The 144,179-nt window shown below is 40.7% G+C and overlaps 1 pseudogene; it reads right to left on the reverse strand.

Annotated features, from left to right (window-relative positions):
* Nucleotides 1-2,221: 2,221 nt before the first annotated feature.
* On the reverse strand, nucleotides 2,222-116,246 carry LOC124554990 (annotated as a pseudogene).
* Nucleotides 116,247-144,179: the final 27,933 nt, after the last annotated feature.

Here is a 144,179-nt window from a genome sequence, read left to right on the forward strand (position 1 = left end):
CACAGTAATTGCATCGGGATTGAATACAAATGAGACAATGTAGCCTTAAGTACAAGAAGAGTGAATCTTCTTATAGTTTGTGCTTTCAGTGGCTCCTGGGAGACCAGTATTGGATTCTGATGCACCAGTGCAGGTTTTCTGTATCCCTTGGACCTTCACATTGACTATGAAACACAGAAATTGCATTGGGATTGAATACAAAAGTGACAATGCTGACTTAAGTACAAGAAGAGTGAATCTTCTAAGAGTTTGTGGTTTGAGAGGTTCCTGGGAGCTAACTCGTTACAATACACCCAGGAAGTGGAGAGGAACCCGCACTGGACACCTCAAAAGGCTGAACATTGGGAATAATTGTAGATGTAGCTAAATGGAATATCTGAAGGGAAGTAACAAAATAATGTGTACTAGGATATGACAAACCTGCCCAAGTCCTCTACAAAGGATACCAAGGGTGTAAATAATTTTTTGATAACATTTTGTATTTAAAAATATTTGTGTGTATAAATTGTTCATGTTGATGTAAATTTGACAATTTAAGAAATGGTCATGCTTAGGAACAATATAAGAAATAGGCGTTATGTAAAAGCCAGTGTGCTTTTGTTTGAAACGAAAATGGCTATGGAGAGTGGAAAAGGTTCGAAAGGCGAATTGGCGTGCTACCTTGAGCAAGTGCGGGAAGTAAGTCACACAGTCTGTAGGCAGCAGTGATTGAGGTAACTCCTTTGTGGAGCAGAAGCTTTGCCTGCAAATTTTCATAAAAATGCCTCGGTTGAAGACTGCAAACAGCTTGCAGCATAGCTGCGAGTTGTTGAGCTACTGTATGTAGAACTGAATGAAGCCAAGTAGAGAAATTGAGCCCATACAGCAAGAAACTTGCAGGCTGTAGTGTGGGTAGTTTAGCCGTCATAACTGTTCGCCACACCCAAGCCTACAGCCCACAGATAAGATTTTTTTCTATTTTTACCTGTGTAGGGCATGAACCATTAATTTAAACTGTGTTTTAATAATCATTCTTGAACTTTACGGAAACTGGTTCACCCTGTTATTTCATCCTAATCATACATCTGTATAGGGTTCCTTCCTGGTGTTTGATTAATCCGAGTGTCCTGTTTTACAGACTTATGAAGTTCCAAGTTAATATAAAGAGGCACCATTTAAATAGCTTTAGTGTAAATAATAAAAATGTTTTCTTAACTATTGCAAAGTGTTGTAGTTTGGTTACATAAAATTCAATCACAGTGAAGCCAAGTTACTAAAACCTGTTAGATGGCTATACAGAATTAGTTCAAAGAATAATAGCTTTTGAAAGTTAATTCCACCAAGAAAGAGGTTTTCTTTAAGTGAAATGTTCAGTTAAAAAGTGTGTGCTTTAGTGTCTAAGTATTTAAGTTTCTTGATTATGGAAAGTGCTTTTCTAAAGGTTGTCCCCCCCACCCCGGCTAATTTTTTTTACCTTCCTCGAAGTTATCTACTGGGCTTTTTCTTTTTTAAAAACATAATGCATAAAGATGTAGCCCAAAATTGTTTAAGTGGGGTAATTTATTTGAAGAGCCAAACTAAACAGTAGCAAGAAAGTAGGCAAAATTCACATTTCTGCTTCTCCAATACTTCACTATTTCATTGCCAGGATAGGTTGGTGACCATTAAGTACATGTTTCATACCACTAAATGAACTTGGAAATGAGTTGTCCTAGCTTCAGTATATTATTATTCATACTGTGTTTCTATCTAGCCACTGGGTAAGATCTTAGGAAAAGAAGTGAATAGTCAAATTTTCTTATCCATTAGATGCAACACATGGTAAATCCTGTAAGAAGGATAACTCTATTGATTATCTTTTCCTATAAACAGGACTATCCTTCCATAGTGTATTTTATTTGGAAACTAAATTAAATTTTAGTAAGAGGGTTATACGTGGCAACATAGAGACAGGGTTTCTGTTATTTACGTAAAAGCATGCTAATATCATAATGGTAGTGTTATAAGGTCCTATTAATGTGTGGTCATGACATTTGTTAAATGTCTCACCACATTCCTATTGAAACTATTTACTCTTCTTGTAAATAACACCTATGACAATTTTATACAAAAGACCACTAAGACTTTGCTCGTCAACTTTCATTTAGGTAACAGCGATCTTTAGATGTATTTAAATCAGTACTGTTAAGAAATACTGACTAGCTTTATTTTCAAGAATCTCAAGTTTAAGTTATACATACTGTTATCCTCCAATAAGAATCATTGGCCGATTCTTCATCTTTGACAGGTTTAGCATGCCTGCAATGCAAAACATTATCTTTTGTATTAACAGATGAAATCCAACTTTTTAAATTTAATAAATGCTTATACAAACATAAAGTTTCTTCAAAAAATGTATTTCTGACAACTTCCTGTCACAGATAATTTTCACTGAATGTTGCAACCCAGTTATATTGCTGATGAGAAGCAAATGTTGATCTTTTCCCTCTCTTCCTTCACCATCTCCTGTTTTCAGAATGAGATTTTCACTCTGCAGCGGAAACGAGGTACTGGCAGAAGTAAAGCTGTGAGTACCGGACGTGAGTCGTGCTTTGGTAGAGCACTTGCCTGCGAAAGGCAAAGGTCCCGAGTTCGAGTCTCGGTCGGGCAAACAGTTTTAATCTGCCAGGAAGTTTCATCTCCTGTTTTGTTCACCTTGACATATTTCTACCAAAAAGACTACCCCAATGGATCCACTGCTTATATTTAACACACAGTAAATTCAGTTCAAATATTTCCTTAACACAGGATGTGCATTGACGAGCTTGAATTAATCAGAACAATATAAACAGATACTAACCATTCCACAGCTCTTACAAAATACTTGCATTAAGTAATCATCAAAGCTACTTTTTGTACAGCAAGAGGACTAACAAACAAAATGGTGCTACATGCTACAGGCAGTGCAATACAATTTATTTTACTCATTGCTACAGCAATAAATGTACTTATAAAAATATTCAGACTTAGACTATAATCAAATACAGAGAGAGAAAATATTCTAACTAAAGAGATATAGCAGCCATAGGCAGAAACAAATAAAAAAACTGATACTAATCTTAGCTTTGAGGACCAAAAGTTTCTTCATCTGGAAAATGTAAAAAGAGAAATGAGACTGTTCAAGAATTAAGGATGAAAATTCAGGATCTTGAGTCAAAGAAGATGGATGGTTAAATGAATGAAAAAACTAGACTGGACATGATGAAATTGAGTTGCGAAAGAGCAGCAGATGATGTAATTTTAAATGCTGAGAAATAAGATCTCTTCAAGAGGAGCCACCAAAAGGTCAAATAAGTGAAAAACAAGCTGAAAATACCGGTAAATGGGCTAAAATGGCGGCAAATAGATAAACGAAACAGAAAGATAGTGCTGAAGAACAGGCAACCAAACAACCACAACAACAACAACAATAATAATAACAGCACATTGTAGCAATATATAATAGCAGTCCCACAACATCTGGAGGAAGATTTTCCACTAACAGAACAATAAATTCATGAAGCCATCAAATCATTCCAACACTTCAAAGCAACAAATGAAGACTCCACTACAGAAAAATTATTGAAATAGTCAGAAGACACAAATGATCTACGACTGCTGTTTGAGAACATTTGGAAAGCTGAAGAGATTATGGAAAGCATTAATCCACAGCTATGAAAAAAAGGGGACACACAAAATGTCAACAATTGCAGAGATGCCTCACTTCTGCCAGTGGTATACAAAATATTATCAAAAATTCTCTGGACAGAGTTGTAGAAACTTTAGACAAATAACTGGGAGAATCTCAAGGAGCTCTAGAAAGGGAAGACCCTGCACAGAGCAGATGTTTATTAGAAAATTGATAATTCTCCACATACTGTTAATCACCAAACCTATGATAGTATCATGTATTGGTTTCAAGAAAACATTTGATTTGGTAGGCAGAGAAATTATAGGTAAAATCATCAAAGAATTTTGTGTTAAAGCAAACATAATCCTCAAAACACTAGCAAATAGGATGGCAGAAGCTAAATTTATGGGAGAAGTATCTCAACCATTTGAAATAAAAACTGATGTTAGACAAGGGGACAGTTTATCACCTTTACTGTACACTGCATTCTAGAAAAAATAGAAAGTATCTGGAATTTGGAGAAAAAAAAATCACAAAATTGAACCAATAATTTTAGGATGAAAAACAAATGGAATTAAGGTAAACTGCCTGGCTTCTGCAGATGATTCTGATATACTTTCAAAAAATCTGGCAGACAGTTATTGAAAGAAATCTTTTGGAAGAAATAGCAAAGGGAGCTGGTCCCAAAATTTCAGCCGAAAAAACAACATTGATGACAATTTCAAACAATGCATCAACACTCTTAGAAAAACAAAAATGTAAAATAGCATTAGGAAGTAAATTTAAATATATTGGACAAACTGTACAACAAAATGGACTAGAAGAATTAACAGTAGATGCAAGAGTCAGAAAACTGGAGAGAGCAAATTGTTTGACAAAGGATATTTACAACAAGAAATGTACAACTAAAAAAACAAAACTAAGACACTATCCCACAGTGGTATGACCAGGATGTTTATATGGTTGAGGATGCCTAATGATGAACTATAAGCTGGACAGAACAGAGGTTCCTCAAAGGAGCATTATTAGAAAATAATGGTTGCAATACAAGCTACAGATGGCTGGAAAATGAGAAGTAATGAGGAGATCTACAAAAATTTTGAGAAAATATCAGAAGTAATGGCTAAAAGAAGATTAATCTTTTTTAGAGACCTCTACTGAATGAGTAGTTCTGGAAGAAGGAATCAATGATAGCATGGATTACAGAAATAAGAAAGAAACAACATCAAACAATCAGAAATAATAGAAAGAAACCTTTTTACAGATAAAATACTGAATTTAAAAGGATCATCACCTCTCCAAGATCAAAATTAATTTCATCCCTCTCAATAAGACCATGAAAACCGGAAATAAAATTCATAAATATGATATTGCGAAGCTCAAAATCAATCAAAACATATTGGAACAATGCCACCAGTAACTGACAGTTGAATCCCATAAATGGGCAGACATTGACTCCATGATCCAACAAGCAGCTAATACTAAAATCCTGACAGCTAAAAAGAGGAATCATACATGGTGGAATGAGGTTTGTGGTGAGGTGGTGGGCCAAACAGCAAGTGCATGGAAAAAGTGGAACTCTACCAGGAGACCTGATGATTTTGATGTATTCCATGAAGTTCGAAAATATGCAGCCAGAACTCTACGAAGGGCTAAGCAGTTGCATGAGAAACAGCAGTTATAACAGATCGATCAGCGTTTCCAGATAAACAATGTCAGAGACTTCTATCAGACGTTCAAATCGAATTTGAAAGGATACCAAGCCCCTAGTTTTTGTTTTAGAGACGAAAATGGAAAGCTCAGTGTTGTGTACATAGTTCCGCATATTCAGCGCGTACACAAATTTCCCACTAGAGTGAGCCCCGCTAAGCACAACAGCGCAGGCGCAGCACTCGTCCATCTCCGCACTACGAGATGGCGCTGCCACAGAGACGGACCAAATTCTGCTTCCGCCGATCCGCGTATTAATATGTAACATAGCCAATGAGATTGCTGCTAAGATAGAACACTTTCTCCTCGCGCATCACACTCGCGCAGTGATACATGAACGTGCGAGGTATTATAACGAGTGTAAAGACCTTCGACCAGTCAGTCTGCATTTGTCTGCACCAGTCTGCATTAGTCTGTACCAGTCTGCATAGTCTGTACCAGTCTGTACGAGTTCTACAATTGTCTGTACCAGTCCATAGTCAAGATTCAGTCTGCGCCTAATAAGATTACCATATTCCTGTACATTGCCATGAAGATAAATGTATAGACACTTTCGTCAAGTACCCGAGATATATGTGAGAATAAGATTAATGTATCAATACCAAAGGAACTTCAGATTGTCAATTGTAAATAGCATCCAGAACCAAGTTAAGTAATTTTTATATTTGTTATTATTTTAATAAATGTATGTGAAAATTAATCAAGTTCTGTTTAAAGTTGGTCACCGTCAATCTGCTACTCTCAGCGTGCAAGTGGCATTTCTATCGTCTGACCTAATGGCAGAAGATAAATACGCCATGATAAGACCACGAGACATATTGCTGACACTCGCTTACTTTGTTAGAGCAACAAGTCAAATAATCTGATGGTGTGTGCACTGAAGGTCTTACAGTACACACACCACACTCGGCCTGACCAACAAAAAAACTGCAAGATAATGTCTCGTTACTTTGAAAACCTACTTAATTGTGATGAACCGAAAGAAAGATTCCCTGTATGTGCCCCAATCCACAAACTACCCCTCATCTCCATCTAGTAAAGAGGAGACCAAAGAGATCATCAACAACTTTAAGAATAATAAGGCAGCTGGAGAGGATTCAATAGTCGTGGAACTACTAAAGCTGGCAAATAATGAAACTCTAGATATACTAGTCCAACTTTTTGAGGAGATCTGGAGAGCTAGGATGATACCAACTGAATGGCAGTCAGCTTTAATTCATCGTCTACACAAAAAAGGTGATAAATAGAATGTCAATAACTATAGGGGTACCTCTTTAGTATCTGTTCCATATAAGATTCTCTCGAAAGTGATACAGAATAGAATAGAAGATCATTGTAACCAACTGATTGGGGACTATCAAGCTGGTTTCCAAAAGGGTGATTCTTGCGCAGAACAGATCTTTAACCTGAAGAACATCATGAGGTACAAAAAAAAATTGGAAGAAATAACTATGTGGTCATGTTTGTTGATTTTCAGAAAGTATATGACTCCATCGACTGACATGCATTAATGAATATTTTGGAAAAGTTTGGGGTGGATAATACATCAAGAAAGCTGATCAAACAAACTCTTGCTAACACAGTGTCGAAAATTAAACTTATGGGTGAGGTATCTGACCCTTTACAATCAGAACGGACATAAGACGAGGAGATGGACTATCCCTCTCCTTTTCAATTGTGTCTTGGAAAAGGTCATTCGAGAGTGGAGAAAGTTATTAGCCCAAGAAGAAACAAATGAAGAGTGGTTCAGACTTGGTCCTAAGAACAAAGGGGTGTGCATTGACTGCTTAGATTTTGCGGCTGACCTGGCCATTTTTGCTAACAACATAGAGTCAGCAATCAACAAGATAAATAGGCTGTCAGAAATTGATGAAAAAAGTTAGACTCCAGATCTCTATTCAAAAGACAAAATTTATGACGAACATCTGTGACGGACCTGAATGGAAGATAACCAACCTGGGAAAAAATCGGATGAGTTAAGAATTTCAGGTATCTCGGTGAAGTCATCCACCAGAAGAATGGATTAAAAGAAGAAGCAATTGTCGGGATGAGGAAGTTAGACCAAGCATACCAACTGACAAAGAATACTTATAACAAAAAGTCTATGAGTATATGGGCCAAGTTCCAACATTATAATACAGTTGTACAACCTGAGGGCTTATAAGCATCCAAAACTTTGACCACGAATAGACAAGGTCAAGCTGAGTGGCTGGAAAAGCGTGAGTGTAGGATATTAAGGAAAATCCTAAGGTAATAGATGGGTCGATGGACAATGACGAATGGAGCAAATGAGGACACGTGCAGTGAGACAGAACCTATCACAGCATCCATTACAAAGAAATGATTGTTATTTTATGGTCATCTCATGAAAATGGACGGTGATTGACTAACAAAAAGAATACGGAGTTTCATCCTATCTAAGAAAACGAGGCCGAGATGGTTCAAAGAATGTGAAAAAGATCTTAAGCAGATTGGTATCTCAGAGAGAAATTCCTGAAAGGAACAAATTTAGAAGATTGGTGACCAACTACCAAGGTTTTAACATGGCATCAACATCCGAAAGACAGTGAGGACCATTATCTGAAGAGCATAAAAAGGCACTTCTTGCAGGGGCTCAGAAGATACTGGCAGGAAGTCAAAGCTGGAGCAAGAACAAGACCTGGACACTAGAGTGAAGTCGGTTGTTACCACGCAGTCCGTAGAGACTCACCTCAATAAAAAAAATAAGTAAATAAAAATAAAAGGCTTTCAATGCAGAAGAAATAGGGGATTGAGAACAACACAAATAGAATAAAGGGGGAAAAACATGAGGAGGAGATGGACGAGTACTGGAAAAACAGGAGACGACAAGGGAAGAAGAAGAAGTGAAGTTATTACATGACGAGAGATGGTGATTGGATTTGATTTGATTCAGTTTTCATTACATACACCGAAAAAATGAGATGATTCTCGAGGGTGTGGAACATGTCAGAATGTATAACACAAAACATTTTAATATAATGAATACTTCCCTGATCATTTGTCACGAGATTGTCAAAATAGGTGAATACAATACAGTAAACTGGAAAAGCTAATATTTACAGAATTAATACACTGTCAGAATGAAACATTGTTATGCACTATTAATAAATTTATCATACACAAAATACTTAATATTGACTGTTGCAACCAAGTGCTGTCAAATCTTAAATCTAACATATTTTTACTTAAGCTGGCCTTTCAGTCTCTGTTAGGATATTCATCTATAGAGTAGAAGGCATTGCCTATCAAAAAGTCATTCAAACTCTGTTTAAACTGTGCTTTATCTGAAACCAAGTTTTTAATGGGTGCTGGTAATTTATTGAAAATGTGTGTTCCTGAATATTGGACCCCCTTTTGGACCAACATAAGTGATTTTAGGTCTTTATGTAGATTGTTCTTATTCCTAGTATTGATAATATGTATTGAGCTATTTGTTGGAAATATAGATATGTAACTTGCAACAAATTTCATTAAGGAGTAAGTATACTGAGAAGCAATGGTCGGAATTCAAAGTTCCTTGAATAGGTTCTACACAATGTTCTTCAAAGACTGGTCCCAGATACTCCATTGCACCATTCACCGAACCTGATAACCCCGAGCCGTCAGTAACAAAAATTAAGTCTTGCTTAAGAGATTTACAACACTACATGCACTTGTTACCAAAGCCTCATCTACTTTTAGAGCTATCTGTTCCACTTCCTTTTTGGCCCCACTTCTATCTGTCTTCACTATATCCCATACAGTTCTTATTTTGTTGATACAATTATCTTTTTCTCTTAATAAAGCTACTTCAATTTCTGGATTACTTGATTCAATATTTTGCAGTATTCTTTGTAATGCATTACAATGCTAATATCAGAAATGTTCCTAGATAGTAGATACAGTCTCCTTTTTCCCCACATGATATCTTTATTCCTTGTGTAATCCATGGTTTATCTTTTGACTTCTGTGTGATTTGAGTTACGTTTAGGGGAAAACAATTTTCAAAAGAGGAGGTAACTTTATTAATAAATGCTTTGTATTTTCCATTTGAGTCAGGTAAACATCTCTCCAGTTCATGTCTTTGAGCAATTTCCTGAATTCCTCAATTTCTGGCTTATTTATTATCCTCCTGTACTCAGATTTAATATTTTTTTTATCCTGACAAGTTTCAACATTTAACACAGGATGCTGCACGTTGTGATCAGATAGTCCATTTACTATTGGTTTTGTGATATGATTTTTTTACACACACACACAAGCCATTCCTTTCGCTTTGTGAAATGAAGCACTGCCTAGTTCCAAAACACAGGACTACTATGACTAGGTGAAATGTTCTCAGAGTGCTACATGTATGATAGTAAATGTAATCAGCACTATAGTTGTTTTCTGAGTAGTTATGCTGTGTGTGTTTCATTCAATCAGATGAAATGGAATAAAATCATCTATTTATTTATTTGGGCTCTTTATCACCAAGATACATTCAATGTTGGTTGAGGTTTGTCTTTTGAATTCACTCCAGTGTAGATTGTCAAAATTTTATCAGTTGTCAAAGTACTTGTAACACAGTTTTCGAATTTACTGCCATCCAGGAAAGTCTCGCACTCAAATTATTCTCAGAGACTGAGAGCTGGCTGAAACCCAGAGTTGAAAGCTCTGACATATTTAGTGATTAATGGAATATATATCGGAAAGGCAGGTTAGACACTGTAGGAGAGGGAGTGTCCATTGTCTCTATTGAGGTCAAAGCTGATTGTGACAGTGAAGTTATCTGGTTGCATATAACAAGTCTACGTGAAATCAAGTTAATTAATGAATGTTTTAATCAGCCACCCGGTTCTACTATGACAGTTTTGGAGCCATTCACAGAAAGTCTACAGACAGTAGCACGTCAATACCTAGATCATGCAATACTAGTTGGAGGTTAATTTAGCCTACTGAGTATAGATGGTAGCCTATGGCTTCATTGCAGGGGGTGCAGTCAATCTTGTGAAGCACTTTTGAATGTGGTTTTCAAAAATTGTCTTGAGCACCTAGTTTGGCATGCCACATGCAATGGAAATATCTTAGACCTTGTAGTTACAAACAGGCCAGATATCATCAATGACTTCAGCATAGAAATGGGGATTAATAATCATGATAACATCATAATAACTAAGGTTACAAAAATTAATAAATCAGTCAAAAAGGCTAGGAAAACGTTCATGCCAGAAAGAGCAGATAAGCAGATGTTAGCATCTCACTTAGACAGAACTGACATCACTTAGTTCCATTAAGATGGACGTAGAGAGATTATGGTCAAAGCTTAAACAGATCGTGAATTGCACTCTCAACAAGTCTGTACCTAGTAAACGAATTAAGGATGCAAAAGAGCCACTGTGGTTTAACAATGAAATTCGGAAAATACTGAGGAAGGAAAAGCTACTGCACTCTTGGTTCAAAAGAGAATGCCAAATGGCAACAAGGAAAGGTTACTACCACTGTCATACCTCAGCAAAAGATCTGGCTGAGAAGCAGGGGAAATTATTGTCCTATGTAAAATCACTAAGTGAGTCAAAGAATTCCATCAAGTCACTTGACCAGTCTGGTGTGGCAGTAGGAGATAAATGTTTTAAATTTTACATTTAAGAAATAATTCATGCAAGAGAATCATATAAACATACCGTCATTTGACAATAGCACAAAGACACCTAACAACAATCACCTGTAAACATGTGCCATGTCAGTGCTCTTGGAAGAGAGCTGTGGCAGTGACACGGCTCTGTTGTTGTTCCTGTGTAGTGATCTGCAAAGACAAGGGGGGGGGGCGGGGGGGGGGGGGGTGGACGGGTAGAGATTCAAGCAGTGATGAAGTACTTCATAAAGATAGGTATAAAAGCGAAGGACATTCATGCCGATTTCCAGAATACACCAGGGGCTCTGCTCCTTTGTCTTCAACTGTTGCCAAGTGGATAAATGAATTTAAATTTGGTCAGGAGAGCTTAGATGATGATCATCCATGAATAGGTCAGCCAAGATGTGTCACTACTCTAGAAATCATCGCAAAAGTGCGCATAATGATCAAGGAGGATAACCAATTTAGAGTGCATGAAATTGCTCACGCTTGCCAGATGTCAAAAACACACACAACAATGTTTGGCCTGTTTTAGGAGAAACAAACAAGAACTTTTGTGCTGGTTTGTGACCACGAGGAAACTTTGGTTTACTACTATACCCCAGAGACAAAGCAACAATCAAAGCATTGGAAACATGCTGAATCTCCGCCGCCAAACTCCTTCAGCGGGGAAGGACATGGCGTCAGTGTTCTGGGATGCGCCACCAAATTCCTTCAGCGGGGAAGATCATGGCATCAGTGTTCTGGGATGAGAAGGGGATTCTGTTTGTACTTTATCTCCCCACTGGGCAAACAATTACTGGAGAATACTATGCTAACCTTCTGGACAAATTGCAACAAAAGATATGAGAAAAAGGCCAGGTTTAATAAGGAAGAAAGTCATCTAGCATCAAGCCAATGCACGCTCGCACGCATGTGCCATCGCCATGGTAAAATTACACAAACTAAGGTATGAATTGTTGCCACACGTGCCTCTTCCCTAAATTGAAAATTTTTCTTTGTGGATGAAGATTCACTTAAATTAAGAATTGATAGCCTGAGTTGACAACTATTTTGTAGGCCTGGAGGAAAATCATTGTCGAGATGGGATCAAGGTATTGGAACACTGTTGGACCAAGTGAATTAATCTACAAGCAGGGTACATTGAAAAACAAAAAAGTTTCAGTGACATAAGTACTTTTTTTCTATTCTGTTTCAAGAACTTTTCAAACCACCCTCGTAAGCATCCCTGACACCTGAAATAATTAAAAACAAATAAGTCACCAGTTGCAGATGGAATCTCAATTTGGTTTTACAAAGAGTGCTATATTCACTAGACCCTTACTTAGCTTGTATTTATTGTGAATCTCTCACCCAGCAGAAAGACCTAAGCAACTGGGGAAAAAATACAGAGGCGTCTCCTGTATATACGAAGGGCGAAAGAACAGACCCGCGAAATTACAGACCAATACCCGTAACATCAGTTTGCTGCAGAATTCTTGAACATATTCTGGGTTTGAATCTAATCAGTTTCATAGAGACCAATAAGTTTATGTCCACAAATCAGTACAAAGCATCACTCATGGGCAACTCAGCATGCCCTTTTGTCATACAATGTCTGTTCAAAAAATTCCAGAACTTTGTCCACAAAATTTTCTATGCTTATCTTTTAGTTACTATGGATTGTCTCCTTCAAAATACTCTACTCCAAAATTGATACACTGCTCCCAATATCATTTCCACTTCCAGGAGCAGTCTTGACACACATCTTGCTGGGTCGCATAAAGTGCCGTCTGCGAATTTTCTTTTATCTCATCTACCATTGCAAAACTTCATCCTTTTCACCTTTGGAAATAAAAAGAAGTCTGCAGGGGTCATACTATTCTCACAAGGAACATCTCAGTCTCATTTGTAAGATCCAAAAAGTTTTTTTGGTCTTGACTCATGAGTGTGGAATGAACTTGACGGCAACACAATGCATTCCAAGATGCTGTGTCATTTCATAACATGATCCAATTGAAATGTTACATTCTTCTACAATCTCTCGGACAGTGAATCTTCGACTGGCACACACAATTTCGTTGACGTTCCTGACACAAGCATCATCAGTGGACATCTAAGAGCGTCCTGAACAAGGATCATGTTTGACTTTTGTAAAGCCATTTTTAAAACGTGTGAATAATATGTAACACCGAGTATGGCTTAAGTACTCATCGCTATAGGCTCCCAGCATCATTTGGTGTGTCTCTGTAAAGGTTTTCTTGAGTTTCACACAAAATTTAATGCAGATGCATTGCTCCTCTAACTTTGCCATCACAAAATTCACAAACCCAGATTCCATATTTCTTGATTTCCGAGAAGCATTTGACATAATGACTCAATGCAGACTTTTAACAAAGGTACAAGCACATGGAATACATTCCCAGACATGTGAGTGGCTCAAAGACTTCTGAAGTAATAGAACCCACTACATTATCCCGACGGTGAGTGTCCATCAGTGACTGGGGTATCATTAGGATCGTTCCAGGGATGTGTGATAGGAGCACTATTACTCATATTTTCTATGTGCATAACTGATTTGATGGACAAAGTGGACAGTAATCTATGGTTGTTTGCTGATGATGTTGTGGTGTATGGAAGGTGTCATCGTTGAGTGATTTAGGAGGATAAAAGATGACCTGGACAAAGTTCCCAGTTGGTGTGATAAATGACAGCTAACCCTAAATGTAGAAAAATATAAGTTACTGCAGAGGAGTTGGAAAAACAAATCCATAATGCCAGAATCCAGCATTAGTAGTGTCATGAATGAAGAAGTCACATTGTTTCAATATCTGGACGTAACATTGCAATGTGATATGAAATGGAACAAACGTGTGAGGGTCATGGTAGGGAAGGCGAATAATCATCTTTTGTTTGTTGGGTGGATTTTACTACAGTGTGGCTCAGCTGTGATGGACATCACATATAGGATGCTAGTGTGATCTCTTCTTGAGTACAGTTTGAGTGTCTGGTATCCGCAAGGGGTCGAATTAAAGCAGACATTGAGGTAATTCAGAGGCAGGATACTAGATTTGTTAACAGTAGGTTGAAACAACAACATACAAGTATTATGGAGATGTTTCTGGAACTCAAATGGGAATCCCTGGAGGGATTTTGAGGAACACTGTGCTGACTGCAGAACAATTCTCCTTGCACCAACATACATTATGCGTAAGGACCACAAAGATAAGAGACAACAAATTAGGACTCATAGAGAGGCATATAGACATTCACTTTTTCCTCACTCAATTGGCAGATGGAACGGGAAAGGAACTGACTACAGTTGAAATAAAATTACTTGATAGTTGGCACTTCAAACGCCAATAAGAGTAGTCAGCGTCACACTTGAACTGTCTGCTGTTGCCAAACTCCACCAAAATTGGCCAGTCACTTCCAATTCCTGGTTCAGCATTCTTTCTTGATGTATTTGTATCCCGAATTACGAGCCCGACACTTTTATTATGTATTTCATGACACGCGATAGCTACACCAAAAACAACACACATTAACAATGCTAATGAAAGACACACATTTCATTCATAGCACTAACCAAACACTACTGAATAACTCAGCACAAGGTGTGATTCAGTATCATACATATAGTTATCATATTCACAGAGATCATCTTACATTAGATAAGCTTTTCACTACACTGCGTGAAACTGAAATTTTTAAGGTTGCAATTCATAGTTGCAACTGGGTCACTACATTCACATATATAAATACTTCATGCAGTGCTGTGGCATAGCACAATGGTTGGCAGATTAATCTAATATGTAGCATGTTGTAGGTTTGAATCTCATCAATGTAGCAAAATTTTTATTTTTAAATCTAACCAAAAGAGTGTGATTATTATTTTCATTCAATTAATTGGTTTAAATATATTTTTTTCTATTTTTAATAATTTGCTGCATCATTTTTCATCATTGTTTTGACTGTTCTATTTGGTCTTATTTTTCTTCCTGTCATTATTTCTTCATTTGGAATCTGCCTCAGTCATCTATAATCCACGACCAAGTGCCCACATGGACTGTTCACTGGTTTCTAACATGGCAGCATGTGCAGCTAGTGTAAGGATAGTTACAGGTAACAAATGACATGGAGAAATTTCAATTTGCTTTCAGCCCTGAAATTGAGTTTTTGTTGTCGTGAGTTTACCCTTAAGGGTTAGCTTTAATTGCCATGAACAAAGCGATCATGATATTAGTACTGCTGCAGACTGTTGACCACAATTTTCTCGGCTGGGTTAGGACACAAGTTTACAGTCAGGGATACAAAACGGGTCGTCTGCCCCAGTTCAGTCACTGGTCACTTTAAATCAATAGTCGACAGAGTATCCAACATTTCTGACATACCTTGCACCAGCCACTAGAAAAATTGCTCTGTGTTAAACATTTAACATAATTTGTGAAGTGAGCTGCTTGTTTGTTGTCACCTGTAACCAAACGGTAGCTGGTAGCCAATGTGGCAACATTGTTGCAGCAAGTGATTGATGTCAACTATCAAGTAATTTTATTTAGACTATTGTAGTGAGACAGGGTACCTTCTGCCATGCACCATATGGTGGCTAGTGGAGTATGTATGTAGATGTGGAATCACATCCCATCTGGAAAGTCAGCCCTTGATCTGCAGTTCTGGGTAACTTTCTCAAAATCTACCCTTTTTCCTAGACCTATCCTTCACCCCTCTTCCTTCCACTTCAACCCTTCTGCCTGAAGAATGAGCTACTGGCTCTGAAGCTCACCTAATTATAATCTTCTTTTATGTGTGTGTTCTGCCGCCACTTAGCAAGTAGGTTGTTTATCTATCCAATTCAATTATCATGTAAACAAAAGCTGCATTTAACACACCAAGTCTCTTTTACCAATCACTTTTAATATGTCCTACAGAATGTACTGTCTATCCTGTCCTTTTTTGAGATTACTGTTTTGTTGTACTTTTCTACAGGCATCATCTTACTTATTAGGAGTCAGTTCCTTCATGTTGTTGCTGTTGTTGTTGTGGTCTTCAGTCCTGAGACTGGTTTGATGCAGCTCTCCATGCTACTCTATCCTGTGCAAGCTTCTTCATCTCCCAGTACCTACTGCAACCTACATCCTTCTGAATCTGCTTAGTGTATTCATCTCTTGGTCTCCCTCTACGATTTTTACCCTCCACGCTGCCCTCCAATGCTAAATTTGTGATCCCTTGATGCCTCAAAACATGTCCTACCAACCGATCTCTTCTTCTAGTCAAGTTGAAGAGCTGCATGTCCTCGGGAAAAATTATGGCTGTAGTTTCCCCTTGCTTTCAGCCGTTCGCAGTACCAGCACAGCAAGGTGTTTTGGTTAATGTTACATGGCCAGATCAGTCAATCATCCAGACTGTTGCCCCTGCAACTACTGAAAAGGCTGCTGCCCCTCTTCAGGAACCACATGTTTATCTGGCCTCTCAACAGAAACCCCTCCGTTGTGGTTGCACCTACGGTACGGCCATCTGTATCGCTGAGGCACGCAAGCCTCCCCACCAACGGTAAGGTCCATGGTTCATGGGGGGAGTTCCTTCATAGTCAACAGTTAAGGAATGGGTGGCTGAATTCATATGTGGCATATGTCTCTGTAAGATGACTCATGAACTACTTCCTAGAATTACAATCAAATATGAAAATGCTGAGAAAGAACACAGTGTGATATTGCAAGATCAGTAATTAAAAAGATGTGCAAAACAGTTGATGCCGTGGCCATACCAGAAAGTGAGTGGCATGTCTGTTGAAGCCTGACTACAACCTAATGTGAAAAACAATTTGGGACAATCTGACACACAACTGATTCTATGCACCAATCTGTTCCCGTGGATGAAATGAAACAGCAGTTGCACAAAAATAGCCAAGGTGACTTAATCGGAGAGAAAGAGTGGTCATTGTTTTCTAGGATGCAAAAGGGATTGTATTTTAGATTAGCTTGCAAGACTGAAACAATACCTCACAAATACTATGCAAGTATTCTGACTCAACCGGATGAAAAAATATGGAGCCAAGACCCAGGGGGAAAAAAAAGTTTATCATCAGTGAAATGCATATGGTCACAAAGGCACTTTCACAATAGGAAAACTGGGAGTTTCAAGTGTGAAGTCTTCAAATATCTATTCCATTCTCCAATTTTTTCACATTCTGACTTTAGCTTCCTCTTCTTTTCTTTTTGTATGAATGATTCACTTAAGACTACATGCGTCACAGCTCAAAACCGCTTTGTGAGTCAACAACTGGATATGTTTTCACTGCTCTGTCTCTTGTAACTCCGTTGGACATGGAGGTAGCAAATGAGGATGTAGGATGTCCATGACATACTGCTGTGCTGTCAGAGTGACCTGAAGTCATATCCGATGCTGCCCCAAACGCCCTCTCCCTATGTCGTTGTCATACTCACTGACAACTGTCATCGCGGGTCTTGTAGAATGTGACTCACTGCTGATCACATGACAGGTGCAGGTGTGAAAGGGTTACAATGTGCTCGGCGTACTTGCAGCAATTCTCCCATGGGCTCGTCAGACACGGTCAACCGGAAGCTTGCTGACAAGCAAACCGCCCTTACGTACCCAAGCAGTCCAACATGGGGACACTACCACATCTGAATGTCTCACAAATCTGCATACTGCATAATTCAATCAGCCTGGCAAATGGAGACAAACAATTAGGCCCCTTCAAATTTTGTTACGTTCTGATAATGCTGACTCACAGAAGTACAGGGCATCTGTGTCCTTAACAGGGATCACTCGACATCTTACGCTCTTCACATCTCTTATAGCTCCTACCAGTCACGGTAACAATCCGAGACACAAACAAAGCTAATGCAATCTGGTGACCTTTTTATCCATTTCAGAGAGTTGCGACTCTCATAATTTACCACTGGTATGCACACTCGTGAAACTACGTTGCTTCAGGGAGCTTCCCTTTTTTTTCTTCAAGCAGTTTAGTTCTTTGAATCCATTTTTCTTGTAGCTCAGAATAATTATTTTATTGTGTAGCAAACTTACAGGCTAGCATTCTGGCCTGAGCTGTCTGAGTTGGTGGTCATGTGTGTGTGTGGTGTGCTTGCTTGTGTGAATGAATGGTGTGTATTTCCATTTCTTTTTCTGATGAAGGTTGTGGCCAAAAGCTTATGTGTAAGTGTCTTAACTGTGCCTGTCTGCATTTTAACGTGCCATCTTTATGGTAATTAGCACTCTATCTTTTCCTACACTGCTGATATTCCAACCTGGAGTTTCCATTGTTTGAACTTACGGTCTACTGTTTTATGTTGCAGTGCACTTCTACAAGTGTAATACACAAATGTTGCCTTAGGAAAGTGTCACAATAACATCCATGTCTACCGTTTGCTATTTTTTACGAAACAGCATGTCACACTCAAAATTTAACTTAGCCAATGAAAAAAGTTTGAAGATTTATTGTGTGTAAGAGACACGAGGGCCCACTGTGTGGGAAATGTGGGAAGTTCTGTGCAGAGACGGAGTTATCCACAGACGCAGTAAGTCTTGGGAGCTATACGGGTGTTTAAACATCGCCACCTGCTGGGATGAGGGGCCACTTACTCTGAGGTGGCGCTGTGCCAGCAACGAGCTCGACCCATTGATTAGCACCACAGATGACAATGAGCAACCAGCTGCTTCTCTGTGCAGAGATATAAAATTTATCGATTTTGGACATCGGGTGACAATCTGTCACATGGAGAACAATGTTTACTCTGGCAATTTTAACACTAATCTAGTGTTCTGCAACATATTAATGTGAAATGTTGTCTATGATGTTGAAGAGTTTAAGTTAAACTGATATCTGAGAATTTGTTGTTTTTGTGGCACTATCCGGAAAATGGCCTCTCTTGCAGCTCCAAGCATAAATGTATAGTGAAGAAGAATAATTAGCACAGCACACTGGAACCGAGTAGGGATCCGGTTTACTGCTCGGCCATAAATTAGCATATTGTGAGTACACCAGAAGAGACGCTGTACACACTTGCATATACTACATGCACAAGTACAAGCATCGATCAAGCTACTGTGAAACTGCACTCTGTGTGACTCATCACTACATCAGAATACTGTAAATGTGGTGATTCCAATTTCGTAAGGTCTCTTCCTGTTTGTTTTCATCAGTTGGATCTTATTTTTCAAGTATGTGGGAATCCAATGAGCTGCCTGTTTGGATACATTCTTTCTGTATGTCCCACAAGTTGGATTCTTTGGAGACACATTGTAACAAGAGTTTTTAGGAATTTGCCTGGAGATTTCACACTGGGTTCTGTGTGATGTATTCCATCTTTTATTCTTGGACCTAAGATTTTTACTACAATTTTACATTCTTCTAATTCAGTTTGCTGTTTTCATGTCTTGTGTTGGACAAAGAGTCTCTCTCATGCATAAAGAAATTCTAATTTGATCACTGTTGTGCAATGTTAGATTTTAGAGTTCCAGGAAAAATACTTTTAGTTAACTGAGAGACAGTTTGTATTTTCTGAAGTCTGGATTCTATGCCTTCTTTTCCTTATGATGTTCAGTGGTCTTTTTCACCTAATTATTTAAACTCTTTATCACCGAATACTATGTTGTTGCCTATATAAGTTCACCCAGTGCCATTTTGGTATCGTCCATTAATTTTTTATCCAGGTGAAATTATTAGTCCAATTTTCCTAGATTGCTCCCTTAATATTTCAATTTGCTTTAGCACATCAGTGATGTTTTTGTCAATTAGTATTACATCATCGGTATAGGTTACACAATATAATTCTATCTTTAAGTTTACGTTCTAGTCAGTGTAATAGTGCACCTGCTCTTCTCCATTATCTTACAATTTTCTTAGGGGCATAGTTGAATAGCAATGTGTTATGCCATCCCATTTTCATATACTTATGTCTGTCTTAAATTACACTGCTTGAAAAAAAGGGAGACACTCAGAAGGTGGGGAGAAAACAAATTGAAACATAGCTAATTTAGAGGGTATGTGATGTTATTTCAGTGATAAGAAAACAGAGTCAAATTTAGACAGAACTTATCAGTTTGAGCCCACTTATCAACACAGCAATGCACCCTGTCTGGCCTGGACAGTGCGGGAGGATGTCGTAAAGCTGCTGCATACCCTCCTGAGAAAGGTGATCCACAACTGTTGTAACTGGACATTGCAATCATGGATACAGGCAGTGGGATGGAGTTGACGTCCATGTTGGTCCCATAATGTTCTATCGGGGACAGATATGGGGATTTTGCTGGCCACAGGAGTATATCAACATCACGCAGACAACTTAAAGAGACACACACTACATGTGGACAAGCACTGGCCTGTTGAAAAATAGCACCACAATACTATTACACACTGCTGTACCATCAGAGTTCCCTCGGCCATTACAAGCCGTGACCTGAAGTCATACCCAATGGCTCCCCACACCATGGGACTGCTTTGTGACCCCCCCCCCCCAAAATGTGGAAGAATGGGACCTCTCCCCATCTCCCCGGGTCACTGTCGAACTTCTCCACGATAGTCATTTGGAGCAGTGCAGGACTGGGACTCATTAGTGAACATAATGTGACACCATTCATTAGCAGTCCGTACTTCTCGATCATGGCACCACTTCACATGCAGTCATTTGCTTGGGTGTTAATGGCAGCCTATGTGCAGGACGGCAATTCCATAGTCTGGCTGCTCCTAGCTGTATGACACAGCATGTTGCAAGGAGTCTATTACAGTGAACTCCTGTTTATCCTAAATGATCGGGACGGTGGCCGGTTCCGATAACAAAAATTTCAGATAAATCAAAGTCCCCCTGTTTTCACATGTGAACACTCCAAATTGCATCAATATTGCGAAATACGATCGTAAAACGTGCGTAGGGTATGTAAAACGTTACTGATATGGTTGCAAATAACCCTGCACTTTTTTACTGAAAAAATTGTGTTGACATGTTAAAAAGGCACCAAACTATGATTGAAAACTCAAAGTTTTTAAGTGCTGTATAACAAAGCTCGTTTATTTTGCATTCTTACAGAAAAAATCTCCCTTATTTGGCAGCAGTAAATAACAGGAGTTTTAATTTTATTACCTACTCTTTTGAGTAAAAAATAAACTACTGAACAAAATTATGAAACAAATCTAGAGATTACTCAAAGGAACAAAAAGTCTGTCTAGAGGAACTTTCAAGAAAATTAAAAAAAAAAAAAACTTTTTAAGTTATGGACATAGAAGTTCTAGGATGCTTCATTAGAGTTTATTTTTTGGTAACGAAGTCACAAACGTCTTTTTTTTTTTTTGCTTTTTGCTTGAGAAACTATTGCTGCAACAATACATCTCCAACGTTGAAATCAAACTATTTCAAGATAAATCGTCTCCGCCTGTTGGCTGATGTACTCCAGGGCAGTTTGGATCACTTCGTAACAGAATGTGTGAGGAATATTTTTCTCTGATTCATCATCAGAAACATAGTCTTCTGACACTTTATGATCGGTCACAATTTGGACGATTTCATCCTCAGTCACATGAAAAAATGCCATTTTCTATCCACTCTTCAATGTCTTCGAAGTGTGTGTCTTTACAACCAGCTTCTCCAGTAAATTCACCAAAATTATGTCAGCTTGAGTTTCGGTGTTGCCTCCTCCTTCCCACCACTTAGGTTGCCTTACGATCTAAGAGTTTTTTCCAAGACCTAACAAGAGGAACTGGAGGAATTAGATTCCAAGCTTCAGCAATCAATGAATGACACTTAAAACATCAATTTTTTTAAGAGCTTCCACAAAATCATCTGCAGCATCAATCACACCTATTAATTATTCCAGCATCTTGCGTCTGTAATGTTTTTCCATCGCCTCAAGAATACCTTGGTCCATTGGTTGACATAGAGATGTGACATTTTGTGGGAGAAATACAACTTTGATATCCCCATCTTGCAGATCACCTGGGTGAGAAGGAGCATTGTCCACAAGAAGTAGCACTTTTCAAGGAAGTCCTTTTCCTTCCATGTAATTTACTACAGTTGGAACAAACTCTGCCTGGAACCACTCTCTGAAGATGGCACTGTTCATACATGCCTTAAGACTGACTCGTGTACCTCAGTGGCAAACTGGTTGGTTGGTGTCTAAATGCTCTTGGTGTTTTGGATTTGCCAATTAAAGTAAGACACAGTTTATGATTGCCAGTGGCATTACTGCAAGCAAGGACAGTAAATCTTTCTTGGATTTTTTTGTATCCTGAAGCCATTTCTTCTTCTTTAGAGGCAAGGGTTTTCATTGGCAGCATTTTGTAATTCAACCCAGTTTCATCACATTTGTAAAGTTGATTGCCAGTATAACCTCCTTTGTCAATGATTGTGTGCAGTTTCTTCTTAAAATCAGTGTAGCAGCTTCATCCCCAGATAATGATTTGGCACTGATGGCAATTTCATGAATGCCATGCTGCTTCTTGAAACGATCCTGCTGGCCATTACTTCCGAGCAATTCTTGCTTCTTTCCTTCAATCAGCTCATCAGCTCATTTTGACAAAGTAGAGGACCTGAAACTGACACACCTTTGGCTCTTATTTATTCGTGCCACAAAAATAATGCCTCTTCTAACTGAGGATGTGCACCTTTTCTCATTGCTTTTCAAGATTTCACTGCGCTGCCCAATGCTTGGATGGAACAAAATTTTTAAATTCCTGATCAATTTGTCTTCCGATCAGTAATTGTACTCCTACTCTGCAGCAACTTTTGTGGGTGGCTCACCAGCATCAATTCTCTGCAAAGTGTGAAGCTCTTTTTCCAACAAGATCACATTCATTTTATGTTTCGTGCCTGTAGTCACGTTCAGTGTTCTTTCTACAGACACTCGACTGAGTCCTTTATGGTTTTTGGCCCCTTTTATCTCTGGACACTTTAAGGCACATAGTGGGAGCACGAAACCTCAAATCAGAAACACACAGATGCACAACTTGACAACACTCGAGATGCACTAGACAAACTTTTGACTTTTGAAACCAGGCTGTGGCAGCCATCAAATGAAAGCATTCGATACATCTATGCCATTTCCTCTGTTCTACCCAAGCCCACGTGGCAACACAACAGGGTGTTGTACATTCACTGTTAAACACTCAGCTTTGATGTACCGACAACAAGTGGAAAGTGTTAGGGGGCGCACTCTAATTGTCGGTTTTGACAGGGCTACGTTGCGCTGCATAGAACAATACTGTATGTACTGTACTACCAAGGAGTTCCAATAGATGGCAGTGGCATGAAACCATGCAATACGAATAAGAAACACACTAGAGCTTCAACCAACACACGCACGAATTGACGATACTTGGACTTTTGACACGCACCAGTGCACTGATTAGCAGTAGATTGCCAAAAAACACCAGCAAATGCTTGGCTCCAGGTGCACGCAAACTGAAACTTGTCAAGTGTCAATCTAGCTAGCCAAAAGTGTAGCTGCACGAGAGTTTACTGTACTTGTTCTCAGATGGCAGTCACAGATGTGAACAGTTACAATGTACTCAGTACACTACACAGTGATGCTCCCTTGTAGTGGTCTCATGTAGTCAACTGGAACATTGATGATGAGTATGCCCTTACTTTCCAACATCAGGCCACTGTCAGATCCAAATACTCCAAAAATACAGATGTTGCAAGGTTTAACCAGGCGACCAAATGGACATCCACAATGAGGTTTCTTTCAAACTCTCATCAGATAATGCTGTCTCACACCAATATGCAGCACCTTCATATCCTCCAGAGTGATGATTCATCTGACGCTATTCGCATCCCTTATATACCACATGATGCTTGCTAAACAGCAATAAAAACAAAGAACACTAATGAATAATGAAGGAAAAGACAGACTGTTACTTACCATAAAGAAGATACCTTAGGCTGCAGATGGGCAGAATTAAAAGACACTTACATAAAGCTTTCAGCCACAGCCTTCACCAGTAAGTAGTAATCTGCCTTTTCCAATATTGTTGATATTCCTACTGGAGTTTCCATTGTTTCAAGGACACTGATGCTTTTCTGTGAGTGTTTGCTTTATGATGTTTTCTGCATTTTAGCTTTTTTTTAAAAAAAGAAAAAAAAGAAAGAAAGAAAGAAAAAAAAAGGATTTGTTGCTGGAAAACTTCTGAAGTCCAATAAAGGAGTTACAACAGCCATATATGGTTATCTGGTGGACCTTGCAGAACCAAATTCTAGGGCTGAAATATCTTGTTGACCAATGGGCATTAATCAGAATGAATACTAAATAAAAATTAAATCCAAGTTTACACAAAAAACACAGGTTCTATCACTGTTGTTTTTCGTTCTATTTTGCTCTTATGTTTGCTATGACTTGTTAAACAGAAATTTTCTTTCTATCTATAGAGTTACATTTGCTGTAATGTATCTTACCTCGATGTTGTTTCTTCCTTCTTCTCACTGCTGCCCCAATCATGGCAAGCAAGTCATCCTCACTGCATTTGCTTCGTATTGCATCTCTGAAACAACTGTTAAAACACCCGTTAAACAGTACCAGGCAATTACCACACAGTGAAATGTTGGTACACTAAAAGGGAAGAAAAACTTTGCAGAAATCTTCAACAGTAATCTTGTAGTCTGCAGTAGGCAACAGCAGGATAACAAACCCACTGGACAAGAATGGGAAAGTCATGATAGAAGTTACTTTTATTTTTATAAATAAACAGGTATCTTACACAAATGCTCAAGAGTGTACATAGGATCTTGGGCTGAAGAGGTGGAGCAGAAACTGACATTAGTTTTGTTGAAGAGGGAGTACTGGAACACAGCACAATTTCTTGCAAAATGAAGCCAAATTTATTGATAAACTCTTAATTAATTGCCAAGCTCACTAATGTGATCATTTTACGACAGGTACTTACTGCTTGGAGTATATGTGACTTTTCAGGCTTGCCTGATAGATCTGTTGCAAAAACACTTTGGGTTCCCCACCAGATAACATTATGCAAGTCCCTCCCTCAATATTTAAGTGACACAACGTTTTGGCATCTACAGGTGGTGGTGATTTCCACCATCACTGCTGCAAGATGCAACTGGCAATTTCCACATGACAGCTTTGAAATTTATCATGTGGATGACTATGACCATCATACACTCCTGGAAATGGAAAAAAGAACACATTGACACCGGTGTGTCAGACCCACCATACTTGCTCCGGACACTGCGAGAGGGCTGTACAAGCAATGATCACACGCACGGCACAGCGGACACACCAGGAACCGCGGTGTTGGCCGTCGAATGGCGCTAGCTGCGCAGCATTTGTGCACCGCCGCCGTCAGTGTCACCCAGTTTGCCGTGGCATACGGAGCTCCATCGCAGTCTTTAACACTGGTAGCATGCCGCGACAGTGTGGACGTGAACCGTATGTGCAGTTGACGGACTTTGAGCGAGGGCGTATAGTGGGCATGTGGGTGGCCGGGTGGACGTACCGCCGAATTGCTCAACACGTGGGGCGTGAGGTCTCCACAGTACATCGATGTTGTCACCAGTGGTCGGCGGAATGTGCACGTGCCCGTCGACCTGGGACTGGACCGCAGCGACGCACGGATGCACGCCAAGACCGTAGGATCCTACGCAGTGCCGTAGGTAACCGCACCGCCACTTCCCAGCAAATTAGGGACACTGTTGCTCCTGGGGTATCGGCGAGGACCATTCGCAACCGTCTCCATGAAGCTGGGCTACGGTCCTGCACACCGTTAGGCCGTCTTCCGCTCACGCCCCAACATCGTGCAGCCCACCTCCAGTGGTGTCGCGACAGGCGTGAATGGAGGGACGAATGGAGACGTGTCGTCTTCAGCGATGAGAGTCGCTTCTGCCTTGGTGCCAATGATGGTCGTATGCGTGTTTGGCGCCGTGCAGGTGAGCGCCACAATTAGGACTGCATACGACCGAGGCACACAGGGCCAACACCCGGCATCATGGTGTGGGGAGCGATCTCCTACACTGGCCGTACACCACTGGTGACCGTCGAGGGGACACTGAATAGTGCACGGTACATCCAAACCGTCATCGAACCCATCGTTCTACCATTCCTAGACCGGCAAGGTAACTTGCTGTTCCAACAGGACAATGCACGTCCGCATGTATCTCGTGCCACCCAACGTGCTCTAGAAGGTGTAAGTCAACTACCCTGGCCAGCAAGATCTCCGGATCTGTCCCCCATTGAGCATGTTTGGGACTGGATGAAGTGCCGTCTCACGCGGTCTGCACGTCCAGCACGAACGCTGGTCCAACTGAGGCGCCAGGTGGAAATGGCATGGCAAGCCGTTCCACAGGACTACATCCAGCATCTCTACGATCGTCTCCATGGGAGAATAGCAGCCTGCATTGCTGCGAAAGGTGGATATACACTGTACTAGTGCCGACATTGTGCATGCTCTGTTGCTTGTGTCTATGTGCCTGTGGTTCTGTCAGTGTGATCATGTGATGTATCTGACCCCAGGAATGTGTCCATAAAGTTTCCCCTTCCTGGGACAATGAATTCACGGTGTTCTTATTTCAATTTCCAGGAGTGTATTTAGAATTCAGAGGATTTCATAGAATACCTGAAGATGCTTAAACTAGAACTTTCAGATCTTTTAGTTAGCTCAAATGCTATATCATTACTTACAAAAGTGCCCCTGCAGCCCTCATTAGAGGTTATTAACAGCAAGTTTGAGAAAGAAATTGTGGTGCTGTTTAAACATGTGCATACCTCATCCTATTTCTTATGTAACACCAACTACTTTAATCAAGTGGACAGTGTTCCCATGGGAGATCCTCTATTTCCCTTAGTAAATATCCAACATTCCTCCTTCTGGCAGAATGCTGAAGAGACATTTGTGGTGTGGCCCACATAATACAGACACTACCTATGTCCCTGCAGCATTTGCACTCGCTCCATCTGAATATTCAGTTCACTGTGGAAGTACAAAAAGATAGCAGCTTACCATTCCTGGATGTCACAGTTAGAAGAAAAGCTGACAGAACACTGGGGCATAGTCTCTACTGCAAACTGATACACGCAGAGTTATATTTGCGGTCCAAAAGTTGCCATCACCCTGCACAATGTGGTAGTGTCTTACACTCCCTGGCACATAGAGCACACGTGATCTCAGATACCAACAGTCTGCCTGGTGAACTGTAAAACCTAATAACAGTGTTGCAGCAGAACGTTTATTCTTGTAAATAGATTTGCAATGTGTTCTGAGCAAAGCAAGTTCAGTGTAGGGATGTAAATGAAGATACTTAGACAAGCATTGCAAATGGCTTTCTTACCATATTTCAGTGGCATGTTTTCAAAAATAGAAAGAATCGCTAGGAGAAACAGAATCAAGTGTGTTTTTCGTCTACCAGCGAAACTAAGGAAGTGTTTGTGTTAAGTTAAAGACAATCTTGACCCTAGAAAACATAGATCATATATAAGATCTGATGCCATTATGGGAAATCTTATATAGGGCAGACACCTCACATTGTGCAAGAACACTGTGTTCAACAGCACTGACAAAAATGCCACCCAGTAAATTAGTGGTAGCAGAGCACTGCCTGAATACAGGGCACCACACGTTTCCCAAGAGGCCATACGGTGGGCAATCTTACCAACAGGAATATGGAATTTTGACTAAGCACTGCCCAGAATCCAGCACTGACTGCCATGAAATTAAAACAGTAGAAACCAGATCCTCCGATGTATGACCTGATGCAGCACCTTGCAGAGAGTTAATTCAGCTTTTAACCACACGAGTGTCCAGAAGTGCAGTCATTGCCCACAACACATAAGCAGAAGGCTACTATGAATGGCATTTCCATCCAACTGGGAGTGCCTGTCCACACATTCGTACTCCTGCTTCTAGCCTGACAAATTTCAATTCTGCTGTGCGAATATCACCAGTCACATCTTGCAGCAGTGATGACAGGACCCACCACTACCTGAAGATGACGAACAGTTGTGTTGGTGAAATATTGCGAGGCTTGCACAAAGTTATTCAGTGGCCAATCTGAGAAGATTTGTATACATTATTTTTCTGTGACACAGGTATTGTGCAGCAAAATGTGATAACTTTCTGCATTTGCCTTTTTGTAAATTTCAAAATACCCCAAAAATTGGTGAGAAACACTGAACATATGACGTAACCAGATGACATACCCCACAGCATGTGCAGCAGTCGGGGTTGAGTGTAAAGGAATGATTGAGCAGTGCAATACTTTCATTTGAGAAAACAGAGCAAATTTCAAAACATTTTGTAAATATGATCCGTTGTAAATGTAGATGTTACAAAATTACTGTCCCTGCTGTAATCAAGCAAAAGCAGTTCTGATTTTGTGTTTTTTGCTTCTGTCACTTCTCTTTTTGTTTACAGACATTAGTTAGTAAAGAAAACAAAGGTCATTTAATGGCGATGATGCTATTCTGAAGTTTACACTCATCTACTTATGGTAGGTTTTCATTGTACTGTACTTTGCAAGAAATCAAGGAAACTGCAAGACCGGTAAATAAAATAATAAACTTCAATATAAATACATAATTGTTTAACACAATGAAAAAATACTGCCTGCCAGATGCAAGACGCAAATCCTGAACGCCATCACTAAAGTCGCACACATGTATCCGTAGCCACAACGATATGAATACTTGACTTGGGTTGGGATGATCAAGTGTGACAGACCAAGAGGCTCAACCACTGCAAGCATGGCAAGGTACATCATCTGGTGACATTTGTCATTCGCTTTTGACACATTTCCCAACATTTGTATCGTATCCAACATTTGTGATCCACTGTGTCTTGTATTAAATTACTTGTCTCAGGGTCATCTACAGTGCTTTGGAGGTTTTTAAATGTTAATACGCATCACCCTGTGTGTATGTGTGTGTGTGTGTGTGTGTGTGTGTGTGTGTGTGTGTGTGTGTGAGTATGTGTGTGTATGTGTGTGTTTATATATATGAAACAAATACTAACAAAGAGATAGAGGGCCTGGTGAGTACTTACCTCAGCTCAGTACAGCCGATAGATACACAAAACAGAACAGAAAATTGACGTATCCTAGCTTTCGGAACTTCGTTCCTTCATCAGGGAGGAGAGAGGGGAAAAAAGGGGAAGAAGGGAAAGTGGATTCAGTTATTCACAACCCAGGTTATGAAGCAACAGGGGAAAGGTAAACAGGGAGGGTAGCAAAGATGGAGGCATGGATGTCAGAGGGAAGCCAAAGATATTCTACTGTAATTACTGTGCCAGCTTCAAACCAAGGAGGATGAATACAGAAGTAAAGAGGTACATAGTATAAAGATAAACACAACTATGTAGGATAAAAAGATGCGTGAATGGCTAAAGTGGAAAGGGAAAGAGGAGAAGACTAAAGAGTAAATGGGAGTGAGGTTGGTTAACATAGGTTCAGTCCAGGGGGATGGCGGGATGAAAGGATGTGTTGGAGTGCAAGTTCCCATCTCCGCAGTTCCGAGGTACTGGTGTTGGGTGGGAGAAGCCAAATGGCACATATGGTGTAGCAGGTTCCTAGGTCCCTAGAATTATGCTGGAGGGCATGCTCCGCTACTGGGTATTGGACATCTCCTAGGTGGACAGTTCGTCTGTGCCCATTCATGCGCTCAGCCAGTTTAGTTGTCGTCATACCAATGTAAAAGGCTGTGCAGTGCAGGCATGTCAGCTGATAAATGACGTGCTGTCTCACATGTGGCCCTGCCTTGAGTTGTGTATGTTATACCAGTAGCGGGGCTGGAGTAGTTGGTTGTGGGGGGATGCATGGGGCAGGTTTTGCATCGGGGTCGGTTACAGGGGTAGGAACCGCTGGGTAGAGAAGGTGGTCTGGGAATATTGTAGGGTTTGACAAGGATGTTACGGAGGTTAGGGGGTCGGCAAAAGGCAACTCTGGGTGGTGTGGGGAGAATATTGTCAAGGGATGATCTCACTTAAGGGCTTGACTTGAGAAATTCATATCCGTGGCGGAGTAATTAGTTGATGTATTCGAGGCCAGGATAATATTTTGTGACAAGGGGGATGCTTCTGTGTGGTCTGGGGGTAGTAACATTGTTGTTGGGTGGGGAGGAATGTATTGTTTGGGAGATCTGTTTGTGGACAAGGTCTGCAGGATAGTTGTGGGAGAGGAAAGCACTGATATATAATATAATACAGGGAAACATTCCAAATGGGAAAAATATATCTAAAAACAAAGATGATGTAACTTACCAAACGAAAGCGTTGGTATGTTGATAGACACACAAACAAACACACACACAAAATTCAAGCTTTCGCAACCCACAGTTGCTTCATCAGGAAAGAGGGAAGGAGAGGGAAAGACGAAAGGATGTGGGTTTTAAGGGAGAGGGTAAGGAGTCATTCCAACCCTGGGAGTGGAAAGACTTACCTTAGGGGGGAAAAAGGACAGGTATACACTCGCACACACACACACACACACACACACACATATATCCATCCGCACATATACAGACACAAGCAGGGTATATGTGCGGATGGATATGTGTGTGTGTGTGTGTGTGTGTGTGTGTGTGTGTGTGTGTGCGAGTGTGTGTGTGTGTGTGTGTGTGTGTGTGTGGCATACTGGTCTGAACTATGCAGCCTTCAAATGGAAGTTTTTTGATCACTCCTTATTTTGCACCCTGCCACCTTGGCAATATGTACCGCAAATCATCAGACAGACGACCTTCCTGCATGCTTCGAGCATCCCCTGGTGCTGTTCCGAACCAATGCTAATCTTTGTAACTGTGACGAGCAGTGTGCAGATTGCATCTTTGTATCCCACAAAGAGGTGACAGTTCCCAGTGGCATGAATGGTTACTGTTTATTGACTGTCACTGAGTTGGTGAGTCATTTGCTACATTGTGGCCCACCTGTTCGCTGCTAAAGCCATGCTAGTCAGTGGTAACCCCTGTCAATGATATCCTGTTGCCCATAGCAGTTCACTCTGCTGATTGTGGTAGTATTTTCCTTGAATAAATCTGCTCACAGTACACCTTTGACACTGTGGTACAAGAAAGCCCAATGACTACACACCCATATAGAATAAGTGTCTCGAGCCATGGTTACCCACGATATGGCAGTGATAAAATCACCCTGTGATCAACCGTCACACTGCAGCTGTAAGCTGCACCTCCTTTTTCAGAATACTCAGGTTTATTAATTTGAAGTAAATCAGATCTTTTGCAGGAAGATTTAACAAAAAGAGCACATCCACGAAAGGATGAAACCATGTCTAATTAACTGGAACACAAAATTAATAATTAGTGGTGACAAAGATCCTCTGCAATAAAAAATAATGTCCACTTACTTCATGTATTAGTCTTCAAGTGACAGAATATATGTAACTGTGTCCTTCTTATTTACACTGATTAAACAATGGAAATTCCAGGTAGGAATATCAACAGTGCAGAGAAAGATAGATCACTATTTACCATAAAGAAAACAAAGTTGCACACAGGCACAACACACAAGCAAGCACTCCACGCGTGCACGCACGCACACACACACAGAGAAAAAAAAACTGACAAGTCCAGCAGCTAGGGGCAAGCTACTGGAGTTGTCAGTCATATGTGTGTGACACGTGCTTGCCTGTGTGTATGAATGTGTGTGTTTCTCTGTATCTCTTTTGCTGATGAAGGCTGTGACCGAAAGCTTTGTGTAAGTGCCTTTTTAATTGTGCCTGTCTACAATGTAACATGTCTCCTTTACAGTAAGCAGCAATCTATGTTTTCCTATATTTTTCATTTACACAGATGTAATTAACAAATCAGAGTCTATTTATTCCAGAGAAGTGACAGTTTGTTCATGACAGTTCAGCACAAATCTGATTTTTTATATACAGCAAGGCTACCTATAAATTATTCTGTGTGCCAGTGTTCATGCTGACTATAGGGATTCACACGGATCATGTGTAATTTGACAACTGGTCCTGTAAACTTACTTCTGCTCAACGTGAAAAATTCTCCAATCCACATTTTATAATTAACCCTTAGCATATCAAATAATGCACCCTTCGATATAACTGCTTATTGTCCACTTCCCATCACTCTATTCCCAATGTCAACCCAGTTGACCTCTTCTTCTAATCCAAAAACCATGGTTGACTCAATGTTTGCTATTGCAAGCTATTGCTATTGCAGCACAAAAGTGCCAGAGGCACCAGTAATGATATATAATTAAAAATACTAGAAAGTAAGGCTCACTGGTCCGTACATGCTAAGACAAACACTACAAGTGTGTAAGACACCGCGCTCTCACACAACAAGTACAAGGTCTGAATACATTCCATTTACGATACACTAAACTGTTTCATTCACGGTGCAATATACATACTCTCTCCCCAATAAACAGAATAGTTATAACTCAATTGTTCACAAGTGTATATTATGACTCTTGCCACAGCTATGCAGTCAGTATGCCACAGGGGTGCCATAGAAAGGGATCAGGTTCAATTCCTTGTAGAGCCGGGAAATTCTGCTCGGTGGACGGACTGGAATAGGGTACACTCTGCTTGTAGTTCCAGCTGAGGAGCTACTCAAGTGAGAAGCAGTGTCTTCAACTTCTGGAAGTTGATAACAGCCTGGAGAGTTGTATACTGACCCCCTAACTCTCCATAGATACGAGGGTCGGTCAAAAAGTAATGCCTCCCATTTTTTTTCTACTTAAAGAAATTAAGTTAAGTGAAAAATTTGAATTTGGCGCCATTCCTCAAACCTTCTTCTGCAATCCACTGCAGTAGTAACTTTCTGTGTCAACAGGTGGCAGCACAGCAGAAGTTTGTAAGATGGCCGACATCGATGTTCGTTTGAGACAGCGTTGTGTGATTGAATTCTTGAATGCAGAAGGTGAAACGCCCATACGCATTCATGAAAGACTGAAGAAGGTGTATGGTGTTGTGACAGTGGATGTCAGCACTGTTAGACGATGGGTTCGTCGTAAGGAAGCTGAAGGGCAAACACCGTTGACTGACAAAAAGCGGAGCGGCAGGCCGGTGAGTGCAGTGACTCCAAACAACATTCAGCAAGTTGATGACATCATTCGTGGTGACCGTCGGGTGACTGCAGATGAAGTGTGTCGCATTATTTCTCTTAGTAAAGGCAGTGTGATCACGATTATTAAACAATTGGGGTACTCAAAAGTTTGTGCACGGTGGGTTCCAAGAATGTTAACCGATCAGAATAAAGAGGCAAGGAAAACAATAGCCTCCCAACACTTGCAGCGCTTCCGTTTGGAGGGAGATGAGTTTCTGAAAAAAATTGTGACCGGGGACGAAACATGGGTGCATTTTTTTGAGCCCGAATCAAAGAGGCAGTCAATGGAGTGGCGTCACACAAGCTCGCCGAGGAAGAAAAAATTCACAACTGTGCGATCGGCAGGGAAAGTTATGGCAACAGTTTTCTGGGATACAGAGGGTGTGATTCTGGTTGATTTTTTGGAGCAGGGATGCACAATAAATTCTGTTCAATACGTCACAACCCTCAACAAACTTAAAGCACGTCTTCAGCGAGTTCGCCCAACAAAATCAATGGCAGATGTTCTTCTTTTGCATGACAATGCAAGACCACACACCAGTCGTCACACCTCTGACGAGACTGTCAAAATTGGATGGGAAGTTTTGCCTCATCCCCCATACAGCCCTGACCTGGCACCATCAGACTTCCATCTGTTCGGGCCACTAAAAGAAGCTCATCATGGGATTCATTTTGAAGATGAGGAGGCCATCAAAACATCCGTGCGTCAATGGCTTAGGAAGCAGAGCTGTGATTTTTACCGTGCTGGGATACATGCCCTTGTTCAAAGATGGACCAAAACTGTAGAGATGGGTGGAGATTACATTGAAAAATGACAAAATGATCCTCAATGTTGTGGTTTTCAACCTATGTAATTGCATTTAAATTTCCTGACAATTAAACGTAGAAAAAAAAATAGGAGGCATTACTTTTTGACTGACCCTCGTATATAGTAGAGGACATCTCTCGAAGGGCATTGCGTGGTCTTCTGGGCCCAATGCAGAGTTCCTTTATCAATGTATATTGTATATCACCACTTGTACACACTCATCAGCACAGTACCATATTGTCTCTTCGCGTGGCAAATTTTTATTCCCTTGTTTCCAGATCAAGATTTTTCCACTTCTTCTTCTTCTTCTTCTTCTTCTTCTTCTTCTTTTTTTTTTTTTTTACTTGTACCACACATATTCCACACGGTTTATGCTCACTCCTTCAATGATACTTCCTATCCTCCTCTAGTGTCCGAGTTGTCCCTGCTTTCCTGCGTGTTTGTTGGTTTAAACACCCTTGTTTCAAAAGAGAGTGACAGCTTCGATACAGTCTTGTCAACATTTTGTATTTTTATTTAGCAATTATTGTTTGAGCCTTATAGGCGAATGTCACAAGATATTGTCAACCACTGCATTCACTAGATTGGAATGGGGTTCATGGTAACTTATCAATTCATTTTTTAAGTTGCTGTTATCTTTTTCATCCTATCTTGGACTAGCTTTTCCATACTCCCACTCTATTTTACGTAGTCAAACAGTTATCTGCCCTTGCAAACTTGCTCCTTTACTACCAAGTTAACTAATACTGGGCAGCCTAACAGAAGTTCCAATATCCAGTCTTTCACCACAATTCACCTACACACACTTTTCACTCACTGATTTTCTTTTTTCAATGTCATAAATATTTTGCTTTCACAGACTGCTGTGCTATGAACATAAAATTGTAGGAACATCTGCCTCACAGGTCATTTTTTTTTTTTTTATTAAAGAATATGTTCCTTGCTTATTCCTATTTGCTTCTGATACATTTCCATTCTCACTTTTATTTTGTTTTGATCCATTTCTTTTTTCTTTGATAGACAAGTCAAACAACAATGGCAATATGTTGCAGCCCCTTGTGTTTCACCCTACTTACTACGAACTTACTTTTCTTAGCTTCCAATTTTATTAGTCATTTGGTTTTTAAGATACTTAAATTAATTGTTTGTCCCTGTATTTTTATATCTTATTTTACCTTCGGTTGATAAAGGATTTCTGGTATGCTCACAAAGAGAGAGCTGATTCTTCCCACCCCTCACCCCCCTTACCTTGTCCTGAAGCAAACTTATCGCCAAGTATCTTGCAGTTTTTTTCCTATTATTAATCTCTTAGTCTAGTCATCAATTTAAAAGTGTCAGTTGTTGGTCCCATTGTCTAATAATTTGTACATTTATACACATGAAGTTCCAATTTTTATTTGGAACATATAGACTCTGATAATCATGAATCACAGTTCAAATGGCTCTGGGCACTATAGGACTTAACATCTGAGCCAAGGCAGGATTCAAACCTGCGACCGTAGCAGTCACGCAGTTCTGGACTGAAGCGCCTAGAACCGCTCGGCAACAGTGGCTGACGAATCATAGTTACCATCACATGGACAGAAATATTGTGTTAACTTTATTACAACATAGGGACATAACTAAAAATGTCTTTACATAATTTCCAGTTCTGATTACTTTCCTTTAATTTAATCTCACAAATAGGTTAGTGTAACATGATGTTGACAGAGGCAAATTATATATACTCACAAATTATTTAGCTAGAGGTATCTGGTTTGTATGTCTGGGAGGGAGGAGGGTGCAAGCTGAAAACTTCAAGAAAAGATTACTCATTTCATACCTGCTGGATTTAACTGCAGTTTATCTCTTCCATATACCAACCACATACCTAATGTGCATGGCAAACAGTTTGAAAGTATTATTCTATACTCAGCATTTGGAACTATCAGTTCCTTAATGAGAGAGGAAAGAGGGATAAGTTTCTGAAGGTCTCAAAGGTCACTCGGACTCCATGACTAATGTGAGGACAAGAGGAACAAATGTGTCTATAAGAAGTTTTGGAATTTCACCTCCTGGAGGTAAAATACTGATCAGTCTGTCAGTCTTCTAGTAATTTTATGGTTTCCTCACATGAATTTTCACTTGGACACGATTATTCTATGTTTCATCACTCACCTGAGAGATATCTCTGAATTCCCAAAGAGACACACCTTCAAATTGCCATCAGCTGTTATCCGTAAACGGTTGCACGTGCCACAGAAGTGTTCACTCATTGAGGTAATAAATCCCACATGTCCCTTGAAGCCCGGCACATGGTATGCCTGCAAAAAGAAATTGTAAGAAAATAGCTACTGCTGTTGTGAAAATACTATAAATGTGTTGCTCACCAAGTGGAGGAAGGAGAAAATGTGCATTAAGGGGAGTTTGAACGCCATATCCTGACAATGTTAAATTGAGTGACTTAACTTCCCCGTATTTCAGGAACAACTGTAGCCATTGACAAGAAACTTTTACAGGACATTAAACTATATGTTCTGAGTCTTACAATAATTGCATTTCAGCCACTGCTTTTGGAAATACAATTTTTTAATTACACAGTTAAAATTTTGTGTACTTTTTTGTATGTTATTCTAAATAATTTTATTTATACATAACATTATGTTCTTCTTTTAGTTCAGAAGGCTCAGGATACATACTGAAAATTTGAATTCGCTATTCGAATTAGTTACTGAGATTTAGGGAAAAATGCAAGACAAAATGTAAATTTTCAGGAAGAGTTTTTAAAGTTTTAATAGACTGTAACTCAATATATGCTTAACATTTTATTTTTAGTCACTCAGAAGCACCCTGCACCATACTGTATATCATCCTCTTGATCTTTTTTAAGTTTTTTCTTGTTTTCTTCTTTCTGGACTCTGTAGTGGCCAACTGTGCTGCATACTCTGCTATACCAGTGCAAACCTTGTCCATCCATTCAAATTCTCTGATGCAGTTTGCTCCAGAATTAATTCCCATATGTTGTAGCACTTTCACGCTACCAATGTTGCCATCAGTAAAAGCAATAACAGCATGACTGACCCCCACTTTAGTGTCTTCATTACAAGAAAAACATTTTTTGGTCTACATCTACATCTACATCCATACTCCTCAAGCCACCTGATGGTGTAGGGTACCTTGAGTACCTCTATTGGTTCTCCTTTCTATTCCAGTCTCGTATTGTTCGTGGAAAGAAGCATTGTCGGTATGCCTATGTGCGGGCTCTAATCTCTCTCATTTTATCCTCATGGTCTCTTTGCGAGATATACGTAGGAGGGAGCAATATACTGCTTGACTCCTCGGTGAAAGTATGTTCTTGAAACTTCAACAAAAGCCCGTACCGAGCTACTGAGCGTCCCCCCTGCAGAGTCTTCCACTGGAGTTTATCTAACACCTCTGTAACTCTTTCCCGATTACTAAATGATCCTATAACGAAGCATGCTGCTCTCTGTTGGATCTTCTCTATCTCTTCTATCAACCCTATCTGGTACGGATCCCACACTGCTGAGCAGTATTCAAACAGTGGGCGAACAAGTGTACTGTAACCTAATTCCTTTGTTTTCGGATTGCATTTCCTTAGGATTCTTCCAATGAATCTCAGTCTGGCATCTGATTTACCCACGATCAACTTTATATGATCATTCCATTTTAAATCACTCCTAATGCATACTCCCAGATAATTTATGGAATTAACTGCTTCCAATTGCTGACCTGCTATATTGTAGCTAAATGATATGGGATCTTTCTTTCTATGTATTCGCAGCACATTACACTTGTCTACATTGAGATTCAATTGCCATTCCCTAAACCATGCATCAATTCGCTGCAGATCATCCTGCATTTCAGTACCATTTTCCATTGTTGCAACCTCTCGATATACCACAGCATCATCCGCAAAAAGCCTCAGTGAACTTCCGATGTCATTCACAAGGTCATTTATGTATATTGTGAATAGCAACGGTCCTACGACACTCCCCTGCAGCACACCTGAAATCACTCTTACTTCGGAAGACTTCTCTCCATTGAGAATGACATGCTACGTTCTGTTATCTAGCAACTCTTCAATCCAATCACATAATTGGTCTGATAGTCCATATGCTTTTATTTTGTTCATTAAACGATTGCGGAGAACTGTATCGAACGCCTTGTGGAAGTCAAGAAACATAGCATCTACCTGGGAACCCGTGTCCATGGCCCTCTGATTCTCGTGGACGAATAGCGCGAGCTGGGTTTCACACGATCGTCTTTTTCGAAACCCATGCTGATTCCTACAGAGTAGATTTCTAGTTTACAGAAAAGTCATAATATTCAAACATAATACATGTTCTAAAATTCTACAACTGATCGATGTTAGAGATATAGGTCTACAGTTCTGCACATCTGTTCGACGTCCCTTCTTGAAAACGGGGATGACCTGTGCCCTTTTCCAATTCTTTGGAACGCTACACTCTTGTAGAGACCTACGGCACATTACTGCAAGAAGGGGGGCAAGTTCCTTCACATACTCTGTGTAAAACTGAACTGGTATCCCATCAGGTCCAGCGGCCTTTCCTCTTTTGAGTGATTTTAATTGTTTCTCTATCCCTCAATTTCAATATCTACCATTTTGTCATCTGTGCGATAATCTAGAGAAGGAACTACAGTGCAGTCTTCCTCTGTGAAACAGCTTTGGAAAAAGACATTTAGTATTTCGGCTTTAGTCCACCATCCTCTGTTTCAGTACCTTTTTGGTCACAGAGTGTCTGGACATTTTGTTTTGATCCACCTACCGCTTTGACATAAGAGCAAAATTTCTTAGGATTTTCTGCCAAGTCAGTACATAGAACTTTACTTTCGAATTCATTTAACGCCTCTCGCATGGCCCTCCTCACATTACACTTCGCTTTGCGTAATTTTTGTTTGTCTGCAAGGTGTTGGCTATGTTTATGTTTGCTGTGAAGTTCCCTTTGCTTCCTCAGCAGTTTTCTAACTCGGTTGTTGTACCACGCTGGCTCTTTTCCATCTCTTATGAGCTTGATTGGCACATACTCATCTAACGCATATTGTACGATGGTTTTGAACTTTGTCCACTGATCCTCAACACTATCTGTACTTAAAACAAAACTTTTGTGTTGAGCCATCAGGTACTCTGAAATCAGATTTTTGTCACTTTTGCTAACCAGAAAGATTTTCGTACCTTTTTTAATATTTCTATTTATGGCTGAAATCATCGATGCAGTAACCGCTTTATGATCACTGATTCCCTGTTCTGCGTTAACCGTTTCAAATAGTTCGGATCTGTTTGTCACTAATATGTTATCGCCATGCATCAGTTCTCTGTTTAACTGCTCAAGGTAGTTTTCAGATAAAGCTCTTAAAAAATTTCACTGGATTCTTTGTCCCTGCCACCCATTATGAAAGTTTGAGTCTCCCAGTCCATATCGGGCAAATTAAAATCTCCACCCAGAACTATAACATGTTGGGCAAATCTAATCAAAATATTTTCCAAATTATCCTTCAGGTGCTCAGCTACAACAGCTGCTGAGCCAGGGGGCCTATAGAGACATCCAATTACTATGTCTGAGCCTGGTTTAACCGTGACCTTCACCTAAATTATTTCACATTTCGGATCTCCGTCAACTTCCTTCGATACTATTGCACTTCTTATCACTTTAAACATGCCTCCCCCTTCACTTTCCAGCCTGTCTCTGCGGTATACATTCCAATCTGAGTTTAGAATTTATTATTGTTTACATAGGGTTTCAGCCAACTTTCTGTCCCCAGTACTATGTGGGCATTGTGACCGTTTATTAATGAGAGCAGTTCTGGGACCTTTCTATAGACGCTCCTGCAGTTTACTATTAGCACATTAATATTGTTATTCCCTGTTGCATTTTGTCTACTCCTACCTTGCCGCATCTCAGGAGGTGTCTTGTCGGGCCTAGGGAGGGAATTCTCTAACCTAAAAAACCCACATGTGCACTCCACACATACTCCGCTACACTTGTAGCCACTTCCTGCATGTAGTGCACGCGTGACCTATTCAGGGGGACCCTACATTTCTCCACCCGATAGCGGATGTCGAGAAATTTGCACCCCAGATCTCCGCAGAATCGTCTGAGCCCCTGGTTTAAGCCTTCCACTCGGCTCCAAACCAGAGGACCACTATCGGTTCTCGGAACGATACTACAAATAGCTAGCTCAGATTCCACCCCGCGAGGCTTTCCGCCTTCACCAACTCCACTAACCGCCTGTATGAACTGAGGATGACCTCTGAACCCAGACGGCAGGAGTCATTGGTGTCGACATGAGCAACAATTTGCAGTCGGGTGCACCCAGTGCTCTCTATCACTGCCGGCACGGCCTCCTCCACATCTCGGATGAGACCCCCGGCAAGCAGACAGAGTGAACACTGTCCTTCTTCCCCGACCTTTCCGCTATTTCCCTAAGGTGCTCCATCACCCGCCTAACGTTGGAGCTCCCAGTAACTAATAAACCCCTCCCCCCATGTGCCTGCTCAGACCTTGCTGAAGGAGTGGCCACATGTCCACTCACAGGCAGAACGGGCGATGCCACACAGCCAGCCTCCACACTGACCCTCCGCCTCATGCGCCGCGAATGCTGCTGAACCCGCCACTCCCCTTGGGAAGAGGGTGGCCCAACCGCGCCCGGTACCCGCAAAGATGTGTCGACAGAAGGGTCAGTGGGTGAAGCATGTATCACCTGGGGTGTACCATGCAAAGCACCAGACTCCCCACTGCCGCTACACTCCAAGGCAGCAGCCTGAAGATGGGTAACCGCGGCCATCAACACGTTCAGCTGTTCGCGAACAGTGGCCAGCTCCACCTGTGTCCATACACAGCAGTCACACATCCTATCCATCCCAAGAAATCAATTTACTGTAGAGAGTTAATCAACTTATAACTAGACTGCTAATTCACTAAAGGTGGCTGATAGTTGACTAAACTGTGGTTACTAGACACTTCCTGTAGAAAACAATGAAAATAGCCCTACCTGTCTCTGGACTGTATTGAAAACAAACACTAGCACTACTGGCACTATGGCTTACTAAACGGACTCTCTCTGACTGTATTCAAAACAAACACAAAATCTATGGAACACTATTACTAGCACTCGACAATAAAAAGCTTCCTAAAAGCAAAAACACATGGAAGAAGAAGTGACAAGTAAGAAAAATTGAGTTAATACTTAAATTAGCGTAGCTCGCTGCACAGCAGACATGACGCAGACGGCAGTTACGACAACACTGACACTATAAGATTATTGAACGACTCATTGGGATTTTGAGTCTGACAATGCAGACACTTCTTCAATAATTCCAGATTGCCAGGTCTCTGTAAACAGGTTTTATGATATCCACAACTGCTGCTGGGATAGAATGTTTATGGCTGTATGACCTGTTTAAGTACTGGGCATTGCGGTAATTGCACCATGAACCAGATCCAGGAGGGCAAAGATGGTGTACTGGTTTATCATCAGCTGACAGTCTCTGGAAGAAGGTAGCCCGTACTGCCTGCTTCAATTTCAACAAATCCTCAGTATTATTTCTAATGGCAATCTCATAATACTGTTGTAATTGATCAATCATTTTGTCTGTCAGCCTGCTTCTTATGGTCTTACCACCTGAAAGTTTCTTGTCTCTCAAACTTTGTTTCAACTTCCTCAATCTGGTACCCATCCTCTTCTGGACATGACCAACACATTCCAGTTCTGTGATAAGCTTCTCACCATAAGGCTGAGTGGCTACTACACTGTTATATGCATTTGAGTCTGCATAACCTAAGAACTTAGTGTAACACACTCGCCTTTAGTTTACAGATCGATTATAAATTTCAACAGCTGCACAGGCCTCCGTACAACTAGTTGTCCTTCATAATTTCTGTCACAGATATGCCCTTCTTCATGCCCTGATTTATACTTATAACAATGTTTGGTTAAAATCTGGAAATCTATTAGCTTTCCAGTATCCACACTGGTCACTGTAGCAACAGAATTCTTAGAAATGCAGCTGCGCTTCTACCAAGTGCCCCAAAAGCTACGGATATGTCAATCATACCATCGTTTATTTCAGCAGCTTCATTTGCAGCACACTTAATTGACTCACATGCAGCAGATTTCACAGCAGCTCCAATAAATCCTGCATACTTGTCCATTTTACAAAGTGGGCGTGGCATATACATCATGACACACATTGTTTCTGCTGCAGTGTAACCTTTGCCAATAGCTCTCAATCCATAAAACCACCTAACATTTATTTCAAAATAATTATCTTTACACTTATCAGAATTCCAAAATGAATGAGTATATTTACAACTGGCAGAATTAATGATACGTTTCCTGGCTAGTCCATTTGATACCTCAATGTCTTCATGTAAACTAACTGGCCCTCCACATACATACAGCACGCACATTCACATAACACCCCTGTTAGGTTGTGTAAATGTATCAGAATATAACCTAACCTACCGTTTACATGAGTTTTGTTTTGAGATAACTGTGTTATCACTATGTTTCATTTTAATCTTCGAAGCACTAATGGGTGTTTCGCTAGATACTCATGAGTTTGCCAGTATTTCGTTGTCTGTAACTTCACACACCACATGCTGAACGCAAAGTTTCTCTTTATACAAAAATTTATTACCATGAAACCCACATTTCTTAAAAACACTTCATTTTGGAGTCATACTTTTTGAGAGATTTACCAGTCTATTCGTCACTTTTCCTCGGAAGAACGTTAGCACTTCGATATACAAAGCATGTTTATACTATGAAAAGATACGATACTATTTTTGACAGTGCTACCAATACAAACACATAATTTAACATTTGTAACACAGTAATCCACAGCTTTCTACAGGGTGGTCCATTGATAGTGACCGGGCCAAATATCTCACGAAATAAGCATCAAATGAAAAAACTACAAAGAATGAAATTCGTCTAGCTTGAAGGGAGAAACCAGATGGCGCTATGGTTGGCCTGCTAGATGGCACTGCCATAGGTCAAACTCATATCAACTGCATTTTTTTAAAATAGGAACCCCCATTTTTTATTACATACTCATGTAGTACGTAAAGAAATATGAATGTTTTAGCTGGACCACTTTTTTCGCTTTGTGATAGATGGGGCTGTAATAGTCAAAAATGGTTCAAATGGCTCTGAGCACTATGGGACTTAACTTCTGAGGTCATCAGTCCCCTAGAACGTAGAACTACTTAAACCTAACTAACCTAAGGACATCACACACATCCATGCCCGAGGCAGGATTCGAACCTGCGAACGTAGCGGTCGCACGTTTCCAGACTGTAGCGCCTAGCACCGCTCGGCAACTCCGGCCAGCTGCTGTAATAGTCACAAACATATAAGTATGTGGTATCACATAACATTCCGCCAGTGCGGACGGTATTTGCTTCATGATACATTACCCGTTTTAAAATGGACCGTTTACCAATTGCGGAAAAGGTCGATATCATGTTGATGTATGGCTATTGTGATCAAAATGCCCAAGGGGCGTGTGCTATGTTTGCTGCTCGGTATCCGGGACGACATCATCGAAGTGTCCGAACCATTCGCCGGATAGTTACATTATTTAAGGAAACAGGAAGTGTCCAGCCACATGTGGAACACCAACCACAACCTGCAACAAATGATGATGCCCTAGTAGATGTCTTAGCTGCTGGGGCAGCTAATCCTCACATCAGTAGCAGACAAATTGCGCGAGAATTGGGAATCTCAAAAACGTCGGTGTTGAGAATGCTACATCAACATCAATTGCACCCGTACCATATTTCTATGCACTATGAATTGCATGATGATGACTTTGAACGTCATGTACAGTTCTGCCACAGGGCACAAGAGAAATTACGGGACGATGAAAGATTTTTTGCATGCGTTCTATTTAGCGATGAAGCATCATTCACCAACAGCGGTAACCTAAACCGCCATAATATGTACTATTGGGCAACGGAAAATCTACGATGGCAGCGACAAGTGGAACAGCAGCGACCTTGGCAGGTTAATGTATGGTGTGGCATTAAGAGAGGAAGGATAATTGGCCCCCATTTTATCGATGGCAATCTAAATGGTGCAATGTATGCTGATTTTCTGCGTAATGTTCTACCAATGTTACTACAAGATGTTTCACTGCATGACAGAATGGCGATGTACTTCCAACATGATGGATGTCCGGCACATAGTTTGCGTGCGGTTGAAGCAGTATTGAATAGCATATTTCATGAAAGGTGGATTGGTTGTCAAAGCACCATACCATGGCCCGCACGTTCACTGGATCTGACATCCCCGGATTTCTTTCTGTGGGGAAAGTTGAAGGATATTTGATATCGTGATCCACCGACAATGCCTGACAACATGCGTCAGTGCATTGTCAATGCATGTGCGAACATTACGGAAGGCGAGCTACTCACTGTTGAGAGGAATGTCATTACACGTATTGCCAAAGGCATTGAGGTTGACAGAAATCATTTTGAGCATTTATTGCATTAATGTGGTATTCACAGGTAATCACGCCATAACAGCATGCGTTCTCAGAAATGATAAGTTCACAAAGGTACATGTATCACATTGGAACAACCGAAATAAAATGTTCAAATGTACCTACATTCTGTATTTTAATTTAAAAAACCTACCTGTTACCAACTGTTCGTCTAAAATTATGAAACATATGTTTGTGACTATTACAGCGACATCTATCACAAAGCGAAGAAAGTGGTCCAACTAAAACATTCATATTTCTTTACGTATTACACGAATATGTAATAAAAAATGGGGTTCCTATTTAAAAAAAAACACAGATGATATCAGTTTGAGCTATGGCAGCGCCTTATAGCAGGCCAACCATTGCGCCAGCTGGTTTCCCCCTTCGAGCTAGACAAATTTCTTTCTTTGTAGTTTTTTCGTTTGACACTTATTTCGTGAGATATTTGGCCCGGTCACAATCAATGGACTACCCTGTATATAAGAAATTACCGATTTTATTAGGTCTTGACGTAATGCATGTAAAAATTTTAACATTTTCAACTGGTGTAGATTATATTTTAGAAAATAAAATAAAATACTTCCCACACAAGTTTATAAGTAATATACATATCATTTTAGTTGGAGAATTGCAAATTTTATAATCAGATAAAAACCCAAAAAAGTGAAAAAGAATGTTTTCCCCTTCTAACTCCCCTTAAAGTTATGGAAATGTGCAAGCTTTTGGAGTCAGTGGCTTCTTCTTCTGGCAGAAACAATGAAGGGGAAGGAAAAGGGAAGAAATAAAAGGATTGTCAAGGTTTAGGAAATGGGGAGAGTTGCAAAGAAGCTGCAGAGAAACCCAGGCCAGGACAGACTTACTGAATGGGATGAGAAATATGTAACTAAACCAGTCCATCTCTCATACCACCAGCAAATGTGAAGTATTCTTGTGATCGGTAGTAAGTCATAAACATTAAATTATTTTCAATGTATGTTCATATGTAATACTGCACGTACCTTTGAGGTATCATTGGGCCCATTGGGAAGAGGATCAAAATCAGGCCACTGCTTTCTAATTATTTGGAGCATTTCACTAAAGGAGACCATCTTCCCATCATTCCATTTGTTGCCGCTGAAAGGCATGTACTCGATAAATCTTACATCAACATTTTTCTCTTTTGTTAACTCCACAAAACTGCACACTTCATCTTCATTAAAACCTTGCATTACAACACAAATTATCTGTGGAAGAAAGACACCATTAAAAACTTGGTATCAGATAAAGCATGGTTTAAACAGAGTTTGAAAGACTTTTTGATAGGCAACTCATCCTACTCTATACATGAATATCTTAACAGTGGCTGTTAGGCCAGCTTAAATAAGAATGTCTCTTAGATTTCAGTTCTGAGAGCACTTTGTCATAACAGTCAAGATTATGTACTTTTTGTTTGATAAATTTATGAATAGTGCATAACAATGTTTCGGTCTGACAGCGTATCAATTCTGAAAATATTAGCTGTTACAGTTTGTATTGTATTCACCTAGTTTGACAATCTCCTGACAAATGATCAGGGTATTCAAATGTTTTATATTTTTTATGTTATACTTTCTGGCATGTTACTCACCCATGAGAATCATCTCATGTTTTGGGTCTTGGAACAAAAGCTGAATCTAATCTAATCTAACCTACAAAATAATGGTTCTACAAGTCTGTTGTTATATTTGTATACCTCACTGATTCTGTTAAATTAATCTTTTTCTCTCTTTTTAGAGAATGTGGGAATTTATCTTAGCATGCCAAACTGTTAACCTTCTTAACAATTTAAGAAAATTAAACTACATACGTCTCCAATCCTTTTTCCCACTCCAACGCACACATCTTTTGCTGAAGGTATTATTTTAACTATTACATTAAATTATGAAGCTTTCTTGAAACTGTGCTGCCATTTGTGAAACAAAGTTAAAAGTGTTCTCAAGATAAAAGGTCTTCACAAAAGGAGCATTTAGTATCTGTGCAGGTAGTAACACTGACAGCCTTCATATAAACAAGCCCATATGGTAGAACATCCTGCTTTACACATACACACAATGGCAGAAAAAAGGAAAAGAGCACACCTTTCATTCAAGCATTGAATATATAAACTGATGAGACAAAACACTATGACATCCTGTTTGATAATGTGTTTGTCCACTGTTGGAACACAATACAGCAGTGATTTTGTGTGGGACAAGTTCAATAAATTTCAGGTATGTTCCCAACATTATGTGAGGTATGTTCCCAGCATTATGCAGCACCGCATGTCTAAGCACAGGTCATGTAATTCCCATAAATTGGAGATCAGTGGTTTCTGGGTGCAGAACTGGTATCTGATATCATCGCAGATGTATTCCATCAGATTCAGAAGGGGTGAATTTGATTCTGGCCTCGTGACACTGAAAGTCATATTGTTGAAACATGTCACCTTCATTAGGGACAGAGTGCGGACAGTGCACAATAATGTTCACACAGAACAAAGCTGTTATGGAGCCTTCAGTTACTACCACAGGACCCATAGAAGACCAGGTGAATGTCCTCCATAGCATAATATTGCTCCCACTGGCCTAAGTCTGTAGCAAAGTGCACCTTTCAAGCACCAATTCACTCTGTTGACAGTGTATGTGCACAAAACCGTCAAGCAGGTGTAATGCGAAACACGAATGATTCAACCAGATGACACATTTCTATTGATTCACTGCCCAATCTCAATGCTCCTGAGCCACAGAAATTGTAATTCAACAGTGTTGTCAACATGGGAACATACAGGGGTTGTCTACAGCAGAGCCCTATGTTTAACAATGTGAAATGATTGGTGTGCTCTGAAATACTCGTGCTTCCACCAGCACTGTGTCATCAGACCTGCCACAGAAATTAGCTTCCTCAACCGAATGTCATCTTTTTCAAAGGAACCATCCCAGCATTTGCCTTAAATCAATTAGGGAAATCAAGGGAAACCCAAATTTTGGTGGCCCGATGGGTGTCGGGTCCGTTGTTCTCTCGAAGGCAAGTCCACTGTCTGACCACTGTGGTGGCATGACCTAGTCTTAATTAAGCCAGAAAATCCTGGGAAATGCTGACATACTTATTGATTTAAGATATAACAATTTAAAACAATCCTTTCATGAATTTCACTACAATTTTCTGCTCTTTTGAAAAAAAAATTCTTTTGACTGTTTTGATGTTGTTTAGTATGTTTAAATAATGATGGCAGTCTCTATAAAAGGGCAGTTCGACTTTTAAGTTTAGTTATACTGTTTTAAACTACATCCTTCATCTATTTGTCCACCCAGAAGTGCTATAGGATATAACTTGAAGACTATGGTGAGATGGTGGGGGACAGTCATGTGTTGAGAAGGAGGTGCTGCCAGAAACGAAGTGTGTGAGGTGACGTTATTGACACTGCATACAGGGAGAATAAAAATACTCTATTCCATATTCATTTACAATCTACGTCTGGCCCCCATATGGTTTTACTTTTCTCCAATAAGAAAAAAAGAAATTGTCAGTAACTGTCTTTATAAGGTCTTAAAAGGAAACAAACAATAGAAAATCTAGGCTGGAATAATGACCATATTATAAAAAAGATACATTGCTATTCACTGTATACAGGAAATGTTAGGTCACAGACAAGCACAACAAAAAGACTACTAAACAAGTAAGCTTTCGATCAGAAAGTCTTCTTCGTAAGTGGACAAAACACACACACACACACACACACACACACACACACACACACACACACACACACCCATGACCGTTGTTTCTCCCATTATGCGCAGTTGCTCCCAGTCTGGCCCTAGCAGCCAGAGACAGTGGTCATGTATGTGTGATCTGCATTTGCGCGCGTGTGTGTGTGTGTGTGTGTGTGTGTGTGTGTGTGTGTGTGGGAATGGGGGGGGGGGGGCGTTTGCACCAAAAGCTTACGTGTTTAATAGGTGGTGTTTCCCCCCCCCCCCCCCCTGCCAGCAACACAACATCTACACTATACAGTGAGTGCCAATCTATCCTTTTCATAATACTGTCGTTACCACCTTGCCAAGAGGCATATTGTGGAGTAATCTGAAGGGCTCTACTAATTTGTACAAGAGGAAGGAGAGCACAATCTCAATGTAAGTTTTTAGAAAACTGGTATGTGCGTTACTTCTCCAAACCTTTCAGAAAAGACACGGTATGCTCTTCATTCAGCAAGATGCGTAATAAACAATATTAGCAATACTGCATCAAACTTGTTCACTTTCATCTTTGGATTAAACATTCGATTTCAGAGAGTACAGAATTTGGCAGAATCAAATTTTGGGGATATGTGGAACTGGGACAATGGCAAATTTTTTACCCATTCAACAAACTAAGCACTGCTGATTGCTACTTTTATTGTGTCTGCTGCTGCAATGCATATATGAAACTGTAAGTGCAGCATCTATGATGGAATAAAATGTTATACAAATGAAACAAACAGGCACAGTGAAATAGAGTAGTATGGCTCATCATTTCGGTCTCACAGATTAGCAGGTGTTGACTTGAAAGATAATACTTAAGAAGTATTTACTCAAATCCAAGCCGCACTTTTTTCCGGTTTTTGTAATCCAAAAAACCGCCTGCGGCTTAGAATCGAGTGCAAAGCAAGTGGAAGTTCTGAAAAATGTCAGTAGGTGCTGAAACAACTAACTTCTGCCGTCGAATATATGTAGCGCTACACAGGCATGCTTCATAGGCACAAAGATAAATACTGGCGCCAAAACCTCTGCGTCAGTAAATAAATTAAAAAAAAAAAGGTGGAAGACAATTTTCATACATTATCCAAAGAAGTAAATACAAATTCCGTATTGTTCATCTTCGAATGTAGCAGAACTTCAATGTATTACGAAAATCCGACTGGCAAGACTGTTTGGGATGTTTGTCAATATGGCCAACTCTACGTTCTGAATGTTTTCCTACCTGTGAGAAGAGATGGTTGCTAATAGGAACCTGATGAAATGTGAATCACATGCAGTATTCTCTTCATCATAAGAGTAATACGAATATAAACATTTTGCCACATATTCTTTCATGTTTGCTGCTATCTTATTTAAATCCTGTCTGCCTAATAAACTACGAAACTAGAGTGAGACAACAGCAAATGTGGAAGAATATACGTATCGTGTCATGTTTATATTCGTATTATTCTTATGCCTAATAGTGATACAGTCAGAAATGAAGCATGGCAACTGACTAGATTTTTATATCTAAGATGACTCTAATTTCTGTGCAGAATTTGATGTACTAAAGAAGCGGCCGCAAAGATTTTCAAATGGAGAAAAATTTTCGCCTAACTCTCGTTCAGAACATGTTCTATCATACGCAGTCTATTATTTGGTTCTTGTTGATCATTATCAAAGAAAGCAGCAGTGTAAGTAACAAGAAATAGTAGTCTCTTGCCATTGTTCTGCTAATGAGACAATTTCTCTCTCTCATTGTTTTTTTTTTTTTTTTTTTTTTTTTTTAAATTGTAAGCGGCGGTAGCGTGCACAAAAGCAAGCCATGCCGCGAGCGACGAAAGGCTGCAAACACTCACTATCAGAATGCGACAAACAATGCATGACACAGTACAGTAATGCATTTTCAGCTTAGAGTGACATAAACGCCTATAACAAGGAAAATGGCACTTATCAGATCAAAGCAAAATAAGCAATCGATTCAAACCAGATGAAGCACGTGAAAAAGGAAGGGTACCAGTATAAATACGGACGGAGCGCCTGACGCATAGCAATGGCTACCTGGTAAAGCTTAAGTGCTACGCTTACGACTCGAACCAAACTACTGTAGCTGTATCGTCATTCACTCGAACTAAATTGTGTCTCATATTACAATGGACTGACTTTGTTTCGATTTGGAGGTGCGGCCTAAAACTTTTCTCTCCCCTTCAACTTCGAGTCTCAAATTTCAGGTGCGGCTTAGATTCGGGAAATTTTTTTTTTCCTTCCTTTATTTCGAGTCTCATTTTCAGGTTTGAGTGCGGCTTAGATTTGAGTAAATACGGTAGGTGGTTTTTCAACTAATTCTGACTATGAAATAAAACAAAGTACAGCAGGGAGCTCTGACGAATTAAAGAGCAGCGATGAAGATTCTGATGAATAGTAAAGTATGAGTTAAGAAATAAGATGCTACTGAGATCATAAATTTTTCTTGTGTTGATGAATCTGTTAACAAACATATTCAAAAATGCACTGAAACATTGGCACATGTAGTGTTGGGAGGTGATAAACTGTCATTACTGTTAGAGGAGCTACGTATTTCTTGCTGTTCTACTCCTACATGACACTGTATCTGAAGGTATAGAATGAATCTTCACTGGCTAGAGAAATGGGTAACACAATTTTACAAGTCTCTGCTGTCATGTAATCTCTTCAGGGAAATCATGACTGTACTACGATTCGGTTTGTGGTTGACAAGGTCAGAGTCATTAAGAAATGCAAGGCAGCTACCATATCAGTCCTAGAAGAAAGAGACGTAGCAAACTGTCAAAGCATGTACATCCCTGGTCCTTATGTTTGTGGTGATGTACTAACCAAGTAATACTGAAGTGTGATCCAAGTCGCACAAATATGGCTTTAATAATAACCTCCGAACAATATGCCTCTAAGGACTCAACAAGACACAGAACGCTGATGTGCACATTACAAACTAGAATCACACAGAGAGTCAGTCAGCACTGTTCCACACTTACATATGTGCAAGTCGCCAGCAGATGGCATGGCAGGGACCGCACGGCACGCTTGGCTCCCAGAGACGGCCTCCAGCAGCCAGCCTGCAATGATCAGTCGGTGACCAATTTAAAGACGCAAGTACGGCAACACCACTCTCGGTGCACTCACACAGACACGTACTAGTAGCACGATACAGCAGTGATGAGCAGTAGTACCCCTCCTGTCTTGCGCGCCTTTTATCTGGCCCTACAATTTACTTTCCTAGACCCACACAAATGCCTGATCCTCCTAATTCAATTTGCTCTGCAGACTATTTAAAATTCATAAAGAAAAAGGAGCCACAATTGCACTTTGTGTGCCAGTTACTTTCCAATACATTGGCACCAGCTGATCTTATTTAAGAATACTCAACTTTCGTAGCCATACTTACAGCACATCCTTTGCTTCCTGGTCTAAATCCAAGTTAACTCCCAGCCCCCTGCCCCCCCCCCCCCACACACACACACGCCCCTCCCCCCCCCCTCTGCCCCCCCCCTCGCAATCAGCTAGTTGTGTGCTGTTATCTCACGTCACACCCTAGTCTATGAGTACCCAGCTGTCTGTCACCTGACCCCTCTACCTGCACCCCTAGCTAGCCCACAGATGGCTCCCCACTCTCCCACGAGCCACTAAATGCTTCCCTCCAAACCCCTCCCATCTCTCTCCATCCCTCACATTGCCTCAACCCACCCCATCCTACCCCACTCTAAAGCCCCACCTCACTCCAGAACACTCACCGTGGGCCAGTAAAGAGCTGGCAGTTGAGCGACCACAAAATAAGGAGACGTGCATGCGCATGTGAGTGTGTGTGTGTGAGTGTGTGTGTGTGTGTGTGTGTGTGTGTGTGAAAGTGTGCTCGTGCTCATGTTTTCCCTACAGCTAGAAAAAGAAAGTGCATTCTGGAAGCTCGCCAAGCAACGTACCTTTTAGTTTGGAAGGTAGAAGACGAGGTACTGGTGGAAGTAAAGCTGTGAGTACGGGTTGTGAGTCGTGCATGGATAGCTCAGATGGTAGAGCACTTGCGCATGAAAGGCAAAGGTCCCAAGTTCGACTCTTGGTCCGGCACACAGTTTTAATCTGCCAGGAAATTTTCATATCAGTGCACACTCCACCGCACAGTGAAAATCTCATTCTACATACCTTTTGTTCATGTGCCTATCGATGAGACAGTGCTTCTGCCTTTTGGTGAGCCATCTCCTTTATTCCTAAATAATTCGTAATTTTCAACAGAAACTTTCCTTACGTTATTATTGTATCCTACATTACAATATGCAATTTCCACAATATGTGGTCCTCTGTGAATATAATGGGGGTAACAACTGTAGGAGACCAAAAACTGACTGCAGTAAGCAAGTTCTAGTTATTGTACGCTGCAGTAGTTATGCAGAGGTGAAGAGGGTCACACAGGATGGGCTAGCATGGTCAACTCCATGAAACCAATCTTCAGATGGAAGATCACAACAATAAAAACATTTGATTCAGCATACACCAGACTCCAAACAGCGTACACAACCTGTATGCTCAGAAACACAGAAAATCATATTGGTTCCATCAGCAGGAAACTTCAGCCCGTAATTGTTATGGAACACTGTGGCGATTTTGTTCATTAATAAAACCCAAAACTGGGGAGTAATAAGAGAGGATTGTTGTAACTTCTTATCAACCTGGTTACCAAAATACATATTAAGAACACTGGTAAAGTGTTATTTTAAAGGGGTCACTCCAAAGCGCCACGAAAGTATTTGAGCAATGTATAAAATTAGAGAATCAGTGCACAATATTGAAAGCTTATCTACATAATCTATATCTGCATGACTAGTCTGTAATTCACAATTAAATGCTGGCAGAGGGTTCAGAGAACCACCCTCAACCTCTTTATCTACCATTCCACTCCCCTACAGCATTTGAGGAAAAACAAACACTTCAATATTTCCGTACAAGCTCTGATTTCTCTATTTTCTTACAATGATCATTTCTCCCTATGTAAGAGGGCTCTAACAAAATATTTTCACATTCGGAGGAGAAAGTTGATGATTGAAATTTTAAGAACCTGCTCCAGCAAATTGCTTTTGCTTTAATGACTGCTACCCCAATTCACATGTGATATCTGTGGCATGCACTTTCCTGTTTGCCAATAATACAAAATGAGCTGCCCTTCTTTGAACTTTTAAATGATGTCCTCTGTCAGTCCTATCTGGTAAGGATCCCACACCATGCAGAATACTCCAAAAGAGGACAGACAAGTATAGTTGTAGATAGTCTCTTTAGTAATCCTAATCTTCTAAATGTTTTACTATTAAATCACAGTCTTTTGTTTGCTTTCCCACCGCATTATCTATGTGAGCATTCCAATTTAAGTTATTTGTAAATGTAATTCCTAAGTATTCAGTAGACTTCACAGCCTTTAGATCTGCGTGAATTATCACGTAACCAAAATTTAGTAGATGCCTTTTACTACTCATGCGGATGACATAACAATTTTTATTATTTAAGGTCAGTTACCACTTTTTGCATCATATGGATACGTAGCCTAAATCATTTTGCAGTTCATTTTGATCATCTGATCACTTTACAAGACAGTAAATGATTTGCAAGACTGTAAATGATAGCATCATCTAAGAGGACTGCTCAGATTCTCTCTTAAATTGTTAATGTAGATCGGCAACAGCAGGTGGTCTATAACACTTCCTTGAGGAATTTCAGATATCACTTCTGTTTTACTTGATGATTTTCCATCAATTACTATGAACTGTGACCTTTCTGACAGGAAACCACACATCCAGTTGCACAACTGAGACAATACGCCATAGGCACACAATATGATTAGAAAATGCTTGTGAGGAACTGTTTCAAAAAGTCTTCTGGAAATCTACAAATATGGAATAAATTTGAGATCCCCAGACGACAGCACTTATTACTTTGTGTGACTAAAGAGCTAGCTGTGTTTTAAAAGGTCGATATTTCTGAATCTATCTTGGCTATTTATCAATGAATCATTATCTTTGAGATAATTCATAATATTCAAACACAATATATGTTCCAAAATCCTAATGCAAATCAACATTAGTGATATGAGTCTGTTATTTAATAGATTACTCCTCTTTTCTTTCTTGAGCATTGGTGTGACCTGTGCAACTTTTCAGTCTCTAGGTATGGATCTTTATCAAATGAGCAGCTATATATGATTTCTAAAGGAGCTATTGTATCAGCATTCTCTGAAAGAAACATAACCGCTTTATTACACTGAGGAGAGCTACTACTAAGTTACTCACAGTTGCAGTTGTTCTTGATTTGAATACTGCAATATTTACTTTGTTGTCTTTGGTGAAGAAATTTCAGAAATCCGTGTTTAGTAACCCTGCTTTAGTAGCACTGTCATCAGTAACATTACCACAGCTATTGAGCAGTGAAGGTATTGGTTGTGTCTTGCCATTGGTGTACTACACATGCAACCAGAACCTCTTTGGATTTTCTTCCAGATTTCAAAATGAAGTTTCACTATGGGAACTATTAAACACATCTTGCACTGAAACCCACCCTAAGTTTCGAGCTTCAGTAAAACATCGCTAATCTTGGAGATTTTGCATTCTTTTAAATTTTGACATGCTTTTTTTCATTGCTTCTGCAGCTGAGTTTTGACATATTTTGTGCACCACCCTTTTAATTTATTTGGTATCCTTTCAATTGCACAAACAGAATGTGCAAAGTAAGTGGAAATTACTCGTCTCTTCCCTGATTACAGTGCAATAGAAGATACTACAAGATGTTGACAGATTGCCATATCTCGGTAGCTTTATATGTAATAATGAGGTCACAGATGCAGAAATCACCAGCAGAACTGGAAAATCAGTCCATATGGTAATTAGGTCTGTAATATGTCAACAAAGCTTTGACTGTACTCCTTTATCATTTATATGTGTGAGACTTGGAAAATATCAGTAAAATCAGCACACAGTCTCCATATTTTTCACCAACAATGCTAGAGATGAATTCTGAAGATGTTAACCCAACCAAGTTACAAACGATGAAGTGCTGAGAATACGAGGTCTACACAGCCTGCACGTAATTATTGTTGAAAGAAGACTGAAGATTGCAGGTTATGTTCTACGCATGGAAGGTGGAAGAATCCCAAAATCAACACTGTTGTTGAAATCAATGGACAGATACAGATGTACAGGAAGACCTTTTAACACCTGGAACTTTTGCAATGAATCTTCAATGCATGGACACAAACTTGGAGGAAGGTGAGAACTTGGCAGCTGATCGAGTGAACTCTGTGAAACCAGTTCCTTGTATGGTACACAGCAAATCTGAGTAAGTTAGTAAGTAAGTAAGTAAGTAAGTACAACTGGGGATTTTGCAAAACTGCTGGATGATCGATATTATTGTCTAGATTTGTCACTGTTGGACTTCTACCTTTTCCTTGATGTGTATTCTTCAAATTGTGAGTTTTATGAGAAAGCTGATAGGTACTTACCAATCAACCTTCCCTCACATGAACTGACATTGTCTCTTTATAAATTCTACTGTGCTAACAATTATCTACTGAGAATCCTCAACTAGGTCTCCGCAGCTCAAATGAGCCAGTTTCTTTTAAATTTCTGTCTTTGGCTATAATTGTCTTCCAAGTACGGTGACACAACATCCTGTCATGAAACTTTTGCCTTTACACTTGTTTTTTTTTTTTCTGGACACTGCCTTTTTCTGCACTGTGCACTAAATACACTATGTGAGTAACGCCCAATCTCCAACAACCAATCGTGAACTGTAATCAGTTGTGAACTCTACCAGGGCACATTACAAACAATTAACATTTGCGTTTTAGTGTTCTAAGCTGTGAAGTCATCAGCGGACAAATAATTTAGTACCTATTCCTGGACAGCCGGAGTGGCCGTGTGGTTCTAGGCGCTACAGTCTGGAACTGAGTGACCGCTACGTTCGCAGGTTCGAATCCTGCCTCGGGCATGGATGTGTGTGATGTCCTTAGGTTAGTTAGGTTTAATTAGTTCTAAGTTCTAGGTGACTGATGACCTCAGAAGTTAAGTCGCATAGTGCTCAGAGCCATTTCAACCTATTTCTGACATGCTGTTGTTTGGAACAACAACTGACATGATCCAAAATATTACTTTTTTTTATTATAGCTTCACTTTTATTTTGTCTAATGATTACTAATTTCAGTATCAAATTCCATCATCAAGCCACTATATGATTGGAAAGCAAAGTGTATCGTTAAAATATTGTTTATTAAACAGATTACCATTATATCATCATTCCTTAAAGTAATGTCCAAAGTGGAAGGACAGATGATTGATTTTGAGTATATACAAAAGTCAGAGTACTGAACCGGATATGAAAGAAGGAAAACCAGAAGGGCAGTGAGAGACGGGTGCCTTCTATCACCTTACTTCCTTAATATTTTCATCAAGGAAGTAATAACAACAACAAAGAAAAGATGACAAGAATCAAAAGGTAATTTCTGGAATACTCCAAGGAAATGTGATAGGACCATTACATTTACAATGAATATAAATGATCCAGTAGAAAGTGTCAGAGGCTCCTTAATATTGTTCACAGGTTCTCACTTGTCCATCAGAAAGTAGCAACAACAGAAGGCCGTATCAATTTGCACAATGACCTGCAGAGGATTGGTGAATGATGCAGGCTCTGGCAGTTGACCCTGCACATAAATAAATGTAACATATCACTCACACACACACACACACACACACACACACACACACACACACACACACACACACACACAGGAAAAGAAATCCAATACTGTACAACTACACTATTAATGACAAATTGCTGGAAACAGAATCTACCATAAAATATCTAGAAGTAACTATCCAGAGCAACCTTAAAGTGGAATGACCACATACAACTGCAATAGAAAAGCAGATGCCAGACTAACATCCACAGGAAGAATCTTAAGTGAATGTAAATTACCCCTGTGTCCTTACCCAGTAGGACTGACAGAAGAGAGAAAGAAGATCCAACGAAGTGCGGAGTGTTTTGTCGCAGGATCATTTAGTCACTGTGAGATCATTACAGAGATGCTCAGCAACTCCAGTGGTAGATGCCATAAGAGAGCAGTTGTGCATCATGGAAAGATTTACTACCCAAATTTCGAGAGAGTAGTTTCTGAGAAGAGTCTGACAACATAATAGTTTCTCTCATATACAATTCACGAAATGATCACGTGAAGAAAATTTGAGAAGTTAGAGATAATACAGAAGTGTACTGACAGTCACTCTTCTCAGGCACTGTTCACAAGTGGAACAAGGCAGAGGGGATCAGTTGGTGGCATGAGACGTACCCCCTGCCACACACAGTTAGGTGGTTTTTGGAGCATGATGTCGATATGGAAACTTAATTGCATGCATATACAATGCAGATTGATGACATCACAATAGTAAATCAAAGTAGGAACTAAATAAAATGTTTCAGGCCTTAAATCTAGAAATGGTAAAACTAAAGCTAAAAATGAATACAAAGAAGACAAAAGTTATGGCTACAGACAAGAAAGGAGGTGGAGGTAGGACTGACACAAGAACAGGCAATGAGCAACTCAAGAAAGCAACTGAAATTCAATATCTCAGTAGCTTTTTGAAAGAAAACAATCAATATTTCAAGACATTCAAGAAAAGAATAGCACAGGTGAAGAATTCCTTCCAAAATAAGAAGAAGCTGCAACTGAATAAACATATCAGCTTCCACATTAACAAAATATTTGTAAAGACCTTTGTGTGGAGTGTTCTGACACACAGATGCAAAATCTGTACATTAGAAAAGCCAAAGGAAGCTCGCCTCAAACCTGCTGAAATGTGGTTCTGGAGGAGAAGTACAAGAACTAGCTGCATTGACAGAAAAATTAAAGGAAATAGGAGAGAAGAAAAAACCACTGAAAGTTATAGGCCAGGGCAAAGCAAAATACACTGGACACTTAACTGGAGACGATAATCTTTTAAAAAACATTTCTGAAGGCAAGATCGTAGGTAAGAAAACAAGGGGATGACTGAGAACATCCTACTTAAACAATGTGATCAATGAATGGGATTTTCTTCACACATGGAGATGAAGACAACTGCTGAAGAGAGGAAGCTGTGGCTGCAGAGACAAGGTTTAACCTTTTGGAAGAGTAAGGACAAACAAATACGAAAAAAGTGAGTCTACATGGTAGCTACATACGGAATAAATGACAACTTCTTGTGTGCAGTCATCAAGTCACTTACCCCAGTAGGTGTCTTATCTACTAAAAGTAAAGGTCACTGTTGTGCTTTCAATAGATGTGAACTGCACCCTGAAAATGGTATGTCTAGTTTGTAGTTGTACAGAAGCTTTTTATTTTGCAAAATGGTTCAAATGGCTCTAAGCACTATGGGACTTAACATCTGAGGTCATCAGTCCCCCAAATTTAGAACTACTTAAACCTAACTAACCTAAGGACATCCCTGCCTGAGGCAGGATTCGAACCTGCGACCGTAGCAGCAGCACGGTTCCGGACTGAAGTGCCTAGAACCGCTTGGCCACAGTGGTCAGCTTTTATATTGCAAAGAAATTTTTGATAATAAGATGAACTGATGCTGGTACTTGCTACTGAAACCAGTAGTACTTAGATACAACAAAAGTGTGACTATAGAATTAAGAATAATTTTTCCAAACAATCGAGTATTTTTTTCAAAATGGCACCACAATAGAGGATACTTATTTTAAACTAAAGACACAAAAGAAAAAAAGAGAAACTGTAAAGATCTTGAGTGTCATAATGCTCTCTTGGGAGGAAAATATAAGATACCAATTACAAATTATTTGTTTCAGTTCCTTTAGAATAATTTCCTGTTTCACAGGTGCCTTGAAGAAAATAAAGATCTCAAAAGTGTCTTAATGACAACCGATGGCCTCATGTTGACAATAATTGGTAAACTTGCAAGCCATACTTTTTTATGTTGTATAAACTACGAAACTGTTAGCATCGTCAGCTAAAATTTACTTCTTCTGTCTTAATATACCTTCCTTCACTTACAGCTGCAGTGTGGAGACAGCGGTGAGGGTGGGAGCGGGGATGGGGGTGAGGGTGAGGGCGTACTGCTTTAAAATGGTGATTCTTGTATTGATATTCTTAACAACAGATTTATATCTTTTGTTTATGAAAGTCTGCATGCGATGACAGCTGCACTAGTAATACCTTCACAGGTTCGTATTCAAGTTGCAAGGCTAGATCTATGCCATGACACGCTCCCAGCCTTTCCTCCTCATGATCTGGTTGTAGCGTTGGGACTGCAGGGTGTCTAAGCTGATGTTCAGACCGTCAAGCCCTGCCCTCTGCAAGGCAACCAGCTGTCTTGTCAACATGAGGCCATCGGGTGTCATTAAGACACTTTCGAGATCTTTTATTTTCTTCAAGGCACCTGTGAAACAGCAAATTATTCTAAAGAAACTGAAACAAATAATTTGTAACATTGTTGCTGCATATGAAACAAAACTCAAGTTGATAAATTGAAAATACAAATTCCTTAAAAGTTAACTGTACATTTGCCCTAATACAAAGAGATAAGAAGGGTTAATAAACTGAATTGGAGAATGCAAGTTAAGATAGCAATGAAAAAATAATTAGAGGCATAAGATCACCTACTGCAACAGGGAAATGGGAATCAATATGAACCATTACCCAGCTACTGTCAACTGATTCCATGTCTCCATGCACACTGTATAAACCACTGTGGGTTTGTCCGACAAAGTACATTGTTGTACCACACATTATGGTTTATCCTCATTCAATGCTCATGTGGAGTGTGGGAAGAATGATTCTTTAAATGGTTCTGTGCATGCTGTAATTAATCTTGCCTTCATGGTCCCTATAGGAGTGATACATATGTAGTTATTGTATAATCCCTAAATACCTCGCTTAATACAGGTTCCTGAAATTTCATAAGTTGGGTTTTGTCATATATTTGGCGTCTATCTTCACTTGTCTGGCATTTCCAATTTTTAGTAGCTTCTTGATGCTCTCCCATGCATCAAATAAATCTATGATCAATCATGCTACACTATTTTGTATACATTCAATGTCTGCCATTAGCCTTATTTGTTATGGGTCGTACTTAAGCAATATTCTAGAATGGGCCACACAAGTATTTTGTAAGCAATGTCCTCTATAGACTGATTGCATTTTCCAGTATCTTACCAATGAATTGAAGTCTGCATTCTGCTTTGCCTACAAGTGAGTCTATGTCACCATTTCATTTCATCCAGATATTTGTATGAGTTGACCAATTAAAACTGTGATTATTTGATAATGTAGTCATACAATACTGTCTTTTATTTGTTTTGTGATGTGCTCCAATGTACATTTCTGAAAACTTAAACTCAGTTGCCTATCTTTGGAGCAATTTGAAATGTTATGATCTGACTCAAATTTGTGCAGATTTTTTTCAGGCAATAATTCATTATAGACAACTCTATCATCCAGGAAACGTATGACGTTCCTTATAATATCATCTTCCAGAACATTAAGGTACAACATTAATGTAATAGTATAAATTACTATAACTGTATAAATAAGTTTATAAGTGTGTAAAATACATTGAACTATTTGTTACAACAAAACATTGTACTGGTATACTCAGCAAGATGTTAAATCAGCAGATAGCTACATTTTATGTTCAACATTTTGTGTACAGCATATATGCTGGAAAGGATTTATACCCAAATTAAATAAATCTGAAGAAATGGTAGTGTGTCTCTGGAAAAATAATCCATAAAAACTCGTACAGTCCAATTTGCTATTATGTCACTGTTGCTGAAATATAATACAAAGTAACTGAATTCGATGAACATTCTCAGAGTGCAATATGCCTCAGAGTGAAATGCACAGTAATGTCAACATTATTTTTCAAGGCTATGTTTGTGAAAATGGATGAAAGCAAACCACACATTTTGTTCTCAATCTGCGGAAGCATTATGCACTGTGAAACACTGTACTGCTGTTCTACATAAAAGCTGTCTCATTGTCAACATCTTTCCCCTGCTGGCTGTTCTACACTTCTCATCACTGATTCAACACATTGTAAGATATTTTATGCTGTATGACACCACAGTCCAGTCTGGTTAGGACAGCATAAAAATAATATATGAATTTCAGTATTGAAACTGGAACAGCAGAACAGCTCTCATCACACTGGATATTAAATCGAGGTTGGATTACAGCCGTGGGTACATCATTTCATGCTACTCAACTGTATGTCATATGTCAGAGTTCTTCAACTGTAGTAGCTGGTGACTGGTGGCTGGCGACTGGTGGCATACCCATCTCTTGGCATCCTGTGAACAGACGTTCTCCACAGGTGACAGATTTGAAGGAAATGCTGGATACGGCAACAGTGGAACACTCTCTGTATCGAGGTAGCTCAGTACAGATCAGGTGATGTAAAGTCTTGCATTATCCTGTTAAAAGATAACATCACGGAGCCCTTGAAAATAGGGTACAGCGATAGGCCTTAACAAAACACAAATGCAATGGCTGCTGTCCAAATTACTGGCTATGTGAACCAGAGGTTGTGACATGTATCCAGTTGCACCCCAAACCATCACATCACATGCTGGACCTGCATGTGAATGACAGGTACAATCTGGCCAGGTCTGTTGGCATCAGAGCCTCCACACACAAGTACATCAATTGTGACGATGTTGCAGAACCGAGACTCATCTGATACAATGACACAGTGCCATTCCTGTGTCTGGCATTGTTGTCAGTTGCACCGCTGTCAGTTCAACTCTCTCTAGAGCTGCATTAATGGCTTGACAGTCTGTGCTGCTCCAGATGCCATCACATTGTATGTGTGGATACTTGTCTCACTGTATACAAGCCCACTTCCTGACTAAATGTACACAACTTCACTGCAGGATCATGTACGCATGAGCGAACACTTGTCTGCCCTCTCAGGTGCTAGTTGGATGGCACTACGGAGGCCCTGCAAGGCATTTAGCATGGCCCTCCTGAACCTACCAATTCTATGTTCACACAAAATGAGATTCTGAGCAATGCAAGCAGCAATATAGTGAAACAATAAACCAGAGTCTCACCAGACCATGAGCCTGCCACTGCCAAATCTGGAATGCTGATAAACATTTCTCCTTCTTCCATTATGCTTAACACGGTCTTTGTGTACACAACCAACACTGAAATAGAATTTCTGAATGAGAAACCTGCTTTCTTGCATACAGAATATGCATGGGAGTGCTGAAAAGTAATGCCTCTGAATTTTTTATTCTGTTCTCAATATCGGTCGAGGTATGACACGTCACGCATATTACTTGGTCAACTTTCCCACTTCACTGACTCGTGGCACACCTCCCTCCCACTAACAGATGGAGTCGCAATAGGCAGCCCACTCTGACCAGAGATTGTGAATATGTTTACGGTGCACTTCAAGGAAGAGGCCCTGATGTCATCCAAATGGAAATCCATCTTCTTCTTCTTCTTCTGTTATGTGGATAACACACTTGTCATCTGGCCTCATGGAAGAGACAAACTTCTTGACTTCTTTGTACATCTGAACTCCACACGCCACAAAATCAAATTCACTATGGAGACCAAAGAAGAAGGAAGACTACCATTCCTGGACATCATAGTCAGGAGAATAACGGACAGCACCCTGTGCCACAGTGTGTATCTGACTCTATAAAACACATAAACTCAGTTCTCCCTATGGCACTGTGAATAATTTCAATAACAAAAAGTGAGATGAATGTTGCAGCGTACATTTAATTTCCACTTTGGCTTTGCATTCAAGATCAGTCTTACCTGAGAGTGCAACATTACATCTTTGTTTAATTTAATTATATGTTCATTAGATTTTGGTTATAAGGCACGTTTTGCTTCCTAATGTTTCATCTCCAAATGCTGGAAACAATCCATGGAGGAAGAGGAGTATGTAAGACATTGGTGGACCAGGTTGGAAGTATCTGTGAATTTCAATACTCTGTAGAAGAGCTCAATCATTTGAAAATAACTTTCAGACCTTGTGGCTATTCTAACAGATATACATAGGGCACTACATTCTAAAATATTTGCATCTTTCAGTGACAAAACAAGCAACAAGATTAAAAGTTCTCTTGCCACTTGTAAAAACAGTCGCAGATCGCGACCTCCGTGTGCTATAAAGAGAAGGTATTGATGCAGTGCTTAAACCAAACAGAAGACCACAACTGCAGCCATACTCAAGCAAATTGCTATGCAGTAGTTTCAGTGAATTTGACAATGATGTGGCTGCTTTCATTGTGGCCCAGTCATATTGTGGGGTACGGAATGCCAGTGACAGGGCTGGAATTGTAGGTGACAGATGGGTTTTTGGCAAAGCCTTGTATCAATACCTCCTTAATTATTGAGCTGAAAAACTGTAAAAAACATCATACAGTAAAATCACACAAAAAAAATTCCTATTTCTGCAGGTATTGTGCCTTCTGTTTCTTTTTCATTACAAAAACATATTGATTCAAGTTTATAAAGTCACAACTATGTCACTGTGATTTGTGTAACACACATTCTGGAACATGTTCCAGGAATGTCATGAAACAGACAGCTTTAAATACTTACTCTAGCTCATCTTTCAAGACTTGCATGCCAACAACAACACCATCTATCCAATCTGTTTTTATTTCACTTTCATGTAAAGCTTTCTCCACAAGGGATATCATCTGCCATGTAGGCAGTGCAAGAGGAAATTCCACACTCACATTTGGGTAACCAAGTGGATTCTGTGTCTTGTCAGAACCAAGTACAATCAACCCAATTTCATCTTTACCACTGGTAAATATCTGGAAACATATTAAATGGTAAAAATAAGTTTTGTTTATAACAAGTTGTAAACCAATAAAAACATCACACACAGGTACTCTTTATAAAATCATTTAATTCGATAGATAAAAAATCTACTCACCAAGCAATGGCAGAACACACACATAAAAGACTGTTGTGATAGGCAAGCGTTTGGAGCCAGTGACTCCTTCTTCAGGCTGAAGGGTTGCAGGGGAAGCAAGAAGGGTGAAGGAAAAGGACTGGAGAGGTCTAAAAAAAGGGGTAGATTTTGGTAAAGTTACCCAGAAACATGGGTCATGGGTGACTTACCGTACAGGATGAGAAGGAGAGACTAATTGTTGGGGAGTGCATCGGGCAAGATTCGGAAACCTGAGAGCTTAAAGGTGGAAGACAGGGTAATATGCAAGACAGAGATTACTACTAAAACTGTACATGAGTTAATAAGAGTGAGAAGCTAAGTGTATTGTATGCAACAGCTGTGGGAGGGGGCAGTGAAAACAGACGGGAAAGACAATGAAAGATGTAGAAAGCTAAAACGGAGTGAAGCAAAGAGTAATTACAGTGAAGAATAGCTGAGACAGGAGAAATTAACGTAAATTAAGGCGAGGTGGGTGGTGAGAACCAAGGACATGTTTTAGTGCTAGTTCCCACCTGCGGAGTTCTGAGAAACTGGTGTCTGGCGGAAGAATACAGGTGGCATGTGTGGTGAAACAAGTGCTGAGGTCACGTATGCCATGTTGAAGAGCATGCTCTGCAACAGGTTATTGCGAGTTCCCAGTATATACACTACGCCTATGCCCATTTATCCTAACTGATAATTTGGTGGTAGTCATGCAGATGTAGAAAGCTGAACAGTGTTTACATAATAGCTGGTATATGACATGTGTCGTTTCTATTTCTCGCCTGATCCGCAGTTCTGTGTGACTTTCCCAAAATCTACACCTTTTCATGGAACTCTCCAGGCCTTTTCCTTTACCCTTCTTCCTTCCCCTTCAACGCTTCTGTCTGGAAGAGCCACTGTCTTTTATGTGTATGTTCTGCTGCCGCTTGGTGAGTAGATTTTTTATCTATTCAATTAAATAAATGTATCAATAATTTATTGTTTTTGTTGTTATAGTTACTCTTTATAACCTACTTAAAATACATCACGTACCCTCCTCTCCACAATTCTTCGAACACATAGTTTTGCCTTTTGTAAAAAATCACTGCGTTTCTGTATAACATACTTGGAGTCAAAGTGTCCAACATCTATTACAATTATAAACAGATGAAAGAAAGTCATTGTATTTATTGGCAGTATTACGCAATCAAATATTTTGAAAGAGTTCCAGTGGTATAAATTTACAATATCCTACAAATAAATATATACGTTTATTCTTTAAATCAATTCTTAGCAATAACATAATAGTATAAATTGCAGAATCAATATAGCCAATTTTAATGTAATGACTGCAATACTAATACAAAATAACAGCGGTAAGTTATTACAAATGAGAGGGAGAGAGAGAGAGAGAGAGAGAGAGAGAGATAGAGAGAGAGGGGCATTTAGACAATGTTTCATTACAGTGTGAAACTTATTAGAATTAAAATGAAGCCATAGTGAATTATTACATTCCAAAAATAATAATTATTGTGTTCTTTCACATCAAAATAATACATTCATTAGGCAATGTATACTTTTAATTTCAGAAATTTTTATAACAGCTCTGAACTTCACTGATTCGATGAATTTATTACATGTGTCAATGAATGAGGGTTGATAACATTGCTTTAGTCATTCATTGCTTTGTTCATCATGTGATATGCACAATGTTCTTAATAACTTCTTATGTAAAGTTCTATCATCAAAAAGATAATCTACGTAAGTTTTAAAAGTCGCGAATCTTTAAACAACAACTTGAAAATGGGTATATCAGTATTTTGTATACATTCTAGCATTGCTAGGTTTACTTTTAAATTTTAAAGTATATGAGCAGATTGAGCGACTTTCCATCCAGAAAATTTGCTGTTGGCAAGACCTCACTACAAAGAAAAATGGTCTTTCCGGAGTCAAATGCTAAAAAATTCATAAATACCAGCATTGTAAATTATACAAACAGGTATTAAGCAATGGGCATAAATATCGTTCTGCTTGACTTGATAAAAAGTAGGTAGATGAAAGAGTAAATTGGGTGCAAGGATTGAACATAAACTCACCCAAATTGCAAAGGTTTTAAAAAAAAAAAAAAAAAAAAAAAAAAAAAAAAAAAAAAAAAAAAAAGGACCAAGAGGGTCACTGCTCAAGAATTGAGAACAGCCCCCCCCCCCTTCCCTTTCTTTTACAGGCTTGCTTTCACTTTTCAGATGAGACCATGTCCCCCATATGTGAAGAAAATAGCCAATACGTAAAGAGAATTACAGATAAAGCTTTTTCTAGAATGAGATTTTCACTCTGCAGCATAGTGTGCACTGATATGAAACTTCCTGGCAGATTAAAACTGTGTGCTGGACCAAGACTCTAACTTGGTGATCTTAACCCCAGATCTGTGTTGCCGATTTGGGAGGTAGATCTCGTATCTGGAAAGAGGAGATGACAGTTAGGGTACTATGGGTGAGCAGCTGCCATCAATTTTTGATGGTGCAGAACCCACAATAGTGGAACTGCTCCCTAGTCCAAAGGCACCTGTTACCAGTCTTACCCCACAATAGTGTATCGAATCCAGACGTAATGTCGAAGCTGATGAAAAGTCATATGAGAGATTCCTGTAATCTAGGTGTGACTTCACCAATGCTGCATACAGCCATATCAAAGTAGAGTGGACCACACCGTGGTCAGTGTCGCTGAGGCATAGAAGAGCATTCAGGTGCGACCTACATGTCTGCTTTAGTTGACAAAGACGGGGAACCCATGTCAACTAGGCATCTAAGACCGGTCCTAAAAAACACAATGACAGAAATGCATAACATAGGTCATGGCAGGCAAAAAATGGATGCTATGAGTGAAAGCCCAGGATTGTGCTTGGTGTATTGCTCCCTGCATTCTGCCTCCAGCAATAGCCGTCGTGGATGAACAGGAAAGATGGGGACACCATATGCCATGCAGCTGCCACCAGATCATTGATAGCCACAAAAAGGAGAGTGGCACTCAAAACAGAACCTTGTGCAAGCCCCTTCTCCTGCAGGGGGGGATGCTATAGGAGGCACCAACCTGTACCCAAAAAGTGTGACATGGAAGAAAGTTCTGGATAAAAATCAGGAGTGGGCCATGGAGGCCCCACTCCTTTAAGGTGGCAAGGACGTTATGGCACCATGTGGTATCATAAGATATACACGCAGATCAATGAAAACTGCAACAAGGAACTGATGCTGAGCAAAAGCTGTTCAGATAGCACACTTCAAGTGGACTAAATTATCTTCAGTAGAGCACCCTTGGCGAAAAGCACCCTGGATCGAAGCCAAAAGATCCGGGGATTCAAGGACACAATACAGCCTTCGACTAACCATATGTTCAAGTAACTTGCAGGACACTGAGTAAACAATCTGGACGACAGCTGTCCGTTTGAAGAGGCAATTTATCTGATTCAAAAACTGGAAAAACGGCATTTTCTCGCTACTGGGAAGAGAATTCTGCATTGCACCAGGGATGGTTAAAGAAAGGCCAGGTACACTGACGGAAAAATTTGCAACACCCAAAAATAATTAATGTAGAGTAATGAAATACCAGGAATATATTTGTTGAGACAATGTATGTAAAGTGATTAATGTTGCAGGATCAGAGATCAATGTGAGTGTGAGATAAGCCACTGCAAATGTAAATGTAAATGCTGATACGCTGTTGTACATGTGTCATGTGTGTGTGTTTGTGGGATGTAGTTCCATGCCTGTTGCACTTGGTTGGCCAATATAAGGACAGTTAATGATGTTTGTGGATGGGTTGAAGCTGTCATCAGATGACGTCCAATATGTGCTCGATTGGAGGTAGAGCTGGTTATCGAGCAAGCCAAGGCAATATGTTGACACACTATAGCATGTTGGCTTACAACAGCAGTATGTGAGCAAGTGTTATCCTGTAGGAAAACACCTCCTGGAATGCTGTTTGTGAATGGCAGCACAACAGGTCAAATAACCAGACGGACATACAAATTTGCAGTCAGCGTTCGTGGGATTCATACAGACAGTTTTGTCAGTGGAAAAGCGAAAGCCATTGTTGATGCTCCAGGAGTAAAGACAATCAAGACATTGCTGAAGATGCCACTAAGTGAGACAGGTTCATAGAGAACTGCAATAGAAGGCAAAATCGTCAAAAAAAAGGGATCCGGAGATGCCCAGTGGGAGACATGCCATTATAGGGTTAATGGTGATAGCAAAGAGAATGACACTCAGAATGGAACCCTGAGACACACCATTTTCCTGGATAAAGGTGTCCGACAAGGCAGACCTTTCATGAACCTCGAAAACTCGGTATTTTAAAAATGTCTGAAGGAAACAGGGTAGGTGGCCATGGAAGCCCCACATGTGAAGAGTATGGAGGGTACTAGCTCTCTAGCAGGTGTCATAGGCCTTCTCACAAATCGAAAAACACAGCGACAATCTGGGATTTCTGCAGAAAACCATTCATGACATGGATGGGCAAAATAATGAGACGGTCCACTGCAGAATGCCGTGTTGAAAGCCACACTGTGCATTCATCAAAAATTGTGAGACTCGAGCCACCATATCATCCGGGCATGAATCATATGTCCCATCACCTTGCGAACACACTGGTAAGAGAGATGGAGTGGTAGCTAGTAGGAAGAGTGTGTGTGTGTGTGTGTGTTTTTGTGTGTGTGTGTGTGTGTGTGTGTGTCAGAGAGAGAGAGAGAGAGAGAGAGAGAGTGAGAGAGATAGAGACAGAGACCTAATTTCGGCAAGAGCTGGATTTCAATCAATAAACTGAGTTGAAGTCTGCTGTTGTGGTCTTCATCCAGCTACTGGTTTGGTGCATCTCACCAGCCTATTCCAGCCTTTGTAAGCCTCTTCATCTGCATAGTATTTCAACCTAAATCCACTTAGAATGGAGAACCACCATTCAGAGAATAACTTTTTAACAACACAGTTCGACTTCTCTAAAGGCTTCTATACTGAGAATCCGACATAATATCTCACAAACTCAATTCCAGTAGAATTAAATAGTGGAAATTAACCCCTCTGTCATCTTTCCAAAGCCTTTGACTGTTTAGATTAAAAAATTCTGTGAGGGGAAGCTAAAATAGTATGGCATTAAAAGTCTTCCCCTTGCATGGATTGAGTTGTACTTTAACTACAGAAAATGGAAAGTCACATTAACAAATGATAAGACAGGAAGTGGGCGCCATGTGTAGAGAGTACAAACGATACTAGTCCCCAACAAATGTCGTAGGCTTTCTCCAAATTGAAAAACACAGCCAGTCTGGGATTTCCACAGAAAACCATTCATGACATGGGTAAACAAAGTGGGTGATAGCCAGAAGGAAGTTGTTTGTCCTTACCGGGCTTAGGTGTGGGTATAACAGTGGCTTCACAACAGTGGCTTAATAACATGCCCTCTGCCCAGGTCCGGTTGTACGTATTAAGCAAAAAGTGCTTGCCCACAAGAGAAAGGTGCTGCAACATTTGAAAATTAACAGTGTCTGGTCCAGGGCAGAGGATTGAGATAAAGTGAGAACGTGAGCTAGCTTCCTCATAGTAAAGGCAGCACAGTAACACACACGATTCTGAGAAGAGAAGGGTATTGCCTGAGTCTTCTCTGCCCATTTCCAATAGAGGTAGGCAGGATGATAGTGGGAGGAGCTCAAAATTTCTGCAAAATGGCGACCCAAGGTGTTGGAGATAGCAATATGGTACACGATGATACTGTCTGCTACTGTCAGGATGAAAATTGGGGAATGGATCTTGCTCCCAGAGAACCATCGGAAGTTGGTGCACACGATGGAAGAGGGGGGTGAAACTGTTAAAAGAACTAGTGAACGAAGTTCAGCTACCTTTTTGGTTATCCTGAAGAATGCGAATTCCATCGCAGCAGGCTTCAGTCCACCAAAGGATTGGGACACAGCATGGTAAAGAGGAAGTGTGAGGAATGGAATGTTCTGCGACGGTAAGGATAATGTTTGTAAGAAATTCCACCTGTGACAACTGTGGAAATCATGTTCGTTGAAGGTCGCCAGGGCGGGGTAAAGTCTCCAGTCAGCCTTAGTGTGCTGCCATTTCGATGTGCACGGAGGTGGGGTAGGAGTCAGCAAATGGATAGCACACAGGAAATGGTCGCTCGAGTAGGTGTCAGAAAGAACGGACCGTTCAAGATGATGTGCAGGACGGGCAGTGAAGAAGGAAAGGTCCAAATGGGAATAGGAGTGCGACGAGTCTGAAAGCAACATGGGTGCTTCTGTGTTAAAGATGAAAAGGTTAAGTTGATTAAGAATGGCAGCGAAGAGGGCACCTCTCGGATAGGTTCTGGAAGAGCCCCAAATGGGATGGTGTGCATTAAAGTCCCCAAGCAGCAGAAATCGGCGAGGAAGCTGTCCAATAAGCTGGAGGAAGTCGAACCTGGTGACATCAAATGATTGAGGGATGTAAATGGTAGAAAGGGAAAAGTTCAAGTGAGGAAGGAAAAGACAGACTGCAACAGCTTGATGACAGGTAGTCAGGGAGATGGATGGGTTGACTATGAATGTCATCCCATATGAGCAGCATGACTCCTTCATGAGACAGAATGCCAACCTCGAGCGGAAGGTCAAAACAGACCAGGAAGAAATACAAAAGCTCAAAGCAGTCGTGAGGATGCAATTTTGTTTCCTGAAGGCAGAGTACAAGTAGAAGCTGCGATTCTAAAAGCAGTCATTAATCCTCTTTGTTGGATCAAAGTCTGCAAAAGTTCCATTGGAGGACAGTCACGATGAGGACAATAGGAAGGGGTGTCACCTCGGCAGCTGCCAAGTGTCAGTCTGCGAAAACTCACTGCTACAGGGCACAGAGGCAAGAGGATCCTGCTCCATGAGGTCCTACAGAAGTGTCGGCTTTCTTCTGCTGTCGACATGAGGAATTCAGGGCATGTTGTCTGTAGTTCAACAATGCCTAGATGATCCTTACTGCAGTTTGATTGCATCTGCATTATTACACTTTGCCAAGAAGGGCTCTCAGCAAGGGTAGTGTCCAGACATCGTGGAGTGAACCGTGGCAATGTTGTTCGGACATGGAAGAGATAGAGAGGGACAGGAACTATCAGTGACATACCTTGCTCAGGCCACCCGAGGGCTACTACTGCAGTGGGTGCCTGCTACCAACAGATTATGGCTCTGAGGAAGCCTGACAGCAATGCCAATGTGTCGAATAATGCTTTTCGTGCAGCCACCGGACGTCTTAGGCCTGTTGCTCTTCCATTCATTGAAACTACAAAATTCCTGAAGCTCCTGCTTTATACAAAACTATCTTGGTCCTCCGACTTCATGCTCCCTGCAGCTTTTTCGATGGGTGTGAACCCTTCACCATCTTGGCTTCATGCGGCAGCCCATCTTCACCTTGACCTTCAGGCTCGCCTTCAGTTTCACGACCTATGCATGGATTTTTGCAACAGTATCTTTGTGTACACTAATGGCTCTTGGACTGACCATGGTGTCAGGTGTGCCTTCAACGTCAACCAACATTTTTTGGTACTGACTTCCGGCACATTGCTCAGTATTTACAGCAGAGCTCTTCACCCTGTATCAGATCATGGAGTACATCTGGTGACATACTCTTTTCAACTGTGTCACTGCTCAGACTCTCTCAGCACCCTTCAAAGCCTCTGTGCACTGTAGACTGTCCATCCCTTAGTGCACCAGTTCCAGGAAAGCTTCCACTTGCTCACTTTTTATGGAGCCACTGTGATGTTTACGTCGGTTCCAGGTCATATCGGTCCAAGAGGTTGCTGACACTGCTGCCAAAGCTGCATTCCTCGTACTTCAGCCCAATAATTCTTGCATTCCCTCTGATGACCTCTTGTTGCTTTCTGTCAGGAGGTGGTGTCACTTTGGCATCGCCACTGGTCCTCCATTCATAGGAATAAGCTCTGGGTTATTAAGCCTCTTCCAGTGGCTTGGACAACCTCCTCTCAGTCGTCCTGCGGCGAGGAGGTCATTTTAACTAGGTTGCATATTGGGCACTGCCTTTTTAGCCATCACCATTTGTTAAGTGGTGCTCCCCCACTACTTTGTGTACATTGCACCCAACTTTTAACTGTCTGCTGTTTCCTCAGAGGGTGCCCTTTTTTTTTACCGTTTACGTTCCCGTTTGGGTTTGCCATCTGAGTTATTGGCCGTTTTAGTGAACAATGCGTGGGCTGTCGACCGTGTTTTACTTCTTATCAGTTGTAGCAATATGGTGAAGGCCATTTAACTTTTAGTTCTGGGCCTCCATTTACCTATTGCGTACTTCATAGACCTTTCTCCACATCCCTGATTGTAGCTGTCCTCTCTCCTGTCATTAAACGTTGACATGTAATCATTTTTAACTCCTCTCCTCACCTTTGTGTTTCACAGTTTTGGCATGGACACATATGACCCTAGTTGTTTTTGCGCCCCAAAACAAAATGGGGGAGAAATACAAAGCCCTTACATTCTTTTGTCGACTTATGTCTTTACCTCCCCTTGAGACCTCAAAATTTGTCGGGGAAAAATTCTAAAATGTGTCTGTGGAATCAGAGATATCAGGGAATTTCACTTGGAGAAACTTGTGGCAGCCCTGATTTTAGGTTTTTATATATGGAAATTATTTTTGCTTCTAGTATTGCAGTTCTGAATTGCTGAGTTCATCCTAAACTCACACGTGAGTGGTATCTGCATACCCAGGAACTTAGAACACGGGAGCCTAATTGCCCATTTATCCCTACTTTTGATATTCGTATCTGTAAGTCACTTTCATTTCTTTAGAACTGCACAATACAAGTTTTTAGGCATTAAGCTGGTACCTGTGGATCAGTACACGCCTGTTCTGTTATTCTCCTGGATGTTTCTGGTATGGATGAGTTTAGATCTTGCATCAATAAGTTTGTGGCACTGCAAAACATTAGAGTTTTTCCTAAGCCCTCCAGTGCCGGAAGTAAATCATTTTTGTGAACTTGGCAGCAAACACTGTGTGCCACACCATATTTTATGTTCTCCCTTTTTGAGTTTAATCTTATTCCTGTCTTATCATTTGTTAATGTGACCTTCCATTTTCTGTAGTTAAAGTACAACTCAATCCATGCAAGGGGAAGACTTTTAATGCCATACTATTTTAGCTTCCCCTCACAGAATTTTTTAATCTAAACAGTCAAAGGCTTTGGCAAGATTACAGAGGGGATAATTTCCACTATTTAATTCTACTGGAATTGAATTTGTGAGATATTATGTTTGATTCTCAGTATAGAAACCTTTACAGAAGTCAAACTGTGTTGTTAAAAAGTTATCCTCTGAATGGTGGTTCACCATTCTAAGTGGATTTAGCTTGAAATACTATGCAGAGATGAAGAGGCTTACAAAGGCTGGAATAGGCTGGTGAGATGCACCAAACCAGTAGTTGGATGAAGACCACAACAGCAGACTTCAACTCAATTTATTGATGGAAATCCAGCTCTTGCCGAAATTAGCTTCTAGCTACCACTCCATCTCTCTTACCAGTGTATTTGCAAGGTGATGGGACATATGATTCATGCCCGGATGATATGGTGGCTCGAGTCTCACAATTTTTGATGAATGCACAGTGTGGCTTTCAACACGGCATTCTGCAGTGGACCGTCTCATTATTTTGCCCACCCAAGTCATGAATGGATTTCTGCAGAAATCCCAGATTGTCGCCGTGTTTTTCGATTTGGAGAAGGCCTATGACACCTGCTAGAGAGCTAGTACCCTCCATACTCTTCACATGTGGGGCTTCCATGGCCACCTACCCTGTTTCCTTCAGACATTTTTAAAAGACTGAGTTTTCGAGGTGCATGAAGGGTCTGCCTTGTCGGACACCTTTATCCAGGAAAATGGTGTGTCTCAGGGTTCCATTCTGAGTGTCATTCTCTTTGCTATCGCCATTAACCCTATAATGGCCTGTCTCCCACTGGGCATCTCGGGCTCCCTTTTTTTTTGACGATTTTGCCTTCTATTGCAGTTCTCTATGAACCTGTCTCACTTAGTGGCACCTTCAGCAATGTCTTGATTGTCTTTACTCCTGGAGCATCAACAATGGCTTTCGCTTTTCCACTGACAAAACTGTCTGTATGAATCCCACGAATGCTGACAGCATTCCAGGAGGTGTTTTCCTATAGGATAACACTTGCTCACATACTGCTGTTGTAAGCCAACATGCTATAGTGTGTCAACATATTGCCTTTGCTTGCTCGATAACCAGCTCTACCTCCAATCGAGCACATATTGGACATCATCTGATGACAGCTTCAACCCATCCACAAACATCATTAACTGTCCTTATATTGGCCAACCAAGTGCAACAGGCATGGAACTCCATCCCACAAACTGACACATGACAAGTGTACAACGGCGTACCAGCATTTGCATTTACATTTGCAGTGGCTTATCTCACACTCACATTGATCTCTGATCCTGCAACGTTAATCACTTTACATACGTTGACTCAACAAATATATTCTGTTGTGTGTAGACAAGACAGCCTAGACACAATAAGAGGAAGCCGAAAGGCATGCGCTACGCTCACGCAGATGGGCGTGAGGTCTGAAACAGGATACGTAATGAATGCTATACAGAAAAGTACGTAGCTTCTGTAATACTTAACTTTAATCCATCCTTTTGGTACATCTGGGGAATGTGGTGATACAAGTGAGACTCTTTAGATACATGCAATGTTACTAATGGCGCCTTGCTAGGTCGTAGCCATTGACTTAGCTGAAGGCTATTCTAACTATCGGCTCGACAAAGGAGCGAGGCATCATCAGTATAGTCGCTAGCTATGTCGTCCGTACAACTGGGGCGAGTGCTAGTCCGTATCTCGATACCTGCCTTGTGGTGGTGCTCGGTCTGCAATCCCTGACAGTGGCAACACGCGGGTCCGACATGTACTAATGGACCGCGGCCGATTTAAAGCTACCACCTAGCAAGTGTGGTGTCTGGCGGTGACACCACATTCCTCCCCCGCAAATCGGCGAACGGTCGTGTTATAAGGCTTCCGCCCGCCGTGGGGAGGACCCCATGTTGACGTATGTGATGAGGTGGGGAAACTAACAACAGGCGAGGCTGTGCCACCCACACCCAGCCATTCGGTGCGAGGGGATCTAGGAAACGCCTGAAAACCTAGTCCAGGGTGCACGTCAACATGCGGTGTATGTGCCCGTAAAGAGACAGGAGGGGCCGAAGGGTCGACCGCGAAGACGCCATGTGGTCCGGAGCGGGCAAGAGCTCCATGGTGGAGGACAGCTGGTCACGGGAAGCGATCGGCGGCGCGTGACCCAGGGAGGCGCTTGGCGGCTGCAGCGAAGCGTCCACTGTGGGCGGCGCCGGCTGGAGGACAGGCGGCGGCGGCGGAGGCGGCAGCGGCGCGTCGCCATGGGGCAAAATGGAATTCATCGTCGGTAACACCTGGGGATGAGGCGAGCCAGTAGATGGGTCCCCAGGGCGCTGACCGGACGGCACCGTCACTGAAAGCAGACGGGGAGCGGCAGAACCTGTGCGACGACAGAGGCGCAGCTGATTGAGATGCCGACGCACCTCACCAGAGGCCCCCAAAACCAAATACATCACGCGGCCGAGGCAGCGAAGAATGCGCCCTGCGAGCCAACGCCGTGAACCTCGATAGTTGCGATAAAATACAACGTCGCCTGGAGCAAAAGCAGAAGTCTGCCGCTGCACAGGAACCTGATGCGGCGGGTGCAGCAAAGACATCAAGGTTCGATGAGGACGACCGTGGAGCAACTCAGCCGGCGAGCGACCATCTCGGGGCTGAGAGCAATACGAAGACAAAAAGAGCAACAACGCGTCCTCCCAAGAATGCGACTCTTTCAACTTCAACATCTGTGACTTGAAAGTCCGGACCAATCGTTCAGCGTCACCGTTTGACTGAGGCGAAAACGGCGCGGATGTCAGATGTTGAATACCATTGGCCTGGCAGAATGACTGAAATTCTGCGGACATGAATTGTGGGCCATTGTCAGAAACAATAGTCTGCGGAAGACCTTCAATGCAAAAGATAGCAGACAACGCTTGGATGGTGGCAGTTGACGTCGTGGAAGACATCCGGACAACAAAAGGAAAATTACTGAAGGCATCTACCAGAACAAACCACCGAGCATTCCAGAATGGACCAGCAAAATCGATGTGCAAGCGTTGCCAAGGGGAAGTGGCTTTTGGCCATGCAAATATTTTCCGCGGCGGTGCTGATTGTTGTTCGGCACACGCCATGCAAGAAGAACACATATTCGTAATCGCAGCATCGATGCCGAACCAAGTACAGTGCTGACAAGCAAGTTGTTTCGTTCGCACTATACCCCAATGTCCTTGGTGAAGAAGCCGTAAAACAGAGGACTGTAACGAACGTGGGACGACGACTCTGGACTGATCATTATCAGAACGCAACAACAAAACACCACGTCGAACAAAAAGTCTCTCCTTGTGAGCAAAAAATCGGCGAACCAACGGATCCTCGATCCGAGACTTTGACAAAGGCCATTGCGTAGCAACAAAACGCAAAACGGTAGCAAGGACCGGGTCAGCAGCTGTGGCTGTAGCTACACGACGAAAATCAATCGGAAACGATTTGACCACGTCATCGGTTTCCGAATCAATGAGCATACAAGCAAGTTCGGAAGAGTCAAATGCTCTATCCTCAGCAACAGGCAAACGGGACAACGCATCGGCGTTTCCGTGCTTAGCAGTGGACCGATAAAAGATATCGTAGCGGTAATGCGAGAGGAAAATAGACCAGCGAATGAATTTCTGCGCTGTACACGGAGGTACAGGCTGGTTCACTGATAGGTCCTGATTTACTATAGACATGTTAAACAACTGAAATAAATCTAAACCAAACAAGTTCATTGCAGTAGAAGAACGAAGAACGTAAAATGACACAAGTTTTGTTTGTCCCTTGTATGTTGCAAGAAGGGTGCACTGTCCTAACACAGGGATATTCTGACCTGAATAACTATTTAACTTAACATTTGCGGCACGCAACAGAGGTTTGCCCAGTTATTTGTACGTGTCATGATTGAGCAATGAAACTGCAGCTTCGGTATCAAGCTGGAATGGTATGACCTTGCCATTTAAGTCCAAATCTACAAAAAGTTTATTGTCCTGGTGACGACAAGAGCGACTGTCTCATGCAATTTGAACTGACACTGGTACAGAAGCACTTGCGACTTGACGCGAGTTCCGGCAACGTCGACGCACAGCATTTGTGGAACGAACACAGTCACTGTTAGAGACAGTGGCACTGGACGAAGTGGAATTAACTACATGAATGTCCATGGGCGAAGGTGCACGAGCCTGAGTATTCTTGGTTCGATTCCGGCGCGAAGCAAAGGGCTTGGAATGATTAAGAGTGTCTGATCTGAGCTTTTTCTGGCAAACACTTTGAACATGTCCTTTCTTATTACAGTAAAAACAAATAGCTTGGCGTGATGGGCAATTTTCACGCAAATGTCTAGTAGCACACCGCGGGCATGATTTCACTGCAGTTGTATGCTGTCACGGCACACCTGGTTTAGAGCGAGGCGGCAGCTGCGCGGACGCGTGCGAGGGCAGTTTACTGGGCCGTGCAGTGCGCCCGGCGGACGGGGTAAATACTTATCGAAGTTGGACCTAGCAGATGCGTACTTGCAAATCCCAGTGGACGCCGAATCCCAGCGCGTCTTGGTGGTTAACACGCATCTTGGCTTGTACCAATTCAAAAGACTGCCATTCGGGTGTGCATCCACCCCTGCATTGTTTCAGCAATATTTACAAACTGTTTGTGCGTCGGTGATGATGGTAAAGTGACGACCATACAAGAAATCATGGAACTTAGTAACACCAAACACGAGAGCCAAAGCTTCTTAATGTGGTATCACCGCCAGACACCACACTTGCTAGTCCCTAGCTACGTCGTCCGTACAACTGGGGCGAGTGCTAGTCCGCATCTCGAGACCTGCCTTGTGGTGGCGCTCGGTCTGCGATCCCTGACAGTGGCAACACGCGGGACCGACATGTACTAATGGACCACGGCCGATTTAAAGCTACCACCTAGCAAGTGTGGTGTCTGGCGGTGACACCACATATTCCTGGTATTTCATTACTCTACATAAATTATTATTTGGTGTTGCAAATTTTTCCATCAGTGTACCTGGCCTTTCTTTAACCATCCCTGGTGCAATGCAGAACTCTCTTCCCAGTAGCGAGAAAATGCCGATATTCTAGTTTTGAAATCAGATAAATTGCCTCTTCAAACGGACAGCTGTCGTCCAGATTGTTTACTCAGTGTCCTGCAAGTTACTTGAACATATGGTTAGTCGAAGGCTGTATTGTGTCCTTGAATCCCCGGATCTTTTGGCTTCGATCCAGGGTGCTTTTCGCCAAGGGCGAAGATAATTTAGTCCACTTGAAGTGTGCTATCTGAACAGCTTTTGCTCAGCATCAGTTCCTTGTTGCAGTTTTCATTGATCTGCATATATATCTTATGATACAACATGGTGCCATAACATCCTTGACACCTTAAAGGAGTGGGGCCTCCATGGCCCACTACTGATTTTTATCCAGAACTTTCTTCCATGTCACACTTTTTGGGTACAGGTTGGTGCCTCCTGTAGCATTCCCCCCCCCCCCCCCCCCCCCCCCCTGCAGGAGAAGGGGCTTTCACAAGGTTCTGTTTTGAGTGTCACTCTCCTTTTTGTGGCTATCAATGATCTGGCGGCAGCTGCATGACATATGGTGTCCCCATCTTTTCTGTTCGTCCGCGACGGCTATTGCTGGAGGCAGAATGCAGCTAGCAATACACCAAGCACAATCCTGGGCTTTCACTCATAGCATCCATTTCTTGGCTGCCATGACCTACATTATGCATTTCTGTCATTGTGTTTTTTAGGACCGGTCTTTGATGCCTAGTTGACATGGCTTCCCCGTCTATGTCAACTAAAGCAGACATGTATGTCACACCTGAATGCTCTTCTATGCCTCAGCGACACCGACCACGGTGTGGTCCACTCTACTTTGATATGGCTGTATGCAGCACTGGTGCAGTCACACCTAGATTACAGGAATCTCTCATATGACTTTTTATCAGCTTCGACATTACATCTGGATTCGATACACTATTGTGGGGTAAGACTGGTAACAGGTGCCTTTGGACTAGGCAGCAGTTCCACTATTGTGGGTTCTGCACCATCAAAAATTGATGGCAGCTTGTCACCCATAGTACCCTAACTGTCATCTCCTCTTTCCAGATATGAGATCTACCTCCCAAAATGGCAACACAGGTCTGTGTTTACGATCACCATGTTTGACTCTTGGTCCAGCACACAGTTTCAATCTGCCAGGAAGTTTCAAATCAGTGCACACTATGCTGCAGAGTGAAAATCTCATTCTAGAAAACGCTTTATCTGTAATTCTCTTTACATATTGGCTATTTTCTTCACATATGGGGGACATGGTCTCATCTGAAAAGTGAAAGCAAGCCTGTAAAAGAAAAGGGGGGGGGGGGGCAGTTCTCAATTCTTGAGCAGTGACCCCCTTGTTTTTTTTTTTTTTTTTTTTAACCTTTGCAATTTGGGTGAGTTTATGTTCAATCCTTGCACCCAATTTACTCTTTCATCTACCTACTTTTTTTCTCGCCAAGCAGAACGATATTTATGCACAGTGCTTAATACCTGTTTGTATCACTTACAATGCTGGTATTTATGAATTTTTTAGCATTTGACTCTGGAAAGACCATTCTTCTTTGTAGTGAGGTCTTGCCAACAGCAAATTTTCTGGATGGAAAGTCGCTCAATCTGCTCATATACTTTAAAATTTAAAAGTAAATCAAGCAATGCTAGAATGTATACAAAATTCTGATATACCCATTTTCAAGTTGTTGTTTAAAGATTCGCGACTTTTAAAACTTACGTAGATTATCTTTTTGATGATAGAACTTTACATAAGAAGTTATTAAGAACATTGCGAATATCACATGATGAACAATTGAATGACTAAAGCAATGTTATCAACCCTCATTCATTGACACATGTAATAAATTCATCGAAACAGTGAAGTTCAGAGCTGTTGTAAAAATTTCTGAAATTAAAAGTATACATTGCCTAATGAATGTATTATTTTGGGGTGAAAGAACACAATAATTATTATTTTTGGAATGTAATAATTCACTATGGCTTCATTTTAATTCTAATAAGTTTCACACTGTAATGAAACATTGTCTAAATGCCTCATTCTCTCTCTCTCTCTCTCTCTCTCTCTCTCATTTGTTATAACTTACCGCTGTTATTTTGTATTTGTATTGCAGTCATTACATTAAAATTGGCTATATTGATTCTGCAATTTATACTATTATATTATTGCTAAGAATTGATATAAAGAATAAACGTATATATTTAATTGTAAGATATTGTAAATTTATACCACTGGAACTCTTTCAAAATATTTGATTGCGTAATACTGCCAATAAATACAATGACTTTCTTTCATCTGTTTGTAATTGTAATCGATGTTGGACACTTTGACTCCAAGTATGTTGTACAGAAACGCAGTGATTTTTTACAAAAGGCAAAACTATGTGTTCGAAGAATTGTGGAGAGGAGGGTATGTGATGTATTTTAAGTAGGTTATAAAGAGTAACTATAACAACAAAAACAATAAATTATTGATACATTTATTTAATTGAATAGATAAAAAAATCTACTCACCAAGCGGCAGCAGAACATACACATAAAAGACAGTGGCTCTTCCAGACAGAAACGTTGAAGGGGAAGGAAGAAGGGTAAAGGAAAAGGCCTGGAGAGTTCCATGAAAAGGTGTAGATTTTGGGAAAGTCACACAGAACTGCGGATCAGGCGAGAAATAGAAACGACACATGTCATATACCAGCTATTATGTAAACACTGTTCAGCTTTCTACATCTGCATGACTACCACCAAATTATCAGTTAGGATAAATGGGCATAGGCGTAGTGTATATACTGGGAACTCACAATATCCTGTTGCAGAGCATGCTCTTCAACATGGCATACGTGACCTTGGCACTTGTTTCACCACACATGCCACCTGTATTCATCCGCCAGACACCAGTTTCTCAGAACTCCGCAGGTGGGAACTAGCACTAAAACATGTCCTTGGTTCTCACCACCCACCTCGCCTCAATTTACGTTAATTTCTCCTGTCTCAGCTTTTCTTCACTGTAATTACTCTTTGCTTCACTCCGTTTTAGCTTTCTACATCTTTCATTGTCTTTCCCGTCTGTTTTCACTGCCCCCTCCCACAACTGTTGCATACAATACACTTACCTTCTCACTCTTATTAACCATATACAGTTTTAGCAGTAATCTCTGTCTTGCATATTACCCTGTCTTCCACCTTTAAGCTCTCAGGTTTCCGAATCTTGCCCGATGCAGTCTCCAACAATTAGTCTTTCCTTCTCATCCTGTACGGTAAGTCACCCATGAGCCATGGTTCTGGGTAACTTTCCCAAAATCTAACCCTTTTCTTAGACCTCTCCAGTCCTTTTCCTTCACCCTTCTTGCTTCCCCTGCAACCATTCAGCCTGAAGAAGGAGTCACTGGTTCCAAACGCTTGCCTATCACAACAGTCTTTTATGTGTGTGTTCTGCCACTGCTTGGTGAGTAGATTTTTTATCTATCCAATTAAATAATTTTATAAAGAGTATCTGTGTGTGATGTTTCTATTGGTATACAACTTGTTATAAACAAAACTTATTTTTACCATTTAATATGTTTCCAGATATTTACCAGTGGTAAAGATGATATTGGGTTGATTGTACTTGGTTCTGACAAGACACAGAATCCACTTGATTACCCAAATGTGAGTGTGGAATTTCCTCTTGCACTGCCTACATGGCAGATGACATCCTTTGTGGAGAAATCTTAACATGAAAGTGAAATAAAAACAGATTGGATAGATGGTGTTGTTGTTGGCATGCAAGTCTTGAAAGATGAGCTAGAGTAAGTATTTAAAGCTGTCTGTTTCATGACATTCCTGGAACATGTTCCAGAATGTGTGTTACACAAATCACAGTGACATAGTTGTGACTCTATAAACTTGAATCAATATGTTTTTGTAATGAAAAAGAAACAGAAGGCACAATACCTGCGGAAATTGGAAATTTTTTTGTGCGATTTTACTGTATGAATGTTTTTTACAGTTTTTCAGCTCAATAATTAAGGAGGTATTGATACAAGGCTTTGCCAAAAATCCATCTGTCACCTACAAATCCAGCCCAGTCACTGGCATTCCCTACCCTACAATATGACTGGGCCACAATGAAAGCAGCCACATCATTGTCAAATTCACTGAAACTACTGCATAGCAATTTGCTTGAGTATGGCTGCTGTTGTGGTCTTCAGTTTGGTTTAAGCACTGTGTCAATACCTTCTCTTCATAGCACACGGAGGTCGTTAACTGCGACAGTTTTTACAAATGGCAACAGAACTTTTCCTCTAGTTGCTTGTTTCTCACTGAAAGATGCAAATATTTTAGAATGTAGTGCCCTATGTATATCTGTTAGAATAGCCACAAGGTCTGAAAGTTATTTTCAAATGATTGAGCTCTTCTACAGAGTATTGAAATTCACAGATTCTTCCAACCTGGTCCACCAATGTCTTACATACTCCTCTTCCTCCATGGATTGTTTCCAGTATTTGGAGATGAAACATTAGGCAGCAAAACGTGCCTTATAACCAAAATCTAATGAACATATAATTAAATTAACCAAAGATGTAATGTTGCACTCTCAGGTAAGACTGATCTTGAATGCAAAGCCAAAGTGGAAATTAAATGTACGCTGCAACATTCATCTCACTTTTTGTTATTGAAATTATTCACAGTGACATAGGGAGAACTGCGTTTATGTGTTTTATAGAGTCAGATACAAGCTGTGGCACAAGGTGCTATCCGTTATTCTCCTGACTATGATGTCCAGGAATGGTAGTCTTCCCTCTTCTTTGGTCTCCATTGTGAATTTGATTTTGTGGCGTGTGGAGTTCAGATGTACAAAGAAGTCAAGAAGTTTGTCTCTTCCATGAGGCCAGATGACAAGTGTGTTATCCACATAACAGAAGAAGAAGAAGAAGATGGATTTCCATTTGGATGACATCAGGGCCTCTTCTTCGAAGCGCACCATAAACATATTCACAATCTCTGGTCAGAGTGGGCTGCCTATTGCGACACCATCTGTTTGCGGAAGGGAGGTGTGCCACAAGTCAGTGAAGTGGGAAAGTTGACCAAGTAATATGCGTGATGTGTCATACCTCGACCGATATTGAGAACAGAATAAAAAATTCAGAGGCATTACTTTTCAGCACTCCCATGCATATTCTGTATGCAAGAAAAGCTTATGGAGCAGGTTTCTCATTCAGAAATTCTATTTCAGTGTTGGTTGTTTACACGATGACCGTGTTAAGCATAATGGAAGAAGGAGAAATGTTTATCAGCATTCCAGATTTGGCAGTTGCAGGCTCATGGTCTGCTGAGACTCTGGTTTATTGTTTCACTATATTGCTGCTTGCATTGCTCAGAATCTCAATTTGTGTGAACATAGAATTGGTAGGTTCAGGAGGGCCATGCTAAGTGCCTTGCAGGGCCTCCGTAGTGCCATCCAACTAGCACCTGAGAGGGCAGACAAGTGTTCGCTCATGCGTACATGATCCTGCAGTGAAGTTGTGTACATTTAGTCACGAAGTGGGCTTGTATACAGTGAGACAAGTATCCACACATACAATGTGATGGCATCTGGAGCAGCACAGATTGTCAAGCCATTAATGCAGCTCTAGAGAGAGTTGAACTGACAGCAGTGCATCTGACAACAATGCCAGACACAGGAATGGCACTGTGTCATCGTATCAGATGAGTCTCGGTTCTGCAACATCGTCACAATTGATGTACTTGTGTGTGGAGGCTCTGATGCTAACAGACGTGGCCAGATTGTACCTGTCATTCTCATGCGGGTCCAGCATGTGATGTGATGGTATGGGGTGCAACTGGATACATGTCACAACCTCTGGTTCACATAGCCAGTAATTTGGACAGCAGCCATTGCATTTGTGTTTTGTTAAGGCCTATCGCTGTGCCCTATTTTCAAGGGCTCCGTGATGTTATCTTTTAACAAGATAATGCAAGACTACACATCACCTGAGCTGTACTGAGCTACCTCGATACAGAGAGTGTTCCACTGTTGCCGCATCCAGCATTTTCTTCAAATCTGTCACCTGTGGAGAACGTCTGTTCACAGGATGCCAAGAGATGGGTATGCCACCAGTCGCCAGCCACCAGCCGCCAGCCACTACAGTTGAAGAACTCTGACATATGACATACAGTTGAGTAGCATGAAATGATGTACCCATGGCTGTAATCCAACCTCGATTTGATATCCAGTGTGATGAGAACTGTTCTGCTGTTCCAGTTTCAATACTGAAATTCATATATTATTTTTATGCTGTCCTAACCAGACTGGACTGTGGTGTCATACAGCATAAAATATCTTACAACGTGTTGAATCAATGATGAGAAGTGTAGAACAGCCAGCAGGGGAAAGATGTTGGCAATGAGACAGCTTTTATGTAGAACAGCAGTACAGTGTTTCACAGTGCATAATGCTTCTGCAGATTGAGAACAAAATGTGTGGTTTGCTTTCATCCATTTTCACAAACATAGCCTTGAAAAATAATGTTGACATTACTGTGCATTTCACTCTGAGGCATATTGCACTCTGAGAATGTTCATCAAATTCAGTTACTTTGTATTATATTTCAGTAACAGTGACATAATAGCAAATTGGACTGTATGAGTTTTTACGGATTTTTTTTCCAGACACACACTACCATTTCTTCAGATTTATTTCATTTGGGTATAAATCCTTTCCAGCATATATGCTGTACACAAAATGTTGAACATAAAATGTAGCTATCTGCTGATTTAACATCTTGCTGAGTATACCGGTACAATATTTTGTTGTAACAAATAGTTCAATGTATTTTACACACTTATAAACTTATTTATACAATTATAGTAATTTATACCATTACATTTATGTTGTACCTTAATGTTCTGGAAGACGATATTATAAGGAACGTCATACGTTTCCTGGATGATAGAGTTGTCTATAATGAATTATTGCCTGAAAAAAATCTGCACAAATTTGAGTCAGATCATAACATTTCAATTTGGTCCAAAGATAGGCAACTGAGTTTAAGTTTTCAGAAATGTAAATTGGAGCACATCACAAAACAAAAAAAAGACAGTATTGTATGACTACATTATCAAATAATCACAGTTTTAATTGGTCAACTAATACAAACATCTGGATGAAATGAAATGGTGACATAGACTCACTTGTAGGCAAAGCAGAATGCAGACTTCAATTCATTGGTAAGATACTGGAAAATGCAATCAGTCTATAGAGGACATTGCTTACAAAATACTTGTGTGGCCCATTCTAGAATATTGCTTAAGTACGACCCATAACAAATAAGGCTAATGGCAGACATTGAATGTATACAAAATAGTGTAGCATGATTGATCATAGATTTATTTGATGCATGGGAGAGCATCAAGAAGCTACTAAAAATTGGAAATGCCAGACAAGTGAAGATAGATGCCAAATATATGACAAAACCTAACTTATGAAATTTCAGGAACCTGTATTAAGTGAGGTATTTAGGGATTATACAATAACCGCATATGTATCACTCCTATAGGGACCATGAAGGCAAGATTAATTACAGCATGCACAGAACCATTTAAAGAATCATTCTTCCCACACTCCACATGAGCATTGAATGGGGAAAAACCGTAATGTGTGGTACAACAATGTACTTTGTCGTACAACCCACAGTGGTTTATACAGTGTGCATGGAGACATGGAATGAGTTGACAGTAGATGGGTAATGGTTCATATTGATTCCCATTTCCCTGTTGCAGTAGGTGATCTTATGCCTCTAATTATTTTTTCATTGCTATCTTAACTTGCATTCTTCACTTCAGTTTATTTACCCTTCATATCTCTTGGTATTAGGGCAAATGTACAGTTAACTTTTAAGGAATTTGTATTTTCAATTTATCAACTGGAGTTTTGTTTCATATGCAGCAGCAATGTTACAAATTATTTGTTTCAGTTTCTTTAGAATAATTTGCTGTTTCACAGGTGCCTTGAAGGAAATGAAAGATCTCAAAAGTGTCTTAATGACAAACGATGGCCTCATGTTGACAAGACAGCTGGTTGCCTTGCAGAGGGCAGGGCTTGACGGTCTGAACATCAGCTTAGACACCCTGCAGACCCGACGCTACAACCAGATCATGAGGAGGAAAGGCTGGGAGCGTGTCATGGCTGGCATAGATCTAGCCTTGCAACTTGAATACAACCCTGTGAAGGTATTACTAGTGCAGCTGTCATCGCATGCAGACTTTCATAAGCAAAAGATATAAATCTGTTGTTAAGAATATCAATACAATAATCACCATTTTAAAGCAGTACGCCCTCACCCTCACCCCCATCCCTGCTCCCACCCTCACCCCTGTCTCCACACTGCAGCTGTAAGTGAAGGAAGGTATATTAAGACAGAAGAAGTAAATTTTAGCTGACGATGCTAACAGTTTCATAGTTTATACAACATAAAAAAGTATGCCTTGCAAGTCTACCAATTAAATATCTTATATTTTCCTCCCAGGAGAGTCTTATGAGACTCAAGATCTTTACAGTTTCTCTTTTTTTCTTTTGTGTCTTTAGTTTAAAATAAGTTTCCTCTATTGTGGTGTTGATTTGAAAAAAATACTCCATAGTTTGGAAAAATTATTCTTAATTCTGTAGTCACATTTTTGTTGTGTCTAAGTACTACTGGTTTCAGTAGCGAGTACCAGCATCAGTTCATCTTATTATCAAAAATTTCTTTGCAAAATAAAAGCTGACCACTGTGGCCAAGCGGTTCTAGGCACTTCAGTCCGGAACCGTGCTGCTGCTACGGTCGCGGGTTCGAATCCTAACTCAGGCAGGGATGTCCTTAGGTTAGTTAGGTTTAAGTAGTTCTACGTCTGGGGGACTGATGACCTCAGATGTTAAGTCCCATAGTGCTTAGAGCCATTTGAACCATTTTGCAAAATAAAAAGCTTCTGTACAACTGCAAACTAGACATACCATTTTCAGGGTGCAGTTCACATCTATTGAAAGCACAACAGTGACCTTTACTTTTAGTAGATAAGACACCTACTGGGGTAAGAGACTAGATGACTGCACACAAGAAGTTGTCATTTATTCCATATGTAGCTACCATGCAGACTCATATTTTGTATTAGTTTGTCCTTACTCTTCCAAAAGGTTAAACCTTGTCCTTGCAGCCACAGCTTCCTCTCTCCAGCAGTTGTCTTCATCTCCATGCGTGATGAAAATACCATTCATTGATCATATTGTTTAAGTAGGATGTTCTCAGTCATCCCCTTGTTTTCTTACCTACAATCTTGCCTTCAGAAATGTTTGTTAAAAGATTATCATCTCCAGTTAAGTGTCCAGTGTATTTTGCTTTGCCCTGGATTATAACTTTCTTCTCTCCTATTTCCTTTGATTTTTCTGTCAATGCAGCTAGTTCTTGTATTTCTCCTCCAGAACCACATTTCAGCAGGTTTGAGGCGAGCTTCCTTTGGCTTTTCTATTGTACAGATTTTGCATCTGTGTGTCAGAACACTCCACACAAAGGTCTTTACAAATATTTTCTTAATGTGGAAGCTGATATGTTTATTCAGTTGCAGCTTCTTCTTATTTTGGAAGGAACTCTTCACCTGTGCTATTCTTTTCTTGAATGCTTTGAAATATTGATTGTTTTCTTGCAAAATGCTACTGAGATACTGAATTTCAGTTCCTTTCTTGAGTTGCTCATTGCCTGTTCTTGTGTCAGTTCTACCTCCACCTCCTTTCTTGTCCGTAGCCATAACTTTTGTCTTCTTTGTATTCATTTTTAGCTTTAGTTTTACCACTTCTTGATTTAAGGCCTGAAACATTTTATTTAGTTCCTACTTTGATTTACTATTGTGATGTCATCAATCTGCAGTGTATATGCATGCAATTAAATTTCCATATCGACATCATGCTCCAAAAACCACCTAACTGTGTGTGGCAGGGGGTACGTCTCATGCCACCAACTGATCCCCTCTGCCTTGTTCCACTTGTGAACAGTGCTTGGGAAGAATGACTGTCAGTACACTTCTGTATTATCTCTAACTTCTCAAATTTTCTTCTCGTGATCATTTCGTGAATTGTATATGAGAGAAACTATTATGTTGTCAGACTCTTCTCAGAAACTACTCTCTCAAAATTTGGGTAGTAAATCTTTCCGTGATGCACAACTGCTCTCTTATGGCATCTACCACTGGAGTTTGCTGAGCATCTCTGTAATGATCTCACAGTGACTAAATGATCCTGTGACAAAACACTCCGCACTTCATTGGATCTTCTTTCTCTCTTCTGTCAGTCCTACTGGGTAAGGACACGGGGGTAATTTACATTCACTTAAGATTCTTCCTGAGAATCTTAGTCTGGCATCTGCTTTTCTATTGCTGTTTTATGTCGTCATTCCACTTTAAGGTTGCTCTGGATAGTTACTTCTAGATATTTTATGGTAGATTCTGTTTCCAGCAATTTGTCATTAATAGTGTAGTTGTACAGTATTGGATTTCTTTTCCTGTGTGTGTGTGTGTGTGTGTGTGATATGTTACATTTATTTATGTGCAGGGTCAACTGCCAGAGCCTGCATCATTCACCAATCCTCTGCAGGTCATTGTGCTAATTGATACTGCCATCTGTTGTTGCTACTTTCTGATGGACAAGTGTAGTACCTGTGAACAATATTAAGGAGCCTCTGACACTTTCTACTGGATCATTTATATACATTGTAAATGTAATGATCCTATCACATTTCCTTGGCGTATTCCAGAAATTACCTTTTGATTCTTGTCATCTTTTCTTTGTTGTTGTTATTACTTCCTTGATGAACATATTAAGGAAGTAAGGTGATAGAAGGCACCCGTCTCTCACTGCCCTTCTGGTTTTCCTTCTTTCATATCCGGTTCAGTACTCTGACTTTTGTATATACTCAAAATTAATCATCTGTCCTTCCACTTTGGACATTACTTTAAGGAATGATGATATAATGGTAATCTGTTTATTAAACAATATTTTAACGATACACTATGCTTTCTGATCATATAGTGGCTTGATGATGGAATTTGATACTGAAATTAGTAATCATCAGACAAAATAAAAGTGAAGCTATAATAAAAGAAAGTAATATTTTGGATCATGTCAGTTGTTGTTCCAAACAACAGCACGTCAGGAATAGGTTCGAATGGCTCTGAGCACTATGCGACTTCTGAGGTAATCAGTCGCCTAGAATTTAGAACTAATTAAACCTAACTAACCTAAGGACATCACACACATCCATGCCCGAGGCAGGATTCAAACCTGCGAACGTAGTGGTCACTCGGTTCCAGACTGTAGCGCCTAGAACCGCACGGCCACTATGGCTGTCCAGGAATAAGTACTAAATTATTTGTCCACTGATGACCTCACAGCTTAGAACACTAAAACACAAATGTTAATTGTTTGTTATGTGCCCTGGTAGAGTTTACAACTGTTTACAGTTCACGATTGGTTGTTGGAGATTGGGCGTTACTCACATAGTGTATTTAGTGCACAGTGCAGAAAAAGGCATTGTCCAGAAAAGTAAAAAAGTGTAAAGCCAAATGTTTCATGACAGGATGTTGTGTCACCATACTTGGAAGACAATTATAGCCAAAGACAGAAATTTAAAAGAAACTGGCTCATTTGAGCTGCGGAGACCTAGTCGAGGATTCTCAGTGGATGATTGTTAGCACAGTAGAATTTATAAAGAGACAATGTCAGTTCATGTGAGGGAAGGTTGGTTGGTAAGTACCTATCAGCTTTCTCATAAAACTCACAATTTGAAGAATACACATCAAGGAAAAGGTAGAAGTCCAACAGTGTCAAATCTAGACAATAATATCTATCATCCAACAGTTTTGCAAAATCCCCAGTTGTACTTACTTTACTTACTTACTTACTTACTTACTAACTTACTCAGATTTACTGTGTACCATACAAGGAACTGGTTTCACAGAGTTCACTCCATCAGCTGCCAAGTTCTCACCTTCCTCCAAGTTTGTGTCCATGCATTGAAGATTCATTGCAAAAGTTCCAGGTGTTAACAGGTCTTCCTGTACATCTGTATCTGTCCATTGATTTCCACAACAGTGTTGATTTTGGGATTCTTCCACCTTACATGCGTAGAACATAACCTGCAATCTTCAGTCTTCTTTCAACATTAAGTTTGTGCAGGCTGTGTAGACCTCGTATTCTCAGCACTTCATCGTTTGTAACTTGGTTGGGTTAACATCTTCAGAATTCATCTATAGCATTGTTGGTGAAAAATATGGAGACTGTGTGCTGATTTTACTGACATTTTCCAAGTCTCACACATATAAACGATAAAGGAGTACAGTCAAAGCTTTGTTGACATATTACAGACCTAATTGCCATATGGACCGATTTTCCAGTTCTGCTGGTGATTTCTGCATCTGTGACCTCATTATTACATATAAAGCTACCGAGATATGGCAATCTGTCAACATCTTGTAATATCTTCTATTGCACTGTAATCGGGGAAGAGACGAGTAATTTCCACTTACTTTGCACATTCTGTTTGCCTTATCTCTATTAATTTCCAGCCCTACACAATAAGGCATTTAATGAGAAAGCAGATAAAAATTAACTTGATGCCTTCCAAGAAGACGGTCTCTACTAAGTCTCTACTCCTTCAAGTCTGACTATGTAAGTGTAGACCAGAGATGGTTTAAATTCAGAGAAATAGTATCGACATCAATTAAGAGATATATACCAAATAAATTGAAAGGATACCAAATAAATTGAAAGGGTGGTGCACAAAATATGTCAAAACTCATCTGCAGAAGCAATGAAAAACAGCATGTCAAAATTTAAAAGAATGCAAAATCTCCAAGATTAGCAATGTTTTACTGAAGCTCGAAACTTAGGGTGGGTTTCAGTGCAAGATGTGTTTAATAGTTCCCATAGTGAAACTTCGTTTTGAAATCTGGAAGAAAATCCAAAGAGGTTCACGTTGAATGTGTAGTACACCAATGTCAAGACACAACCAATACCATCACTGTGCAATAGCTGTGGTAATGTTACTGATGGCAGTGCTACTAAAGCAGGGTTACTAAACACGGATTTCTGAAATTTCTTCACCAAAGACAACAAAGTAAATATTGCAGTATTCAAATCAAGAACAACTGCAACTGTGAGTAACTTAGTAGTAGCTCTCCTCAGTGTCATAAAGCAATTATGTTTCTTTCAGAGAATGCTGATACAATAGCTCCATTAGAAATCATATATAGCCGCTCATTTGATAAAGATCCATACCTAGAGACTGAAAAGTTGCTCAGGTCACACCAATGCTCAAGAAAGAAAAGAGGAGTAATCTACTAAATAACAGACTCATATCACTAATGTTGATTTGCATTAGGATTTTGGAACATATATTGTGTTTGAATATTTTGAATTATCTCAAAGATAATGATTCATTGATAAATAGCCAAGATAGATTCAGAAATATCGACCTTTTAAAGCACAGCTAGCTCTTTAGTCACACAAAGTAATAAGTGCTGTCGACTGGCGATCTCAAATTGATTCCATATTTGTAGATTTCCAGAAGACTTTTTGAAACAGTTCCTCACAAGCATTTTCTAATCATATTGTGTGCCTATGGTGTATTGTCTCAGTTGTGCAACTGGATGTGTGGTTTCCTGTCAGAAAGGTCACAGTTCATATTAATTGATGGAAAATCGTCAAGTAAAACAGAAGTGATATCTGACATTCCTCAAGGAAGTGTTATAGACCACCTGCTGTTGCTGATATTCATTAACAATTTAAGAGAGAATCTGAGCAGTCCTCTTAGATGATGCTATCATTTACAGTCTTGCAAATCATTTACTGTCTTGTAAAGCGATCAGATGATCAAAATGAACTGCAAAATGATTTAGGCTACCTATCCATATGATGCAAAAAGTGGTAACTGACCTTAAATAATAAAAATTGTTATGTCATCCGCATGAGTAGTAAAAGGCATCTACTAAATTTTGGTTACACGATAATTCACGCAGATCTAAAGGCTGTGAAGTCTACTGAATACTTAGGAATTACATTTACAAATAACTTAAATTGGAATGCTCACATAGATAATGCGGTGGGAAAGCAAACAAAAGACTGTGATTTAATAGTAAAACATTTAGAAGATTAGGATTACTAAAGAGACTATCTACAACTATACTTGTCAGTCCTCTTTTGGAGTATTCTGCATGGTGTGGGATCCTTACCAGATAGGACTGACAGAGGACATCATTTAAAAGTTCAAAGAAGGGCAGCTCATTTTGTATTATTAGCAAACAGGAAAGTGCATGCCACAGATATCGCATGTGAATTAGGGTGGCAGTCAATAAAGCAAAAGCATTTTGCTGAAGCAGGTTCTTAAAATTTCAATCATCAACTTTCTTTGTTTGGCACGGCACTTGGAGGGCGACGGTTCAGTCTTCACCCATCTGTCTCTTTTGTCCCATGTCCTGATAATTTTCTCCTCATGCCTCACTCCTGTCTTTACTTTGAACAGTTCATAGATCTCTCCCATGAACTTCACTTTCGATATTGCATTTTTCATGTTTCTTGTCATATTAACATCAAAGATAATGATAATGTGCAAGAATAATGTAAGGCTAGCATCTTTTTAGTCACATATTTCTGCTGATACAGCTTATATTGTACACCTGGAAATACAATGTCAATTTTGTTCCGATGACAACGTATGTCACCTGGGAGTAGTAGATGTACTGGCAATGGTTTCAGTGTCATCCGCCAACAGATAGTGTAATGGCATAGCTATCAGAGTGCTATATGTGTCTACCCTTTAATAGGAAATGCTCACAGCCAGTGTGATGCAGACATGTGAAGCAAGCAGGCAACCATGCCAGGAAGGCACACTCGTGATTCTTATAGCCAACGAGTCAGTTTAAAAAGGGGTAAAATTGTGGGCTTCCGAGTGGCAGGATGGTCCTTTCGGGGGAATTTCCACACAAGTTGGATGTGCTGCATCAGTTATGCAACGCTGCTAGTATCAGTAGTCACGTAAACATTCTCACACACGTAATCGAGGTTCTGGACATCCACACAGCACAGATGCTCACTAGGATTGTTGTACTGAAAGGGCAGCAGTTGCAGATCGTACGGCTACCACAGCACAGATAAAAGGTCTTGTGAGCCCCAGATGTGTCAACACAAACTGTTGCGAAGCAGTTATTGCCAGTTGCGTTACGGACGTGCACACATCTATCCTGTCTTCCAATCGTGCCTCAGCACTGACATGCATGGTTCGAGTGGTGCCATTAGAGGATCTCTTTGAGGATGGCATGGCACGCCATGGTTGTAAGTGATGAAAGCAGATTCAGCTCACACACAAGTGATGGTCGTATCAGCAAATGACATAAATCTGGTGAGCACTCTCTTGTAGAGTGCATTTGCCCAAGATACAGTGGCCCCACCCCAGGCCTTATGGTCTGTGGTGCGATAAACTACAACTCTCATTCATCTGTGGTGTTTCTGCACTTGGTACATGCAGAATGATGTTACACCTGTTATTTTTGCATTCTTGTAACTGGAAGGTAATGTACTGTTCCAACAGTATAGTGAGGACCCACACGCTGCCCATGAAACTCAGTGTTCTCAGAAAGATGAGCAGTGACTTCCCGGGCCAGCATGTTCTACGAGTTTGTCTCCAACTGAGCACATGTGGGAACATGGGATGAGAAGTGACTCATGCAACTTGTCAACCAACAACTCTTACATAACTATCTGAACAGATTGAGCATGTGTGACATAATTTATCTCAGGACAGTTTTTGCCATCTGTACTATCGACTGAATGCCGTAGTCAGCGCCTGCATTGTCACCAGTGAGGGCTACACCACGTACTAATGTGTGTGTTTTGGCACGGGTCGATACATGCTAGCTGAGAAGCATTTGCAGTATTGATCTGTAAATGTGATCATTTCATGTACTCCATATGCACTGTTGCAACATTAAATCTAGAGTGAATTTTCTTCTGGCAGTGGGCACAGACTCTTACCTCACAACTTTGATACATTTTACTTTTTCTTTTTCTTAGTCTTTATCCCCTGCTATCACAGTCTCAGCATGTTAATGTGGATTTGGCAGTATTAGTGGTAAATTGTGGCCAGATGCCCTTTCCATGCCACCTCCCCCCCCCCCTCCCCCCCTTCCAACCCACACCAGAGTGAAAGTTATGTACCCTGTATCTGTATGTATCTAATATTATCGTGTGTGAAAGTGTGAGAATGTTTTCAAAATGTTTGAGGATCATGTAACTGATGTGGGGTGTGCATACCAGTCTGCTATTCATCTAGTCGGATGTGGACAACAGCCTAAAAACCATGTCCACACTGGCTCTAGCTGCATGCTAACGTTGGCATCTACCCAGGAGTATTACAATTTCGATAGAGTACAGTAGAGTTTTAATGATTTATACAATACTTTTATGTCATGAATTTTAGAGAATTGATTGAAGATGTCTTTCTGCTGTTGTTTAATTTATGATATAGCCGCAACAGAAAATCCAACAGAATATGTTAATTATTCTGGTCTTGTTCATTTCCGTATTTGTTCTGTGTTAAAGTAATTGTTCAGATGCATACAACATAAAAGTAAAAGTAAGGTCTATGATGACAGGCAGTGACTGGGCTGTTGTCCTGACAGCAGGTAGGGTGCAGCCTTTGTTCACTGTGGCACTAGGAGGGAGAGGGTTAATGGCCTATCACCCCAGCTTCCTTTTACCCCTGGGAAATATCCCCAGGAGTCACCTGATAGCAGGTTGGCGTCACCTGGGGGCCATCCTGCAGTCACTGGAACAAGGAAAATTCCCCACCTTTTATGTTTTATGGGGAATCGAGCCCAGGACCTCCTGATTGGAGTCTAGTGCGCTACCCACTAGACCTCCACAACCACCGTGCTTATGGGATATGAAATGTCTGCATCTATATGACTACTCTGCATTTCACAGCTCAGTGCCTGACAGAGGATTTATCAAACCACTTCCATACTGTTTCTCTACCGTTCCACTCTTGAACAATGTGTGGGGAAAAGTAACACTTAAATCGCTCTGTGTGATCTCTGATTTCTTGTGTTTTATTATAACGATCATTTTTCCCTATGAAGGTGAGTGCTATGAAAATTAAAATGTTTTTGCATTTGGAGGATGAAGTTGGAGACTGGAATTTTGTGAAAAGATCTTGCCACAGCAAAAAAGTATTTCTTTTTGTGATTACCATCTCAACTCGCATATCATGTCTGTGACTCTCTCTCTCCTAATATTTTACAATAATACAGACTGAGCTGCCCTCATTTTGACTTTGATTTCCTCCATCATTCGTATCCCATGGTGTACTTGTGCATTGTCATCTTGAAACACAACCAATGATCATCCAAATGTCGACTATATGACAGGACAGTAGGTTCGAGGATCCTATCATCATATTGCACAGCCCTCAAATAGCCTTATTAGAAATGAGATGTGTCAGACATCTGTATACCATACTGGCCCAAAACATGACCGATCCATCTGCCTGCTAAACTTAAAAGACTGGACTGCAGGTCTGAAACACATTTTTCACTGGAGCGGACACAAATGAACAAGAATTATCTATGGCTCTGAACAGTAGCTGAGCACAAGCAGACACCATTCTGTTGCATTTGGTTAGCATTCACAGGTGTTCACTCATGTTCTGCCCATTATCAGTCCTTTGATGAACTGTCAAACGAAGTCTCCATCATCTCTGCATTGGTGAGAGCAGGAGAGAAAGAGCTAAATTCTGGTGTTTCATCAGTGAACTTTTGTCTTCAACTCAAGATCTTTGAGCAGCAGAATGGTCTGAAGAGAATGTAATGTTTCTGATAACAGAATAGATGCTCGTGAATTCCAAGATGTCCACGCCATAAATGCCAAATAAAAAGAAATACAATTGACAGAGAGTTTCCGAGGTACTGGGAACATGAGAAAGATGATAATTACATTAGATACTTTCATCAGCCAGGAATGGAGTGAATAAGCACGAGCTTTGTATTTGTTTTTATTAAAAAAAGAACAGCACAACAAAGTTCCTTGAAAGTAAACATGTACAAAAATGTATCTATCATGCTGATTAAAATTATATACATACCCCACACGAGCTTTGTATTTGTTTTTATTAAAAAAGAACAGCACAACAAAGTTCCTTGAAAGTAAACATGTACAAAAATGTATCTATCATGCTGATTAAAATTACGTACATACCCCACAAGCCACCTTAGTAATTTCTTGTCCTGTTCCACTGACAAATAGTGCTAGGAAAAGCAATAGTCTATATGCCTCTGTACAAGCCCTAATTTCTCTTGTCCTTGTGGCCTTTACATTAATTGTAAATTGGTGGCTGTAGGATCATCCTGCAGTCAACCTCAAGTACGAGGTACCTAAATAGTTAAATAGTGTTTTGTGAAATGAATATCATCTTCCCTCCAGGGGTTCCTATTTGAGTTCATGAAGCATCTCTATAATACTTATGTGCTGATCAAACTTACTGGTGATAAATCTCTGAATTGGTTCAATGTCTTCCTTTAATCCAATGTCATGCAGATCCCAAACACTCAAGCGATGCTAAAGAATGGGTCACACTAGTGTTGTGTCCTTTACAGATAAGCTACACTTTCCTAAAATTCTTGCAATAAACCTATTTGGCCATTTGCCTTCCCTACAACCAATTTTGCTTGTTTCATGTCTTACTGCTTTGCAACATTATGCCTAGGTATTTAATTGACGTGACTGTCAAGCAGCATACTACTGATGCTGTATTCAAACATCATGGGATATTTTTTCCTTCTCATCTGCATTAACCTACATTTTTTTATATTTACAGTAAGCTTCCATTCATCTCACCAATCACAAATTTTGTCTAAGTCATCTTATATCCTCCTATAGTCACTCAATGGCGACATTTGCTCATACACAATAGCGTCATCAGCAAACAGCCTCATAGTGCTGGCCACATTGGCTGTCAGATCCTTAATGTACACTTATTAGCCAAAACATTATGACCACTGCCCACTGCAAGTTGGATGCTGCCTGGTGGCATTGCGGGCATGTGCTGCGGTAACAAAAATATGTAAATAGAGCAGAGGGGGGTGGGGGCTCACTTAGGTAAGATATGGGCTGCAAATGGGGAAATCAGTTGAGATAAGTGATTTTGATATATGGCAGATTATTATTATGCTAAGCCTGTGACACACATCTCAAAAGCGGCAATGCTGGTCAAATGTTCATGTGCTATCTATCACTAGGTGCTAAATGGTTAGACATCCATGACTCTTCACAGTACTTGGGGTTTGGCGGCATGTCTGGCTGCAATGTAGGATAGACGGTGATTTGTAGCAACTCTGCTGAAAGAGCACAATGCTAGTGCACGCACAAGTGTTCCATAGCACACTGTTCATTGTAAATTCTGGAACACGGATCTCCGCAGCAGACCACTCCTACATGTTCACATGTCTACCCAACAACATCATCAGTTGTGATTGCAATGGGCACAGGACCATTCGGATTAAACCATCAATCAATGGAAATGTTGGCTCTTTGGGTGAATCCCATTTTTGCTACACCAGTTTGATAGGTGTCTCCACAAAAACCATCATTGAGGTGAATGGCAGCTCCAAATGTGCAGCACACCACGGATGCTGGCTGGTGGGAGCAGCATTATGCTTGGGAGACATTCTCCTGCACTTGCATGTAGTAATCAAAGACATGCCGACAGCTGTGAATCACCTGTGTCCCTTCATGCTTGATGTCTTCCCCGACAGCGATGTCATCTTTCAGCAGTGTAATACTGCCTGCACCAGTCGAGCCAGGAAGACGAAAGTTTGAAGGTCAGGTTGACAAAACAGATTTTTAATACTCTTGGTAACAACCTTTAAGTTTCTGACGTAGTTCAGGGGAATGACAAAGGGATCTTTGACAGGCTGGATTAAATCTAGGCGGCGTCTCAGACCGACCAGAGTTACAACTTTAAAGGCTTCTACACTGAGCAAATACAACGGGCTGTTGGAGGAAGAATGCAAAGGCAGCTTCTAGTAATGTGCAATTGCTATTCTGCATGGTCTTTAATGGCCATTATCAAATTTTAAAAAATTAAGAATAACAATAACACAGTACACAACAGGAAGGGTACAGCAGACTTTCCCTGATGGTTCCTTACATTATCTTTCCTTGATTTTTTTTTTTTTAATGATAATGTTTCTAAGTCTTTCCTGGTTTCCATTGAAAGGTTTGGATTGTTTCAAAGATTAATTTACACATTTTTTAATATTTTAATGTATTCTAGGACAGGAACTCAAAGAGCACAAGTATAAAAAACTGCATGTAGGACATTCATGTAAAGCTTCCCATTTTTAACTGCAAGGTAATGGCAATCTATTTTGTTACAAGAAAATGAATTGGGACTTAGTTCTCCAGAGCTGATACTATTATAAGGAGTTGTGATGGAAGAACATGAGTTCCAAACAATGGATGCCTTGGATCTGTTTGCTGCTGCTTCTTTTTAATCTCTGCTGCTAATCCCATGAGTGAAAGATCTCTACCAATGAAAAAGTAGATTTGAATGACATTAAGTTTCTTCTCTTGTCAATAGTTGTTTCTACTGAAGAGAAATGAGTCTGGTCATCTTTGTCCATTTGCAGTAATTCAAAGGTGTCGTAGCACCTGACATGTATGCTTGAAAATAACAAACGATCAAAAATGTAATTAACAGAAGTATTGACAGCAGTAAGCTGTATTTATCACATTCAAAAAGTTTGTAATAGCTGTGGACCCTTGTTTTATCATGTCAATCCATTTGTGCCAATGGCTAACAGAGTACCATTCACCATCATGTCAAGTGGCAATAACAGTTTGCTTGCATCATAAATATTGAGTGTCAAAAGATAATTCTAACAATATGAAATAGGACAGATTGCTACTCACCAGTTAGAGCAGGCAATGGGCAGCAGACAAGCATACTGAAAAAAAAAGAAACTGTCAGGTACTATATACTCAAAAAAACACTTAGGTACTGAAGGAATTATCGAAATACCAAATAGGGCTGAAATCAGTAAATGTGACATACATGTGAAGACAGAAAAATAATTACAGTTTCAGAAAAAACTGGATGATTTATTCAAGAGAAAGAACATCACAAATTGGATGAGATGGTCCACCTCTGGCCCTTATACAAGCTTGGCTCTGGCTGATAGAGTTGTTGGCTGTCCAACAGAGGGACATCATGAAAAATTCTATTCAAATGTCACTGTAGATAGTCAAAATCCCGAGGTGGTCTAACGGCCCTGCCCATAATGCTCCTTACATTCTCAATTGGGGAGAGATCCAGCAACTTTGCTGGCCAAGGTAGGGTTTGGCAAGCATGAGGACAAGCTGTGTGCAGACAGGCATTATCTTGCTGAAATGTAAGCAATGTATGGCTTGCCAAGAAGGGAAACAAAATAGGATGTACAGTATTGTCAACAGACAACTATGCTGTAGGGGTGACATCCATGTCACCCTTACAGCATAGTTGTCTGTTGACCAAAAGTGATCTGTTACGAAAAGAAATCGCACCCCAGATCATCAGTCCTGGTAGTTGGACCGTATGGGATGTGGCATTCACGGTGGTATCCCACCGTCTGGGGCGTCTTCAGACGCATCTGTGATGATCATTGAGGCTCAGTTCATAGTGGGACTCATCACTGAAGCCAATTATATTCCAGTCAATGCAATTCCAGACCAGGGACGTGCCTGGGGACACACCAGATAGCAGTGCGATACCAACCCGGCTGCTGGCTGCCATACAGCCAAACGAGGACTGATGGTCTACTGTGCCATTTCTTTTCATAACAGGACCTCTTTGGTTGTCATCTGTGTCACCATTACAACACAGACATCTGTTGACGATATTATAAACCCCATTTTGTTTCTCGTCATAACAAGCCATCATTTGCTTACATTTCAGCAAGATAATGCCTGCCCACACACAATTTGTCTTCATACTTGCCACACCTTATCTTCGCCAGCTAGGTCACGGGATCTCTCCCCAACTGAGTATGTCTGCGGCATTATGGGCAGGGCCACCCAACCAGCTCATGATTTAGACAATACAATGTGCCACTTGGATAGAATTTGGCTTGATGTCCCTCAGTAGGACATCCAACAAATCTATCAATGACAAACTTGCTCAAGAGTCAGAGGTGGACCAACTTGCTCAATTTGTGAAGCTCTTTCTCTTGAATAAATCATTCAATTTTTCTGACATTGTAATTTTTATTTTATTTATTTATTTATTTATTTTTTTTTTTTTGTCTGTGCACGTACATCACATCTACATATTTCCATCCCACACAGATAATTCTTTCATGCTGCATAATGTTTATTTTCATCTTACGAGTGTAATCTAATGGACAGAGCCCACCTCAGCATAGGGAGTCTCTGCTGGTTGGGAGTGTGGAGGTGGACAGACAGAGAGAAGTGTACTAGGGGGACGTAATAGTGTGTGAGGTTGGAATGGGAGCAGGGGAGGGCATTGAGGTGTGGGGCCACAGGAACGAAGCCTAGAAACTCTAGCTGCGACATATTCTTCACTCCTGTAAACCCCGTTACCTAAACCTTTGCTAGTCTCTCTGTCTCACATATCTAGGCCTTTACCTGCTCCCACCCCGGCCTCACACCACCACACCTGCTAGATGAGGACTGTCCCATACTTTCTAATATCTAAAAATCTTCCTTCAATGTGCCAGTCTGCCACTCAGTGTCTCCTCTAGGTGGGGAGCAGAAAGCTATCCTATTCCATATTATTGTTATTCCATCCCAGATATCCCAATGCTTAAAAATTAATTTTAGGCTTGCCGTAAAGTATTACACAAACACTAATTGGTTATTTTTTCTGATATTCAAATTATATTTTGCTCTCATTTTTGTCCCTTTATCTAATCAACTTTGCATTGTGACATTTCTGACGAAAGTATGAGTTATTCAGAAATCAGGTAAAAAGTAGTGAATTCTTCCTTTGAATCACTCTCACTTTGTCTCAGGCACGAGCAAATGTGTGTACCTGCATATGCATTTAGCTGTATCAAATTATCTTCCCCAACACACAAAATGGGGGTCATTATTCAATTTATCTTGAAAGTATGTGTGAAATGCACTTTCCACAAAAATGCTCAGATGCATAACTCTCAAAATATGTGTTTGAACAATAGGTCTGGAATTTTTAAAGACAAGGTGAAGAAACCATTGGATTGTATAATTTTTTTATTAATCACAAAGAAACAACATGATTCAAAGACATCAACAATAGCAATGGAAGTTCAAGTGAATTGTCTGCCTCCAATTCTGATCACAGAGAAACACTCCAATAGGAAAGAGGGCACAACATCCTGCTCCATTTTCAAAAGCTGCAATGTCAAATATTACAACCTGTAACAGAAAAAGGTCATGTGATAAATATTGTTTACATATCGATTACAGTAACAGAGGCATATATGGTCTAATAGGAAGGGTGAACACAAGGGCAGGACATGGGGAACAATGAACAGATGAGATGTGAAACCACGGTAAGTTAATAGTGGTGATAATGCCAGTTAATTACATGGGTGGGAAAAGCAACCACTCTTGCAACTCAGAGCTACTCTTGTTTCTGCAACTGATCTTCCGTTCCTTCATTGTTCCTATTTTTCTCATATTAATAATTCTAGTTATAGAAGGTTTTCTAACTAAAAGCTTATTAGCATTTTGTAATGAAACCGATAAACAATACAGTCTCATTCTCTAATGGAAGAACACAGTACATCGCGTTCGTAAATAACTTGATCCAACAAAACAGTGGACATTCATTACATGACATTTAATTTTAAGTATCAATACAAACACTTACATAAAACATTATTTACACTCAAAACCCATTATTCAAAACTGATGTCCATATGTGTAACTGTTTACAGTAGCAATTATTAATATAGTTACTATTGCTAGCTTTAATATGGATTGTTAAAAAGTTTAGAAATGTTAACTTAAAAATGAACTGTAAGCAAAATCTTTTCTGTTAAAAAGTTAATGTTGAAACCACTGGAGAAACATTATAATGTATTATTGTAGTCATCATGTACACTGAAAAAAAAAAAAAAAAATTTGCAACACCAAAAAGTAATTAACGTAGAGTAATGAAATTTCAGGAACATATATGTCTAAGTAACTTATTTAAGTGATTAACATTGCAAGATCACAGGATAATATAAGTGCGAGATACACCATTGCAAATGTGATACACTAATGCATTGAAATCCAGTGTAACTGCCCGAATGTAAGCATGCAAACGTGCATGCATTGTGCTGGTTATGAGTTTGTGGGATGAAGTTCCATGCCTGTTTCACATTGTCATCAAAACAGGGATGGTTAATGCTGTTTTTGGGAGACACTGGAGTTGTTCGATGATGTCCCGTGTGCACTAAATTGGAGCCAGACCTGGTTATCAAACAGGTCAAGGCAACATGTTGACATACTGTAGAGTATACACCCATGCCTCCATCTTTGCTACCCTCCCTGTTTACCTCTACCCTGTTGCTTCATAACCTGGGTTGTGAGTAACTGAATCCACTTTCTCTTCTTCCCCTTCTTTCCCCTCTCTCCTCCCTGACGAAGGAACAAAGTTCCAAAAGCTAGGATACGTAAATTTTCTGTTATGTTTTGTGTATCTATTGGCTGTACTGGCCAGCCCCTCTATCTCTTTGTTAGTATTTGTTTCACGTCTTTATATGAGATTTTCCATCATCACAGTAATGTTAGTTTATAATTTACGGACAGCCTAATCCATTATTTCCTGTCAAGGTTTGAAACTTTAGAAAATCATAAATTTTGTCTTGGTAAAATAAAGGTGATTAGATGTTTCCCTTATGCACATGTAAAAGACTGTCAGTTCACATCTACATTTATAATCTGCAATCCACCAGGAGGTGCATGGTACAGGGTAAGTCCCATTGTACCAGTTATCAGGGTTTCTTGCTGTTTCATTCATGTATGGAGCATGGAAGAATGATTGTCTGAATTTGTCTGAATGCCTCCGTGTGAGCAGTAATCATTCTAATCTTATCTTCACGACCCCTGTGAGAGCAATATGTGGTGGCGGGGGGGGGGGGGGGGGGGGGGGTTGTGGTATATCCCTAGAGTAATCATTTAAAGACAGTTCTTGAAACTTTGCTAATACACTTTCTTGGGATAGTTTACACCTGTCTTCAACAGTCTGCATTTCAGTTCCTTCAGTATCTCTGTGACACTCTCCCATGGATTAAGCAAACCTGTGACCATGCTGCCTTTCTTTGTATACATTCAATGTCTCCTGCTAGTCTCATCTGGTACAAGTCCCACACACTTTAGCAATAGTCTAGGGGGGGTGGGAGGGGGGGGGTCACACGAATGACTTGTAAGCATCTCTTTAGTAGACTGATTGCACTTCCCCATTATTATACCAATACACCAAGGTCTACAACCTGCTTTACCCACAACTGAACCTATGTGATCATGCCATTTCATATTCCTACAAAGTGTTACACACAGGTATTTGTACGAGTTGGCAGATTCCGACAGTGACTCACCAATATTATAGTCACAGGATACTAAGTTTATACATTTCTAAACATTCAGAGCAAGTTGCCAATCACTGCACCATGTTGCAATCTCATCAAGATCTGACTGAATATTTATGCAGCTTCTCTGAAATAGCACTTCATTACAGATAGCTGCATCATCTGCAAAAATCCTGATTTACAGCAAGGTCATTAATGGACAAGAACTGCAAGGTCCCCAACACACTTCCCTGGGGCACACCTGAAGTTACTTCTACATCTGATGATGACTCTCCATCCAAGGTAACATGCTGTGTCCTTCTTATCAAAAAGTCCTCAATCCAGTCACGTATTTCACTTGATACCCCATATGATCGTACTTTTCACAGTAAGTGTAGGTGTGGAACAGAATCAAATACTGTTAGGAAATCAAGAAACACAATCTACCTGTTGCCTTGATCCAACGCTTTCAGCAAGTTATGTGAGAAAAGTGAGAGTTGGATTACATATCATCTATATTTTTGAAAACCATGCTGGTTGATTCGAGAAGGTAGTTCCGTTCGAGATACCTCATTATGTTTGAGCTCAAAATATTTTCTAAGAATCTACAACAAATTGATGTCATGGCTACTGGATGGTAGTTTTGTCACTCCTACAACCCTTCTGGTAGACGGGTGTGATCTGTAACTTTTTCCAAAAACTAGGTAAGGTTTTCTGGATAGATTACAGTGAGAAGAGAGGATAACTCAGCCACAAATTCAATATAGAATCTGACTGTGATTCCATCGGGGTCTGGAGCTTTGTTTAATGATTTCAACTGTTTCTCAACACAACTGACACTAATACCTATTTCGTTCATTTTTTCAGTGTACGAGGATTGAATTGGGGCAGTTCTCCTGGGTTTTTATTTGCAAAGGAACATTTGAAAATCGAGTTCAGAATTTCAGCTTTTACTTTGCTACCCTCAATTTCAGTTCCTGTCTCACTTGCTAGGGACTGGACACTAACTTTTTTGCTACTAACAGCCCTTACATACGACCAGAATTTATTTGGATTTTGTGAAATGTCATTTGACAATATTCTGCTACAGTAGTCATTGAAGGCTTCATGCATTGCTCTCTTGACAGCCAAACATGTTTCATCCAGCGTCTCTCAATCTATAATCCTACACTTTGTTTTACACCTATTATGCAGTAATCTCTGTTCCTTTAGAAGTTTTCTTTACAGTGACTGTATACCACGGAGGTTCCATCCCATTATGAACTGTTCTACTAGGAACCTATCTACTCAGTGCGTGGTCAACTGTTCTTTTCAAGTAGAGGAAGAGCACCTCTACATGCTCCTGACCTGTGCTGAAAGTTTCAAGTTCCTCACTGAGATAAGATATTACTGATTTCTACTTAGTTAACTGAATGCATAATAAGAGGGAAACATGCCATGCAGGAAAATATATCTAAAAACAAAAATGATGTGACTTACCATACGAAAGCACTGGCAGGTCGATAGACACACAAACAAACACAATCATACACACAAAATTCTAGCTTTCGCAACCAACGGTTGCTTCATCAGGAAAGAGGGAAAGACGAAAGGATGTGGGTTTTAAGGGAGAGGGTAAGGAGTCATTCCAATCCCGGGAGCGGAAAGACTTACCTTAGGGGGAAAAAAGAACAGGTATACACTTGCACACACACCCATATCCAACCACACATACACAGACACAAGCAGACATTTGTAAAGGCAAAGAGATTCGGCAGAGATGTCAGTCGAGGCAGAAGTACAGAGGCAAAGATGTTGTTGAAAGACAGGTGAGCTATGAGCAGCGGCAACTTGAAATTAGCAGAGGTTGAGGCCTGGCGGATAACGAGAAGAGAGGATATACTGAAGGGCAAGTTCCCATCTCCGGAGTTCTGCCAACGCAGAAAATCTTTTTGGTTTCAATGCCTTTCGCGTTTTTGGGTTCTCCATAGTTGACTCTGTCAATATTGCCTCTGACGCTATTCCTTATGCTCAACTGGATTCCTTGTCGACTACATTTTCGTCCCTTTTTTCTCCCGGTTTAGGCTGTGCGAACGACTTTGAAGCTCATATCATGCTCAAACCCACGGCTCGGCCTAAGTTTTTTCAGGCTCTGCCCATTCCTGTGGCCCTTCGAGATCGGGTAAAACGGGAGTTGGATCGTCTCACTGCGTCAGGGGTCTTACTTCCTGTCACTTCCAGTGAGTGGTCCTCCCCTGTTGTTGTAGTTGCTAAGGCCAATGGTGATATTTGTCTCTGTGGCGATTTCAAAGCCACTGTAAATGCTCAATGCCTCATTGACACTTACCCTATGCCCCGTCCTGAAGAACTGTTCACTAAACTCGCTGGAGGACAGTATTTTTCTAAAATTGACCTGTCAGAAGCTTATCATCAACTTCCTCTCGATGCTGCTTCCTGGCAGTTTCTGGTCCTTAACACGCCTTTCGGCCTCTATCAATACCAACGCTTGCCATTCGGGGTTGCTAGTGCCCCTGCTCTCTTTCAGCGATTCTTGGAACAATTATTGCTCCCTGTCCCTGGGTGTATCAATTACATGGACGACATTGTTGTCACTGCCTCCACCACTGACGAACATCTTCAAAATCTCCGCACACTTTTTAATGTCTTACAGACTGCCAGTCTTAAATGTAATCTTCAGAAATCACAATTTTTTCAGGCATCTATAACGTACTTTGGGTTCCAACTCTCTCGCGATGGTATTCAACTGTTTCAACACACTGTCGCTGTGATCGATGCCCTTCCTCGCCCTACATCTGTTAAGGAACTGCAGGCCTTCTTGGGGAAAGTAGCATACTATCACAAGTTTTTACCATCTGCGGCGTCGGTGGCTCAGCCGTTGCATCCCCTGTTGCATAAAAACGTGCCTTTTCGCTGGTCCGCGTCATGTGACGCGGCTTTCCAGAAATTAAAGACTATGCCTGGCTACTTATTGACCTGGCCAACATCTTGTTCTTGCCACAGATGCCTCTCAATACGGGGTCGGTGCAGTCCTTGCACACCATTTTTCTGACGGTTCAGAACAACCCATCGCTTATGCCTCCAAAACGCTCACGGATGCCCAACAAAGGTATTCCCAAATTGAGAAAGAAGCTTTGGCCATTATTTATGCTCTTCATAAGTTTGGTGTTTTTCTCTATGGCTCAAAATTTCATCTTGTTACGGATCACAAACCACTTGTTCCCTTGTTCCATCCATCAACGTCACTTCCCGACAAGGCTGCACACCGCCTCCAGCGTTGGGCTCTTTACTTGTCCCGTTTCAATTATGAGATTCATTTCTGGCCAATGGCTCAACATGCGAATGCTGATGCTTTGTCTCGCCTTCCCATGGGTCCTGATCAGGCATTCAATAGGGACGAACGTTTGTGTTTCCACCTGGATGTTGCCGAGCAGCGGGTTGTGGACGGGTTCCCCATCACTGGGGACAGGCTGGCAGCTGCTACGGGTTCTGACCCTACCCTCTCCCGGGTTTTACGCCGTATTCAGGAGGGTTGGCCAGATCGCCCGTCCGCTAAGACTTCTGATCCGTTGCGGAACTACTACACTTTGCGCTACCGCCTTACGGCTAGGGATGGTATTATCCTCCTCTCCACTGACAATGCTTCACCGCGTGTAGTGGTACCTGCATCTATGCGTGTTGCGGTCTTGCGCCTCCTTCACCAGGGGCACTGGGGTGTGTCTCGCACAAAATCTCTGGCGCACCGTCATGTGTACTGGCCTGGCGCTGACTCTGAAATTGCACACATGGTGGCTGCCTGCGGCCCTTGTGCGTCACAGGCTGCTGCCCCGAAGTCATCTTTGTCACCGTGGCCTTCACCTGAGAAGCCCTGGGAGTGCATTCATGCTGACTTTGTGGGACCTTTTTTAGGTACTTATTGGCTCCTTGTAATTGACGCCTACCCTAACTTTCCTTTCATTGTCCGTTGCACGTCACCTACCACCGCGGCAATCACTAGTGCTCTCACCCGCATTTTTTCTTTGGAAGGCCTCCCCTCTACTCTTGTTACTGATAATGGTCCGCAATTTACCTCTTCCGACTTTGCAGATTTTTGTGCTCGTCACGGCGTTACTCATGTCACGGCCCCGCCGTTCCATCCACAATCCAACGGTGAGGCTGAACGGCTGGTCCGCACATTTAAGGCTCAGATGCGGAAACTTCTGACTTCTTCTGCTGATGATGATACGCTTCTCCAGTTCCTGGCGTCTTACCGTTTCACCCCCATGGGCGATCACAGCCTGGCTGAGCTCTTACATGGTGACAGCCCCGCACGCTACTTCATCTTCTGCGGCCTCCCTCCTCATGGCCGCGGGTGCCTTCCCTTGGCCGGTTCACCGCCGCCGACCTCGTCTGGGTACGCGGATATGGCAGGCGGCCAAAAAGGAGCCCGGGCCGCATCTTACGACACCGTGGTAGACGCCTGTATGAAATCCAGATGGACACGGGTGTTGCAGTGCGTCATTCGGACCAGCTTCGGCCTCGGGTGCCAGCAACGCCTGTTCCGAATGCTGCCACACCACTTTTGGCTCTACCTGATGCCCGGGATCTTGGCATCTCTCAATACTCACAACGCAGCCCTCTCACCGTCATCGCGATGCCAGCACCAGAACGGACGCCACCAGGAGACGTGCCCATGCAGGAACCGGAGGATCATCCTCTGTCAGAGTACATCTACTCGCCTCCTCCTTCAATGGATGCCGACACATCACCCACGTCTCCTGTCATCTCGACCCGTTATCATCGGGGACACTTCCGTCCGTACGGGAAGCCTCCTCCTCGAGACTTTACATTAGCCATCTCCAGGACACCTCCATCAAGACCAGTGCAACAATTTCAAAGGGGGGAAAAATGTTGTGACTCGCCGATTATTCAAAGTGCTGCCGCGCAATTACACGCGTCCTCTACGTGCGGCGCTGTCTGCCAGCCATGCAGCAGCTGCGCCACCTAAGCGGCCAGCCGAGCAGCGGCCGCTAGACTGAGACTCAGTGTTGAATCGAATGCCGACTTGTACACAGGTCAACTTACTCAGTGACTTATATGTGTTGTTGTGTTGTTCCTAAATATATGTGTTAAACTTGAAGTTCTAACACTTCTCTTTGGCAGTAATCTTTTATACAATTCTATTCTACTAGAATGATCCTCTCTTTCTTGATTTTAGTTTCAATATTACATTTCTCCCCCCCCCCCCCCCCCCCCTCACCACCTCTCCACCCTCACTCCATCATTTTCTATGCCGATCACTTCTGCTTTGCAGTCAATATTAGAGGCGAAACTGGTGACAGAAGACATGCAGAAAATGCAAGTCTTTATGTCTGTCAGTTTCAATATTTTACAATAAAATACGAGCCTAAAGTATGCTTTGTGAGAAAAAGCTATCAGAAACATAATAGTATGTAAAATAACTACCTCTATGTTATTTATATGAAATCAAATAACAACACCAAAACATTTGATGATGAGCACTGTAAACAGAAATTGTAAATGGAAACCACTGAAATTGTAAGGTACCAAAAATGTTGTCTTACACTTGGGACTAAGAGAACTATGTCTACTCTAAGTGACGTTAAAAGGGCAATATCACAGCCCTTGACAATTTGGTACCTCAAAGATTTCCAGTTCTTTGCCCACATTCTCTGCCAACTGAGAACATGAAGGGTGGATTTCACTTCATGGTCTTCTTTCCTGCATTTAGATTCCAAACATCAACTCTCACATATAATTTCAAATCAACAGTACAGGATGTCAACAGCATAGAAACAAAACCAAATACACACAATTATAATGTTGTTTCCAGACTTAGGCCTGTAAGTTCAATATTATATTATCTTACTTTTTTGTTCTTTTCGAGGGTTTTGAATGGATTTAAGAACACTAGAAACACACGATTCTATGCCTTTAGCAAACTCAAGTGGTCCACTTTTAACTAAATTTGAGTTTTCTTTTACACTGAATAAGATGCTGCACATTGTTCCCAATTTATTTCTTGGGTTGGTAATAAAATATTTAACCAATGGTGGTCCAAAATTTCTATACAGTTATTTTCTAGTTTCTGTTTTTAGGACTTTTCCAATTTAGGAACACAATAAGGATCTGTTGAACCACATGCTGAAAACTATAAATTTCTACATCAATTCTTTAAGTCTGAAGACAACATAACCATACCATTAAACAGAGACTCACATTACACAGGACTGAAAGAATATGCACATAAAAACACACATCACTATAAATAAAAATAAAATTATATTTATACACAGGTACTACTCAGGACAGTAAAATGTTATCATAAATGAATCAACCAAAAAGAAGACATCAGGGGTAACATGAGAAACTAAAAAGGTTTTCAGCTAGTGAAGGAGGCAAGTTGAAAGTATATTTTACAACAACAAGCATTTTTGGTTACATTCAAAACATTAGTGGTACATTCAAAACATAAATAAATAATGAAGCTAGTTGTTTATCTCACCATTTTTTCAAGTTGTGTGAAAATTGCACAAAAGTAGGGAACACCATTTGTGCCGTAACAAAGAGCAGAACAGCATTAAATGAAATATAAAATAATCCATTCACTGTTCAATAAAAGATATTAGATATTTATGGCAACTGAGTTTAAATTCACACTAACCACAAAAGCAAATCAGAGTAGTTAGAAACAGGATAAGTTTAAGGAAGAAAAGTTGAAGTACAAGATGGAGGAAAGGAAACATGAACAAGCTTTAATATCTGGTAGAGTGAGATGTACCCTCTGTCATACTCTTCATAGTGGTTTGCAGAGTGTGGATGAACATGTAGATAGCATCATCAAGAACGCAATCAACGTGTATCTGAAACTTGAGCTTCTCCTAGTGTGTAGTGTCACAAACGTTTTGACATTATTATACATACTTCTGCCACTGGGGCAATCATAGGTAATGACTAATTTGGCAGTAATATGCAGTGCTAGATTTGTTAAAAGAAAAAAAATAGACTTCTTAACATGTATTTATGGTAAGTAGCACTCTATCATTTCCTATATTTCTAAGTTCCTACCAAGAGTTTCCATAGTTTGATTTAGACTTCTGAAAAAGTTATAACACTTTTCTGAGCTTTTTAACAGTGTGAATACAACATTTGTATCTTACCGCTTCAACTAGAGCAAAAGTTCTATTGTATCACATCTCAAAATCTTTGGGTCTAATTTTTTTCGTCATCAGCGGTATACTGTCACAAATCAAGCCTTGGTTATGTGTATTGTTAGATTTTGTTTATTATTATTTATGTGGGGTGTATGAGCAATGCAGCTGACTGGGATTCACCTGCTGCAAGTCATAGACTGACCGCTGCTGTGTTCACTGCCTGGGTCAAAGGTGCTGAAAGGATGTGCTCATTGATGCTATGGAGACACTGTTCTGTGTTTTATTTTAATGACAATTATTGTCAGTTTCTTCTTGTTTTGTTTATAAGAAAGGAATGAGGACATCATTAGATCTTTTGAAGAGTACACTACATAAATCACAAAATGTTATTTCTGTATTAGCAAAAAATTGGACTACATTGTATGATAGAGATGAAAAAGAAACCGTGATTAAATTCTTTCTGTGTTAGATTCCTGAACCTGCTGATCTTTGAGAGAGAGAGAGAGAGAGAGAGAGTGAGAGAGAGAGAGAGAGGGGGGGGGGGATGGGATTTAATTGTATCTCCCCATGCAGCTGTAGCATTTTGGCATGTCGTACATTAGTCAGATCATCAGTAGCTTGGAGGACTCGTATGTAGGGCATAAGCAACACACACACACACACACACACACACACACACACACACACACACACACACACTTAATAATAGTCAAGAAAATTTGCAACCGCAAAATATTGCCTCGGTACAGGTCATAGAATCTAATATACAACACAGATATTTCAATATGCATATCCAGTTACTGGAATAGTGTTATTAAGAAAGCTGTTGAGAGACAGAAGTTTTTGCTTAAATTCTTATAATTTACACCAGATGATGTACAAAATAAACTCCAAATTACTGTAACAACATAGTGCACAAAGCACACATTCATTTTCTAATTACAACAATCATACCCCAAACTATAAAAATTAAAATATTGAAGACCGGATCAAAGTTTAGCTGCTACAAAATTATGTCACAGGTAACAATTATTTAATTCACTTCTTAAACATAACAATTTAATTTAAAAAAGACAACAAATAACATTTTTAAGTACAATATTCAAGTTTAGGTGCTGCAAAGATGCATAACAATCATCTATGTTTCAACATTCTTATAAAAAATACAACATAAAAAGGAAGACCTGATTGTAGATCATGGGTGGGCTATGTAAAATAAATGACAAAAATCAGCAGCTGTAAAAGGCAGATTTTTTTCCAACTACAACCAATTCCTCCATTTTACAACAGCATAAATGAATGCAGCTCTTTTTCCCCAAATTTGCTGCTTCAGATTATTAGTGTCATAATGAAGTCTTTTAAGAATTAGAGGCACAAACAGATTAATAAATACAAACAAAAGCAGGAATATTCAATTTGCTCGAGGCTACCAAATGAAAGAAGAAAGGGGGCTAGGGAGGAAAAAACAAGATCACGTAAGAAAGAAATAAACTGCTGATTGTTTGCATCATTCCTAGACTCAAAACCCTAAGCAAAAGAAACAGTGATGATAGCATTGATTTAAAATCATGTCAGAAAAGACGACAGCTAATTCTAGGTGATCCTCCATAAAGCCATGGTCTCACGTTGTCAAACCCCTGCAGGATTGTTTGAGGGACAATGATTTGACATTGATTGTTAAGTCAAAAAAGCAATGCATCTTTGACTGAAGAAACAATCAAAAATATATTCTTTTAATGGAATACTTACATTGCAGTGTACTGATCTGAGAAACATACTGAAAAGAAACATGACTATGTTGAGAAATTTTCATTTTGTATTTTCTTATATTTGTAACCGCAGTACATGAAAAAAGTGACACTCGACATTTGAGTTAACTGAAAGATGAAAGATTAGGGTTTCATGCCCTGCCGATCATTGTCCCCAAACGGGGACAGCCCGCAAACAGAATTCTACCAACCAGCTTGGACTGAAAACATAACACACAAGAATCGTGCCCGTGAGTGTAGATGACACTCGGAATATCACGCAACACGGATACCCGAGGATGGTGTCTGTCAGAGCAGATTGCAGATGAAGCACGAAGGCAGAGGGAACAAATTACAGACCTGCTCCATCTGACGGTCAGTCTCACGTAGCACTTTGTAAAAGCAACAACTAATGTCACCGAAATATGCGAGGAAGACAATGATGTCCGACTGTGCAAAGGACAACTCAGGAATTTCAGCAAACTTCTGGAAAAACCTGAAGAATTAAATTGACAGAAACCTGTTCTGGATTGGTAACTTACAAAATAAAAAATTTTCAATCTCTGGACTAGTCACACACAAGAAAGATAATAGGCCTTTAAAAAAGAGGATACCATACAGTGTAAAGCTGAAACATGTAAATTAGTCTGGCCAGTATGCTCTACACCTGAGCAAAAGTATCAATGAAGTGGTGCACCTTTTAGGAACTGTTAAAAAAGTGTCATTTTACATCAATGAACACAGCAATGACAACCTGATCCTAGGAGAAAAGAGCCGATACACACTATTTATTTAAGAATGAACACTTCACCTCAACTTTTCACAGCACGGGACCATCAAAAATTGAAACAATAGAGCAACACAGAGGACACTACCACACAGCTGGGGGAGGGCACAGAGAGAGAGAGAGAGTTTAATGACCTACTTACTCACTTTTTACTGGCAACAAGATAAGAGTGCAGGTGGTGTCATATCAAAATTGTAGAGAACATGCACGAGAAAAAGTTTTAACAATAGCAAATTAACGTACTTGCTAGTGCTTATTTTTTGTTTTAAATATCTCTCTCAAACTGATCAGGTATTGGAAAAAGAAAGATAAATATTTTGAATTAAGACTTAAAACAGGATGGAAACGTGTACCATATTGGCCTGAATATAAGATACACCATTTCTACAAAAAATCTCCCATAAAAACTGGGACTTTTATGAATCATAGAAACCTCAACTGTAGTGCTTTTTCTTAAGTTTGAAATGAAACAAAAATATCACTACAGTTTGTAAATCAATTGTTGTGTATGAGGTAGCAATGCAAACATTCTCTTTGTTGCTATCCCATTTAGGTAGTGACTACAGAGGGATCCAGAAAAATGTAGACATTCTCTGATAGTTATTACCTTTGGAACAAAGTGTTATATGGCTGCAATTTTGAGTAGTAGTATAAACCACTGTTTTCCCAACAGATCTTGTCGTGTGGGTTTCCAGCAGATGACAATGCAGCACTGGATGAAGTACAACTATTGTTTGAGCAATGCAAGGCTGTACTGAAACAACAATTTATTGTATTTGGTATAAATTTTAAGCCGACAATGCTGTTTAAAATGTGCACAAGGAAAGGTCCTCTGAGCAACAACATCAACCTCCAGGTTCCAGCACTGCTGTATTGCAACATTTTTCTAGATCATCTCAAAAATCTATGAAGCATTGTGTATGGGGAAGTGGGATAAGCTGATCAAGTGCATGATAAATTCTGAAGACTGCAAAGTGGAAAGTGTACATTCCAAGATTGTTTCACACTATGAATGAGGACAACTCGAATCGAAGGATGGAGCACTTCGAGTGGTCTGAAGGCATGCTTCACGAAGATGAATGGTTTGCAGGGAAGGTTATCTGGCCTAATGAGGCACAATTCAACCTGAATGGTAATGTAAACTGTCATAGCTGCGTGTATTGGGCTGCTGAAAATCCTCATGTTCACATGGACAAACATGTTACTTCACTTGGTGATAATGTGTGGTGTGGTCCGTCATAGTATTGTTTCTCTGACCCATTCTTCTTTGAAGGTACATAACTGGTGAGGTGTATCATATACTGCAAACATTGATTTTATTAGCCATCCAAGTGGTGTTTGGAAACAAAAGATTTTTACCTACAAGACTGTACTCCGCCTCACCACCACAGAGATATCAGATTCTACTTAGATGAAAATATACCTGGACGACAGATAAGACGAAGAGGAACTGTCAAGTGCCCACCAAGTTCATGGGACCTTACAATTCTCGACTTCTACCAATGGGGGACCTCGACAAACAAAGTTTACCAACAGAACCCAGCTACACTGAATGAGATATGAGAAACCATCAAGACATCCTGTGCAGCTACCACACTGGCAACATTGACAGCTGTACTTCAGTCAACAATTCAGCAACATTGATGTTGCTTGGCTGCTAACAGGTGTCACTTTGAACACACAAAATGATCTTCCTCCCATGCAAGAATTTTGACACTATGCCATTTTGTTCCATCAATATTGACTATCAAAGAGAGTCTACATTTTTCTGGACCCCTCTGTATTCCCATTCTCACAGTTTCACTATTTTAGACAGTGGAACAGGCACAGTTTTTCTCTAACTAAAGAATATAATTTATTCTTCACCAATGAAGCACAACATTGAGAGAAAATTTTGGAATTCGGTACAGTTATGTTGCAAATTTCAAACTCACAGTTATTCATCTAACAGATGTGCTTTTTAAAGGTACGGTTCAAGAAATGCTGCACATGCAATGCCCGGGATTGTAGCGACGCCACTGTACTTTGGGAGGAGAGTGACAAAAATACTGACAGTGACAAAACAATGAATGTTAGTGAAGTTAAGAGTGTCTTACATGAAAACTGCAACTGAAAGCTTTGTTTTTGTGTGTAATTTATCTATAGTGTACTACAAAAAAACTGGTTAAGGGTAAATCACATTTTGAAAAGCTTTTGTAAATGGGCAACTTGACAAATTATTTTTAATTAAGTTTCTCTCTTTTTCAAAATTAAAGGTGCAACTTATATTCAGGCCAATTCGATGTGTATATAATTTATGATAACTATGAACAGACTTTGAAATTTGCCTACATCACACCAGGTATACTTAACTTATTTCACTGCCCCACACAGATGCTCATGTCCGGTGGAAGTCTCCTCTAGTTCCCCCACTTTTGGCCAGAAGCATTATTTCAGATATCAAAATGTCATGACTCACAGCTTTGCACATATCGTACACTGTTAAGGCAGACACCGATACAGCAGCGAGAGCTTCCATCTCCATGCCCGTCTGCCCTCTACACTTTGCCGTGCCAGTTATAATCACACAGTTGAGAGCAGAGTAAAGTTCAATGTCCACAGCCACAGAGGATAAAGATATGTTATGACACAGAGGGATAAGGCTGGACGTCTGCTTGGACCCCACAATTCCCGCCAGGCAAGCAACGCTAAGTACCTTCAGGCCATTTTCTCGTATGAGTTTCATCAGTTCGGGTCCCACAAAAACCTTTGCTCGTGCTGTAGCAGTCCGTTCTGTCACCAGCTTCGAACCCACGTTGACCATTTTCGCCCTGCCAGACCGGTCAACATGAGTCCGACTTTCGGACTGTGCTCCCAAACTGCAGAAACGGCAAGAGAAGACAGAGGGCTGTGCTCTGTGTGTTTGTTTTGTTAGGAGTCCTGCATTGCACATAATGCTTGGGGCACAGGGAAGCAAAAGAAACTGTTTTCTAGATTCAGTCACTACACTCAAATTACGTGACAACAACTGAGACATCTGTGTATCCGACACAAACAGGGGCGAAATATTGGTATCTGAGAAGAAGTACTTTTGAAAATCTTGTTTCTGAAGGTTTAACAACTTCCGACTTTGTGCCTTCACGACATCACTACAGCCATCAAGTTCAGGGCCACCTGGAACAAAAATACAAGCTGTAACAAACAACTCTTCATAATCTGAAAATAAGTTAACTACAAAAGAATTTTTAAGCATTCGTGTTGAAACACCCCCGATTAATTCCTTTACTGGATTTTGGGTAATTTACCGAAGACACCAAACAGTTAATTATTGTGATATATGACCATGTGCTTAATGGATGAAAGGCTATTGGTTGTTCTGCTGTGGTTTCAGGAGTATTTCAACCGAATGCGGCTGTTCTGGGACGGAATAGCTAATGATTGAACGTTTGTCTATTGTTAAGAATCACAAAGGTTGTGATGTACAACTGATGTATATTTCCTACTAACACACAAATTCTGAGGCAGTTGCTACCTTTGCCTTACACGTCTAATTGTGGTTATCTCTTTTTATTGATTGCTGATTTTCAGTACTTTGTCACACGCAATGCTGATGGTTAACATTCACAACAATCCTCACTGCAATCCATGGTTGTTGCTGGCCGACACGGTTGACGTGAAACACGTAATTCGGCACTTGTCACTTTCTGTTTCTTATCACTTGCGAATCGGCATTAGTGAGAGTCAACCCCACGACGATCAGGGGGACGTGCTCACTCGTCATACTCCAGTGAATTTTACCGTTTACAACTCACTCGACCACCATTCTTCCCCATCTTTCCTGCTCTACTGCTCACTTGACACTCTACCATACTACTGCGCACTCAGCACTAGTCTCACTGCCTACTGCAGCGCTCGACAATCTACTCCTGTCCACTATCGACCTGGGCGTCAGATACTAGCATCTTTGTTTGTGGGATCAGGGATCCCTTACAGTGTTCAAGACAAGTTCTTTGAACCTTAATGATCTGTGATGATTCTTTTCTTTCCTAAGCTAAGGTCGAAAATCTGTTTGGTCTGCAGAAGTGTGCAATATGAATATTACACAAAGTTGATAGGAACATCTCACATAAATCTCCTCAGTGGCTGTAGTTTTCACAATCTTGCAGGAGTGGATATAAGGGGAGGTCGTGGCAATGGTGAAAACTACCACCCACTTCCCAAACAACATATTATACTGGGGTGCACTTAAGAAGGCAGCAGTGTGGTGCATTCTGTGCAGAAAGAGATGGGGAATGCTTTATGGTGCTGTCTGTGTGCTCTCTCTCTCTCTCTCTTTCTCTTTGTCCCACGACTCACATTTCAGCCACTTCCAACCCTCGTATCTGGCACAGGCCACTGTGTCTGCTTCTGACTCTGCCTAGTAGAATTTATGCGGTCGGAAAGCTATCGCTGTTGCTTTCTAATGTAATACTTGTCATGTTTCCTTTATGCCAGCCATTGTGAACATTAATGGCTAAGTAACCTCATCATACCTAAATGCCTTGTATCGTACACGCACCCCAAAATGCACACTACAGACAGATGTGGCAGAATGACACGATGTCTTTATATTTTTTACTTCACCAATTTCCAAATGCACACATAACTTTTGGAGAAGGAGGTAGCGTGGAAACAGAAGTGTGTCAAAAATGCCAAGTTCTTCCAGCAATGACAAGCTACATGTAATAAAGGACACTTTTCAGATGCTCGTGCTAGGGTCTGCCCACAAGGACATGCTTTTGGTCTGATTGACAACATTCCAGCCGGGTAAAGCTGCACACCACTGGGTTGAACATACCAGCTGTCAACAGATCCGATACAACAACAACAGAAAGAATGACTTCCCGAACACAGTTGGAAATCACTGATAGAAACAGTATTCCCCTCATTCACATGTGTTTGCAGACCTCTGTTCAGTCATAATGTTTATTGAAATAATGATGGTGAGCACACACTCTGACAGAGTTCAACTTCGTTGTTACATGGTTGTTCAGCTTTTTCCTTCTTTCCTCCTCCCTTTTCTCTTCCCAAAATCTTTTCATTCTTTGACTGTGTTCCTGTTTCCTTTGATATGTACATATTTTCTCTGTTTTCTTCCTTCCCTTTACTTCAAGTTTTATGTTCATAATTTTGATTCTGAATTTGTCTCTTTCATTCATCATTTCCATTCTGATTCCTGCTCGTTTTGGCATTCTTCTATCTCTTTAAACCAACTGGTTTTTTTGATTAAGGCATTTACTACATCCTAAATCCCTTTGTGAATCTGTCGCTGTTCATTGTGTGTATGTGTCCACAGAATGTTAGTCGGTGTTTTCTGATTGTGACTGAATCTGCCTCTGTGTTCTTATAATTCTCTGGTTGATCTCTTCATCCATATGCCATCTCTGTGCACTGCTCCAAAAAATTTTCTGAGGATTTTGCATTGTATTCTTTCTGCTTTGTGGTGCCTGGTCCACAGATTGTGGTCATTTCTGATGCGAAGAGTGCTTCTGATACTATAACTGTATTATAGCGCATGTGTTTGCCTTGTACTGAAATGTTTCTTTTATTACAGTGTGTCCATGTCAGTTTGTACACTTTATGAAGTTCTTTTGTTTGTTCTATGTTTTCTTCCTTCTTTGATCCACCTATTTGTATTGTTACTATTATATTGAATAATTTAATATATTTTTGTGTGTTTATTATTGTTATTAAAATTGTAGATGTCTGTCGTATGCTAACAGCGACGTTGCTAGCGAGTTGCATTTTTGAGGGAAGCTGGGTGAGGGGGGGCGGAAACAATAACAAACTGTCACTCCCCCCCCCAAATAACCCAACCCTGGATGCCAATACATTTGCTCTGTATAGGTGTTTGTGTCCAGAAGTATGAGTCAATTTAGCAAAAAAAAGCAAAGGAAAGCTTCATGTTCTGGCCCACATAAAAACCAGATGACCAACCACAGTGTAATCCTCTGCAATGGCATCACTGAAAGCAGTATGGTGGGAGGGGGAGGGGGGGGGGAGTCAGCACACCCTGTTCTGGTCACTGCCAGGTTTCTTGACCTCAGAGTCACTACGTCTCACTCCAACAGTTCCTCAATGGGCATCACAAGGCTTGGTGCACCTCGTTCCAGTCCTCCCACCAAGGAAAACCTCGGGCAGTACTACGGGTGAGTCGCAGCTGAGCAGCTGCCTTCCCCCTGTACCTGCAGTAGCTGCGAGAGGATATTTGTGTTACACATACGCTAAAACTGGTGTAGATGCCACAGGACACTCTTTGGAGTGTCACCTACAAGCACACGCTGCTACACACTTGACAGTGCTAGGTGGCCATGAGTTCTGGCTCAAAGTTCCTGCAACTGTGGTTGGAACTTCCCCAGTGTGACTCTCCCATTCTTTAATAGGGTATTTCAGTGTCCGGGGCACGTTCACATTGGACAACACTGTCTAGTACAGGCTGCTGTCTTCCACCCGTGCTCTCTTGCACTGAGCATTGCATCTTGCACAAGTGAGTCATAAGGACTCCCCTCTTCTGTATGTACACTAAAAAAGCAAAATTGTCTTTTCAGACGAAAAAGTAAAATTGTCTCATATCCACATTCTATCCTTAAAAGTATCCTTATGTCTGGGAGACGCAGATCCACCGAGCAGATCCCACCCGACGACCCGTAGCAAGACTGCAGCACAAGAGGCAGGAGTGCCATCTGTTCCCTTTGACGTTTCTGTCTTGCTTTGCCACCTATCAGTAAGTGATGAACCAGCTAAATCTGGACTTTGCTGCCACAAATCAAGAAGCAATGGCTCGGAGACAGCATGAGCTCATTGTCCAACTGACGGGTGGAAGCAACACAACAGCAACAGCAACACCAACACCAGTCACACTACCAGTGAATATACTAGAGAGGCCCTCAATACCACCACAGTAGTCCTCGAGCTGGAAGTGACAGCTCCGTGGAACAAAGATGGACCTTCGAAGCTGGTGGGTCCAAAATGCAATCAGCAGCAACATACACGAACAACTGAGCCTACTGACTCACACAGCAAATGCAGCGTGCTTTTACCAACACCAGTTCTGAGCATCGGTAATATGAGGGACCATACAAACAATTCTGCAGCACCTCAACTACACAACACTACCCCAGCCGCTACGCAGAACACTACACCGACTGGCTTCCCACTGGTCATAATACACAATTACACTTGCCTCGGCAAGCTAAATAAGACATTTGTAGAATGTCACTCCCCACAATATACCAAACACAAAACTCACAAGGGACCATGTATCACTGTATGTATGCAACAAAACAGATTGCACAAATCTCCTGAAAATCGTCAAAGCTGGGGGAATTGAGTATCATAAATATAACACCCAAGGGGGGAAAACTCGAATGTACATCGTGAAAGGAGTTGACACCACAACCCTCAATGACATTCTTCATGGTATAATCACAGCTCTCAGCTGGGACTGTGAGAGCATGAGATGAATTCTTGGATTCGTGACACACAGATTGCAGCCAAACTATTTAGTGGAGTTCGATGACACAGCTTACTCCTGCAACTTTCTGACGCAGATGCTCCTGCTTCACATGGTCGTAGTAGAAATATACACACTTCCGTGTGTCCCCCAACAGTGCCACCACTGCCAGCAGTTTGGCCATGCGGCACCCGATGTGATCTGGCACACGGTGCCGCAAATGCACTGGTAACCGTGTAGCACGACACTTTAAACTTGGTACAACTATCAAATGTACCAAATGTGGAGGGGTCCATGTGCAAACTACAGATGGTGTGCAGCGTACAAAGAAGCTCTAAGGTGCAAAAGTGCCAAAGACAGACAAGTGGTAACCAGAACAGCTCCAAGACACTCCCCACCCCCCAGCCAGTAAGGTGTGGAACCTCTTTTACTGGCATTGTCAGTGGAAGTGGATGAACTGAGGATGCACAGAGCTCCACAAACTCACGGCACACTCCCACAACAACAGAACCACAACCCACACCTGCAATGCTAGAAACTGCCCCTGTACTGATGACAATACTGCCGGTCCCAGACAACACCAAGTCAACTCTGTCTAGGCCAGATTGTGACACTTGTGATATCACAGAAGACACACCCAAACTAGGGCAACCACAAACACACGAAATAAAACAGAGGTACCCAAAAAACAAAAGAGGGGACACTATCACACCACAACAAATACACCAACAACAGACCAGACAAACATAGGAACACATTAAAAGGAACAATGTAACTGTAACTCACACTCTTGCCCCCCTCACCACAGCAATAACACAGGTGACCCCAGATGAAATACGAACCATGAATAACACACAAGCCAGCCCATCCAGTACACCAACATAAGGACCACCAGCCACCAACACCACCGCCAGCACCTTGGCTGACATAACAAACATTCTCACCACAATCAGAGGCATAGTGGAGACACTATACCCCACTCACATGGCTTAAGATCCTCTTGAGGCTCTTCATCGTAACACATGCACAAACTCATGACGGCTACACACAGCCAGTGCATGGCTGCTATACAAACTGCTATCACCACACTGCCCACACACTTCCATAGGTAATACACCACAAAACACAAACAACAGTACTTTGACCTAGATGCTGTTCTGGAATGCAGATGGGATTGGCAACAAAAGGGCAGAGCTAGCTGCATTTATGGAGGAGAAGGGAATCTGGAATGCTCTCATGAACGAAGCTGAGCTCCAGTCACACAAACAACTACTCTTCTCAAGATATTACATCTACTGTACTGACCACCTGAAGGCACAACTGTGGATGGAACAGCAATCTTCATATATTGAGACAAAGAATACACAAATATTAAGATCCCTGAACCTGAAAGACTAGAAGCCACAGCTGTTAGGGTCAAGTCAATTGAGTGAACACTACATTGATATCGATATACAATTGATCTGGTAATATCATAACAAGCGATATCAGCACAATACTCAACATAGCATAGTGACTAATAGCCACTGGTGATCTTAATGCTAAACACTCTGCTTGGAACTAACAAAGATCAAACACCAATAGCAAAAAAACTATGCGAACATGCACTGCGCCCAAACTACATTACACTAGTGCCAGCTGAGGTGACACTTAAAACAGGGAACAGAGACTAAATGTGATAGACATTAGATGTGATAGGCATTATAGTCACAATCAACATTGAAATTATACATGATTTGGCCTCATCAAACACCTGTAATACTTTACTCGCAAGAAACACAGCAGTATGATGAATCTCACAGGATACTGAGCTACAAGCGTGTGAATTGGGCATTGTTCAAGGAAATGCTTGAAAAGTCGTATCCCACAAATTCCCAAAATTACACAAAGCAGGAAACTTGTTGAAGCTGTCAAAGCCCTTACCACCGCAGTTCAGGATGCAATAGCAGGTACCATTACAGTACTTATACCACAAGAATGCTCAATGGCCCTGCTCCCAGAAATACAGGGGCCAATGTCAATGAGAGATCATCTCGGGAGATACTGGATGTACAAACAGCATATTAGCAGGCTCCAGGGGATCATACAGGCTAAATTAAAACTTTTAAAACCACAAACTGGGACAATAGACTCGCAGGGCTGCACACCACATGACCTGGAGTGTGGCAAATAGCTGTCCACTCCACCAAGAAGAAATACTACACACCAAGTTTACAAATACCTTACAGACCAGCATACTCCATGGAGGGGAAGCATGAGCTGATGACCAGAACACTAGCAACATCATTCACACTGAATCTGGCTCCTTCCAATCCAGCACTGCTACTTGAAATGGACCAGGAGGTTACATGGCCTGTAACCCAGCCCAAGTGCAATGTAACAATACATACTGCTACACATGAAATTACACAGGTTATTAAGCACAAAACAACTAGAAAAGCTCCTGGTCCCAATCACTTTCAAAACCATGTCACCCAGGAGTTCACGAATAAAGCTATAGAGCATCTCGCACATATGATGAATACCATTCTACAACATCAACACTTCCCTGTCCTGATGTTCAGGAAGCCAGGGAAATACCACTCCCTACCACAAAATTATGGAGCCATCAGCCTGCTGAGCTCCCTGAATAAGATTGTTGAGAAGATGATTCTCAAACATCTTACTATGCACTGCAACACCAATCACTCGCTGAGACTGGAGCAATTTGGATTCAGCAATCACCACTCCACAACACAACAACTCCTCCGTGTAGTAGAACATATTACACACACCCCCAACACCATAAAGCTACAGGAGCACTGTTCCTGGTCTTCAGTCATTTACGGAACAATCGTCTCATTCGCAAACTCTGCACTGCTAGTCTCTCCGATGAGCTCGTACACCTTACACACTCATATCTCACTCACAGAAGCTTCAACACCGACATTCAGGGCAAACAGTCAACACAACACAGTATACAAGTGAGAGTACTCCAAGGCAGCATCCAAGGGCCCCTCTTGTTTAATCTCTACGTCAATGACTTTCCAACTGAACAAAACACAATGGCAACCATCTACGCAGATGACACTACCATCCTAGTGCAAGACTGGAAACCATCAGGCATAATTCGCAACTGCAAACAAAACTGCCTAGCTGGAACGACAGTGTGTTAAAGCAAATGCTGACAAGTGTGAAGCAGTTCTGTTCACTGACAAACCATAACAACTGCACAATCATTAAGTGTTCTGGCATACCCACAATCACTGGAATGAAAATTAAGATCGCAAGAGCAAAGAAGGCAGTGAACACACCGTCAGCGAATAGCCCACTGGCAAGGACCACACCACAATGGGACCAGGCCCCTAGACAAAGAGAATATAAGTGCCACTCCTGCCAGCCTCGGCCACTCAGTATTTGGACAGGATTAGGACAGTATACGGACAGGCCTAGTGCAGAATGCTACAATAACAGTTATTAGTGATCCACAAGCTGTGTGTGAAACTTGCACGAACATTGTATATAGCAAAGGACTCGGATTTATACTGCATGTCGCCTATTGCTTGCGACACCATTGTAAATTCCAGGTCAAGCATTGTCAAGCTTCTTATTTGTAATAAAAACTATTAATGTTGTTTGCTTGAATTGTTGTATAGCATTTTGAGAATGCAGCATCCTTTAGGCACCCTATATGAGATGAGTGGGTAGGACCCCACATTAAGACTGCAGACAAATAACACTACACACACGCCCAATACGTTTCAGTGTGAAAGTCAAATACTTCAGTGACAGGCCAACTGAGCAAATGCAAGGCTCAAACAGTGTTACTCTAAGCTCAACAGGTAAAGCACACTGAATAGGAGGATATCGAGGTCCGTGTACATGATACTGATTAGACCCATGATGATACATGCAGCTGCAGTCTGGGGTTACGTGGCTCTGACCGCCTGTGCCGCCTACAGGTGATACACAACGAAGTGCACCACAGTCCACACACACTGTCGACCTTCACAGAGAATACTGCCTTGAGACTCACACACAGATATTCAAAAAACTCACCACACTACTGTACAGGAACTTGAGACACTCTGACAATCACTTCATTCTTAACCTGGGAAACTACGACCACAACCACGGGTGAAAACACAACTGCTGAAAAACACTTCTATCTAGGGACAATTAATCACCTGTGGACAGCACAAACTCACAGACAAAATAAACACTGGTGAATCCCTGCATTACAGCAAAACTAAATGGCATTGCCAGCTGCAAATATCTAGCTGACCAACTGGCAATACGGGAAAGCAGTATTGCACACTAAACATAAACATATCCAACCAAACCTCTTTATGGCCAATTGACCACTCGTATAATGACCTTGGCATGTTACAAGTACAGATGCTGCAGGTGGCCCAGGAGAAACTCAGGTGCACAGCCCAGGAGTACCCCTCCTCAATAGGACTGACACCCGTAAAGAGCTTAGGGTTAAGAAAACTGTTTTATATTCAGGTGCAACACCCTTTTAACATCTCCCAGCCGAAATTAGGAGCAATCTGGAAATCCCCAAATATTCAAATTTAAAGTAAAAAATGTTTTATTAGCCAGTCCACCAATAATTTACCTGGATATGTGAATTTACCTACCTGTCCCACCTCAGATACACAACGCACAAACACTTTCTAACAGAAAACCATATTTAGCCATGCAACATATTCTCTAGGAGCAGACAGGAATGGTAGATGGTTTACTCCACAGAGGGAAGCTGGCAGCAGCTTTGGAATGCCTTTTGAAGTGGTGATTCCATCATAATAATAGCCTATGTGCAGGTACGGTTGGTTCTCCACGGAACAGAAACTACTGTACTGTTCCCAACGTGGCATTGACAGCATAAAGGACATTGCACAGGAAGGAAGTATATGAATTTATCAGAATAAGTTTAGATGACAGTGTCCTGTGTAGAATTAAATGCCCATTTAGCATGAAGTATTAAATCAAAATAGTGGCAGAGCAGTTTAAGTAGCAGAGCATTGGCTTTTTTCAAGTAGTTGCTTCTCTGCATATTTATAAAAATAAAATGATGTAGAACTGATCCCCTTGAATAATGATTAATGTGAGCAGATTAGTAGTAGATGAAAATGGTTGTTAGTAGTTCAGTGGCACTTCTCACTTACTCGTTTTACACCCCTGAAGGCTCTCATCGGTGATGGAGCTGTTGGAATATTACATGTGAATGAATGGCTGAACTCGATAATTTTCAAAGTATTCAATATTCTTGTACAGTGCATTCGAAACAAAGTTATATAAAAATGAAGAGGGATGTGTACGTCATAAACTGGCTTGACAACAAGCACACAACGAAGCAGTGTGATGTAGCTTACTCAAGCACCTCAGTTTCGCAGGAGACCCTGAGGCAACAAGTACACGCATCATGTTTGTTCACTGTTTTTTATTGCCTGTGCTCGAGCACAGTATGAAATATATTAATTTCCTTCTCCAATCTGTGGCTGCTTCCCATCTCTAATTAATTTGTCGTTAACAGGATGTTAATTGTAATATTCCCTTTAATGAACTCATTTTCAGCAAATTGCTAAGCTGGTAATGTTCCTTTTTGTATTGAATAATAATAGTAACTCTGACATTTACATGAAGAGGCATACCAGCAGCAGCAGTTAGCTGTCTTTTAAACTTCATTTGATGCATCCAGAACATTGGAGATATACTGCAACGTCAGTAGGACATATTTTCTGAGAAAAATCATACACGACACACTTGCCTCCACTGAACGCATCCACACCCATTAATGTACAGGCAAAAATCCACAAAACCTAACATTCTAGAAGTGGAACAAAATGAATAATATTTTTCAAATACAGTGCTTAAAAAAGTTTCACACTGCCCCCACAGCTTGCATACTTTGTCTTTAACCCATTTGTAGGCACATTTTTTGTAGCAGCCCTGTAAAGTTAATTGTTTTGGTATCATTTTAGAAGTTTCAACTAAATTTAATTTTTGATTATTTTATTTTTGTGATTTAGGAGCAAAAAACTATAGTAGTAAGTATACTTCCCACTGTCTTTAGTAAGCTGTTATGAGTTACTACTACATGTGAAAAAAAGGAATTTTCTGTTTTTATTTGACTATCTATTTTACAATCCTAGAAACTTCATTTAACACTGCTTAAAGAAACGAGCTGAGACAAGTCACAATAGCATATATTGCAGAATGAAACAATGTGTTCTGTTGTAACAAGTGACAACAGCACTGATGTCATGACAAACAGACACCAGTTGTTTAGCATATTATCACAAAAGGTCAACCACATCCAGAGGAGGTACAACATTTTCCCAAGAGCATAGTAAAACAACTAAATTAGTGGTAAGTATGGTCAGTTGGTGGTAAGTATCTTTTCTGCAGTCCAAAAAAGAAATTAATTTTGTGGTAAGTATATTCCCCTTGTATCACGGAAAAATTACTTTGGTAGTAAGCATACTTCACAGTGGCCTTCAAAACAACATTATTTGGTGGCACGTATATTTGCAACTGCTTCTGAAAGGAACAAGTGACATTTAATGACAATTAAAAGCTACATTTCATAACAGACAGAAAGTTCAGCTGGTGCAGCAAACTAACATCAGGTGCCAGGTGCATACAGAGCTCGTATGATGTGTTCTCAGGAATACAGTAAAGAAATACAGTTGATGGGAAGTACACTTCCCACATCCTGTGAAATGGTTAAATCAGGAACTTCTCTCAAAATATATCGAGCGAGGTGGCACAGTGGTGAGCTCACTGGACTCACATTCAGGGCAACTAACAGTTAAAGTCCATGCATTACTCTCCTGTGGCAACCTGTTCATCTCAGAGTAGCCCTTTCAACCTGAGACAATGTAGGTCGAATGAATGACGATACAGCTACAGTAGTTTGGTGCGTGTGGTAAACTTAGCAGTTAAGCTTTACCACGTAGTCATTGCTATGCGTTAGGCTCTCCATCCATATTTATACTAGAGAGCCTTTTTCACGTGCGTCGTCTGGTTTGAATTGATTGCTTATTTTTCTTTGATCTGATAAGTGCCGTTCTCTTTGTTATAGGTGTTTCCGTCACTCTAAGCTCAAAACGCATTCTCATACTGTGCCGTGCATTGTTTGTCGCATTCTGATTATGCGTGTTTACGGCCTGTCGCCGCTCGCGGGATGGCTTGCTTTTGCGCACGCTACTGCCGCTTACAATTAAAAAAAAAAAAAAGAGAGAGGAATCATCTCATCAGTGAAACAATGGCAAGAGACTGCTATTTGTTGTTACTTACACTGCTGGTTTCTTTGATAATGATCAACAAGAACCATATAATAGACTGCAATTGATAGATGTTCCAAACGAAAGTTTAGCAAAAAATTTTCTCCGTTTGAAAATTTTTGCAGACGCCTCTTTAGTGCATTACATTCTGCACAGAAATTAGAGCCATCTTAGGTTTAAAAATCTAGTCAGTTGCCGTGCTTCATTTCTGACTATATCACTATTCAGCATAGGAATAATACGAATATAAGCATGACATGATATATATATTCTTCCGCGTTTGCTGTTGTCTCACTCTAGTTCCATAGTTTATTAGGAAGACAGGATTTAAATGAGATAGCAGGAAACATGTAGGAATACATGGCAAAATGTTTACATTCGAATTATTCTTATGGTGAAGAGAATACTGGATGTGATTCACAATTCATAAAAGTTGCTATTAACAACCATCTCTTGTCACAGGTAGGACAAAAATTCAGAACGTAGACTTGGCCATATTGACAAACATCCCAAACAGTCTTCCAGTCGGATTTTCATAGTACATTGAAAGGCTGCAACATTCGGAGATGAAGAATACGGAATTTGTATTTACTTCGTTGGATAAAGTATGGAAATACAGTGGTTGAACCTTGGGGCAGAGAAAAAAGCTCATCTTCCACCCCCACCCCTGTTTTTTTTTAGTTTGTTTACTGACGCATAGGTTTTGGCGCCAGTATTTATCTTTGTGCCTGCAAAGCATGCCTGTGTAGTGCTACATATATTCGACGGCAGAAGTTAGTTGTGGCGGCACCTACCAACATTTTTCAGAACTTCCGCTTACTTTGCACTTGATTCTAAGCCGCAGGCAGTGTTTTGGATTACAAAAACCGGAAAAAAGTGCAGCTTAGATTCAAGTAAACACAATATGTCTTTTGTGAATCTCGGGAAGCATACTTGCCAACCACTTAGTGGTTTTACAAAGCTTTTGGGAATATATATTACCATCTGTAGATGTACCTGGTATCTTGTGATAGTACACTGTACCAGATGCATAAAAATTGCTACAACAAACAGTTTTTGTTTATTGTCAGATCACTACTATCGTCACTTGTGTAGTTGGAAAAAAAAAATGCCTCATTTTCACAGAGGAAAATACCAGCTCACAAAAGGGCTCTAGGAGAAATACACTACCACTACAGTTTTTGTACTAAACCACAAAAATAAAATTACAAAAATAAATAAATAAACAAACTGATCACATGTCCAATATAACATCAAAAAATTTGACGTTGCAAAGGGATTAAAGCGTTAATGCTTAAAGACTGCCCAGGCATTGTTACTTTACAGTAAGAATGCTTGTCAGCATGGAAAGTTACCACACAATTGGCAAACGCTACAGCGACATCAAATGAACATTCCACAGCCTTTGCAGTAACAAAATGTTAAAAATCAGCACTACAGAGATTGCTCAGAGCCAACAACAACTGATGACTGCTAACTTCAAATTATAGCTGACAGGTAATACCTCGGGAACTTACTGTAACTGCACTGTGACTTTTTTTGCAGATAATGGGGAGAGCTGTGTTGACTCACACGGTACACAACCATCTCGACACATTCAGTGGGGTCTCTAGGTGTCCATTATGTACTACAGTACAAACCCCCGAGGAATGTAGTGCACAAAGAATCGTGGTGTACATGGAAACCGGTGGATGGCAAGCGACAATCTTTTTAAGGAGCACTAGTGAGAAAATTTAGAGAAATGGCTGTTGACGCTGACTGCAGAACAATCTACTGCGACTAATAGGCATATAGACAAGTCATTTTGCCCTCACTCTGTTTGTGGTGCAATAGGAAAGGAAATTACTAGTGGTGATACAGGGTGTCCTCAGGCGGAACTTGGATCAGTGGTATTGTATTCCTTTCACAATAAGTGAAGCATTTCTTTGATACCTGATGATCCTTGTAGAAGGGTGCGGAAATGGCCAGGTACCAATGCATGTCTCAAGTGTGAAGACCCACAGATTCAGCACATAGTTGAGTCAGTCTGGTTTTGGTCTGGTGTCACCTATGGATATCAAATGCCTCTAACAACTAGTAAGTATAATTTGAGAGCTGTGCAGTATCAGAACTGAATCCTCCAACCTACTGTCTAGCCAACATAATGTCAAAATTTCAGCAATGGGTCTCTCGACTAATAGTGCACTATGGCATAGGTCCTGTTCTTAGCATGCATTTATTGTAATTTCCTGCTTAATGCAAAGTCCTAAGCAATTGGAAAAAAGCACTGTAATTCCTGTATATAAGAAGAGTAAAAAAATGGACCCACAACATTACAATCCAATATCCTTAACAATGGTTTGCTGCAGAATTCTTGAATGTATTTTCACTTTGATTTCCATGAGACAGAAAAGCTTCTGTTCACAAATCAGCACAGATTTAGAAATCATCGTTCGTGTGAAACTCGACTTGCTCCTTTCTCACAAGATATCCTGCAAATCAGCGATGAAGGGAACAGGCAGATTCCACATTGCTGTTTCCAGAAAGTGTTTGCCACAGTGCGCCACTGCAGACTGTTGATGAAGGTCTGAAATTACAGATTAGGTTTCAAGATATGTGAATGGCTCGAGATGACTTCTTGTGTAGTAGAAGCCAGAATGTCGTCCTTGATGGTGAGTGTTCATCAGAGGCAGGGGTATTGGGGTTATTCTCAGGAGTGCCCCGGGGAGGTATGATAGGATCACTCTCATTCTCTATACAGGATGTTACAAAAAGGTACGGCCAAACTTTCAGGAAACATTCCTCACACACAAATAAAGAAAATACGTTATGTGTACATGTGTCCGGAAATGCTTAATTTCCATGTTAGAGCTCATTTTAGTTTCGTCAGTATGTACTGTACTTCCTCGATTCACCGCCAGTTGGCCCAATTGAAGGAAGGTAATGTTGACTTCGGTGCTTGTGTTGACACGCGACTCATTGCTCTACAGTAACAGCATCAAGCACATCAATACGTAGCATCAACAGGTTAGTGTTTGTCAGGAACGTGGTTTTGCAGTCAGTGCAATGTTTACAAATGCAGAGTTGGCAGATGCCCATTTGATGTATGGATTAGCACTGGGCAATAGCCATGGCGCGGTACGTTTGTATCGAGACAAATTTCCAGAACGAAGGTGTCCCGACAGGAAGACGTTCGAAGAAATTGATCGGCATCTTATGGAGCACGGAACATTCCAGCCTATGACTAAGCGACTGGGGAAGACCTAGAATGACGAGGACACCTGCAATGGACAAGGCAATTCTTCGTGCAGTTGACGATAACCCTAATGTCAGTGTCAGAGAAGTTACTGCTGTACAAGATAACATTGACCACGTCACTGTATGGAGAGTGCTACGGGAGAACCAGTTGTTTCCATACCATGTACAGCGTGTGCAGGCACTATCAGCAGCTGATTGGCCTCCACGGGTACACTTGTGCAAATGGTTCTCCAACATTGTGTCAATCCTCATTTCAGTGCAAATGTTCTCTTTATGGATGAGGTTTCATTCCAACGTGATCAAATTGTAAATTTTCACTGTCAACTTGAGTGGGCTGACGAGAATCTGCACGCAATTGTGCAATCACGTCATCGACACATATTTTCTGTGAACGTTTGGGCAGGCATTGTTGGTGATGTCTTGATTGGGCCCCATGTTCTTCCACCTACACTCTATGGAGCATGTTATCATGATTTCATACCTGTGCTGCTAGAACATGTGCCTTTACAAGTACAACACAACATGTGGTTCATGCACGATGGAGCTCCTGCAGATTTCAGTCGAAGTGTTCGTACGCTTCTCAACAACAGATTCAGTGACCGATGGATTGGTAGAGGGCGACCAATAGCATGGCCTCCACACACTCCCAACCTCAACCCTCTTGACTTTCATTTATGGGGGCATTTGAATACTCTTGTCTACGCAACCCCGGTACCAAATGTAGAGACTCTTCATGCTCATATTGTGGAAGGCTGTGATACAATACGCCATTCTCCAGGGCTGCATCAGCGCATCAGGGATTCCATGCGACGGAGGGTGGATGCATGTATCCTCACTAATGGAAGACATTTTGAACATTTCCTGTAACAAAGTGTTTGAAGTCATGCTGGTACATTCTGTTGCTGTGTGTTTCCATTCCATGATTAATGTGATTTGAAGAAAAGTAATAAAATAAGCTCTAACATGGAAAGTAAGCGTTTTCGGACACATCACCACATAACATATTTTCTTTCTTTGTGTGTGGGGAATGTTTCCTGAAAGTTTGGCTGTACCTTTTTGTAATATTCTGTTTAGACTGGTGGTCCAAAACATTATGACCTGCTTAATAGCTTGTTTGTCCATCTTTGGGACAAAATACATCACTGATTCTGCATATCAGGGATCAGACAGCTTGTTGTTAGGTTTGAGGAGGTATGAAACATTAGATGTCTACACACAGGTCTTGTAATTCACGTAAATAACATATCACTGATTTGCATACGTGGTAATGATGCTTGATAGCGATCCAGATGGGTTCTTTAGGTTTACATCAGGCAAATTTGGCCACCAAGACATCAACATGACGTCACTATAATGCTTTTCAAACCTCTGTAGCATGATTCTGGCTCTGAGACACAGACATTTACACTGCTGAAAGATTACATCGCTGTCGGGGAAGACATCAAGCATGAAGGGACATAGGTGATTCACAGCTGTCAGCATGTCTTCGATTACTACATGCAAGTGCAGGAGAATGTCTCCCAAGCATAATGCTGCTCCCACCAGCCAGCATCCGTGGTGTGCTGCACATTTGGAGCTGCCATTCACCTCAATGATGGTTTTTGTGGAGACACCTACCAACCTAGTGTAGCAAAAATGGGATTCACCCAAAGAGCCAACATTTCCATTGATTGATGGTTTAATCCGAATGGTCCTGTGCCCACTGCAATCACAACTGATGATGTTGTTGGGTAGACATGTGAACATGTAGGAGTGGTCTGCTGCGGAGCTCCGTGTTCCAGAATTTACAATGAACAGTGTGCTATGGAACACTTGTGCGTGCACCAGCATTGTGCTACAAATCACCATCTATCCACATTGCAGCCAGACATGCCTCCAAACCCCAAGTACTGTGAAGAGTCATGGATGTCTAACCATTTAGCACCTAGTGATAGATAGCTCATGAACATTTGACCAGCACTGCCGCTTTTGAGATGTGTGTCACAGGCTCAGCATAATAATAATCTGCCATTTATCAAAATCACTTATCTCAACTGATTTCCCCATTTGCAGCCCATATCTTCCCTAAAGTGAGCCCCCATCTGCGTCTGCTCTATTTACATATTTTTGTTACTGCATCACATGCCCCCAATGCCACCAGGCAGCATCCAACTCGCAGTGGGCAGTGGTCATAATGTTTTGGCTAATAAGTGTACATTAAGGATCTGACAGCCAACGTGGCCAGCACTATGAGGCTGTTTGCTGATGACGCTATTGTGTATGAGCAAATGTCGCCATTGAGTGACTATAGGAGGATATAAGATGACTTGGACAAAATTTGTGATTGGTGAGATGAATGGAAGCTTACTGTAAATATAAAAAAATGTAGGTTAATGCAGATGAGAAGGAAAAAAAAATCCCATGATGTTTGAATACAGCATCAGTAGTATGCTGCTTGACAGTCATGTCAATTAAATACCTAGGCATAATGTTCCAAAGCAGTAAAACATGAAACAAGCAAAATTGGTTGTAGGGAAGGCAAATGGACAAATTGGTTTATTGCAAGAATTTTAGGAAAGTGTAGCTTATCTCTAAAGGGCACAACACTAGTGTGACCCATTCTTTAGCATTGCTTGAGTGTTTGGAATCTGCACGACATTGGATTAAAGGAAGACATTGAACCAATTCAGAGATTTGTCACCAGTAAGTTTGACCAGCACATAAGTATTATAGAGATGCTTCATGAACTCAAATAGCAACCCCTGGAGGGAAGATGATATTCTTTTCACAAAACACTATTAAACTATTTAGGTACCTCGCACTTGAAGCTGACTTTAGGTCGATCCTACAGCGACCAATTTACAATTCATGTAAAGGCCACAAAGACAAGAGAAATTAGGGCTTGTACAGAGGTATATAGACTATCATTTTTCCTAGCACTATTTGTCAGTGGAACAGGGCAAGAAATTACTAAGGTGGCTTGTGGGGTATGTACGTAATTTTAATCAGCATGATAGATACATTTTTGTACATGTTTACTTTCAAGGAACTTTGTTGTGCTGTTCTTTTTTAATAAAAACAAATACAAAGCTCGTGTGGGGTATGTACGTAATTTTAATCAGCATGATGGATACATTTTTGTACATGTTTACTTTCAAGGAACTTTGTTGTGCTGTTCTTTTTTAATAAAAACAAATACGAAGCTCGTGCTTATTCACTCCATTCCTGGCTGATGAAAGTATCTATTGTAATTATCATCTTTCTCATGTTCCCAGTACCTCGGAAACTCTCTGTCAATTGCATTTCTTTTTATTTGGCATTTATGGTGTGGACATCTTGGAATTCACGAGCATCTATTCTGTTATCAGAAACATTACATTCTCTTCAGACCATTCTGCTGCTCAAAGATCTTGAGTTGAAGACAAAAGTTCACTGATGAAACACCAGAATTTAGCTCTTTCTCTCCTGCTCTCACCAATGCAGAGATGATGGAGACTTCGTTTGACAGTTCATCGAAGGACTGATAATGGGCAGAACACGAGTGAACACCTGTGAATGCTAACCAAATGCAACAGAATGGTGTCTGCTTGTGCTCAGCTACTGTTCAGAGCCACAGAGAATTCTTGTTCATTTGTGTCCGCTCCAGTGAAAAATGAGTTTCAGACCTGCAGTCCAGTCTTTTAAGTTTAGTAGGCAGATGGATCAGTCATGTTTTGGGCCAGTATGGTATACAGATGTCTGACACATATCATTTCTAATGAGGCTATTTGAGGGCTGTGCAATTTGATGACAGGATCCTCGAAACTACTGACCTGTCATATAGTCGACATTTGGATGATCATTGGTTGTGTTTCAAGATGACAATGCACAAGTACACCATGGGATATGAATGATGGAGGAAATCAAAGTCAAAATGAGGGCAGCTCAGTCTGTATTATTGTAAAATATTAGGAGAGAGAGAGTCACGGACATGATATGCGAGTTGAGATGGTAATCACAAAAAGAAATACTTTTTTGCTGTGGCAAGATCTTTTCACAAAATTCCAGTCTCCAACTTCATCCTCCAAATGCAAAAACATTTTAATTTTCATAGCACTCACCTTCATAGGGAAAAATGATCGTTATAATAAAACACAACAAATCAGAGATCACACAAAGCAATTTAAGTGTTACTTTTCCCCACACATTGTTCAAGAGTAGAACGGTAGAGAAACAGTATGAAAGTGGTTTGATAAATCCTCTGTCAGGCACTGATTTGTGAAATGCAGAGTAGTCATATAGATGCAGACATTTCATATCCCATAAGCACGGTGGTTGTGGTGGTCTAGTGGGTAGCGCACTAGACTCCAATCAGGAGGTCCTGGGCTCGATTCCCCATAAAACATAAAAGTGGGAATTTTTCCTTGTTCCAGTGACTGCAGGATCGCCCCAGGTGACACCAACCTGCTATCAGATGACTCCTGGGGATGTTTCCCAGGGGTAAAAGGAAGCTGGGGTGATAGGCCATAACCCTCTCCCTCCTAGTGCCACGGTGAACAAAGGCTGCACCCTACCTGCTGTCAGGACAACAGCCCAGTCACTGCCTGCCATCATAGACCTTACTTTAACTTTTATGTTGTATGCGTCTGAACAATTACTTTAACACAGAACAAATACAGAAATGAACAAGACCAGAATAATTAACATATTCTGTTGGATTTTCTGTTGCGGCTATATCATAAATTAAACAACAACAGAAAGACATCTTCAATCAATTTTCTAAAATTCATGACATAAAAGTATTGTATAAATCATTAAAACTCTACTGTACTCTATCGAAATTGTAATACTCCTGGGTAGACGCCAACGTTAGCATGCAGCTAGAGCCAGTGTTGACATGATTTTTAGGCTGTTGTCCACATCCAACTAGATGAATAGCAGACTGGTATGCACACCCCACATCAGTTACATGATCCTCAAACATTTTGAAAACATTCTCACGCTTTCACACACGATAATATTAGATACATACAGATACAGGGTACATACCTTTCACCCTGGTGTGGGTTGGAAGGTTGGGGGGGAGGGGGGAGGTGGCATGGAAAGGGCATCTGGCCACAATTTACCACTAATACTGCCAAATCCACATTAACATGCTGAGACTGTGATAGCAGGGGATAAAGACTAAGAAAAAGAAAAAGTAAAATGTATCAAAGTTGTGAGGTAAAAGTTTGTGCCCACTGCCAGAAGAAAATTCACTACAGATTTAATGTTGCAACAGTGCATATGGAGTACATGAAATGATCACATTTACAGATCAATACTGCAAATGCTTTTCAGCTAGCATGTATCGACCCATGCCAAAACACACACATTAGTACGTGGTGTAGCCCTCACTGGTGACAATGCAGGCACTGACTATAGCATTCAGTCGATAGTACAGATGGCAAAAACTGTCCTGAGATAAATTATGTCACACATGCTCAATCTGTTCAGATAGTTATGTAAGAGTTGTTGGTTGACAAGTTGCACGAGTCACTTCTCATCCCATGTTCCCACATGTGCTCGGTTGGAGACAAACTCGTAGAACATGGTGGCCCGGGAAGTCACTGTTCATCTTTCTGAGAACACTGAGTTTCGTGGGCAGTGTGTGGGTCAACACTGTACTGTTGGAACAGTACATTACCTTCCAGTTGCAAGAATGCAAAAATAACAGGTGTAACATCATTCTGTATGTACCAAGTGCAGAAACACCACAGACGAATGAGAGTTGTAGTTTATCGCACCCCAGACCATAAGGCCTGGGGTGGGGCCACTGTATCTTGGACTAATGCACTCTACAAGAGAGTGCTCACCAGATTTATGTCATTTGCTGATACGACCATCACTTGTCTGCGAGCGGAATCTGCTTTCATCACTTACAACCATGGCGTGCCATGCCATCCTCAAAGAGATCCTCTGATGGCACCACTCGAACCATGCATGTCAGTGCTGAGGCACGATTGGAAGACGGGATAGATGTGTGCACGTCCGTAACGCAACTGGCAATAACTGCTTCGCAACAGTTTGTGTTGACACATCTGGGCCTCACAAGACCTTTTATCTGTGCTGTGGTAGCCGTACGATCTGCAACTGCTGCCCTTTCAGTACAACAATCCTAGTGAGCATCTGTGCTGTGTGGATGTCCAGAACCTCGACTATGTGTGTGAGAATGTTCACGTGACTACTGATACTAGCAATGTTGCATAACTGACGCAGCACATCCAACTTGTGTGGCAATTCCCCCGAAAGGACCATCCTGCCACTCGGAAGCCCACAATTTTACCCCTTTTTAAACTCACTCGTTGGCTATAAGAATCACGAGTGTGCCTTCCTGGCATGGTTGCCTGCTTGCTTCACATGTCTGCATCCCACTGGCTGTGAGCATTTCCTATTAAAGGGTAGACACATATAGCACTCTGATAGCTATGCCATTACACTATCTGTTGGCGGATGACACTGAAACCATTGCCAGTACATCTACTATTCCCAGGTGACATGTGTTGTCATCAGAACAAAATTGACATTGTGTTTCCAGGTGTACAATATAAGCTGTATCAGCAGAAACATGTGACTAAAAAGATGCTAGCCTTACATTATTCTTGCACATTATCATTATCTTTGATGTTAATATGACAAGAAACATGAAAAATGCAATATTGAAAGTGAAGTTCATGGGAGAGATCTATGAACCGTTCAAAGTAAAGACAGGAGTGAGGCATGAGGATGGCCATCACCCACTCTATTTAACTCAGTTTTGGAGAAAATAATCAGGACATGGGACAAAAGAGACAGATGGGTGAAGACTGAACTGTCGCCCTCCAAGTGCCGTGCCAAACAAAGACTGCACTCTACGTGTAGTCAGATCATGTCACACACCACACCATGACTTTCGAAATATATATGCACATGTAGATAAAATGTCTGGCCTTTGCTGATGATATAGCCATCATAACAAATAACAGAAAAGAAGACAAAAAAGCTCTACAAACTCTTTATCAAATCTCAATCAAAACGGGACTACAAATCTCAAATGAAAAAAACTTGTACGTTGACACAATGTAAAGAGACAGACACCCACTGCTAACAAAGTATGGGAAGATATCACATGAAGAAAGTTTCCAGTGCATGGAAGAGATTACACAGAAAATAAGACTGAACTCAACATCCAATGAAAAAAGAATCACAAAACTACATAAGGTATTCAGACTTATATGGAACAATTATAACAAAAGAAGTTTTTCCATCAATGCCAAATTAAGACACTGTAGTACAGTAGTTACCACAGGCCTTGTACACCTCAGAACAACAGCCATGAAGGGAAGAACAAAAATCAAAGAGATGGAAAAACAGAAGGAAAGATCTACAGGCCAGTTCAGAGAGAGGGGATCTGGATAAACATATTGACAAAAGAACTGTACAAATACAAACAGAGGATTAAAAACAGCACCAGGTAAAGAAGGACAAGGTTCTAGAGACACATACAAATTATGCACAAAAACAGACTTACCAAGAATATTTTTTATATAGTTATGACTAATAAAGTGAAAACCAACTGGGTATAGGAAACCATGGAGGACCTCAAGAAACAAAACATCTCCACAGAAGACATCACAGACAGGAAAAAATACAGAGTAAAAAACTGGAAAACAGAAATTTCAGCAGATATTGAAAGAGAAGAAAATGGGGAAGAACGGTACAGAAGAGAGGAAGAGGAATCACAATGAATATATGAGAAGTTTTTGAAAGACAAATGAAATAGACAGAAAAAAAGCCTTGAAAATTGATGGTGCTCTCCTTAAGGGGGTATTAATTAACAATAATTCAATATAATAATAATGATAATAATAATAACAATAACAATAATAAGAAGAACTAAAAGAAAAATATAGACAAAGACTAACAGAAATACTGAAAACAGAATTGACAGCAAGAAACAAGACAAAAGCTATAAATACTTATGCCATACCAATATTGACCTACTCATTTGGAGTAGTGAAATGGAGTAACACAGACCTAGAAGCACTCAATACACTTACACGATCACAATGCCACAAATATAGAATACATCACATACATTCAGCAACAGAAAGATTCACATTAAGCAGAAAGAAAGCAGGAAGGGGATTTATCGACAGAAAAAAACTACACTATGGACAGGTAGACAATTTAAGAAATTTCTTTCTAGAATGAGCAGAAACTAGCAAAATACACAAAGCAATCACTCATATAAATACATCGGCTACACCACTGCAACTTCATAACCACTTCTACAACCCTTTAGATCACATAACATCAACAGATACGAAGAAAGTAAATTGGAAAAAGAAAACACTTCATGGCAAGCACCCGTATCATCTAACACAGCCACACATCGATCAAGACGCATCCAACACATGGCTAAGAAAAGGCAATATATACAGTGAGACAGAAGGATTCATGATTGCAATACAGGATCAAACAATAAACACCAGGTATTACAGCAAGCATATTATTAAAGATCCCAATACCACAACGGATAAATGCAGACTTTGTAAACAACAAATAGAAACAGTAGATCACATCACAAGCAGATGTACAATACTAGCAAATACAGAATACCCCAGAAGACATGACAATGTCGCAAAAATAATACATCAACAGCTTGCCTTACAACATAAACTTTTAAAACAACATGTTCCTACATACAAGTATACACCACAAAATGTACTGGAGAATGATGAATACAAATTATACTGGAACAGAACCATTATAACAGATAAAACAACGCCACATAACAAACCTGACATCATACTCACCAATAAAAAGAAGAAATTAACACAACTAATCGAAATATCCATACCCAATACAACAAATATACAAAAGAAAATAGGAGAAAAAATTGAAAAATACATCCAACTGGCTGAGGAAGTCAAAGACATGTGGCATCAGGATAAAGTTGACATTATACCAATTATACTATCAACTACAGGAGTCATACCACACAATATCCACCAGTACATCAATGCAATACAGCTACATCCAAACATATATATACAACTACAGAAATCAGTAATTATTGATACATGTTCAATTACCCGAAAGTTCCTAAATGCAATATAACACATACCATACAGTTGAAAGGAAGTGACGCTTTATCAAGGTCCACGTCACTTTCCATTTTTAACCAGACTTAACGTCTGAGGAAGTAAAGAATAACAATAATAATAATGACACTGTCTCTGTCTCAAGAAATTGATCTTCGAAGATCAGCTGAAGTTATCTCCCATGTCTTACTCTGCCTCTGTCCATGTGAATAACAGTAAAATTTAGGCTTATTTGGGAAAACAGCATCAAAGAAATTGTTTATTACAAATGGAACAACAGTATTATAGATTGCACATGACAAAGATTTATTGTCACAAATTGATGTTATCACCACTCTTGATAAATCCTGTTAATACAGTACAATAAAAATAACAACACCCGATAAATCTCTGTACACACGCCACATTACCACAAGTGAAAACTACATGGAGTGGAAACAGGGAGATACTACGATGCAAAATTGTTTCCATCTTATGACCTTTTTGTTGTTGCTGTGGTAGTCTGAAGATTGGATTGCTGCAGCTCTCAATACTAATCTATCCTGTGCAAGCCTCATCACCTCCACCTCTACATATCAATTACAACACCCACCCGTTTAAACCTGCTAGTTGTCGTGAAGTCTTGATCTATTTCTACAGTTTTTATACCCCTTCCCTTCCAACACACACACACACACACACACACACACACACACACACTAGCCACCAAGGAAGAGCCTACAGCTTTGATTCAACCCCCTCCCCCCCCCCTCCCCCCCCCCCCCCCGGTTGTACCCTCATACCTCCCTAACTATGCTTTGTTCGATACTCCATCTTCCACAATCGCAACGAATTCCTCCATCCTCCATGAGATATATACATCCTAAGCACCAATCCTGTAAAACTGTTGTCAACCTTTCTGCCACAACTCTTAGCCCTGCAGACGTCTTGGTACTTTCTAAAGGCCTCACCGTTAGCCCAAAACCTAAATTCAAGTGTGCTGGACTTGTAAAGGACCTTCTTTCCTTACCTAATCTCTGCAGCTGAAATTTCTTCAATGTGCGTTACGGAGGTATGAGGGTATGACTGGAAGAGGCTGGGGGGGGGGGGGGGGGGGGGTTGAATCAAAGCTGTAGGCTCTTCCTTGGTGGCTAGTGTGTGTGTGTTGGAAGGGAAGGGGTATAAAAACTGTTGAAATAGATCAAGACTATGCTCCAGACTGAATGCGGAAAGGCATAATCAGTCTTAAATGATGATGATGATGCATCCCACTAATAACAGCCAACAAAAACCTCACATAGAACCTTGCTTAAAACAGTTCCAGCCTCCCTCCCACCCTGAACCTCCCATTCCAGCCAGTCATCTCTTGGTTATCTTTCAGGAATTCATCACTTCTAACCCGGCCTTACTTTCCTTTCCTAAATCCTCCCTAGTGAGACCAACATCACTCCTATCTAACACACAGCTACCCATATCCTTAAAATCAATCCACGCCTTATCATCTTTCCTACAGATAAAAGCTTCATCACAGTGTTCATGAATCATAGTGACTATGTGGCTGAGAGTCTTCACCAACTTTCTAACACCTCTGCATACAAACCTTACAACCATGATCACATCCGTGAATTCCAACAAGACTCCAGCAGCTCTCCAAGACCTTAAGTCCATCCCATAACCTGACTCCTGGATCTATCTCCCTCCTCACACCACTCCTTCCTTTTTACCTATTCGCCAACCCAACTACACAGGTCTCTCCACTTGCCCAACTGTGGCTGGGTACAATCCTCCCACTGAACATCACATGCAAACCATTGTCTGTAACCTCCCATCCTACAGTGAAGACAATGCTTACTTCCTTCACCGCCTTTCTGCAGTTCCTGTTTTGCTACCACATGACTCCTTGCTGGTTACTATGGATGCAACATCATTTTACAACATCCCCCATGCCCATGGCCTCACTTTCCAAACATCCTCCTGATACCAAACCCACCACCTCTTTCCAAATCCCCTTCCCCAAACACATCCTGACTCACAATTATTTCACTTTCAAAGACCAAGTCACAGGGTGAAATGCCTAAAGCTCGCACCACAAGTATGAAGTGCTATTGATTTGCGGCTTTGACTGAATGGATTGGTAGACAGGGACTCATTACTGTTACCCAATCAACAGATTGTAAAAATCCTTTCTTGCGCAGATGTACACTTTTTAAATGAAACTGTGCTTACTGACATTAACAAACTAAAAATATGGTAAATCAGAATGTCAGTGGGGTTTGTTGCAGGATTCTAGTACAGGTTGTCAATGAGATACAGTATTTTTAAAAGTTTCCACACCAATACTAGTTTGTGCCACTCAATCTGGGTAGTTGCTAGGTATGATGTTGTTTGCTTACAGTGTGTTTGTGTGTGTGTGTGGGTAGTTGCTAGGTATGATGTTGTTTGCTTACAGTGTGTTTGTGTGTGTGGGTAGTTGCTAGGCAACCTCTTCAACCAGTTATGTGGAAGTCATAGCCTAACTCTTAGCAACATAACAGATGAAACAAGTAGTTGATCCACATGTTACCTCTTGCACAATCGCATGTGGAAATGGCATTAATCGGGCAAGTGTCCTATGCATTCTCCATTGATATAGGTGTATCCCTTTCTATAAAGAGCTGCATGGAATTGATCAAGAGAATTGTGTTAACTTCCATACATGGGCATTAAGACAGGATACTCCAGATGTATCATGTATCTTGTTTAGCGGTGAAGGAAATTTTAACAATCGTGGCCTGGTAAAGTGCTGAAATAAGCACAATTGGTCTGTTAACAATTGTCTTTGGCTGTGGCAGGTGGAATCTCAGCATCCTTGGAGTGTAAACGTGTGGTGTGAGGCAGTGAACCATCAGCTCATAGGCCCGTTTTTCTTAGAAAGAACACTGAATGCGCACAAGTATCACAGCCTCCTAACAAATCATCTTCCACGGATGCTAGAAGAGATTCCTCTGCAGACTAGGAGCAACTTGTGGTACCAATACGATGGCTGTACAACTCACAGTGCACGAAGTACAACATGGCTTCACAAACTGTTTACAAATCATTAGATTGGATGCAGAGGACCTGTATCTCGGTTGATCCATTCGCCAAATTTCATGCCTGGAGACTTTTTTTCTATGGGGAAAGCTGAAAGACTGTCTACAAGGGCATACCAACTACATCTGATGATATGCAATGATGTATTACTGCAGCCTGTCAGATTGTCCCTGCTGAAATACTGGTATGTGTGCAGCAGTCTTTCCATACCAGAATGGGAGCATATACTGGTGCTGCCAGTGGTCATTTTGAACACAGCCTGTGATGATCAATTGTCTCATTACTGGTCACAATCCACATAACTAGTGTATGGACTTGGACTGTTCTTTGGTGTGTGCTACCGCAGCTAATGTACAAGTGTTGGTGTGGGAACTTTACAGCTAATGTACAAGTGTTGGCGTGGGACCTTTTCAAAATATGATATCTCATGAATGGCTCACACTAGACTCCTGCAACAAACACCGCTGATAGACTAATTTACCCTACTTTTAGTTAATACCGATAGGCATAGTTTCATTTAAAAAAGTTCATGTTTGCACAAAAAATGCACTTTCTAATATCACTACAACCTGTTGGTTGGTTACTAGCATAAGCCCCCAACTACCAATCCATTCTGTGAAAAC

Source organism: Schistocerca americana, chromosome X, assembly GCF_021461395.2.
Source record: "Schistocerca americana isolate TAMUIC-IGC-003095 chromosome X, iqSchAmer2.1, whole genome shotgun sequence".
In the NCBI taxonomy this organism is placed as follows: domain Eukaryota; kingdom Metazoa; phylum Arthropoda; class Insecta; order Orthoptera; family Acrididae; genus Schistocerca; species Schistocerca americana.